Below are 134964 nucleotides of genomic sequence, written 5' to 3'. Positions count from 1 at the left end.
ACACTTATTAAACTTTGTGCAACTTATCTCAAAATTAGCCCTTACACATATATGGGTCACACCTAGTGTAACCTATGCCTCAAGGATTTAATTTTCATGAGTTTCAAAGCCTAGTGCAAAGTATTTTCTTTTTCCCACCTAGTGGAGTCAACCTTCACAAAAATTAACCCAAAAATCCTTATAAAAGGAGGCTTCCTCTCTTCCCTTTTCACATAAAAAATTACAAAGGCATCGCATGCTAGGAAACTGTCCACTCTTAGAAAGCTATTGTGCATTCAAGGAGTTCAAGCAAGAATTTAAATATTTATTGAAGACATTCCATCAATCATGCATTTCCTTCCATGGATCTACCTTCCTTCTTCATAGGAGACAAAGGAGTTGGTCATTGAGGGAGGATATCTACATCCAAGCTTCATTCTTCTTCCTCTTCATCAAACTATTGAACATTCATGATCAATGACATGGGGAAATATTGATCTATTGCAATGACATCCTATGTTCTACATTCCTACATTCAACATACATTTGAATAGAACCCCGCCCCCCCCCCCCCCCCCCCCCCCCCCCCCCTCACCTCTCTCTCTCTCTCTCTCTCTCTCTCTCTCTCTCTCTCTCTCTCTCTCTTCTCTCTCTCTCTCTCTCCTCTCTCTCTCTCTCCTCTCTCTCTCTCTCTCATTTGTTTATTTATTCCTCCCTTATAAATCTTATGTCTCCTTCTCGGATCTTGGTGTGGATTCTCTTCATTTAGATTTCTTCACCATAACATTTGCTCTCAAACAATAGATCTTGATTAGATTGTTTAAATTTACTATGTTATAATTAATTAATAGTAGAAATTTAAAGTTTCAAAGGGTAATAATCTAATTATCTAATAAAGTGATTTTAATGGCTATTTAAGTGACAATATAATAAAAATGCTTTATTATTATTTTTCTAAGTTTAAATTAAACTAAAATAGGGAGGAATAAAATTACAAAGAAAAATGAAAATGAAGAAGCAAAACATTAGGAAAGCCAAGAATCTTTGCATTGGGCATTAAAGGAATAGTTATAGGTTTACTTAACATATGTTTGGTTGGTTTCTTTTAAAGAGCTTTAAGAGCTTCCCAAATTCAATTTCTTGAGAATGGAAATATAGAAGACTACTCTTGAATTGGATGAAAAAACAATTTAGGTTAGAGATATCATCCAAACATCTCACATTGCATTTACACCTTGTTTCACATATGTAACTTAGTCTTCAGTAGGGACAAATTTGGAGAAAATTGGACACAAATATATGATTCATTATTTAGGACTTCAAACAAAATGTTTTAAGGTTATAATATTGATAGAAAAAAGTATTCATTTGAAAATTGATATTCTAGCAAATTCTTGTAGTAACATATTGCCATGAAATACTCGTGTTTAGATGATAATTTGAGAAAATAAAATATTGTGAAATACCTTTTGTGGTGTGAAGAAAATAATATTTCTTTATATGAGATGCATCAACTTCTACAAGCAGGCAAATATCAGAGGAAATTGGTGGCAATTTCTTTGAAGTTTCGACACTCCTCATATTCCAATGGGGGGATTCTGAAATTTAATATTCTTCTAGTGATTAATGTTGGTAATTGAAATAAAATATTTGTTGTGAGTTTTTTGGTTTATTCTAGGCACAAATACTCTTGCTTCCATGAAGAGTATTGTCCAAGTTGAAGGATTCCCTTGAGTGGTGCTTTGAAGAGGAAAATATTGTTGGAAAATGTATATACTAATGGTTGAAATTTATATTTCATTATTTGTTGCGGATATCAACAAGGTCGTGAAAATTCCTGATTCTAAAACTTGACAATTTTGTACCTTCATTTCACTCCCAGTCTCAACATCTATTTACCTCACACGAGGTCTATTTCGTTGACAACAAAATATTGTTGCTAGGTATATATGTATGGGTGCACCAAAAAATATGAGATTGAGGCATTGAATTACAATTGTACATTCCTTTTGTAATGGAAATTGTTATATTTTCTTTTGTTATAAGTTAATGAATATTAATTTTAAATATTAATATTAAATTATTTTAATATGAATTTTTATTAATGTTCAGATTGTTAAAATGTGAAATTAAAATCTTGTGGTAATTTTGGAATTAAAATTTATTATATGACTCTTAAGAAGTAGTTTTAATATGTAATAAATATTAATTCAAGTAAATAAATTATATTCTTGAATTCAGTGATAAAGTGGAATCTTGTAATGAATATTGAGTTATTAGAAAAAAAGTATCGATATTCAATATTTGGAACTTGTACATGCATTTATTTATTTATTATAGAAACACGTCTATAACTAAGTAGACTTTATTAAATGAAATTGATTATGTTTTGATCAATTGAACTTGTAGTATAGTTGTGTTACATGTGTGTGATTGTTGCATGACTCATGAAGGGAATTTGAAGTTTAATAATTCTATTTGGAAAGTGAACTAGATGCTCGATAATATGTAATTGATTGATGTTATGTTCATATCTATGTGTTTTATGATGTTTAGCAAGTCTTCAACTAGTGTTTACCAAACCTATTATAGGCTTATGCTATGTGTATATCTTAGAATGTATTTGATCATTTTGAATACATGATTTGTGTTGCATCATGTAATTCAACCATTAATCCCAACCTAAATTTTTAAGCTCATGTTATGTAATTTTTTGGAAATCCTTTTTAGAACGCTTTGGTTCAAGAGCTTGTGTATAAGGATGTTATGGAAATGAAATTGATTATTGAGCTCTATGAGACTTTTATGTAATTCTATTGATTCACGAGCTTAGGGAAGGTTGTCTAGATGTGTATAGGGGAGTGGCTTAGAATAGGGGTCCAGGGCTCGAAGTGACCAGTTCTAGGATAACATATCATAAGTTTTTGTAATAAGTGATAACATAGTAATCAAAATATTTAGAAATACATTCAAAAGACAATTACTGATATTGCCTTGCCATGACTTGAGGGCTTGTATACGTTAAAGATGATAATGTGATGATACCTAACGATGGGTATGACTAGTTTTTCCTCATCTTCGTGAGAGGGTATTCTGGTTCTGTATAGACCACGTTGAGGGTCTGAGGTCCAAAGTGACCATTACAAGATAACTCAACACTCGAGGGTTTGGGGCCTAGAGAGACCATTCTAGGATAACTCAAGTAGTTTGACCATATGATGTCACTCCCTAATATATATAACCTAAGTCTCCTTCATAGATATTGCATTTTCCTTTAATGGGTGTTATTTACTCATTGGTGGTTATGATTTACGCAACAATCATTATTTACCAGGCAATTATCATTTATTGGTTGGTCGTTATTTTCAGTGGTTGATCTTTATTTGCTGTTGATATTTTTTTTAGAAGTTTTCTTTTAGTTGTTGGTTTTGGTATGTGGTGTTGGCTTTGGTATTTCTGAAAATTGTTATCTTTTCTTTATCTTTAGGTTGTAGTAACCACCATGTAGTGGTTATTATTTTTAGTGGTTGGTCTTTATTTGGTTTGAATTTTTTTTAGAAGTTTTCTTTTGCTTGTTGGTTTTGGTACGTGGTGTTGGCATTGGTATTTTTGATAATTGCTATCTTTTCTTTATCTTTGGGTTGTAGTAACCACCATGTAGAAAGTTACCACGATTCCCATACTTAGTTAGCTTGATATATTTGATGGGTTGATATTTGAGTGGGACTTGATGTTATCTCCTTAACAAAGTGGGAGTGGACTACTTAAGTTTCAAATGGTCAAGTGATAGCGGATTTTCTTACCACATAAGTTTTACAATAGATTTGTACCATTGTTAGAAGATTCTTTAATGTACTTGTTATTCATGTTCTGCATACTCGGAGACATGTTCCTTATTATCATGGCACATTTAATTCATGTATATTGTATTATTAAACATCTTTATGTATTTTTTTTTATTTGTGTACTTGGATAATTATGACATACCATGCAGCTTGGTGTAGTGGGTGCCATGTATTGAGCTTATCCCATGGAAATAGTTTAATGATGTAATTATATTGTAATAATGGTTCATGCTGTAAGTTGATGTATTTATAATCTTTTATGGCTATGTAACAATGTTCTTGTACATAACTTTATTAATTAAAACTTAATACATGCAATTCTTCATTTTGGAGCTTTAGAGAAAGGTAACCTATTTGGTAACATAATTACATTTATGTACCATGTCATTATTGTATTACTTCCACACTCTTATAAATTATGTTGTATAAATTTTTAATTAAAAAATGTATAGTCAACTTAGTGACTTCAAATAGGTTAATTTCTTTGGGCTCCTAAGAGGGGCATTACATAACACATACTTTTGTTCTAATGGTGAAGTCTTACTTTCTTTTGTCATTTCAATTATTGTGGAGTTACCATAGATAAATGTTTCCATCGTGGAAAGATGATTGTAAAAACATCAAGAGACAATTAAGGAAGAAGCATGAATATGTGACTAAAACCTCCATAATTATATGTTTTGTTTTTCTACTCATGTCTAAAGACTAATGCCAACTTAATATTATCCTAAAATGATTATCTCAGAGAGACAAGTAGTTGATGTATCATTTTCCTACTTTGTATGAGCTATTAGCTTAGACACAAAGCGACTGATAATTGGCACAAGTCCTTAATACTCTATGTAGTTCTAGGCTAAGAGTACACGGTGGGATTAGTTGCATGATTTGAGCATGATAATATATTTTTTAAAGTTTCATACTTAAGATGTCACCTAGACATGCGTAGAATGTGCCAAATTTATATTTTTTATTCTTATTAGTGCTACTCTTAATATGGGTGATTGCAACAATTTTTTTCCTTTCAAATTGAGTTTGTATAAATAAAAGGTCTAATATTTTAATTCAAATTGATTTCAAGATTTGTTGTATATTGATTCTTTCGTGTATTAGTTTTCTTACTACACTTTTACTATTTTTCATGCTTAGCCTATTTATTCATAAACTAGAGATAAAACTCAAAACAAGTCAACAACATCAAACCTGCAAACTTGAAACAAGTCATAGTTAATAAACTCATTCTAAATTTGAATATATTCATTTGCAAAATTTGAAGAAAATTTAACAGAATCTCTTAAAAATATGATAATTTCTAACACAACATACTAATGATAAGTATTAAGTTGTTTATCAACAACTTTTATTTATCACGCATACTTATTAAAAATCCATGCAAATGTTGATTCCTGATAAAAATATGCCAATTGTAGACTTATTATTACAAAATGAACACTCTAATCAAAGTCAAACTAGACTATAAGGGAAATAAGAATGCATGTGTTATTTGCACAATTTCACTCGATAATTCAATCAAATATAGGAGAAAATATGTTACAGATAAAATCATTTTCATCCTATTTTAAGGTGATAGAATCTATTTTACACAAATCTAAGCTAATTGAATAGACTTAATCTACAAGAAATTATGTAACCTACAATAATAAGAGTTGGTAAATAATAAAAGTTGGTAAATAATAACAAAAAATATTTAAAAATTAAATACAAGAGCGAGGATAATTCAACACTAAACCTGTGATGAAGAAAATCTATTCATGCCATGCTAAATTAATTTACCACCACCCAAAAGTTTAGGTAAAATTTGATGATTATTTATAAATTACACAATCTTAACAAATCTATGGCTTAACCCTAATTCTAATGAGATATCTCAACTTGATTGTAGGGGTGTAATTGAATTGTATGCACTATATCATTTTGGTTTAGTACATTTTAGCAAACTTGTTTTTGCTTGGCTTCTATATGTTGAACTTTTCAAGGTGGTGATCAAGGACATTGTTTGAGATATTGTTGGTTTGATAAATGATCATGTCCCCCTTCTTATTCCACTTGTTATTTTTTATTACAACAAGGAAATATTCGTAATGTAAATGGCTAATATGATTTTTTAAAAGTTTTGTTTCTAAATAAATGAAGAGTACTCTAGATATTCTTTTAATTCCCAAATTCTCACATACGAATTAACAATACTTTAACCCATCTTTAAAAACTAGAACATTCAAACATGTCACACAAACACATGCCATGCTAGTGCATAATGGCTACAAGAAAAGGGTGAATAAGTTAATAAATAAATAATTTTTAATACTGAAATTTCTTCCTTATTTATGTGAGTTGAGGTTGAAAACATATGCCAAGTTAGTTCACAATGACTACTAAAAAAGGGTAAAGAAGTTTATAACAATTGAATTTTAATGCTCAAATTTTAGTCTTAGTTATGTGAATTGAGGTTGGATTAGTACAACTTATTGCTAAGATAAATGACAATTTTGAAACTTATAGTGAATGCCATAAGTTAGTACAAAAAAAATTGATATAACTAAGAAATTATAAATATATAAAAATTAATATAAATTAGATTTTGAATATATATGAGTTAAAATCCAGACATAAGTCAAACTAAACACAAGAATATATCACTTATGATTTCATTATTGTACTTGTCGTAGGCAATGTACTATTGCATTCAATTTCTCTGAAACTCAGTTAGTTTAAACCAATCATATATAAATATTTTAAAATAATTAAATTCTTTCTAAAGTTTAATTATTTAATTATAAATTTCATATACTATACAAATTATTGGATTGGCTTAATAGGTTTTGTGTTATAGGAGCCCTTTTTCAAAGGTTCTCCACATTACAACACTTTTGGCTAAATTCATGTAAATAGATAGTTACATGACACTTTTCAATTATGTCTTAATTTATACTTAATCTTTTACATAAATTGTCAATAGATTATATTTGAATTTGTTGTAAAATTTTGTTAGATTTAATAAATTAAAATAATTTTATATAAAAAATATATATTAATATCATGTAAATATTGGTAATTAATACTACAAGACATTAATGCACTACAATTGATATAATTTCTAAATATAAATTATATTTAATAATATTATCATTGAATCTCAAACAATTTTTTTATAAAGATTTAGTTATATGTATTCTATTCATTTTTTTGTAATTTTTAATTTCTTTCAAAGGAAAATTAATTATCATAATTATAAATATCATAAATATATTGATGGAATATACTCTATTCAATATTTTTTTTATGGACATATTCTGAATATATAAATGTATATATATATATGCAATTTTCAAACAATTATTCTATCTAACTACTTTTAAAATTTATTCATTATAATTTTTCTTTACTTTTTACAATAATTTTATTACATTGAATAAAATTTAATAAAAATATACTACATATTAATAATTATATTCAATAAAATCAATACAACTTACTACAAGGCAAGTATATGCTACTATGTGGCACTTGTTATATATAAGACATTTCACCAAAATAGATGCATAAATACATAGCTAAAAAAATTCAACAAGTATATACATATTTTCTTATATTTTATATAATTTAATATGTCACAATACAATAACTATCCTCTATACACAAATGCATTCAAATCAAATCAAATCAAATCAAATCACTTTTTGTATATCTATAAACTTTTTTTTCTCTTCGAAACAAAACAATTTACAAAGTTAAAATTTACAATATTTGATAGCTTATATTAATGATATAAAATATTCTTCATAATTTTATTTTAAAAATTTATGAAAATCAAATACAAATTGAATAGCTAAAAGATATCTGGTGAGATACTCCTAAAAATGCTTATTTCAAATCATATCTTATGTTCCATCTTTCATCTTGATAATAGATCTTAATCATAAAATATAATAAAAAAATTTACACACCATCATTCTAGAAACAAGAGACACAATGTGTCATAGTTCTTGCCTAGCACATAATGGTTGTAGAGGTGCAGATGAGTGAGAATAAGGTTAAATATTTCCAAATTAACATTGTGAATGCATTAATTTTTGCCTAGAAATGCACTTGTGATTTGATAGGATGACTCATATTTTGTTGTCAAGTTCTCATGTTATATTATTATATCTTTGGACATTTAAGCCCAAGAATAAGAGGCCAAAGTCCCCAATATGGATCTAAGTACTCAATATCATACTATGGTCAATAAATATGCTTTAGAAAAATTTGCACCTTCTACATTGACAACGTAAAATATGTGCAATGAGGAAAGATATCCATACCAATATTTGAATTATAGAACTTGAAGAAGTCAAGAAGCATTTGGAGTATCACATTATATGTTTAAGCATGTTATGCATGCTACTAGAGGACCTAAGTAGTTCAAAAAACTCCCCCAACTATGTATTATTCTCATCTTGATTATCAAATTTAAGTCACACTATTTTTAATCATTAAATAGAGATAAATAACAGTATAGAACAATAAAAACATAAATATATATGCAGAGAAAAAAATGATAAATAATATAGAGGAGGAAGAGGTAGAGAGATAAAATAGTAAGATAGAGTGATACCAACATAAGTTTTGCGTGTGCGTGTGTGTGTGTGTGTGTGTGTGTGTGAGAGAGAGAGAGAGAGAGAGAGAGAGAGAGAGAGAGAGAGAGAGAGAGAGAATTAAATATTATTATTTTTATTAATAAAACAAAAAGTCAAAATAAAATCATGGTTATAATAAAAAATTAAAATATATTATATTTTAATTAATGAAACGAAGAATTTAATTTTTATATTAAAACTCACATTTGTATAAGGAAAAATGAAATGTATTGAAATATAAAAATATTTTATAATTAAAACTAATTGTTTAATTTTACACAATAAGAGAAGGTTTACTATTTAATGTTTTGTATTTCCAAAATTTTCATAAAATTAAGTAATTTTTGATTATGAAATAATATCTATATAATTTAATATGTACATTTGTAAATAATAAATAGATGTAATACATATAAATTTGATGTTGATGAATAAAAATTATGTAATAAATAAGAAATAGAATATAACTATTTAATTTTAATACATAGTTTATAAAAATTTAATAATAATTTATATATCTTTTAGAATTGAATTATTTCTTTTATGTGATTATTTCCTTTAGTATTTTTTTTAGTATAAAATACAATTATTAATTTAATATTAAAATATATATTTAAGTTTTAAATATATTTAAACTAAATGACAAATTGTTTAAATAAAAAATATTAATAACAATAAATGATATAATTTATAAATTGTAACACTTTTTTTTTTGTATTAAGTATAGAAGGATCAAAAAAGTACAAAAACGAATGGAATCAGTTCAGAGGAGGCCAAGCCTCACCAAAAGACGAAAGGAATTACATTTCAACCAAGCAAAAGAGAGAAGAGAAAGAGGGGCAACTAATGGAGAACATCAACATAAGTATCCATCCATGTTGTCCAACCTAGATTTCCTTCCATCCAAACTAGATTTTTTTGATCTTGAATCTGTTTCAGCATATAAATCATGTCACTAGTGAAGCTTTGAGGTGTTCTCTTGATCTCCTTTCTAATGGCTTGAATGGTCTGATTAAAGAGCTTGACATTATCCAAATGTTGTCTCCAAATGTGTCCATCCTTAAGCTCGTTTGCAAAGAAGGTAGCATACCCATCCTTAAGAAGCCTTTTGAACTTGGACTTATTGGTTCTCATCGTGATTTGGACTTGTGAAATTTTTTAAAAATAAGCGAGACTTCAAAAAGACTCAGTAAGCAGCCTAGGTTTATTTTGGAACCTTTCTTCATTTTTGCATTTCCAAATTTGCCATAAAATGTTAGCTGAGAGAATATTCCAAAATATGTTAACATCCTTTTTAGCATTGTAGATAAAACCAGTAATAATCTCAAAAATAGTAAAGGAAGTAGGAATAGAGATACCAAACATAAGCCAAATTTCTTTAGCAAAAGTGCATTCAAATAAAATATGCCTACCTGTTTCAGGGACCCTGCAAATGTTGCAGTAATCAAAAGTAGAGAAAGAGTTCCTAATAGGAAGCTTGTTAAGAATAAGCAACCATTTAAAACATTTGATTTTTGGATCAATAGAGCTTTTCCACAGATAATCAAACTTTTTCATCCAAGCATGTTTGTCTAAATCAATATACCAAATCTTATTAATATGACTTAAGATGTATTCATTATGATTAATAACTTTGTATATATCTTTAGCTTTGATATTAAGAAGAGCAATACCACTAGGCCATTTAATTTTCTGATAACTGTCGGAATCAACATAACATATAGTAGGGATGTTTTTACTAGCTTTAGTAATCATATTGTAAGTCCTCTTATGAATGTTTGGAAGGTTAAATTTGGCTTTTAACTCCTCCCACTTAATAAGAGAATCTTTCTCAAATATATCAACAAACTGTTTGATACCATTATTAGCCCAAATTTTGGCATAACAACATTGAGTAAGAGCAAGGGGTTTATTTCCTAGCTCAAGGTTCCACCAAATGGACCTTTCACCATGAAGGGTATTTTTACCAAAAAAATCCTTATTGGTGATAAGCTGCCTAACATAGTCCCAAGCTTTCCAAACAGACTTAAAAATAGTAGAGCCTTGAACTATGGTAGGGAACTCACCACAAATAAGGTCAGCAAGGGGGAGGTTCTTCCAAAACTTAGCCTTTTTAGGATAACCTCTTCCAATATTATTACAGATCAAAACCTTCCAAGGTTCCTCACCCTCCAAAGCATGAAAGATCCATTTGGAGGCCAAAGCTATGCCACTTAACTTAAGGTCCTTAAGACCTAGACCCCCAAGCAGCTTGTCAGTGTGGCACCAAGTCCAGTTTACGGAGTGAGTTTTTTAATTACCTTTTCCATTAGACCACAAATAATTTCTAATGGCTTTCTGAATTTCAAGAACTTGATAATCATTAAACATCCAGGCATAAGCATAGTAAATATTATAGGAAGAAAGGATTTTTTGACACACTTGAATTCTGCCTGCAAGCGAAAGGGATCTATTGTGCCATTTGTTAAGCTTGTTGTGGATTTTATCCTTGACCCATCTCCACATTTCTTTTAATGAAGGGTCAACTGAAAAGGGAATACCAAGGTACTTAATGATCTTCGAGGGGCCACCCCATTGAAAACCAAATTTCTCAAACCAAATTGGGGGGTGGGTATTCCACCCAAGACAAATAGATTTAGACTGGGATAATCGAGCTCCAGATATTTTGCAAAAGAAGTTGAGTTTGCTAATCATAGCATCAAAGTTTGACTCAGAGGCTTCAAAGAAGATGGCAGTATCATCAGCAAACTGACAGTTAATAAGGTCATTATTATCTGGGAGAGTGATACCTTTAATAGTAGGGGAGAGGGTATTGTCTCTAAGAATATAATAAAGAGCCTCAGAGGAGATAACAAATAGGGCCGAAGCTAGGGGAAATCCTTGTCTAATCGATCTACCTACGGGGAAGGGAGCTGATAGGGATCCATTGACATCAACCTGGGCATAAGCATCTTTGAGGAGCATTTTAACAACATTACAGAAAAGGGGGGAAATCCGAAAGCATCCAACATCATGATAATGAAGTTCTGCTCAATTTTGTCATAGGCCTTTTCAAAATCTAAAAGGAACATAGCAGCATCTTGATTAGTATGATTAGCCCAGTTAAGAGCTTCCCAGCTAGTAATCAAATTTTCTAGAATAAACCTTCCTTTAACAAAGCTAGTTTGAGAGTGGCAAATGAACTTAGGAAGAATCTTCTCCAGCCTACGAGCCATAACCTTGGCAAGAATTTTATAGGAAAGATTTAGCAGGGTTATGGGACGCCAATTTTTAATGAGGGATTTATCCCCATCTTTGGGGATAAGTTTAATAATGCCAAAATTAATGTTCCTACCCAATGTACCAATATCAATAGCTTCATTGTACAAATCAACAAGAGCATTGCATATCCATTTGCTATTAGCCTTATAGAATTCAGCAGGGAGCCCATCTGGACCAGGGGCCTTATCGTTCTTAAAAGAATTAATGGAAAGCTCAATTTCTTCAATAGTTAAGGGTTGCTCAAGGAGATAGGCATCATTATTCGAGATCCTATTGGGGATAAGGCCTCTACAATGGTCATGAAGAATATTAGCTTCCTGGGAATCCTCAGAAGTGAAAAGATTAGCATAAAAGTGGGAAAATTCATTTTTAATGGAGTCCACATCAGTGTTCATCTCATTATTAATTAATAATTGATCAATATTTTCCTTAGCATGCTTTTGTTTAATCAGATTAAAGAAAAACTTACTACCTCTATCCCCAAACTGGAGCTAGTGGGCTCTGGATCTAATCTTCGCCCCCATGGTCGTAAGTTGCTGATGCTTTCAGAGAGCATGTTTAGCATTAGCCAACTAAAGACAGAGATGGGGATCATCAACTTTATTTTGAATATCCATCTCAGCAGAATAGAGATTGCTATTTAACTGAGACTCGGTAGATCTAAAATATTTGGCTTTCTTTTGACCCACAGTCATGAGTAATTTTTTCTAGGCAGCCACATTCATCTTCCATCTATTGATGTGAGAGAGGGAGGGGTATTGCAAATTATTAATAAGCCTTATTATGGAAATAGCAGCAAGGATATCTTCATCTTTCAGAAGATTGGTGTTAAGCAAAAATTTATGGTAATCTTGTTTATTGCGGGCCTGGAAGGAGCCAAGGCTAATAGAGATAGAGATAGGATGATGGTCTAAAAGGGTAGAAGGGAAGATATTCACATTTCTATTATGCTCATTATGAAGAACAGAGAAGAAGTTACTACTGAGATAAAAACGATCAAGCCTGGAATAGATCCTGGCTTGACCTTTTTGAAAGTTACACCACATGAACCAGAGGCCTGAGTTAGAGTTTCTGTTTCCACTTAAAGGATTAAACAAGGATTTAGAGATCTTGAAGTTATACCAAGCCTTTCTTTCTTGTTCTTTCCAGGAGAAAGGAAGACCTCCCATTTTGTCCTCTTTGTTTTCAATCATATTAAAATCACCTCCAAAGACCCATGGTATATCAGGCAAAAAACTAACCCAAGACCAGAAAGAAGCTCTTTCAGAATAATCGTTAGAAGCATAAATAGCACATATACCAAATTGCCTATTATTGATTTCCAAAATTAACCAAAGAGCTCTATTACAGGGAGAGATGCCATGGCATTTAATTCGAGGACCCCATTTTGGGCTAAGTAATATAACCACACCTCCTCTTCCATGAGGGTGGTTAGTGTGAAATTTCACCGCATCCTTCCAGATAAAATTAAGGTTGGATTCCAAACAGAATCCAGTGGCTTTAACCTCCTGTAACATAATTAAATCTAAATTCTTCATACCACTAATAAAGTTTCTAACAACATATTTCTTGTCGGGACATTCAAGTCCTCTGATATTCCATGTGATGCAATTCATTGAGAAAGATTTTTGGTAATGGGCGCTTCCAACTCCATGTTATCTTCCAAAGATGGAGTGTTAAAGGAATCAACATTACTATAAACTTTATTACTTATACCTTTGTTTTTGGAGCCAGGTGGTCTCCCTTTCTTCTTTGAAATGGGGATATCCTCACTTTTCGACAAGAGAGGGGAGATATTTTCCAACATTGAAAGCTAGTTTTTAGCCCTAGTGGAAGTAGCTGGTATAACTTCCACATAATAATCATTAGAAATTTCCTGGAATCTTTTGACAGGGGGTTTCATCATAGAGAGGGAATTTAAAGCTAGAGATTTAGAGGTAGGAGGCTTGATAGACTCCTGCACATGAACAACTCTATTGTTTGTAGAAGGAGGGCAACCTGGCTCCTTAGGAGGAGCATTGTTTTTACCTGACCGATTCTTCCTTTTCTTAGTAACAGTTTGAAACCCATCTGTATCCACAATGCAAGTAATAGAAGAAATTTGTAAAGATGGGGATGGCTTAGTGATAGAGGGGGAAGTGTGAATTAACAACTGGAGGAGGTGATGAGGTGGGATTCACGGTAGTGGAGTCGAAGATAATGGGGGTGAAAGGGGTATTCGAGGGAGCATCCAAAGTTTTAGGGTTTTGGGGAGGTTTATTCTTAATAATTGGGCACTCTCTTCTAAGATGCCCCTCTTTTTTGTACAGGAAACATGCATTTAGTCCTCCCAAAGTTTCAACGGGGCAAGAAATAACTTCATCCGTAATGCAAATGATGACCTCTTTAGGAATATCATTGCCAGGTTTTAGAGCTAGAAGAATTCTGGCGTCTAGGTGAGGAACCAGTCTTGATGAATTATCCATGCGCAGGAATCTGCCTAGGGGTTCCACAAGTTGTGGGATGAATTTCCAAAGAAAAGGAGGGATGTTTTTTATAACGACCCATATGGGGGCCGAAAGAGCAATAATTTCTTCAAGATTAGCTTCAGCACTCCAAGCCAAAGCTCGGAAAGTGGTATTACCCACATTCCAGAACTCTTTTTTAAGAACCACCAATTGAGAATCATGATTTTTGAAAAACAAGACAAATAGACCTCTTTGAATCTGATGACAAAAAGAGATTTGGTAGCCAAGCTTAAGATTCTAGAAATTATAAAACCAGTCGTCTAAAAATTTCCTTGTAGGAACTTTGTCTAATTCAACTGCAGAGAAAAAGATGGCGGTATTTCTTAGACATTCTTTTTCATTCTTAATCTCAGTCAACATTTCATGGTTAGGAAAAATATGAAACACAGAAGGGTCCCCAGGCTGCTTACCGTTCGCGAAGACTTCGGCATGGGGAGATTTGGTAAACCAAGCACCAGAGCCCACCGTAGGAGCCAAGCCTGAAACCACCTCAAGGAAGGATTTAGGTTTACTACCGGCGGTTTCATTGCCACTGGTAGCATTGCTACCATTATTATTAGTGTCTTCCGAACTAATTGTGGCATTAAAGGCAACATTCAGCACAGAAGAAATAAATGCGGAATTAAAACCAGATTCTTTGGGAGAGGAATGTTCGCACCTTGGGCCATCCTTACTTGACAGCGAATGCTCAACCTTACCTTCCATTTATGCCACCTTACCATCTCCCCGATCACTGAGAAAGTAGGTGCCGCCAGCCAGCTTCTCCGTTTGATCTTGGTCAGACATATATAGGAGTATTGGGATCCGTTCCCTCAAGATTTATCGGCATTCATTTTGAAGGGAAATAGCAGGAACTATTAGGAAAAGCATACACTCGTATATGAAACACACACTGCCAAAATTTGCACTAGTTCAGAACGCCGTCTTCCTCACAAATTTATTTTTATAAAAAAAAGATCAAACCCACAATTCCTAAATTGTAACACTTATCAATTGTACATATTACAAATACTATTATAAAATACAATTAAAAAATAATATTGTTTAATTTATTTTTTATAAAAGTAAAACAATAGTAATAATTTAACTACTTTTATTAAAAAATCAAAATTTAAAAAAAATTAGAAATTTAAATACAAAGATATAACATATTGAAATTATATTGCTATTGAGAATTAATATAAAGTTATAATTAATGCACGATAAGTTGTTAGAAAATATTTGCATGGACCAATAGAATAAATGTAAAATGTGATTTATAAAATAATAATAAATTAAAAAAATATAAACATTTGAAATTTCATATAATTTGATTGGTCAGTATTAATGTCATATTAACACTTACATATTCCTGCTATGGCAATGGTGAAATTTTGCTCTCTCACATTGGTATCTCTTACGACAATGTCCATAAACTGTTGAGTCCAAATCTTCCCAGATAAAAGGAAAACAAAAATTGAATAAAACAAATAAAGCGTTCTCCCGCCCTTGACGGTTAAGGGAACAAAGGCCAACGCTGTCAAAACCCCTGGGGCGAAGCTTAAACCCTGCAAGTATGCTTCTCATCCAAATCAGAAATCGTAATTTCTGATCATTTTGCAGGTCTCTGAAGACAAGATGAGGTCGACTCTTCTTGCTAACGCCTTTAAACGGTAAGATCTGGTAAAGCTAAAACCGGAGAAAAAACAAAGAAAAACGATCAGCTTATTTACACTTGTAATCGGTCCTAACAATTTTTTCTTTGTAGGCTTGGAGTGCAAGGGTTGGGTAGGTCAATTTGCCAGCAAAGAAGCCCGTATAATGACACCAGAGGAGTTTTTTCTTTGTTTTTCAAAACATTTTCGTCGGCAGAATCAGCTTCCGTTGAGAATACGGAGGAGCCATTGAAGGAATCGCATCGTAGAAGTAATTTATTCTGGAATATCTCTGATACCTGGAGAGATTCAGCGGGATCGGTACTTGAGAAGTGGGTAAATGATGGGAAGAGGATGTCGAAAAGTGACTTGCAGAGCCTTGTGCGCGGCTTTCGCAACGCTCGCAATTACAAGAAGGCTTTGGAGGTGAGCGAAGTTTAAACGAAACAATTTGTAAATATTAACAATGTTATATTTCCTGGTGTATTTTTTTGAGATTGGAATAAACATTCACTACTCTGTTTCCTAGTTTAAGCAAGTGTTTTTCTATTTGTTTTTATATTCAATCGTAGCGATCAAAGCGGGTTACGTTATAAAGCGAAACGGCCAAAACACGCTGCCAAATTCGATAATGACTACCCAGATTACGAGCGCAGACCACACAAGTGTGTACAAAATACGCGGTGCAAGTAGAACCTATCACAGTATCATACAATAGGTTAAGCAAGGTACAGGCTCCGAGCATTTCTTAGATTTCTTAGTATCCTACCGTTACCCACAAACTAACTAGAAACCTACTTAGTTGTGGTGGTTACTTGGGTTGCAGAGAAAACATGACCATTTGTAGGTGGGCAAGTTTATTCGCACATAAATCATTTGTAAGTACCCTGCTATTTTTAAAATTATGACTGACACTGCGACTGAAAAGTTTATATTCATCAACAGATTCAGGAAAATCATAAACTATTAGAATGATAAGCGTAAACAAAACTAAAATTAGCCAAGAGGAGGCTTACCATACATCACGACATCAGTTCTATGACCGGGTTGAAAGGAGACCTAAAATAGCAACTCTAATCACCAACCGCATTAATTCATGATTTCTTCTAAGCTCGAGAAAGAATAATGGGATGGCTTCTGGAGAGCTGGGGGAGTTGAATGTTGTTTACCTTGAGATTGCATCTCCTACTTGTATGTAATGTAATAGTGCAGTTTCGAAGTTACAAGGACTGGCATTTGTATCTTGAGATATGTATGGCTTCTAGTATGCCATTTTCAAAGAAATGAAGAAGGGATATGCTGGTTTGGAAAAAGATAAAGATTGTTGCTTGAAGATGGCAAAATCAGAGTATTATTGATATGTTTATTTTAAATTTAGGAAAAAGTAATATGCGACCTTAACAATTTGTAAAATATTAAAATGTTTAAAAGTGCAAAATGTTTTACAGGAATAAAATAGATCTAAATTAAAGCAATGGTTTAATCATTATCATGATGTAAACTATAAAGATTTAAACCATAATCACTTGGAGACGAGAATAAATGTTGGGAGTGGAATGCTATTGTTTTAATAACATCAGATAGGCTCTTTGAATATGACTGTATTTTCCATAAATTTATAAACTTTAGTACCATTACAGAACAAATCACAAGTTCTCATGCTCAGAATAGAAATTATGTCTATTGGTGTATTTTTAGTTGTTTTTGCTCTTGTTGACAAGATTTCAGGTTTCAGAAAAACCTAGCGTAGTTTAGAATCCTTAACAAGAAGTTTGTCAATTTTAAAGAGATGCTTCCAATAGATGTATAAAGACATAAAAGTTATCATTTGAAAATAAGTGCAAAGGCTAGGGTAAAAACTATTACAAAGTAATTGGAAAATATTTGCTTGTTATTAACAGTGACCAAGAGATCAATTTAATTCATGATTTCTTCTAAGCTTGAGAAAGAATAATGGGATGGCTTCTGGAGAGCTGGGGGAGTTGAATGTTGTTTACCTTGAGATTGCATCTCCTACTTGTATGTAATGTAATAGTGCAGTTTCGAAGTTACAAGGACTGGCATTTGTATCTTGAGATATGTATGGCTTCTAGTATGCCATTTTCAAAGAAATGAAGAAGGGATATGCTGGTTTGGAAAAAGATAAAGATTGTTGCTTGAAGATGGCAAAATCAGAGTATTATTGATATGTTTATTTTAAATTTAGGAAAAAGTAATATGCGACCTTAACAATTTGTAAAATATTAAAATGTTTAAAAGTGCAAAATGTTTTACAGGAATAAAATAGATCTAAATTAAAGCAATGGTTTAATCATTATCATGATGTAAACTATAAAGATTTAAACCATAATCACTTGGAGACGAGAATAAATGTTGGGAGTGGAATGCTATTGTTTTAATAACATCAGATAGGCTCTTTGAATATGACTGTATTTTCCATAAATTTATAAACTTTAGTACCATTACAGAACAAATCACAAGTTCTCATGCTCAGAATAGAAATTATGTCTATTGGTGTATTTTTAGTTGTTTTTGCTCTTGTTGACAAGATTTCAGGTTTCAGAAAAACCTAGCGTAGTTTAGAATCCTTAACAAGAAGTTTGTCAATTTTAAAGAGATGCTTCCAATAGATGTATAAAGACATAAAAGTTATCATTTGAAAATAAGTGCAAAGGCTAGGGTAAAAACTATTACAAAGTAATTGGAAAATATTTGCTTGTTATTAACAGTGACCAAGAGATCAATTTAATTCATGATTTCTTCTAAGCTTGAGAAAGAATAATGGGATGGCTTCTGGAGAGCTGGGGGAGTTGAATGTTGTTTACCTTGAGATTGCATCTCCTACTTGTATGTAATGTAATAGTGCAGTTTCGAAGTTACAAGGACTGGCATTTGTATCTTGAGATATGTATGGCTTCTAGTATGCCATTTTCAAAGAAATGAAGAAGGGATATGCTGGTTTGGAAAAAGATAAAGATTGTTGCTTGAAGATGGCAAAATCAGAGTATTATTGATATGTTTATTTTAAATTTAGGAAAAAGTAATATGCGACCTTAACAATTTGTAAAATATTAAAATGTTTAAAAGTGAAAAATGTTTTACAGGAATAAAATAGATCTAAATTAAAGCAATGGTTTAATCATTATCATGATGTAAACTATAAAGATTTAAACCATAATCACTTGGAGACGAGAATAAATGTTGGGAGTGGAATGCTATTGTTTTAATAACATCAGATAGGCTCTTTGAATATGACTGTATTTTCCATAAATTTATAAACTTTAGTACCATTACAGAACAAATCACAAGTTCTCATGCTCAGAATAGAAATTATGTCTGTTGGTGTATTTTTAGTTGTTTTTGCTCTTGTTGACAAGATTTCAGATTTCAGAAAAACCTAGTGTAGTTTAGAATCCTTAACAAGAAGTTTCTCAATTTTAAAGAGATGCTTCCAATAGATGTATAAAGACATAAAAGTTATCATTTGAAAATAAGTGCAAAGGCTAGGGTAAAAACTATTACAAAGTAATTGGAAAATATTTGCTTGTTATTAACAGTGACCAAGAGATCAATTTATACAAGAGACTGAACAATGTTTCTTTAAGAAACAATCGTAAAGAGTAGAAACATTCTATTTTAGAAACATAAAACTAAATATTAGAAACATTTTAATATTTACAGAAGATTACAATAGATAACCATTAGATACTAAACATAGATAATAGAAACTATCTATTATCGCAACACCCTCCCTTAATGGTTAATCTATCTAGAGCACGAAGCTGCCAAAAAGTGTAAAAGGATTCAGATTCCTTTTATAGGGCAACTAAGCGCTTCCGACATTCAACCTTCATGTGTCCAAACTTGTGGCAATAGTTGCATTGAATGTTTTTTTTCTGGGAGCTTTTTGAATCTTGAGCAGAGGATGTTTGCTGAGAAGATTGCTGATGGTACTTTGGATAATGCTCCAAAAACGTTGCAGATGAGCAGAATGCTGCAAAACAAACCACAAAAAGCCATGATTATTAGGAGGAAAAAAAATCCGAACACAATTTTTGGGTTGAAAAATCAATCAAAACCCAACATGTTTTTTGAGGTGAAAAATCAATCAAAACCCAACATTATTTTTGAGGTGAAAAATCAGCCAAAACTTAGCAATACAAAGCTTTGTTTTTTAGGAAAAACAGTAAAATCCAACAAATAAGTTTTGAGGAAAAAAATTCAAACCCACAAAGGAATCCCACACGACCTTGTGAATTACAAAATCATAATTTTTACGGGAAAATTTATAGAAAGCCATAAGATTTTTATTTTTATTTTTTAGGGAAAACAAATATGAAAACCTATCAGAAATTTGTTTTTTTAAGGAAAAAAATGAAAACCCACCAGAATTTTTAAGGGAGGCAAAACACGAGACGCTGCATGATAAAGCAACACAAGCAAACAACATGGAAGTAATGCAACCCTCAAAAAGTAGAGACCCATAAGATTTGAATGGTGACCCATAAGAGAGCTCGGAAAACCCAAAAAGAATATGTTGTCGGTTTCTGAATCGGCTAGATCGAAAATCAAGACACAAAAATCGAGGCACCCAAAAAAAACAAACGACAACATAGTTAGGATCTCAAAAAACCCATCAAGAATTTGTAAAATAATATTTGATCCGATACAGGAAATTAGGGTTTTGAACAAAAATGGCCCTGCTGCAAAAACCCACAAAAATGGCAAAAAAGTGCAAAAAAGAAGAAGAAGGATATGGACAAAAATGGGTTGCAGAACCAAACCAAAAGTCGGTGGATTCAAATCTCTCAAAATAGAAACCGTAGTCGGATTATAGAAATAGTTGGAACCAAATATGCAAATGAATAATTTCAAAAATAAAAGGCAGATAATTTCAACCAAGAAATAATAATTATTTTCGAAATTTTTTAGAGTATTGGCTCTGATACCATATTACGAAGTAACTGGAAAATATTTGCTTGTTATTAACAGTGATCAAGAGATCAATTTATATAAGAGAATGAATGACGTTTCCTTAAGAAACAATCGTATAGAATAGAAACATTCTATTCTAGAAACAAAAACCTAAATATTAGAAACATTCTAATATTTACAGAAGATTAAAATAGATAACTACTAGATACTAAACAGAGATAATAGAAACTATCCATTATCGCAATAAAAACCCTCAGTAATTATAGTCATCCACAACCTTTTCTTGCAAACTTTATATTATTTTGGCTTGGAATTTGCCCGTTTATTTAAGATGAAGGATACACTTTAGTTGGTTACAATTAATTCCCAAACATTCTTTAGGTTCACTTGCATTTTAATAATACCTTTTATTCCACCAATGGCTATCTTAAAAATCTACCCCTTTTGACCCTAGATTGTTCTGTTAGGATATTTGTTTAGACATGTTATGTATTTTGCAAGACATAATATTTTGATGCTTACATTGATTTGTAATATTGGCTCCTCCTTGAATGGGGTGCCACCCTTGGAGGAATCCACAAGATTACTTGATTTTCACAATTTGTAGTTGGAATTTTGGGTGTAACATGTAAGCTACTTTGTAAGAGAAGGATAACATGACTTACACAAATGAAATTATAAGAGAATCTATTGCAAATAAGGAGATCTGTGTTAGTGAAAATGAGCTATTGAAGTCAAGAGAATAAGGAATTGGACTCCCACATTTTGTGTTGACAAGTGAACACATAGGTGGATGCTCCTTATGGTCTATTAATGAATTGTTGGATTTATTTAGGTATAAAATGTTGGAAGTTGTAATGCCCCCTATTGGATCTTTACTCCACTTTGACCTAGAACTCTCAAATAAGGTATGGAGTATATGTAGGAATGAAAATTGATAACTTTATATCATGATTAATGTTAAATTTGAACTAGAATAAGGCAATAACAAATAAAACCAAAACAGAGAACCCATATATCTTGGGAAAAACTCTCCTCTTCAAGGGAAACAACCCAAGCCCACAAAAAATGATGCCTTTATTCAATAATATTTTTTCGAGGTCTTTCACAATATGAATCAGCTTCAACCACTCATGAAGATTACAACCGCTCATTATAAAATCTCAAACGAGATTGCCAAAAATAATATGCAGATAAAGTCTTTAACACCAAGACTACACACTAATTGAAGCCAACAAACAAAACTTCACAATTGAAAGTAGCAATCCGAACAAATGATTATATATGCAAAAACTCTTCTAGATACCTTGAAAACAAACCCAAAAAGATGAGAATACGCAACTGCAAGTGTAGGAATAGAATAAATATGATCACCATAGAATCAACTTGAACATACTATAAGGAATGAAAACTTTTGAGAGCACGAGCACCACAAAAGACTGAACACATGCCAATGTATAAAAACTGTGATAGAAGAAACACCTGAAAAACCACGAACTTTCTCCTGAAGGTTGCGCTCAAAATGAAAGAAAAACTTCATGCACATGACAAACTCGATGAAGATTACATCTAATAAAGTTTATAGACAAGCGACCTCCTGGGAAGAGTAATAGTCATAACGAAAGCTTTGAACACGTGGAAACAAAAGGATGAGAAAGACCTTTACAAGAAAGTCTATAACCATCGCTGATATCAAGAACGTGTGATATAATATGGATTGCACCCGATAAACATAACCGCCGTAAATATGAATTGCACCCAATAATATGGATAGCACTCGACAGGACATGGTGGAATAAAGAACATATATGATAATCATAGATGCCAAGAATAACTAATGCTTAATCTTTGACTTCAGCAAAGAACACAACGGTTGCAAGAGGTTCGACTTCAGCATACCAAAAATTGCTAGAAGCGTAGCACACCAAAATTTCTAGAAGCAGATGATTTGCAGTAGCCATAAATAGAGAGAAGATCTCTCTTGCAGCTACATCAGATTTTCAACACTCCCTCTCAGCAAGAGAGAGATCTTCGATTCTTCCTTATGAGACAAAGGCAAGTAGCTGTAACCAGTCAAAATAGTTAGTCAAATATTTCTCATAAAATTTATACTATTGTGATCACACTATAACAATAGATTAATGTTATCTCAACATAAAAAAACAAAACATAACAATTGCATTCAAAAAATACTATTGTTATTCCTTATAATAGTATCACAAAACAAGAATTGTTATCAAAACATATTTCATCAAAGCTACTCCTATAAGATGAAAGCAATGCATCATGTTCCATCATGCCTACTTGCAAAGGGTGTTTGAATGAGGAATTTCACCTTAGTCTTCTCCCTGAGAAGATTTTATTTATACCATGCCTACACATAGAGGGTAAGTTCACCATGCCTACTTCCAATGGGTGAAGTATTTTCATCATGCCTACTTGCAGAGGATGAACACAAGGATTATCATTATATGACTTCCCTCCCAGAGAAGTGCTCACCATGAAATAGTTATTGAAGCGAAGACTCTCTCTCAGCAAGTATATCATTTTCCATTAGGCCAAGCTTCTTTCGGAAGTAGTTAAACTTCATCCTAGGTACAGGCTTGGTAAGAATATCAACAACTTGTTCTTTAGTAGAAACATACTTGGGTTCAACAACTTTCCTGTGAACCATGTCTTTGAGATAATAATATCGTTAATATTTTATAGCTATTGTCGGATAAACTATTAAATCTAAATATATGGACAATTCCTAATCATATATATATACATACACTCTAATGTATATACTATATTTATATATCTATTATAAGTCATAGTTTTTGTATATATATATATATATATTCACCTTTATTTGTTATCATGACTATCTAGTATCAATGCTCAGACTTGTATTGATATGTCGTGTACACCATTATATGATATGACTTCATCTACGGGATATTGTGTCTACATCAAATGTGACCTGGATATGATCGGGAATATCATGTATCGGTGGCACATTAAACCTATGGAGAATTGTACCCGAGTTGACCAAGCATTAATTAAATGCTAAGACAATGTAAGACCTTATCTTCTATCCTTTGCCATTACTGACGTGACTATTGAGTTTAGAGGTCACGTCAGTTTAGCCTTGCACCTCCACTTATGGTATTTATAAGGTTGTACTTGTCAACCCATATGGCATATTGAACATATAAAATAAATATGAAGTCTTCCATATTAAAGGAGCAGTAATAATAAATATTTTACTTGATTCAAGGTTTCTTTATATAATATAAAGAATACATATTGCAAGAATATTCATATAAGATAAATCTAATCATGAATTTCAACATGGTATCAGAGCAGGTTTAAGAGATGATCCCGATTAGATTTATTTTACTCAAGTGCCCTAAAATATTCACAGTTGTGTTTCCTTCAAAATGGTGAACGGTATAAAAGTGGAGGATAGACTTGACGGTGATTCAAATTATGTAGCATGGAAATTACGAATGAAGTTAACCTTAAAAGATAATGATCTCAAGCAATTCATTCAAATATTTGATCAACCAAAAGGAAATGACAAATTGATCAAATGGGAAAAAGATAACACTAAAGCCATGAAATTAATTGTGGATGGTGTTAGGGATCATCTACTCCCTAGTATCTCTAAATTAGACATAGGACACGAAATGCTTAAAACACTTGAAGAAATGTTTGAGATAAACAATACAACGAGAATTATAACCTTGAAAGATAATCTCCAACATTAAAATGAAAACAGGTGAATCTGTTGCCTCATATTTCATGAGGATAACAGAACTAAGAAACCAACTCTCCAAAATTGGCCAGATTTATGATGAAAAAGAATTAACAATGATAGCTCTCAAGGGTTTGCCATCATCATGGAAATATTTTAGACAAGGGGTATGTGCTTGATCAAAACTTCCTAAACTTGGTCGACTAAAGGATGACTGCATACAAGAGGAGGGCATGTTAATATCTGAAGACGATATTCCTATTGGAGGTGATATTCAGGCTCTCACAGCCCAAGTTGATAAAAACAAGAAACCTAAATTTAAAAGGAAAAGATGACATGTTGATTACTCGAAAATGCAATGCTTTAGATGTGACAACTATGGTCACTCAGCATTCAAATGCCCTGATAGACTGAAACATGAAGCAACTTTTGCCAAAGTCAGTGATTTTGATACAGATCCAGAGAAATGTCCATTCTAAAGAAACTTCGAATATCCTTAACATGTATGAAGTAATGTATTAAGAGGGAGTTCTCTTTATATACTCATTGAAGTGTAAAATAAGCTTGTTAAAATTTCTAAGATGGAGTCTTAGAATATCAAATTATTGTACCATGCTATCTATGTGTATTTACTTTTAATCATTATTGCTATGTGCCATGACCCTTCTGTTTTGAGAATGTTATTACAGGAAGAGGGAGTTTATAAGAAGCTCTGATGATTGATATTCAGAGGGAGTTGAAAACATCCTTATATATAAAAATGATGGGCCTACCCCTGTGTACATCATGAGAAAGTGACGACTTCTAATGCAGGAGCATCTTGCATGGAAAAATTATTGGCAAAAAAAAAAAAAAAAAAAATCTGGAGGAGAGAGAAAGTGACGAAAATTAGAGGAGAAATAATAAATAAATAAAAAGGGAAAAAGGAGAAAAAGAAAAAAAGAGGAATTTCTATTTTCGAGGTGCATAGGTGGCATAAAATAAAAAAATGAGAAATTAGTTGTCATTCCATTAATCAAGGTGTGTAGGTGGCATCTTAGAAGCTTGTGGAAAGTTTCTTAAATCTTGCATTTAATATTTGTTGTGATCCATAAAGAAAATATAATTTTCTAATTGGGCCACATGGTGGTGCTTAGTTGTAATTCTAGAAGGTTATGGAAGTTCTAGAAGGTTGTGGAGGAATTCTAGAAGGTTGTGGATAAGTCATGCATGGGGTGGTAATTGCCTATTTAAGCAAGGCATATGAGCATTTCTAAATAAAGCTCAAGGAGAAGCTCGAGGAGTAGAAGCGTGAGAAGTATAAGCTAGAAGGTGTGAAGACTTCAAGGTGTGAAAGCTCTAAAGGTGTAGCTCTTAAAGTAGAAATTCTTGGTGAAGCTCTTGGTGTGAAGACTCTTATTTGGGATTTCTCTTATGTTGAAGAATTTGTAAACTTCTTTTTGAAGAAGTCATAACTATGATATCATCTTGTGGGTGTTGTAAGGATCTTCAAGTATAATAAAATTGCTTGTGAAGCATTTTTTTTATTTCTCTTGGTCTCCATATTGTTGCACTCTTGATTGCGAGTGGGTAAGGGTGGTGTGGCCCTCTATCAACTTCCAAACGATGTCACTTGTATTTGGAGAAGTTATTGTAAGGTGACGATCTTACAATAACTTGTATTATGAGATCAAACAAATTGAGTAAATGGTGAATGTCTTGCATCTCAAGATTCTGGCAGGCCAATACTCTTGATATCATATGTGATATCAAACCTTATTTTTGAGTAAATGGTGAATATCATATGATATTCTGGGAGACCATTACTCGTGATGTCAAATGTGATATCACACCTTAAATTGAGTACTTGGTGAATATTGGATGTCGATATTTTGGGAGGCCAATACTCGTGATATCAAAATGTTGAATATCTTCCGATCAACGATATTCTTATATTGAAATGATATATGATTGTATGTATATCCTCCCTAGCTAAGAGGGAGTGTTAATGTTTTATAGCTATTGTCGGATAAACTTTTAAATCTAAATATATGGACAATTCCTAATTTTATATATATATATATGCACACACACTCTAATGTATATAATCTATATTTATATATCTAGTATAAGTCATAGTTTTTGTATATATATATTCACCTTCATTTGTTATTATGACCATCTAATATCAATGCTCAAGCTTGTATTGATATGCCATGTACACCATTATATGATATGACTTCATCTACGGGATATTGTGTCTGCATCAAATGTGACTCGCATATGATCGGGAATATCATGTACTAGTGGCACATTAAACCTATGGAGAATTGTACCCGAGTTGACCAAGCATTAATTAAATGCCAAGACAGTGTAAAACCTTATCTTCTATCCTTTGCCATTACTGATGTGACTATTGAGTTTAGAGGTCACGTTCGTTTAGCCTTGCACCTCCACTTATGGTATTTATAAGGTTGTACTTGTCAACCCATATGGCATATCAAACATATAAAATAAATACTATGTTCCCCCAAGTTTTCGGTATAGGGATGGCGGGGGATGGCGGGACGGGTTTTTGGGATGACAATATTTTTTGGCGATTTTGGGGACGGGGGGGACGATAAACGGGGACGGCTATATATGTATAAGGAAATTTTAAAATATACATTGAAATTTGTAAATATACATGTCATTTATATGAAACTAAGCATAAAGCATGTCATTTAACCATAACATACAACATTTGAATGCCATCTATGAAATAATATCCGATTTTACTATTTTAGTACCCAACTGTCAAAATGCATATCAATACAATATCAGAGAACATTGAACAATGAACATTAAGTTATTAACAATTGTCAATATCATAAGACTCATAATGATAAACATGATAAATTTGAAAATTAAAATCAAAATATGCCTAAAGCTATAGGCCCAAAGGGTAGAGGGTTGCCATAAAGTAATAAGTATCATATTATCAATGTATCATAATCATGTTCATTTTCAACATAAAAAGCAAAACATAGAAAATGAAGTAGACTACTGGTCCTATTCTGCCTCTACTGCCATGGCATCAAAATCAGAGTCCTCCTCACTGTCATCCTCCACAGGAAGCGTAGTCTTATCTAATGGAACCCCAACCAGTCCTGGTGCCGTGTCATCCTCATCTATCTGGGCCACATCCTCAGGCTCAACATCCCATCGCAAAGCTGGTGTTTGCCTATACTCTGGAGTCTGGCGATCGGCAAGTCGAAGAGCATGATGAATTGTCACTAGCTTGTCCGCTCTTTTAGAGGTAAGTCTATTCCTCTTGATAGAGTGGATATATGAATATGTGGACCAATTCCTCTCTGTAGCTGAGGAACTAGCAACTTGTGAAAGGAGGCGACTGGCAAGTATTTTTAACTCAGGTGTATCTCTCCCATGCTAGGTCCACCATCCAATAGGATCCTTCTGTGCCAAAACAACTCTATCTAACCTTGCTTGTAGCTTACCAAAGTTTGGGTCACGAAGGTTGGTGAAGTCAAGGAACTGTGCACGAAGAGTAGAGGCATCTTGAGCTGAATACATCTTATCAATTGTTCTTGTGAAGCCATCCAAAACCTCAGGATCATCACATGGGAGGCCTCTTCCATCCAACTGTGCATACCATTTGGGATTTAGAGCAAAGACTGCCATATGAAGCGGGGTATTCATCATGTTCCACCTCCGCGTCACAATAGGCCTAATATGCTCGTCATAAAAGCCCAATGTAGGATCCTTTGCTGCAACAATTCTCTTCATCTTACCCAACATGCTGTCAATAGTCTCATAGATCTCTTCCAAACTAGGAGCATCAGTATCAACATATCTAATGACATCAACAATGGGTGCTATGACAGAGCAAATATATCTGCAAGATCAAGATGCCAACAAAAATAAAAATCAGAATTAGAATTTTAATAATTTTAAGACTATTAGTAGGAAAATCAGCAAGCAAAAGACTAATAGTAAATTAAAAATTTAAAAATCAACAACTTACTTCATTGTGGACCACCAACTCTCATCAAGGATCCTTTGCCTCACCGCTTTTCCTTCAGAGGACTTAGAATGAGGCTATCGTCCCCACTCTGGATTCACCACCATCAATTGAAGGGCCTCATACACCTCAATCACCCTCTCCATCAAGATGAAATATGTGCAATACCTATAGCAACAATTAAAAATAAAAAATTTAAACTTAAACATTAATGATTAAAATTTAAAACTAAAAGCATCGCATGTAAGCTTATAAATAATTTTTTAAAATAACTTAAAGTTAAAACAAACTAAAAGTAAACTATAATTATAATTGACATACCTTGTTTTGGTTGGTTTGAGGAACTCCTTCTTAGAGAAGGACCTAAATAGAGCAAGTGAATTGTGGTGGTTGCAAATAAACATTTGCACTTCTCTAGCTTCTAGCACCGCTTGTTTCATCCGTTCAATCTTCCCAATGTCCTTCAATGCATTGTTCAAGGAATGAACACAACAAGGGGTTCGAAATATGTGCCTATAAGCACCCTCTATCATCAAATCAGCTGATTTGCACACAGGTGCAGAATCTGTGATAACTTGTACAACATTAGATGGCCCAATCTCCTCTATGGCATTTCGCAAAATAGTGAATTGGAATTTTGCATCCTACTTCTTTCCTGAGCAATCTATGGCTCTCAAAAAATAAGAGCCAACAGGGGATGTGACAATGATATTGATGAGTGGCCGATGTCTAACATCGGTCCACCCATCCATCACAATAGAGTAGCCTGTCCTAACCCAAGTGCGTCTCATATCCTCAAATAACAAAACAACCTTTGAGTACTCTTCATCTAGGATAGTGGTTCGTAGCTTATGCTTAGTGGGGGGTACAAATGACGAATTCATGTTAAAAATATCTTTCACCATTTGTTTATAATAAGTGGAATGGGCTGCATTATATGGGATACCATTAGCAACAAAGAATCTACCAATGGATGCCTCACACTTTTTCTTTACCTATGCATTAAACATACTTCCATCGAGCTCTTCTCACCACTACTCATCTTTCTCTTCCCTCTAGAACCAGTAGGGCTGCCACTAGTACCAATGGCGGATGAAATATGCCTAGATGATTGTGAGGGAATGGATGGTGATGTCACTATCAAATTTTGCCCCTCCATTTCAGCCTCTAAGTGCAATCTTTGGCATTCTAATTGTTGTTCATTCGTTAGGTTAGGACAAGCTTTGACTCCTTGGCATAAAACACCTAAAAAATGTGACTTCACTCTTGTATAGCTGCCCCTAAAATCATCAAGACAAACATGGCAATCCCACACCCTAGTCCCTCCTGAATTCTTTTTATCTTTTGGCCGAGGTGTGACATATTGGAGAAGAGGTTTTTTCCTATTGAAAGGACCCTTTGCAAAATTTTTCATAATGGCGAAAGGGCATTTAAACAAATCAGCTTTAGGATCGGGTTTTTGCCTAGTGTCACTACTAGCAACATCAACCCCTACATTTTTCTTCTTCACTACTACTACTCGTATTCCCACTGCTGCTCATTGTGTTTAAATATGCAATTGAATAAATATACGAGCTGAAACAATGAAAAAGTAAAAAAAAATAAAACTTTTCAAGCTACAAATTTATTAAAAAAATGATAGATGGAAGCACAGAGTTTTATGCTTACTTGGTGGACAAAATAGAAGATAAAACCCTTGGTCAAGCTCTTGGAAGCAAAAATATTACCTCCTCTGCTTGCAAAATGAAAACTCCAGCCGACTGCAACATAAAATGAAAACCAAACAATTGTTAAAACAACTTAAATGTGTGGCGTTATATACATTTTAGGGCTTTTGGAGGAGTGGGGTCCACTAGCCGACCAAGGAGGCTTTAAAAGATTTTTTAAAGTTATGTGCATACAAAAAAGGGGGACGGCTGGCCGTACCTGGTATGGTCGGGGGACGGTTAGACGTCTCCTTTTTGTACTAGGTACGGCTGGCCGTCTCCTTTTATCCCCCTCGCGTCCCCGAGTTTTTGAAATGTCTTCGGCAAAAAAAGGTATTTTGGGGACGGCTGGGGGACATCCCATACCTGTCTCCCTGTCCTCAAGACGTCCTCGTCCCCGAGAAGTCCTCGTCCTCGAAACATTGGGTTTTAGGTCGGGTACGCATTCTCGGGGAACATAGATGTTTAGTTTTAGAATGCAATACAGGATTCTTAGACATACTCATTGTACTTGTGTTATCACAGTAAATGATAACAGGTTCTTCAATCTCAATTTTGATATCCTTGAACATTTGCTTCATCCACATAACTTGATTACAGTTATTTGCTGCTGCAACATACTCTGCCTTAGCTGTACTTTGTGAAATACAATCTTGCTTCTTGCTTAACCAAGAAACCAATCTTCTTTAAAGAAAGAATGCTCCACCACTGGTGCTCTTTCTGTCATCCATACTGCCTGCCCAATCAGCATCAGTATATGCGCAAAGTGTGAAATCATTTGATCTGTCATACCAAATTCCATACTCAAATGTCCCTTTCAAATATTTGAATATTCTCTTTACTGCTGCAAAATGATATTCTTTAGGATCAACTTGAAATCTAGCTACTATCCCAACTGCATTTGCTATATCTAGTCTTGTGTGAGTAAGATACTGCAAACCTCCAATCATTGATCTACACTTCTTCTGTTCTATTGCAGGTGTCTCATCTTTGCTAGATAACTTATGACCAATTATCATGGTTGTACCAATAGGTTTACAACTTTTCAAACCAAACCTTTTCAACAAGTCTTTCAGGTGCTTAGTTTGTGAGATGAATATACCATCATTGTTTTGCGCAATTTGCAATCCTAGGAAAAACTTCATTTCTCCTATCATGCTCAATTCAAATTCATTCTTCATATCTTCAGCAAATTTGTCACTAGCTTCATCATTGCCTCCAAAAATGATGTCATCAACAAATATTACAATGATCAATAAACCATCTTCAATTTCTTTTAAATACAAGCTACTGTTAGCGGTACCGTTAGCAAATCCAAGCTTTGCCAAGTAACTGTCCAACCTTGCATACCAAGTTCTTGGTGCTTTCTTCAAACCATAAAGAGCTTTCTTCAATCTGCATACCATGTCTTTGTCTTCTGATAAGGAAAACCTTCATGCTGCTCAATATAGACTTCTTCTTCTAATTCTCCATTTAGAAATACAGACTTGACATCCATTTGATAAATCTTGAATTTTTTGTTCGCTGCATAAGCTAGGAACATCCTTATTGCTTCCATTCTTGCTACAAGTGCATATGTTTCCTCATAATCAATGCCTTATTGTTGTGAATAACCTTTACAAACAAGTTTGGCCTTGTTTCTCACAACTTCTCCTTGCTTGTTCATCTTATTTTTGAAAACCCATTTAGTTCCCATCACATTCTTGTCCTTTGGTCTAGGAACCAATTCCCATGTATCATTCTTTATTATCTGATCCAATTCTTCCTTCATTGCTTGGATCTAGTGATTATCCTTGACTGCTTCATCTGCGCACTTTGGTTCAACTGGAGATATCAAACATATCTCCTCATTTACTTTGTTCTTTGTCATTACTCCTCTGTCCTTACTTCCAATTATTTGCTTAGGAGGATGATTCCTTGTCAGATTTTTGTTAGGGGTAGAAGTTGACATTTCAACTCTTATTTCTTCTCTAGGTTTAGATCTCTGCGCTTCTCCTTGTTCAATAATTTGCACATCATTTTGCAAGTCATTGTTAGTCTTAAGGAAAACTTCAGCATTCTGTCTAACAATTCCAGAGTAATCCAATTCTTCCTTTGAATTGTAATATATCATCTTTTCTTTGTTTCCAAACTTCTCATCAATCCATACATTTGCACACTCAACTATTGTCTTAGTTTTGTAGTTAAAGCATCTGTAAGCCTTACTTTTCAAAAAGTAGCCAAGAAACATACCTTCATCACTTCTTGGATCAAACTTACCAATGTTATCATCTCTCTCAATATAACATTTGCTCCCAAATATTCTGAAATATTTGACTGATGGTGAATGTCCAAACCATTGTTCATAAGGTGTCTTGTCCATACCTTTTCTGATTTGTACTCTGTTCAGAGTATACATTGTTGTATTCACTGCTTCTCTCCAGAATGTCTTAGAAACATCATTCTCAAATAGCATCGCTCTAGCTGCCTCTGCTATAGATTTATTTCATCTCTCAACAATCCCATTTTGCTCAGGTGTTCTAGGTGCAAACAACTGTCTTTTGATTCCATTTTCTTCACAAAATATGTTAAACTCTCTAGAGGTAAATTCTCCTCTATCAAATCTCAAACATTTAATTTTAACACTAGATTCATTCTCAATTCTATTCTTAAATATCTTGAACTTCTCAAAAGCTTCTGATTTCTTTTTAAGAAATGCTACCCACATCATTCTAGTGAAATCATCAACAAAAATTATAAAATACCTTTCACCATAGAATCCTTTGGTTATTGCAAGACCACTTAGATCTGTGTGAACAATCTCCAACTTCTCTATGGTAGTGAACTTCTTGCTAGGAAAAGACACTCTCCTTTGCTCAGCCAAAATACATTTGTTGCATACACTGTTAGTAGGCGTAACAATCTTAGGCAAATCTCTCGCTGCAAGTGTATTACTAAACTTCACAATATTGTCAAGTTTATATGACAAAATCTTCTATGCCATAACCAACTGTTATCAACTTTTGCTACCAAACATGTCATCTTAGTAGGATTCAATTGAAATTCATTCCCTGTGGATCTAGTGCCAGTTCCAATCATCTTACCATCTCTATCTTTGATAGTGCAGGTCTTCTCAGTAAACTACATTTGATAACCTTTGTCCACCAACTGTCCAACACTCAACAAGTTATGCTTCAATCTATTAACAAAATAGACATCATCAGTGTTAGTTTTACCATCAAGAGTAGTGGATCCAATTCTTGTAATATGATAGGTTGCATTGTTACCAACTCTAACAATTCCTCTATCATGATTCTTGAACTTAACAAACTTATTCATATCACCACTCATGTGATGTGAACAACCACAGTCAATTATCCAATCAAATTTCTTTTCCACTTGGGTAACTAGAGCTCTTTCTTCTCTAATTTTTTTATCAAGATCATCTTCCTTGATAGCCACAAATCCTAATTCATCATCACTTTCACTCTGAACTTTTTTATTAGATTCTTCATCCTCATTTGCATATAAACAATTTCTATGTCTATCTCTTCTAGGATTAAACTTTCCTTTATAACTTTTTCTTTCTCTTAGGACATTTAGATGCATAATGACCAAATTTATTACAAATCCAACATTTAAAGATTTTCTTACCATCTTTTTCTTTTCTCACCAGAAGGTTTATTCCTTCCTCTATCTTCTTTTTCTCATCAGCTCTGCTATTGGTAGCAAAATCTCCATAGGTGCTTGCACTCCTTGTCAAATTAGGTTGAATGTTTAGGGCACTAAAGGTTGTTTCGACTCTTGCAAGTTCACTAGACTGTCTCAGATCTGCTTCTGCTGATTCCAATCTACCAAGCATGGTTTCCTTGGTGAAATCCTTAGTGTAGGGCATCACTAGCTGTATCATCTGCGCAATTGGCTTGAAAGGTGGTGACAAACTTTTCAAAATCTTCCATATGACTTCATCATCATCTTTGGTTCCACCATGAGATCGAATTCCTACAACCATTTTTGATATTATGCCAATATAACTTCTTATTGATTCATCTTCCATCATCTTAGCATCTTGATATGCACATATCCAATTTTGTAACCTCATTCTTTTAGCATGATCATCACCTTCAAAAGTAGATTCTAATGCTTTCCAAATTTCATGAGATGTTTCAAGTGACTTTACTTGATTGTATTCATTCTCTGGAAGGGCTCATAATAGAGCTTCTCTTGCTCTTTTGTGACACATGAACAGATCTCTTTCTTCCTCACTGCAATCTTCTAGCTTTGATTCTTCAACGATTTTCTTCTTCCCCTTTGTCAAGATCCAATATCTCGGACCCATACACAATAGATGAGTCTTCATCTACTCCTTCTAACTGTCATAGTTGGCCTCATCAAATCTAGGACTATCCTTTTTGACAAGATTTGTCATCGATCTCCCAAAGCTGTTAAGCTTAACCTTCAAGGACCTGATGCTTTGATACCAATTGTTAGAATATATGGTCCATTGATATAACGGGCGGGGGGGGGGGTTAATCGGTTATACGAATAATATCACCAATAACAACTTTAAACAATCTTAACCATATGAGTAATGTAAACTGAAACCACAACAAGATACTCATACACAATAACACCAGATGTAACAACCAACTTTTCTCGGGTCTTAACTAACAACTAACATATCAAAGAAATACAGTTATTACTTCATTTTCATAGGAAGATAGTTATATCAGTTACGGTCATGGTAATGAAATTAACGGTTATCATAACTAACAATTGAAAACACCATCAATGAATTTACTATGGAAATTTAAATCTACATACTATGGAATTCGAAACCAAAATCAATTTAGGGATGCTTCTGCAAACACCCAGGTTAGTCCACAAATACCAGTTAGGATCAAATGATGATTACCATCCAATAGCACTATATCAAAATCATATGACGATTACCATTAAATACCGCTATATCAATTAGGGCATCGATTACCATTGGATCATTTAGGGCATCACATACCATTGTATCAATTACGACATCTGTTATCATTGGATCATTTAGGGCATTAGATACCACTGTATCATTTGGGGCGTCAGATACCACTGTATCCTTTAGGGCATTAGATACCATTGTATCGTTTAGGACATCAAATACCACTGTATCATTTGGGGTGTCAGATATCTCTGTTTCATTCCTTTTCTTTCTATTGCTAACTGTGGCAATAACATAAAATTAGAAGATATGCTCATATAATCATTATTTTTATAAATGAAAGATTGAAACAATCCTATAGATATATTCCATATTAAGTTGGGAGGTCAACCGATCTAAATGGTTACGAATTACATTGACAAGAAAGGTTGCTTTCATCAAAAGAAATAACTGAATTTAACGATATAAATTAATCTATCATATCTTCTACTTGTATAAATATCATAAAAATAAAAATACCTGTTACCAATAAATGTTTGAATGCTCAACTTATTTTTATCTAATGCATGTCTTAACATCTCGTGGAGAGGGGAAACATTGTCAGGGCTTAACCACCCAACCTCAGACCATAACTTATCCCCACGCAATCTCTAACGAGAAAGGCCCTCCTTATCCAGAAATAGACATGGAACAACTTAACCAGCCACGAAGCATCCTGGTACTAGGGTATCATTCCCAGTGCTCGACTAAGCATAAGGATTTGAATATTGGATTGCCATGAGCTGACTCTTGTTAATTAATATCTCTTTTCTTTTGAGCTTACAATTATTATTAATAATGGTTCATTTCTTTTCATGTAGGAAATAATTCTACGGTTCAACTCACCCTTCATCTTAGCCAAGATGGCCCTCCTGGATGAATTTCCTAGGTGTATGCTTAAGTGTTCTTTCAGAATTATAGTCATAGCCAATTTCTTATGTCCCTTCCGAACTCATCACAGAATTATGAAGTATACTTTACTTGCATCTTCTTATGCTTATTGTCCTTATATAAAGTGTATTTCACAGATTTGACCAAGCAAAAACATATATCATTATGTGATTAATTTCTAAGTGGAAATCACCAACAAACAATTGTAATTAATTATTCAAACTGATGAATGTACCCTCTTGTGGATATCAGTCGGATATGAGTCAAGTTTTGCCATTGAATTGGCATTCTGATTCGATATCAAAGCTTTAAGAAAAGAAGCCTTATTCACTTACACACTCACCCCTCGGGAGGCTGCTTGTATTGCTCGAGCCATGAAACGGCTTCAAATTTAGATGCACATTGTTCAAGTCCACATAAAGATTTAAACATGAAATGCAAAACATGACCTAGACTGTGCTTTGCTTGGATTTGGTTCATACAACTTGCTGTCGTGTTTTGTCAATCCAAAGTGCACGACAAGCATCACCTTCCAATGACTCTACTCAGGTCTATACGAACTCAGAATGTAGGAAGAATTTGTATCTAGCAGATGTAAGAACTCCGGCTATAGTTCTGAGAAATAGCGATGCAAAAATAGAAGGTAATCCATGCTGCTGAGGGTTTGTGCCTTGCAAACAACTACAGACTCAGACAATTTCGAGAGGAAAAAGACCTCCTTCCCAGGCAGAGGGGAGAATAATAAAGAAAAGTCATATGAACGTTAATTACAAGAAGAGGGTGGTGGTGAGAGTTACAAATGTAAACAAGAAGTCATTGACACCAATATTTTAAAATGGCCATCTCAAATTATAAGGCCTGATGGAAAATAAAATAGAATATGAAAGTTTGTCACGCATGAAATAATATTAGGCCATAGCCAAGGTGAAAGAAATAATATTGTCTTAGTATTTAGCATCATGGTATCTATAGATACCTATATATGTATGTATGCATATACGTGTACATGTGTAAACTCCAACAATATATTTCTTACGTATATGCCAAATATCAAGTATGCGTATATGTCCTTACATATATAAAGTTGGTTTACGTATGTATGCATATACATGTATAGATATGTAGGTATCATGATGTCGACATGATAAGACATGATTATACATTAGAAGGCTCCAACCAACAACACAATTACAAAGGTACAAACTCATTCAATTTCCAATTCATGCTTAGTAATCTCGTTTACTATTAAGTGATATGTGATTTAATCAAGTTAGCTCATGATCGTCCAACATACACTCTTGCTTGCCTAGTCGTTATCCTTAGCCCTGGTGGTTCAGGGCTTGTACCTATTTGCTTAGTGATGGTGGTGCCCCTCCATGCCCAATTCCCTTTTGGCAATGCTTCCTCCCTTCGACGTGCTCCTGCAAGGGAATTCTCCACGATTATATTATATTCCTCAATATAATAACAATTTACCATAACAAATTATTATTCATAAACCACCATAATGGCAAACCACCATCCCACTTCCCATGATGAATAACCAATTTTCTAAGATTTCAAGATAACAATATAATAGCATCATAACGATTAACTAGCATGTCATCTTCATATGAAATTATAACGATTAACCATCTTACCATTTCACATGATTATAACAAATTTCAGCTGTCAATTGACTTCACGTGACACTTCAACAATTATATGAACATTTTAAATTAGGTTAAAAATTGGGATGTAACACCAGATATGTTAGCTAGGGAAACCCTTGATCAGAGGGAAAACTCCGGTGGGGATGGTACCCACAAGATGATGTACTAATATAAATATTCTTTGTTAGAGGATAGACTTTGGTAGGAGTTTGTTACTACATTCAGTACATATGAGTCCTTGTTAGGAGACTTTGAATCCCTATTAGGAGATTCCAACCCTGTTAGGAGTTATGCCAACCTTGTTAGGAGTTGTGGAAGACAGCTGGACCCACTGTCCAAACAACTTCGAGGGCAAGACCCATTGACCCACTGACTAAATGGTCTTTGTATTATTCCTTGAAGAATAATAGAACTGAATTGTACTTCCTTCCTCTGTCTATGTCTTGTCAGCCGAACTTTTTCTCTTTTTGATCTTGTAACTAGATCACGAACTACACATCCAATAATCCCTTGGATCACTTACACGCATTCAATCAACACTTTGCTCCTTTTCACACTTCGCAAATATAATGCACAATGATACTTGATACACTTACAATTAAGGAAAACATCTTTCCTTTATACCATACTTTCATAATAATTCCTTGAGTCCACCTTAAGGCTTTCTCAACTAATTAAAATAAGATATATAATTAATTACAATTACAATAGCACTGTCGGCTCACAGTCTATACAAAACTTTACACGTGCAATTCCAGGTCTTGCACGCTAGCTGACGTCATCACCTGACTGTCCTCTATCTTGGCTAAAAGATATAATGCAAACATCAGAAATTGCCAAACAAATGCTTTGTTTTTGCGCTGCTCACAGTACATCAAACACAACTGCCATACATCTTCGATTCTGACTTCGTCGTCTTAACCACATCATCAGGACACTCTCAGGAACATGTCCATAACTATACATCACTTAACCCTTACTCAGTTCCTGCGCAACATAAGATCTTTGATTGCTATTCTTTCAGTCTCTACAAAAACACTGCTATGTTGACATCAATGACAAACACAACCATGAATGCAACATATCGGTACTCTTCAATGCTTAGGATACTCCCCCAATGTAGTATCATCAGCATCCATGCTAACAATATATCATTGACAGATTGACAATACATGAATTTGACAGACACTTCTTTCGTAAGACCACACAAGATAGCAAATTTGGCTCTTTTATCAAGTTCATATTTGACATTTTCATCAGTATCAGTAGGTATAGATGAGGGAACTTTATACTTGGATTCTTACATCTAAGGAATTTATAAAAGCTTCCATCATGACTTTCCAAAAGACATAATTGGTTCCATCAAACAATGGGGCTCTAGTAAGAGAAGCACCTTCAGCCTGTGCTATTGACACTTCCAAAATCCAGGAAGAATCCCTATAGGCGGACCTACAAATGGGACCCCAAGCTTTGATACCACTTGTTGGAAGTGGATGCTGCTTGGAGAAGGGGGGGGTGAATCAGAGTAGCGAAAATTCTTTACTTTTTACAAAACAAACTGATAATGAACATATACTTCATATAACCAAAAGCATACACATCAACACATGTAAATGAATATTATATGACATGAAGAAAAGATATCAGAGCAAAAAATAGAAACAACTCACAAAAAAGACGACACAGATTTGTGCTGAGTGGGGAACCCTCAAAACCAAATAGGTTTTTCTCATAAGGAAAAAACTACTCCGGAACCTGCCAGTTTTATTGAGCACCAACTCTTCATTTACAATGTTTAGCAGGTACAACTGCTAGGAGCATCAACTCCTTCCTCTCTTTTCTTTTACAATGTTTTGTGCATCAAATTACATACATGCATAAATGCATGTTTCAGACTTCACACATCCAAATATATATATATATATATATATATATAATTGTATGAATTCTTCTTTCAATACAGCATGTTGCACATACAAGATAATATGAATATGCAGTATGTTAATTCACACAACTTCACTGTATTTGGTGCACACCCATACTCTCTTATATAGGGATACACAAAGAAAAAGTCATTCACTGTTTTCAATCTCAGTCACAACAACTGTAACTGCTTTTGCATAACAAACCCTTTGAATAGGATTATTAAATTTGTGAAAACTATTTGATACACTACTAATGATTCAACTGTGTAGATTCTCCAAACCGTCTGTTAGGGTTCTACAAAAATACATCTTCATCTGAACCTGTGAGAGCAACTGTCACCAATCTTAACCTCATATCTTTTGAAAAACAGAGTACATTGTACAAAAGTTAACCGTGGAGCAAGAAAGTTGTCGAGAATGCAACTGTTCAAAATCTGTCAAATGCAACTGTTATTCAACTTACAATGAAACTGCTTAGGAGGACAGAGATGAAGAACCTTATTTAAAGTAAACAAACTAATTTCATTTTCAATGATTATCAGTCTAGTCCATTGCCATGTAAGATTTTTGCGTACTTAGAAGAAAATAATGTTAAAGTAATCTGTCAATACATCTTCACAGAAAACTTAATATCAGTTCTAGCAATGTTAAGCATCCTTTTTGACTGTCACATAAACATTTAACCTTTTTCATTTTCACCTTACTGACTGTTCTTTTCATACATTGATGATGTGAAAGCAAAAATAAATCTTTGAAGTTCCCCTTTAAAAAGTTTCTTTCAAAGATCACAAAAAAATTTCTTTGCCAAAGAAGAAGAAACTTCCTACAATCTGGAGCTTGAAAAGAGATAAGATGTCGGCATACCTTGTAAAGAATAAACCCATTACCTTTATTGTCTTTACTGCTTGAAACTTCTTTACTATTCTTCCTTTAGAAGAACTTGTTTTAGCATACATATTCCACAAAAAGAAACACAGATTCCATTAGTTGCTGAAGAAGGAAAAAAAATCTGCATAAGATTAAATAAAAGTAACACAATCCAAGAACCCCTGTTCTGTTTATTCATAAGAAAACTTCATATTGCCTTCCAAAGCTGATGCATTTCAATGAAATCACTATTAAAACATTTATTGTGTCCCACTATGAGATACAGTATAACTCTTGGTAGATCTCAGACTGAAACAGCAATAGTGGCTGTAGGGTTTTCAAAAATGGTAAACTAAACAGAGTTCATGCTGCGAAAACTTTCCTTTTAGCAAACCTGTAATATCCCCCTCAAATAGTTGAATTCAATATTGAATAGTTGACGTCTCTATAATTGATTAAATGATATAATGTTAATTATATTAACATCATTTAAGATATTTACCATCTACATTTACAAGATTAATGTGACTTTTAGCATGGGGTATGAGAGGCGCTAAGGTCTCCATCTAACGGCCATGGCCGTGAATTAATAGATAATCTCCATGTGCCAAAATATTCCGATGATGTCAACATATGCATATGTGATTGGCCTTGGATAGAGGATGTCTCGTCCAAGAAGTACCTTAATGAGAGTGCTCCATGAGAAGCCGACGAAATAGTTAAGGGCCTATTTGGTTGCAGGCATAGGAATTGAGAATAGGAATGCACATTGGGAATAGGAATGGCTATTCCAATAACAACTATTTTTTGGAATGGACATAAGCTCATTTTAGGGACAAAATGAGAATATGTATTCCTATTCCCTACTCTAATTGACGCACCAAACATAAAATAGAAAACATATTCCTAATTTCCTATTCCTATCCCAGCAATCACACGAGCCCTAAGGGTTATGAAGCCTGATTTGGAGATGTCATTAAGGTTGGGGTTAATTTAGAGGGTAGACTAGTATAGTTAGATTTATTATTATTATAATTCTAACAATTGTTTTGTAGGAATTACTTGTCCCAAGCTAACCCTAGTAATGGGGCCATTACAGTGGTATCTAGGCATGATCTTTCCATCTTGTAGGGTGAATAAAATTATAAATATTTCAATTAATGAAAAGATCAAATTATTTAATACAAGTGATTTATTGTCAAGATGGGAGAGTTAGAGTAAATCTCCTCGAGATGGGTAGATCCCAATATGGGTTCTAATGACATGAGGAAAGATTCCAAGATGGGTGAGGACATGGTTTCGAATGCTCTGAGGAAAGAGTCCAAGATGGGTAAGAACATGATTCCAAAATCCTTGAGGAAAGAGTCCAAGATGGGTACAGAGATGCAGTCCCAATACCTTGAGGGAACCTACTCGTAGATGAGTATCTAGCCCCTTGTGACATTGAAATTTCCATCCTCTTAGAGAGGTCAAGTAAGTAGAAAAGAGAACTTGAATTCAATATGATAACTATCAAATCTATTAGGGATAATTAATCATCCTCTGTAAAAAGATCATATTGATGCACATTAATCTTCAAAGAGAAAATGTGTATAGGGGACAATAATCATAATATCTTTAAATGAATCATCAAACTACAACAAAGGATGTTGAAACTTGGAAGATTTTTCAAACCCTATTTGTTGATAAAGAAACTATTAATCAACCTATAATTTTTCATTTATCAAATTCAATTGATTATTGGTTTGGCTCAATCGATAACCTAATATTGTGAATCAAGAAGACATACACCAATCCGATTAGCATATGAAGGGTCAAAGTGAAATGACTCACAACATTCAATATAAGTTCACTTAAGTCAAACTCTTGATTATATCATTAAATTCAAACTTGGGACTTAAAAAAGAGCAATGGATCTATTGTGATCTTGATAATAAAATGAAAATTGGAATTGCTTGAGGACAAGCAATTTCGAGAGGGTAGGACTGTAATATCCCTCTCAAATAGTTGAATTCAATATTAAATAGTTGACATCTCTATAATTGATTAAATAATATAATGTTAATTATATAAACATCAATTAAGATATTTACCATCTATATATACAAGATTAATGAGACTTGTAGCATGGGATATGAGAGGCATTCAGGTCTCCATCTGACGGCCATGGCCGTGAATTAATAGATAATCTCCATGTGCCAAAATATTTGATGATGTCAACATATGCATATGTGGTTGGCTTTGGATAGAGGATGTCCGTCCATATGAAGCCCGATCGTGACACGTCATTAAGGTTGGGGTTAAATTTGAGGGTAGAACAGTACAATTAGATTTGTTATTATTATAATTGTAACAACTGTTTTGCAAGAATTACTTGTCCTAAGCTAGCCCTAGTAGTGGGGAAATTACAAAACCTCAAACTAAAATTAGTTTTCTTTTAACGTCTACCATGTAAACTTGCCAAATGGCTTACTCATAGCCAAGTTAAATGACAAAATATGTTTAGTGACTTACCTCAAGAGTTATTCCATTGCGGCGTGTTCAATGCATTAAATGACCACTAAAGATCGTTCTCCCAACAAATGCCACTTAATATTATTTTTCAAACATAGTAAACACCACTGTCAAAGATGCTATGTAAATAGACCAATTTGCCACCTTTCAAAATTTGCATCAAGGACAATATCAATGCCCCTAAGCAAGCCCTCTATTTTTAAGGATAACATTTTTATAGTCTAGATTTTTCAAGACAACTCTTACATACTTATCTCTTCCTCCATCCGACCTTTTACCTATCATGTTTGCTTGTTGAATAACACCTGTCCATTTCAGCTTATCTTTAAGAAAGTCCCTTGCATGTCGGTCCTTTGTCCCTTGCATGTCGGTCCTTTCTCTTTCACCAAAGTCTTTCAACCATTTGATGATGATACTTGCAGCCTTGCCTTGTTCATTTTGCTCTTCCCTTGTCTAAATTTTGATATGCTGCCCAATGGTGCCCTTTTGTTTATTTGCTGAACCATTTACTACTTGTGACCATGATTTGACCTCTTTTATCCTTTTTGAGACTTTAATTTCTATGTCAATTGAGGCTCATTGAATCTCCTCCAAATGTGTGATGCCCAACTTTTTCACTTTTCGCTTTCCTTTACTCCCTGTAACCCTCAATATTGCCATTTCTTGTTTTAATACCTCAGGTTCTTGCTAACTTATATCCAATTTGGACTGCATGTTCAAAATTTGTTCGTTAATATTTTGTGTTCTCGTTCAATTTTGCTTGTATTCTATTGCTTCATACACTTTGCTCTTTTCTCAATTTCTTGTTTATAGAGCTTCCATCTTTTTTTTTTTGTAAATGTCTAAACTCTTCCCCATATAACTCTAAGGACCACAAAAGTGGTGTTTTAGTTGGATTGTAGATATCATTGTCATGTTTACCTTCACTGCTGGCTCCTTTCTTTGCTGCACCAATTTCTACTTGATTTGCATTTGATTTCTTGTTCTTGTTTGTTTCTGCCCGTTTCTATAGCCCTATTACATATTTTTCCCATAGCGTTTGCTTCATATTAGATTGCTCAGTTTTGTCGGAGATTTTATTGATCTTTGGCAAGATCATAGCAAAAGGTTTTTTATTTGTTTGCCTAACCTTTCGTATATGCCTACATTTTAGAATATCTTCTATTGTTTTGCATTTACCTGTATAAGCCTTTTACTTGTATTACAAATCTGATTTGAACAAATTTGTCATAGCCGATTCCTAAACCCCTGTTAGACTTTCTACCGTAGTTAAAAAATTAGACGCTAAAAGAATCCCTTGTCCTCTGGTTCCAATCCCATGATACAAAAGGTTAGCCATTGGTCTGCCTGCTGGGATTGAAGATTCCAATTGAATCCCACCCCATCTCCTATGTGCAGATGAAAAAGATTGTTTCCATCTGACAAATGTGTCCCCTTCGTACTGGGTCTATAACAGATCAGTGCGAGGTTATTATCTCATCCATCAAGGTTGGGCCCCATAATGAGTGGTTTATTGTGATAAAGCTGAATTGTTTTAATGTTTCTCCAACTTTTTCAGTGCTTTGGAAAAGTGTGAAGAAATAAAAGGAGAAAAATAAAGTTTGCAAAAAGTACACTTCTGCACTATCCAGATTCTAGATTCTTTTGATGCCTATGAAAATTCTATTGCAGTTACTGATTATTAATCTACTATCTTATAAACATTTTTTAACTGACAGAAATTAATTCACAACTAACATTGAAAATTAACACAATTTCACCAATAAAAAATAGGGAAAGAAATATGTAACATAATGACACAATATTTTTGAACAACTTGTCCTTGGAAAAACCTTGAAGGGAAGACCAGTATTGCAGATGAGAAATATATTAAATTTCAGCAAATTAATAGATATAAAATTCATTGCCTCTTATTGGCAGAACATCGATAATCTCCCAATTCCTCTTGCTGATATTCCTCTACTGCTCTCTCCGAACAAAATCATCACACCCTTGGTAACACTGCAAGACTATTTGTTATCACTGCAAATTTATTTGCTAACACTGCATATGCTTCTATAAGTTGTGTTTTCTAAATGCCCCTTGACCCCTTTCATAGTACTCTCATTGGAAAACTGACGACTGAGATTGACTCTCAATAAACAACTTAACAACCAATAACGAAATTGGTTGCAAGGTGTCACTAAGGAAAGCAATTAATTAAATAATAATTGTTTTCATTCCCAACAATAAAACAATTATTATCTAAATTATGGGTACAAACAAACAACTTTTGAGCTACTCAAAACTAACATTCCCTCTTAGCAAGGAAGCTGTTTGGTATGACACCCAACTTATCTCTGAAGAGGATGACTTTTGCCTTCCCCGATTGCTTAGTTAGAATGTCTGCTACTTGCTCCTTTGTAGGTATGTACTATAGCTGGATAATTCTCCGCTATACACAATCTTTGATGAAGTGATATCTGATGTCTATATACCTAGACTTGTCATGAAACACTAGATTCTCAAACAACTTGGTGCAACTTTGATTGTCGTAGTGTATCACAATAGTCTCAACCCTCTGACCAAACAAGCTATTAGCAACTTTCAAATCCGTATATCTTCACATATTGCCATGCTTGTTGCTATGTATTCTGCTTCTATAGAACTTAGAGCCTCATCTTGAAACAAGAGTCAACTCTTGATCCCAAATTGAAACAACACCCTGAAGTGTTGTTCTTGTTTGTTGTACTTCCTGCCCAATTTGTGTTAGTATAGCCTATCAACTTGATTCCTTCACCTTGAATATATTTGATCCCATACTGAATTGAACCACACAAATATTGCAGCACATGCTTAGCCGCTGTCCAGTGCACTCTCTTTGGCTCAACCATGAACTGACTAAAAGAGTTTATTGCAAATGCTATATCTGGCCTGGTGTTGACCAATTGCACAAGCGAACCAATCAATTGCTTGTATATGGTGGGATCTACATCCCCCCCCCAGATATATCTACCTTCCTCAATTTTGTGATCATAGGTGTAGACTAATGTTAGAATGGGGTTGCCGTTGCACTAAAAGACCGATTTATCAATGCTCAATACAACCACTCAACTTATAGTACACAAGAGGCAGTTAAGCCCTTGTCATGAATCCCGAGGGGAGCGTTGAACAAATTTATAACAATCTCCCCCTCAGCATTACTCGAGGGTCTGAGGATTTGACCCTGTGACCAAGCTCTGATACCACTTGTTAGAGTGGGGTTGCTGTTGCACCAAAAGACCAATCTATCAATGCTCAATACAACCACTCAACTTATAGTACACAGGAGGCAATTAAGCCCTTGTCACAAATCTCGAGGGGAGCGCTGAACAAATTTCTAACAGCTAAGTCATAGGGTTTGCCGATTTTCAGCCATGAAAATTTGGAAATCGGCAAACTTCAAAACCCTACTAAAAAAATTGTTAAATTTGCCCCATATTTGTACAATTAAAAAGGCACATTTAAAGAAAATAAAAAAATTTAATGAATGCATATTCTAAAGCTTTTTCAGGTCAAGCACTGCACATGTTTTCATTGATGAATGTTTTTATCAGTGCTTTTATAATTTGTGAATGTCAAGTCTGCAAGAATGTATTCGACGTTGACCACAATTGCGTTTTTCTGAGCCCTTTTGCAATGCCGACCATGACATTTTTTTGAGCTGTTCTCAATGACGAATGGTGTAAATGAGATTGGGAGCAAACCTCACTCTCAATTACGAAAGGTCAAAATGTTGAATAAAATAAATTGCTCAATAAGTAGATTAGAGAATTAGCATAGAAATTTTATTCTTTGTTATCTACTCCTACAATATTAAATATTGAGAATTGATTTTTAAATTTAAACTTTTAGACTTGGTAATTAAGTTTTTATTTTCGTAAAATAAAATTTAATAATTTTTTATATAAACATCTAGATTTGTTATTTAATTTTTAAATTAATATATTAAGATTTAATATTTTAAATATTTAAGCTATAACTTAAAATATAACAAATTTCTCATTTCTTATTTTAAAATTAAAAAATTAATCTTTATATATTGGATTTTTTTGGTTCGTGTTTTATTAAATGTATTAAAGTTTAATTTTTTAAAATTTAAATCATAATATATCTTTATTAGTATATACACTCAATATATGTATTATTTATATATTATAATTATTGTATTTAAGTTTTCAAATATTAAAATATAAATAAGTTTTAAAATATTATTTACATTTAAATTTAACATAATATTATTTCATTGTAAATATTTATAATTTATATTTTAAATAAAAAAATAAAATAAATATAAGACAAACTTAATGTTGAATTTTATTGGAACTTCTTGTCGAAGTCGAATTTCATCCGAATTTTATTGTTGTTGAACTCGAACCTTGTGAAATAGGGTGTAGACATGGCTTTGCAATCCTCCATCTTGAACCTCTTCAGGATCTCGATGCAATATTCCCCTTGACCAAGGAAAATCTCTCCATATGTCTGCCACACCTCCATGCCTAGAAAGTTGTGCATAAGTCCCAAATCCTTCATTTTGAACTCTAGTGCAAGGTCCCTCTTGCAATCCTCTATGAGCCCTAGTGATTCTGTAAGAAACAAGTCATCTACATATAGAACATGAATGAGAACCTCACCTTCAACCACTAAGTAGTAGAAGTTAGCATCTTGCTCACTCTTCACAAAGCCCATTTCTTGCAAGTGTGTATCAATGCGCTCAAACCATGCCCTAGAGCCTTCTTGAGTTTGTATAAAGCTCTCTTCAATCTGCACACGTGGGTCTCTCAGCTGTGTACTACAAAGCCTTCTGGTTGTTTGAAACATATACCAACTCCTTCAATTCATCATTAAGGAATGTTGTCTTGACATTCATTTGATGGATCTTCCATCCCACTTGTGCTGCAAATGAGATTGTAGCTCATATATAAGTATACCTAGCCATTGGAGCAAATGTCTTCTTATAGTCTATTGCCTCCTTCTAAGAGAACCCCTTTGTGATGAATATTGCCTTGTATTTCTAGATTCTACCATCGCATCGTGCTTTATCTTATAGATCCAACGTGATCCAACTACCGCCCTATTTGCTGGTCTAGGCACTACCTCCCACACATCATTTTGCAATATTGAGGTATATTCCTCAACCATTGCACCTCGCACACTTGATGCAGTGTATTCTCCTGATAGTTGGAAGGCTCACTATCTACCAATTGACGGACTAATGCCATGTAATCATTGAACTTGGTTGGTTGTCTTCGCTGTCTAGTACTCTTAGGAGCTCCCTCAAGCTCTAGTATACCCCTATGTGTCCCTTGAACCTCACGGTTCTTGCTGTCAACTGTAGAGGATGAAACATCAACCTCTATGTCTTTTTGATGCATTTCCTGTTTCATCTGCTGCTCCATTTCCTACAAATCTTCACCATTCGAGCCTATGCTTGTACACAAGTAACTGTAGTTGAGCTCTCCTGCCCTTGATTTCGTTGAGTTATCCTTGGAGTTTCTGTTGGCTGCTCACTCTGATCAACTGCTGGAAAATCTCTGGACCTTCTAAATGGCTTGTCCACCATGAACTTGATATTGCATTTGACTATAATTCATTCAGTCCCTGAAATAAAAATCCTATATGCCTTTGCGGTTTCATTGTATCCAACAAAGCACCCCCTCTTTGCAGTTTGATCTAACTTGGTACGTGTATCACTTGTAATATGACAATATGCCAAACTTTTAAATATCTTGAAGTGACTAACATCTGGCTTCTTCCTTGTGAAAGCTTCCTCTGGTGCCATCCTCCCTAGTACCTTGTGTGGAACCTTTTTTTGTATGTATACTACTGTACTACACAATCCTGCCCATAAGTAGCGGGGGATGTCCTTGTCATGTAGCATAGCCCTTGTTGCCTCTGATATAGAACGATTCTTCCTCTCAACAACTCCATTTTGTTGTGGATTGTAAGGAACTGTCCACTCTCCCTTGCTTCCTTCCCTAGTCCAAAACTCTTGGAAGTCATTTCCTTTGTACTCACCTCCATTGTATAACCGAAGAACCTTTATCTTCCTTCCTGTCAAGTTCTTTGCAAGAGTCTTGAACTCTTGGAAGCAAGTGAAAACCTCATCCTTAGTCTTCAAGAAGTATACACAAGTCTTCCTAGAGAAACCATCCATAAAAGTAACATAGTACTCGTATCTTCTAAGAGACTTTGTTGACATTGGACATTGGTCCACATACATCAGACTGTATTAGATCAGAACACCCTCAGATCTAGTGTCACCCCCTGGAAAAGATGCTTTCGCAAACTTCCCCAACACACATCCTTGACATAAATGACCATGTTCTGTGCTCACCTCTACAACACTTGTCACTGTCTCACAAAGCAATTTAAGTGCTTCATGATGAATATACCATAGCTCTCCAAATTCTAGAATTTTTGCTGCTCATGAGTGCCTTAGGAGTATCAAATAGCAACTTATAAAGGCAACCACTCCTAACACTAATAGTTATGAGTGATTTCCAATCCTTATGCTTGATCAACAAATGTGCCCTTCTAAAGAGTACATTATGCCCTTTATTTTGAAGGACAAAAACAAAAGTCAGAGTTATACCTAAGCCTGACATATGCAACACATGATGAAATGGAATTATCTTTCCATTCTCCCTCAGACTCTGAAAAATCCTTTTTCCAACTGGGTTGAGTTTGGACAAGTCCTTTATCGAAATCTGGATACTGGTGTCCTCCTTATAACTGGAGAAGTACTCTCTAAAACTTGTCATATGAAATGACGCCACACTATCTATATATCAAATGCTTTGTAAGGTTGAGCTATACATACCACTATGAGTGCAAACTCATCTTCCATTCTACTAAAGAGCTCTTTGCACTTGCTGAAGCTGCCACCCGCTTCTTTCCCTTCTTTTCATTCTTCTTTTTTTGTGGGCAATCATTGACATAGTAGCCAAACTCTTGACAACCAAAGCACTTGATCTTAGACAGGTCCTTCATCTTCTCACTTTGTGAATTCAATCCTCTGCTACACTCCTTTACTTTCCCTTTTCCTATTAGGGTAACGTTTTCATGTTCTATCTCACTTTTGTGACTCTTGTCGGCCCCATTGACAATACTTAGTCTAAACTCTTCCTGAGTGAAATCAATCCATAGTTGATCCCAACTCTGTAAGGTGTCTTGTCCACTAACAACTTGGACTGTAAAATCCCACGGAATTCCTTTAAAGATTCTAGTCTTTATTAGACAATATCATTACTGAAATAAACAAATTGTTTCCTTTGCAATCAAATCAGATAATAATGATTGTATTCCTGTCTGGAATTAATAGTCTGACTGGAAACGATACAGATAGTGTAATAGATTTATTGACCAAGGACAATGATCTGACTGGAAACAAATTAAAAAAAATATTCTCACAATTACATACAGAAAGTGCGAGAATGAAGATTTAGTCTGAGCACCTGCATAATAAGGATTACTCCAGTCACATTCAATCCAATTTTCTCCAGTGACGTACCTTCAATGAAATGGAAACATATCCAAATCGGGTCTGCATTTTAGTAAATTTGAGTCAACCTAATCTTCTATGCAAATATATGACTTCGGACTTCCCCTGACAATATATTCTGAAGCCACACGATGAAGCATGGATTATTTTATTGTGCAATACTGCTGTTTACGACCCTTCATAGTTCTAACGACAGATTGTATTTTCCACTGCAAGACAACACAAATTAATTCACATTTACATCTAACATCACCTGCCTGATGACTTCCATCTTCCACCAGAGAGAGAAATTCTTTATTACGTTGGCAATATAATTTCTTCTGACTGTGTACAACATAATTCCAGAAAGGACAATTCCACCATTCATCAACACTCATGAACCTTTGGCTGTTAGCAGATACTCCTCAGAATTTCCCGTTATTTTGTCCACTAGGCCAGATGTGCATAATCTGAGGAAAGGAGTTTGTCTATATCTTTGGTTGCTGACCAACTGCAACTCAATATTCCATTCATCTCCTGCTCCTCAATTCCATACGGTTACAATTTAAATTGACATAATTTGGTAAAATTCTGGTGAATGTCCAAAACTGATTCCATAATTAAATAATTATTATGTTAATCAACACCTAATTTTATTTCTTAGATATTATTAATTAATTTTATATTAGTTTGTAAATTGAAAATTGAAACTAATTTAAAATAATTAATACAGATATGTTTTATTTAACTCCGTAACAATAGTCCTCCTGGAGGAACATTACATGGACAAAGACATCCCACTGCTTCGTAAACCCATTTAGGGCTATTCGTACTAGCTCATCATCATTGGGGGATATCTCTAACAACTACTAACTCATCCTTGACAAATCTAAGTCTAGTGCGGTAACTTGTGACGTTTTCTCCCTTGTTCATCCGAGTATTCTTCAACTTTTCTCTGAGAATCAGCTTCCTGGCATTCTGGTACAGATTCAGAATAGCATCCCACATCTTCTTCGCTGTATCTAACTCTGTAATATGTGGAACAATATGGTCCTTGACACCATCAAAGATTATCCTACTCGCCTTGGCATCGTCCTTCTTGTATGCTGCAAGCTGTGTTCGATCTGTAGGGACAACTACAACAGTAGTAACATAATCCTTGATACCATTCTCTTCTAGCAGTAAAGAAATTCTGGCCTTCCAGATACCAAAATTCAAGGCACCATCAACAAACCACCTGAAGCCATCTCAATGGATAAAAGCAATAATAATTGTAAAGAGGTCAAATTAGGTTTTATAAACCCTTTATTTTCTTTCCAAGGGCAAACCTTTTCTACCCTCAACGCTGCTTAGATATTATGTGAAAATTCTATTCCAGTCACTAATTATTAATCTCCTATCTCATAAAGATTATTTAATTGCCCAAAATTAATTCACAGCTAATATTGAAAAATAACACAACTCTAATTTCACCAATAAAAAATACAGATTGAAATATGTAATCCAATGACACAATATTTTTGAACAAATTGTCCTTAGAAAAACCCCAAAGGGAAAACCAGTACTGCAGATGAGAAATACATTAAACTTAAGCAAATTAAGAGATACAAAATTCTTTGCCTCTTATTGGCACAACTTCGACAATCACATTTCTTCCTTTTGATATTTTCCTACTGCTATCTCCCAACGAAATCAGTGTGCCCTTGCTAACACTGCAAGACTATTTACCATCACTGCAAATGCTTCTACAAGTTGTATTATCCAAATGCCCCTTGACCCCTTTTATATTACTCTCATTGGAAACCCAATGGCTGAGACCGATTCTCAATCGACAGCTGAGATAAAACCAACTTAACGACCAATAACAAAATTGGTTGCAAGTTTGCACTAAGGAAATCAATTAATTAAATAATAATTGTTTTCATTCCCAACAATAAAACAATTATTATCTAAGTTCTAGATATGGACAAACAACTTTTGAGCTACCCAAAACTAACAATACTTTGGTAATGCAGCAGACCACTATAAAAAACCGCTCTGTCTAAGTCTTGAAAGTTCAGCAGCTCATTTGAACTATGTTTTTTACCAGATTCTTTTTCCTTCTTTGTGTGCTCCTCTGCATGAGTAAACTTTGTTCCTTCTGTCTAACTTTTTGTGCTCCTTTGCTTGCTGCTCACTTTCTGCGCGAAGCTTTAAGGGTTTACATAACATTTATCCCCAAGTTACTCGTTTGAATTGTGAATACATTTGTTGGGCTAGACTGTGTCCAGGTGTGCTGATACCCCCTTAAGTTTACAACTTTCACTCAACTCCTATGTGGTCTTGAAGCTATCAAGAAAGGTCAGAGAAGATTGGAAGACACATTACAACAGAGCCTTGGAATCGTATGGGAGTTGCAGACGTATTGAGTAGTTGCATTGAGAAAGAGTATTGCTATCGTGACTAGGTATTGCCGATTGGGTTAGCTTAACCTGTCACTACTGAACATGTCAGAAAGTCATAGATATGTCTAGATTGCTACTGAAGGTTGCGATGTCACTCATTGATGACATATTGGTGGGTCTTTGGGCTAGATTAAGTATTGGAATTGATGCACTGCTAGACTGGGGGTCGCTATGCCAGTGGTTGAGTTCAAAGTGGACTGGTTGTGTTCTGAAAAAGATTCTACAGTTAGTGGCTTGTGATTCTCTGTGAACAATTTTGAATAGGAGTACACAACAAAAACTACATAAGTACTGGAGTATCAATACGATTTCAAGTCTGGGCATGGAGTGGATATTAGTACATAGGTGACAAGAGGATGATTTGAAGTTTTACAATGTTGTTGAAGGCTTCATTGCACAACCCACATACTGCAAACCACTCTATGCAGGTCGATTAGACCATTACTGATTCATTGTTTCTAATTTTCCTGTTGATGTACACATGAAATGCTGGGAAATAATGTACTATGAACTGTTGATCATTCTGTTGATTAAGCTGACTTAGATAAGATAAGATAATGATATTAATGTCCAAGAAGAGACCAACAAAAGGGTCTAAGGGACTGAAAGATACAACATGGAAGAAGAGCAACCCAGCGGGAGCACCAAACGGTGTCCAAAAAAGAGCGAACAGGAAAGCCAAGAAATAAAACAAGCAACACAAAAGAGAAGGGCTAGAAATCTTTTCTCGGTAAAAAGATATCCTTCACAGAAGGATAAGGCCCAGAGTGACCAGAGGTTTGGGTTCGTCTCTGAATAGAACTGGAAGCAGGGTACTGCTATCGAGTGAGTCCGCGATAAGGTCTAACTGATCTGGTATGTTTGGAGTCGGGCATAGCAAGCGGCCGCTTCATGCCCTTGGAGGGTGACATGGGCTGGAAAAAGGCAGTGATAAGCTAATCCGAGGCCCGACTTTGAGGAAGCAAAAGCTGTAAAATGTGGTTGTGGAGCTGTGAAGTTTCCCATAGGTAGAGTGCTAAGCACCGCTGCTTGGGGTAGTTGAAGAAGGCTGAAAGAGATCTGCAATCTCTAGAGTCTGAATAAACAATGGAACCGGCTTCTGATCTCATAGTCTAGAAGTGAATTGTTATATTGTCCACCAAATCTCTTATCTTTTCAAAGAAATAAGACTCTGAGCAAGCAACCAAACAAAAAACTGCATCAAACACAAACAAAAAAAAGAGGAAACATTTCAAGTGTAAACAATGCCAAAAACTCGAGTGACAAAGAATTGAAACAAAATGAACAACAACAGGGGAAGGACATTACAGTCATAGACTAAGACAATCAACAAATTTGAAGGAGAACATTTGTCATAAATAATGACAACTTATGACAAGTTGAATGCACAATTAGAAATTAAAGAGTTAAAAAAAAGAAATTTGTCATAGACTATTACAAATATGACAAAAGGAAAAAATAAATTACAGGTGTGGCTCACTTTGGGAACAATCCCTTGTTTGATATGAATGCTGCATTGTCTTACTACAATCAGCTACTTGAGCTTGATGTTGGTCCCCCCTCTTGTGATGAGTGATGATGATGTTTGGGATCCCATTAGTGCACCAAGATTCCAAAGATTCCTTAAAAGAGTAATTTTCAGAGATGTACATGGTGAGGAGTGCGTGTATCTTTATTTTTTTATCCTCATGTACAAGATAACTTCTGGGTACACAGTTCGCCAACACACGAGCTTGATCATTGGTACAATAACTTATTTTGTGTAGAGAAATGGGGTAAATCTAGTCTACTTGTAGAGATGCTTCCATGTGATGTTCCTGCTACAAAATCACCCCAATTGTGCCTTTGAGTTCAGTTAGGTAGGCTCTGTTTATATATGGATGATGCTATCATTACAAGAGATATTTGGCGAGGACAAGGACATTACACCTTTTACCTGTGGGGTCCCCATGGGTGAGACTCTTTTTTAGGTGGACTTTGGTGAGATTAGATGTGAGATTGCTTGGGGACGAGCAATTTCAGGGAAGGGGGATTGTAATGCCCCTATTTTAGCTCACCTTGAGTTGCAATGAGGACTAGCCTATCAATGATCTTTATAGTCTAATCAATTGGGTAGGTTTCGATCAAGCCCGAGGCTATATTCCAACTCTAGTGGTTAAGTATTTTCAGTGCTGATCTTTGTTTGAGTCAGGTTGACACAATATTTATAATAAGTTACTATTTCGGGAAGTTAGGCTTACTATTTTGAGCAAGGCACTTGAATAGTTAGTAGTAGCATGAAGTTGGGCTTCGACAGAGCTTTTGTTTTGAGACTTACTCTTTATAGTAAGTCAAATTATGGTCAGTGTTTTTTTCGGTAGGGCACCTTGACATTTGGGTCAAGCAATGAGCACGTAGATTTGGAATGAGTCCTTCAAAGAATTTGATGAGCTATCAGATTCATTCATAATTATAAATTAAATTTCATTTAGTTAATGATTAAAAACAAAAGTTTATAATATAAAATGTGCTTAAGTGCATTTAATGTTATTAAATTATAAAATGACTTTGTGCTTATTATTGGAGGGAGTTGCAATAAATTGTTATAACTCAAACTTTTGAATTGGCAAATGGGTTTTAAGCCACGTGAACTGTGTCTGAGAAGCTGCTAGTCGATTTGCCTTGAGGGTTATAAATGCATCCAAATGAAAAGATCGAACCATCTGTTTTTGCATTTGATTTTGAGAATTTGTGAGTATTGTATCTGGGGTTTCAGGCTTTGATCATTTGAAGGCTGTAAGAATTGCAAATTCTTCAGGGTCTTGTGCACTCTGAATTGGTTAAGAGTGTACCAGTGAATTATGGTAGAGGGTGGTTTAATACAAAGCCATCACTGTGCTTAAAATTGTGACCAAATTGAGAAGTGGATTCAGTGTTCTATCTCAAAACTGTTGCAGGGATTGGGGAATGTTTTATACATGCAGATCACAGCATATTAATTGAGTTGCATTTGGAGTTATTGCAGGTGGGGAATGTTTTATACATGTAGATCACAACATATTAATTGAGTTGCATTTTGAGTTATTGCAGGTGGCAGGTTATACAGAGAAGCATCAGATTTGGTAGAGGCTGTGTTTCAAGTGTATAGGGCAGTGTCTGACTTATAGGAGGCATGGCTTTCTGCTCAGTGGGTCCAAATCTAAGTTTGGGAGCCTTAGAAATGATATATAATCATTATCATAGGCTGTGGTACAAAGTGTTTATGTGCATGCAATCGTTTCCAAGTTCTACATAATAAGTTTCAAACATATATTTTCTGCATTGCATTCATTTTTGTAATTTTTTTTTCGAAATGAATGAATAAAGTTGGTAGGGAGAATTGCATAGTGATAATTAATTATGGTTTCTCAATGAATAGTTTGCTTAATGTTTTACCCCGCACTGAGGCCGCACCTTTCAGCGCACTGGATGGGTGCATCTCAGGTGCAGGGGTGTGCACACGGGTGCGCGCTGGGTGCTTCCAAGGGATGCATGGGGTGCGTCGAGCACCCATGTTGACAAGTCAAATTTTTAAATTTTTTTTTAACATTATCTTACCCATAAAGGAGTCTAGTAGTTCTAGTAACAAGGACTTCGGTTTAGGGGATGATTAGAGAGCTCCCACCCTTACATTCTCTTCATTGACATTTTGTAGATTGTACTCATTTGATATGGTCATGATGCATTATTTCATTGTACTATATATGATTTATATTTTTTATTTATCATTATCATTATGTTTAAAACTTTGATGTTATTAATGTTACAACTTACTATGAGTATGTTACCAAGTTTAATGTTCATTGGCTATGAGTTTGAAGTTTGAACTTGTGGTTTGTGAATCACATTTCAGTTTTCTATATTCATTGTTCAACTATATTTGGTATGTTATATTGAAGTATCATTTCATAATTATCATTTCAAGTCATATATGTATACTATGCAACTTCCCCCCCCCCCCTCCTGCACCCCCATCGTCCCCCTGCTGTCCCCAAATTGAGGCCCCTTTTTTTCCCGCACCTGAAACTCGTCCCGACGTCCCCCCCGCACCGCCGCATGCTCGTGCTAGTGTAACACTGCTATTTAACCATGGGCAAGGAATTGTGTTCTAGTAAAAATCTCTCCCACATGAGCTTATATGGGGCCTTGAGGTGAAATTGCATGTGGTAAAGGAAAATTCTCTAAGGCATAAAATCTACTACCTAGTTTCATATGCACCCATAGGCGTAAAATCCATGGGCGACAAGGAAAATGGGCTAAAATTTATGATTTCCCCACTTTGTCTAATTCATGCCCAAGCAATGATATTCATGTGACCAATGAAATTTGTTTAAGTATTGAAATTCTTCCATGAGTTTGATTTGCGCTCAAGTTACAGTGTTGTGCAGAGATGTAAAAATTTCTGCGAGATTGAGAAATTCCATCAAGTAGGATAATTCACACCTTAGGAGAAGAATTCATCGCGATCAATTATCTAAGTATTTAAAAGTCTTCTAGGCATCTCATTTATGTCGAAGGTGATATAGCTAATATTGATTTATTAAAAATTGTAAAGGTTGGAAATTTCTTAGTATGATTGATCAATACCCATGAGAGAGATTTTAAGGAATAATATAGAATTGTGCCTAGTGTGAAAAATCAAAGATTTAAAATTGCAAAGATTGATTTGAAATTGGTCAAGTGGGAAAATATAAGGTAAAGAAATGTCAAAATGGTGGATTTAATTAGGTGTGGGAGTTTGTTTGAAATGATATGTAATGCCCCCATTGGCTAAGGCAAGAATATTTGCAAAACCAATGTTAGCATTTAAATAATAAAAAATCAAATTTCAAATTATTCCATCCTCTATCCTAACCCTAACCTTAAAGACGTCTCCATATCGAGATCGATAACCCTCTCGAGGATTTCTAGGTCCTCACTTATTTCTTCGTCTTCTACGAAGTGCTCCCTTTAAGGTCCTTGCTGGAAGAGACATTCTCTATCCAGTGTCTTATCACATATGCATATGTTATCTTCAACATAATATTCTGGCCTTAAATAATCACATTAAAATCACTCTCTTTCCTATAAGGTACTCTCTTGATCTTAAACCTTTAACCATATTAGGTCACTCTCTTCCCTAGAAACGAACTCTCTTGACCCTAAATATTTAGCCATTAAAATTTATGTATATCATTCTTTTAGCATTCCTTATCAACATAAGCCTATATACTTTGCATATATGTAGAAATATAATTTGTCCATAAAATCGAATTCATAATAAAATCATTCACATCTTACCTTGCTTGATCCATCTATTTCTAGATTGGGTGGAAAAGAACCTCCTCTTAATATATTCACATGCTTCACAATCCTGGTTTTCCTTTGTATTCACAAGAGATAAGAAAGTAAGTATGATTAAAATACTTTTCATGGTTTCTACATTAACATGGTCTCATTAATTATCCTTGATGTAATGCTATGTAGTTTGCTTGCTTAGTCCATATCTTCTCTAGGACTTGCTCAGGCTTTCTCTTAGCCTATTTGGGTTCACTTTAGTACCCTAACTTCTAGAGGATCTCTATCCCATCCTCCAACTTCTCATTGCCTAGTTACACCAAGGATTTTTGCTTCTTCATTCATCAAATGCCTCTACAAGCTAGCTTGCCAACTTCAGTTCTTGATCCATCTTGTTCATTTCCTCAACTACATGGAGTGAGAGGCTGATACATGATTTGTTAGACCTCACCTAGGCTTCTGGACACAAATCCCACAAGTTTTCCTCAAGTTCTTTGCAACTACTCCAAAACTGTCAAAAACAGGCCTAACCAGATTAACCCTTCTACTTGGATTTTTGGACTATAACCCCAATTTTCTCTGAACAAGGTGACAAACAAACATAGTTACACCATCTGGGGCGACAGGGGGACAACGGAATGGGGGGGCAAGTTTCTGGGACGGGGGGACAGAGGGGCCTTAATTTGGGGATGGTGGGGGGACGGTAGGGGGATGGTGGCGGGGGATAGGAGGGGGTGTGTATATATATACATATGGTGCTTTAATGCTAGTTATGAAAAGATGTATTGCAATATAAGATATAAAGATGTAAAATAGTAAATACTTGAACATTAGATGGAATTGGAACATCGACCATTGAACATAAATAGTTGAATCAGCAAATAGTCAACATCGGGACGTCCCCCATCCTTGGTGGAGGTGGCGGAATCTGGTGGCACCACTGGGGACGAGGGGACAGAGTCCCTAAGTCTCTGGTGCGTCCAAGTCTCTAGGACATGGGGCAAAAAGGGGGGGGACACGTCTCTGTGATACTATGCAAACAAATCATGGATTCAAGTACCCTTTTGGAAAACCTAAAGGATTTTGTGGGTCTTAGGTCCCAAGCTCTTCGTACACTTGAAAGCAATATTTGTGCCTATATTCAAGGGTTTCAAATTATGAATGACAATATTGACGAGGGTCTTATCAAAGTCTTAACAAAACATGATTTGAAATTTCTTCCTCTTGGAAATAACAACATTGCTAACCCCTCTCCATTCTGCATCTCATGGTTTGAAGTATCTATCACATTCAAACTTCCAAAAGGTTCTTGAAAATGCTGTGATTGCCTAACCAAGTCACATAAAAAATTGTTAACCAACTCTCTGGGGGCCCCAAAAGCTATATACATAATGTACATTGGCTCCACTTCCATTTCCCTTAAGGTCATGATGAATCCGCGATAGGAACTCATGGTGTCATGTCCCCATTTTGGAGGCTATTTGATTTAATTAATTTAATTAATTAGGTTGTCCAAAATAATGAATATTTTATGAGGATGACTAATTAATTATTTTAATTAAATAGATAAGTGGTATTAAGTTAATTATTTATAAAGTTATCAAATAAATAAATATTAAAAGGTAACTTTATATTTAATTAATTTAATAAAGTGACTTGAATTATAAAATATTTTATAAAGTCACTTAATAGATAAAATAAAATAATGTTCTAGAAGCTTCTGGAGAAAGTGGAGAAAAAGAATAAATAGGCACCCTGGGGCTTCATTCTAATCATCTAGATTTGTTGTTGTTGATGTTGATGTTTGTTGATGTGCATTGTGTAGCCTAGGGTTTCTGCAATAGTCACAACTGGCCATTGAGAACGAAAACTCTCAATTGGTACGCAATTTTGAGGGTGTGGAATATCACCTGAATTATTGCAGATTGGAGGTGACATTACAGTCATTTCATCAGGGCAAAATCTGTGGCCTAAGGCCAATTTTGAGGATCATTGATCATTGGAGGATTAGCTAGTGTGAAATTAATTGCCATCTACACCAAGCAGATTTATTTATAGCAGGGCCGTACAAACAGAGCTGTACTAAGGGCTGTACAGGTACGGCAGTGTTAACAGGTCAAGAAGAGCAGGCCGGAACCGATCAGTGGTCTCAATCCAGTCCATATTAAATCGCAAGGACTTAGCATTCGATCTGGAACAGATGTGTGCAGGAGCAACCCAGTCTTCATAGCTGATCCATATTTCATGTGATTTTGGGCCATTGTCTTCCTTCACACCAGGTGGACTCAATTCTTATTGGATTCAGCACTGTCTGAAGATTGTGAATTATACAAACACATCGCATAGGTCTGTTCGGCTGTAGAGTTTCCTCAGCAATTGGACAGCGCTGACATGTCCAGACTTTGAGCTGCTTATTAAGTTTCAAGCTATTATAGGACCACAAATAAGGAGACTCGTGCTGGGGAAATTGGAGGCCCTAGATTGCTATATTTGGACACAAGTATCAAACAGACCGATTGCCAAAAGTGTTTGTGTGCTGCGGTTGCAATTTGCAAGGGCTGCGATACATCTTGAGGAATCTGCGATCAACTCTTACGATAGTTTGGGAGCTGCTGTGAGTTAAGGGAGATTGTTGGGCCAACATTGGAATACCAGGACTCCACATGGGTTTTTGGTTGTTAGAACATCATTAGTGGCTGCCTCCATCAGACATTTGCAGAATTTTGGTTTATTAAGTGGCAATGGTGTGAGTAAAGCCAACACTGCTGCAATCATTCTGTAAGCTGGAGCATTATCAGGTTCATTTATTTACAATGTCACAGCATTAATTTTGGAAAAAAATAGACAAGTTGCACTTCTTTTGCATATTGATTTTAAGACTAGGCGAAGGATATAATTGAGTAGTCATTCATTGAGGGTGAAGAATGATTTAAATAATTAATGTCTCAGTATTCAGCATTATGGCGAATTTTTAAAGTTTACAGCTATACCTCTATTTTTCTTGCCAACTGTTTGTGAATTTGTCTCAATTAGTGTAACACGTTTGGGCATCAACTAACAACAAGTTGTTAGTTCTGTGAACAACTCCCTATAATCAGGCAATTACCTCCAGCAGTAGCATTCAGTACATGCCCAGTTTTGACAAAATTCATAGTATAATATTTTCCATAAGTGCCGTTCAGACTATAAGACAGGTGTTTGACGAATTGTCTCTAGTTAAGCATTAGTTTTTTAAGTGACCTTAATAGTTAGGGTCATTACAGTGGTATCAGAGCTTGCTTGCAAAGTGTTGGATGAAATGTCAAACCACTGAAGTATAAAGATTTTTGGTGTTGGAAGAAGTTATAAGCTATTGGGGTTATTACACATGGGGGAGCCATTTTTGCAAAAATTATCAAGACTGAAACAACACAGTTTGATTACAAAAGATTTTCAAAAGCTAATCAAATGAACTTTTACAAACATGTAAACTGAATAAAAAAGTACTGTACAAGCATGAACTTCAATAATCCAATGCCAAAATTCAACCTTCAATCCATTATTGTAAACATGCAGTCCAAAACATGGAAAATTGTGAAAAATTGGGAAAGAATTCGTGGCTTTCAAAACTTCCTTCTTACAATCTCCAACCCTTGGAATGGGTCACTTTGTGGTTTTTATAAGTCTACCAAGAGGTTTCAGATAGTTATAGGAACTATCAACCTCAAATCCACGACATGTTCAATTCTTGCTCAAATTTTGTCCTGCAACTTTTCAAAGTTGCTGACAACTTTTGCATTTTTGCAATTTTAAGACATTTATCACTTGGAATCTTCCCACCAAGTCTAACATGGTCCAGTTATGATGTCTAGACATAATTGGGCCTTCAGAGCATCAATCCACATGTTTTTGACCACTTTGCCCTATTTGACAACTTTGTCAATATTTGTCATCTTTTTGACATCTTTCTCATCTTTTGCTCCAAATGTATGTAGGATCTCCTAGCCTATGCAAGAGGATGTAAAACCATCAAAGAGGACAAGGTAGGTCAAAACTATACCGTCCTTAGGCATTTATCGTCCAAGACTCATAACCCCTAACAACCAAAACCCAAACAAACATAAAGCAAGAAATCCAAACCACCTAGAGTGGATTGAACCTAGTCAACTCCACCTAGGAACAAACTCAACCATGACCTAGAAAGGTCCAAACTCACTCTCCTGACTTGGCTAGAGTCAGTACATGCCAAAATCAAAACTAAAATCAAAACAATTAGCTTTGACTAGGTGGTCCTGCACCAGTCCTCCATAAGGCCCACCGAGCGGTGTGACCCTAGGAGTGCACTATTTATTTATCTTTCTTAATTATTTGTTCCCCTCTTGAACTTGTCGGTCCTCTTATTTACTTATTTGATTAGTTGAATCAGTTATTAATAATTTTTTTGGGAGTGTTGTGATCGGTTTAAGACCGACTCACTCGTTATTTATAATTTATTATATTTTAATGAGTCTTGTGTTAATAAGTATTTATTACATTATTTGATTATTATATGTATTAAATGTTTTTGATAATAGGTGTAAGATTATAATGAATATATATATAAAATTTTGGAAATATATTTGATAAAATATATTTGCCTAATTAATTTAACAATGATTAATTCTTATGAGCACATCAAGTAATACTACTTATTTGACTAACATTGACAATGAAGAACATATTGGTCAAGTGTCATTAATGTTATTTTATTGGTTAATATACAACTTAATCAAGGTTCGTTGCATGGCATTTGGTTATAAACTTTGGAAATAAATTAATAATTAAATTCCACCCTCTTCAAGTATACACTCGCAAAGGAATTGTGTTGATGAAATTAAATGTTCAAAACTTAATCTTTTGAAGAGAATAGGGAAAAACATGTATGCGCCCACGAAGGAAGTGCGTCGATAAAGTTAAATGCTTGAAAGTGAATCTTTTGAAGAGAATAGGGAAGAACGTGACACATGTTGATTAACATATGAAATTAATGGCAACTTGTAGTTGGTAGAAAGGAATCTATCTCAGAATGGAATGATGCAAAGAATTGAAGGAATTATTTATTGTAGTTGCCCAAATTAACTTGATACTAACTTAGCAACATTGGGGCATGGTCTCTATATTAATGAAATTATTCATTTGATTCTCATCATCGATAATGAAAGAGTTAGTTAAGAGGAAATTTGTGAAATCAAGGGGAATTTGGTAGAGACATTTGAAAGCTTTTTCTCTCTTCAGAAGTTTTGTTAGAAGTTCGAAAGTAATTTAAGTCTGGATGAGAAATGTGAACCCTTTTCATATTTTTTTTGTTTTGATTCCTTGCAAGTCCTTATTATTTAGTTTTGGAGGGAAAAGATCTTAGAATCATCGAGGGGGCCACCATGTCAAGACAAACCTGGATCAAAGAGGAGTTGAAAGGATTTATGCTAGAATAAAAAATTATACCAAGATGGAAGGAGATTAGTGACACTTAGGTACCTCGAATTTTGAGGAATTCAGAATTCGAGAGGAAAATGTTTGGCTTTGCTTATCATCCATGGTCACCCAAAGCAATTCATTAGAAGTGGGATTGTGGCTGTGTTAGCTAACAGTTTGTCCCTCTTGGTTTTGGCTTATCCCTTGACTCTTAAATTGCCCAACATGTAGAGAAACAAAAGGATGTTAGCAACAAAATGGTAAAGTGCATCTTAATGTCACCTTCTTGTGAATTGAAAGGTACAACTCCCTTATTTTTACAAAGATTTGCATTTGGCTTTGTTTTTAGTTGATCAAGATTTTGGGGGTATGCTCTTGATCGGAGAGTAATAGAGGTAAACCAAATTACTCATAGACACGGGCAATCCAATCAGATTTAAGGATTTGGATAGCCTCAAAACACCATACAATGGTTGATTTGATCTATCTTCAACTCTCCTAACTTCCACTCCTATTGGTAATGTAGATGCAAGGTTGCAATGTAAATCTAAACTATCTGAATGCATGCAACAACTAGAGAGCAATAAATGTTTAATGAGATGATGATTTTAAAGCCCACCCTGCCCATCCATTGCAACTCAAAGTCTACCTCTAAGTCAACAGTTCACACTAAATAATCTTACTCTCAATTACTAGTATGAAATGCATATGCAAGGCCGAGGATAAGAAACAAAAATGCATATAAAAGGCAACACAAAGTCTACTTTAAACTGAAAATATCATACTAACACAAAGTCTAGCATGTCATTATCAACTTCATATACATTGGTCCTTCAAATCCCAACACAACTAGCTAAAATACAAAATGAAAAGGAACGACAAAACCTTTATTGTAAACACTGGTATACAAAGCCACCAAGGTAATTCACACCAAAAGTTTGTTGATCCTTTATTCATCTTTGAAAGATTACATATATAATCTTTGATTGGAGCTTCTTTGATGCAATCTTTAGAACAACATCCACAACTGTAAGCTCTCGAATCTTCGAATTCTGGAACTTAGCAGGTCCGATTGTCTCATCAATAAATCCCAAGAATTTGGATTTCATATGTTCTATGTCCACCAACTGGCCACTTTTAGACATGTAGGATTCAATATGTAATGCCTTGAGATATTCAAATAATTTATCCATTGCATCTTTAACCTTTCCATATAGTGCCCTTAATTCTAGTTCTAACCTTTCCAAACTCTCCATCTTGAATGTAATTGATTTCTTACAAAGAAGCAATGACTCTTTACCAGTTCTCAGAATACCATGAGCAATTGCTGCATCAGTTCTCATATCTAACACCTCTTGCAAAAGAGGCAATTCTTGTGTTAGATTTGTGATTTCATTTTGCATTCAGAGTTGATGCTTGGATATGGCATCCCTTAACTTGTCGGCATCCATTAACAAAATTTGAGGTTCTCAATTACTGGGGGCCCTCGAGTCTTCAAATCCTCAATCCATGCTCTAGCAATTTGCACCAAGTGTCCTTTTGTTTGCAATTTAGCAAGTAGATTCTTGTTTTCCTAAGCCTTAGGATCGAAAGTGCTTGCAGAAGTATTATCAATTGGCATCATGGCGAGAGTTCCTATAGCTGTTCTAATATATTCAGTGAGTTCTTTGTTGACGGCCTTCAAAGTAGCCTTTTCCGACTTCAGCTTCTCAAGTTTGTCTTCTATTTTCTTATTAGTTGATTTCCAGATATTTACCATTGAATCATGTATAGGTTGCCCTATGTCAAATGTTTTTACTTGGAAATCATTTGGAGTTAGCTCCTCAATTTTCCCATCCTTCTGGGGCTCAACAATCTCCATTAATATGTTTCTAGTGCTTGCATCAGTGGCCAAAGCCACGAGAGTCTTCTGTTTCTTCAACTTAGGACATGAAGACGGTTGCTGCATAGCTTGAGAATTAAATTGCTAGGTGGAGCACTGTCTTCAATTCTCCTTTTCTTCATTTCAATTGTCTCTTCAAGCCATGATTCAGTAGTGTTAGGAAACATGGATCAGTTTCTGCAAATGTAATTATATTGCCATTGTAATAGATATTTTCCAAATGTAGATCCCAATCTCTTATAAATACAAGAGTTTATGATTAATCATTACTAGTTAATATATATTAACAATAAAAATCACAATATAACATATGTATTATATATATTATATATGTATAATATATTAAATATATATATATATATATATTATATATATATATATATATATATAATATAATATATATTTATAATATTATTAAATATATATACCAACATTTTATCTTAAAATTAAATCAATCCGACTGTAGCTATAATCTTAACACTCACTCTTAGCTAGGGAGGATTTGTTATGGAACACAATATGTTCTCAAGCATATGGAGATATATCATCTCAATGTGATATTTCTAGAATGACATATTTACGGATACCAACATAAATCTATCAATAAACACACACACACACACACATATATTAACATATATTACATATGGAATTTGCTTTAATTCGCTAGGAGGCTAAATTTCTCAACACTCTTTCTTTAACAAAGAGAGAATTAAAGCAATTATAATACAAGATTTGAACACCACCTTAAGTGTGGTCTAAGATAGATTTAAGTTATGATGCTCGGCCAGATCCAGCCCGAAGTACCATAACAAATTGATTTTCATGGTGTCTTGCAAAATTTGGCCTGAAAAACGATAATGAGTAGATTATCAAGGTGTCCGGCAAAATCCGGCCCTAAGAACCATTATAAGTTGGTTATCAAGGTGTCTAGCAAAATCTGGCCGGAAGAACCATAATGAGTTGATTATCAAGGTGTCCGACAAAATTTGACTCGAAGAACCATGATAAGTTGGTTATCAAGGTGTCCAACAAAATTTGGCCCGAAGAACCATGATAACACTTGCTCCAACACATTTTGGTGTTAAGAGATAGATCAACTATTGATAAAGTTGTCACCTTACAATAGTTACCTTCTGGTTGATACGTTCGTTATCATGACTTCCAGCACTATGGGACAACAACTTAATGAAGTCTGTCATGATAACAAGTCTACCATTTATAAGATCGTCACGTTACAATGGTTACCTTTTGTTTATATATGTCAATGAAAAATTGTTACCTTTCATTACATATTATGATGCACTCAAGAGTAGGCCCATCAAAGTCATGCTATCACACATGTATTTCTAGACTCCCTTCGAGTATCAATCTTCTAAGCTCCTGCATTGCCTTCAAAGAGTAGGCCCATCAAAATCATGCTATCACACATGTATTTCTAGACTCCCTCTGAGTATCAATCTTCTAAGCTCTTGCATTGCCTTCAAAGAAGTGTCATACTCCCTCTTAATGTAGAAAAATCTCATAATCTTAATCATCAAAGATGTTTGCTTTAAGAGCCTCATTTTATCCATCTTAATCATTAGGGTCTTTGGAGCTACTATCATTAGATTGAGTCTGCACAATATTTGGTAGCATTTGTAAAGTACCAACTTTCGTTTTCCTATAAGAACATCCTCAAACACAAAGGAAAAGATCAAGGCAAATAATCTTTATAGTATGTATAGAATTACAAATAAAAGAGAGATAAATGTAAAAAATAAGAATACTTACTTGCACATGAAGATTCCGAATTTGTTAGGATTAACCACGGACATAAATAACAGTTACATGCAAATATAACCAATATCAAAAAATAATAAATTGCACAGAAGAGAACATAAGACACAAAGATTTAACATGGTTCACCCAATCCTTGGGCTACGTCCACCAACAACAAGCTCAATAATATTATTATCTAGTGATTACAATCTGCAATCCCTTACAGCTCAATGCCGCCGCAAGAAGTTACAATATCACCATACATTATGAATCCCTGATCTTAAGCCTTTTTATGCAAGCTTTTGCTACTTACAAAATTGGGGCTAGAATAAGTCGTCCAATAGAAAAAATAGCAGCCGACACCTTTTACAATATAAGGTGATTTTTGGCTTCGGGGGTGCTAACCCCGAAAACCCCCATAAGGCCATTTCTCCTCAACCCCACCCTATATTGTAACAAGGTGCACACTTGGGGCACTGGCCGAGGACCTTGCAGAGTGTTGCCCCCAAATCCCCATAGAAATAATCTGGGGGAAAACTGTGCCAAATAAACCTCTGAGTCTGACTAGGCTCCACATCACAACAAAATTGTCTTCTTAGTTTATTTGAGAATGGAACATCTCCCCTCTAAAGTAGGTTCAAGTGGGAATGGAACATTGACTATTATTCCTCCCATAGTGTAACATTTCCACTCATTCTTATATTGTTGAAGAATTTTTTTATCAAATATGACAACTCCTTTCTAAGTTCCAACTTTCTCTTTTCGTCCATTGGAGGTCCAAACATTCATTTAGTTTAACAGTAGAAGCGGACATGTCCTCCTATTTTCTCAAACTTGTCCATAATACACCAATATCATGATTGAGTATGATTGTGCCACATGTATGAATCTACAACTCATACATCGAGTTTCATTCATCAAAGAGAGGCTCGTAGATGCTTCAAATAAATTCTTAAAAACTTCATTAACATCTCACAACAACTCAAGTTTCCTTTGTTCATGCAAAGGTATTTGTTTGATCTTTTGACTAAACCTATATTACGCACATCTTGAAATTTGTGTATTGCAAATTTATATCATTAGTGAATCTATCACGATGTGGTTTACTCCCTCTTAATCAATAAGGCCGAGTTCATTGAAGGTTAACTAAATAACATCCTCAGTCTTTGCGCTCTCTTTCAAGGTTGCCTTTAATAACATGTTAGGCTCCCTCTCAATCTAGCTTTTCTTGAAAGAACTTTCTTGAAGGAAAAGATCAAGGTATATAGCTCGTATAAAAAATAAAAAATGTTAACATTAATTAGAATGTTAGTCACTTAACTCATGCTTATTACTAACAATAGCATAAATGATAGTAACACAACTCTTTATTTTTTATTTTCAATAATGGAAATAAGATAGCAAAATACTTAATTCGTTACGTATCATAATGTGATAATAGATCTCACAACCATCAATTTATTCAATCTCATTTTGAATTAAAATGTCAGTATTCCTTAGTACATCATGTTTATTCATTTACTTTGAATATAAATAGATATCATTCACAAAAATAAATATTCATGCCTTCCTAATAAATAATCTTCCTTAAATAAAACATTCATCAATTAATAAATTAGAATGTTCTCCTACGTTCTTACCTTCCTTAGTAATAATGGAACATTCGTACCTTAATAGGTGCTTGAACCTTATGCTTGGTGGGACACAATCCTCTATTAAAGCGATGCTCTTCCAATTTGCTTCTCCATATTTATCTATTTTAAACTTTATTTGTCAGTTACAAACTTCAAAGTATTCAATACATTCCCATTATTGGTGATTTGTGCTTTATTTGGATTCTTTGATAAGATGAATGCAAACTCTCTCATGCTGACTGTGTCTTCTTAATGACATATCTCACTTTGATTACTAGTGGCACCACTAAACTCAGGAAGATTGATCGGATAATACTCTTAAGACACAAACGATGTTATTTGACTTTGGATCCCACAATAGTGATGATTAAGATGTTACAAGATTCAAGAAGAGTTGGCAAATTAATGGATTTCCGGATGATTCATTGATTAACAGAGGAACAAATGTGTTCCTTATAAAGAATTACAAGGACGTTGTTTCTAAAAGAAACAACGTAGACTGAAGACGGAATTAGAAACAAAACTAGAGACAGGATAGGAAACATTCCTATCTGGACTGAAGACAAAAGAGACAGGATAGGAAACATTCCTATCTAGACTGAAAGACGGACTACAAACAAGTAGTTGACTATTATAGAAAGTATAAGATATTATCTTAATACCCTCCCTTAATGGTCAATGTACAGATGTCAGAACATTCTGTGATAATTGAGACCCTCCCTGGATCTACAGAATGCTGAAACCAAGAAGCTTTGCCAAAAGAGTGCTATGACCCAAAACAAATTGCAATTACAAAACTTCGTTTTTGTAGAAAAAATGGTAAAACCCAGAATTTCACACAACCTTGCGTATTACAGACAACATGAAATGATTTTTGAGGAGAAAATCAACAAACCCAGAATCTCACGCAACCTTGCGTATTATAGACAACTTGAAATGATTTTTGAGGAGAAAATCAACAAACCCAGAATCTCACGCAACCTTGCGTATTACAGACAACTTGAAATGATTTTTAAGGAGAAAATCAACAAACCCAGAATCTCACGCAACCTTGCGTATTACAGACAACTTGAAATGATTTTTGAGGAGAAAATCAACAAACCCATAAAAACAGAAACAAATTTAGAAGGCGAAAAATGCAGCTTCACCTTGATTAGGACCCGGAGAAGTCGGACGCTGTGTAACACCCAGAACAAGTTGATCGGTGTTTCAATATTCGAAGATTGCGATGGTGCGCTGCTTCCAGGTTCCATAATTGCGACTATTGAATTTGGAATTATGTTTGAGCAGAATATTTGTCAGAGATGCCATGGAATGTTTTTCAATAAAAAACTGTGAAAATCTGTGAAGGCACGCTCTTTGAGGCAAAAATACGAAAGACAGAAGAATCAGAGAATGACCCAGAAGAGAGCTCGAAAAACCCAAAAGGAATTTGCTGTCATTTTCTAGATCCGCTGGCTCGAAAATCGAGGCACCTAGAAAAAACGGACGACAACCTAGTTGAGCTCTCGAAAAACCCACCAAGAATCTGCAAACAAAATATTTTTTCGACCCCAAAAAATAGGGTTTCGAAAAAAAACGGCCCTAGCTGGAAAAAGCTTGAAAAAACTTCAGATTTCTTGATAAAAAATGGCAGATTTTTCTTCAAGGATCGATGTGCATGGACGAATGGGGCTAGAGTGTGCTGAACAAACACAGGCAGACCCGAGTTTGGAAATTTCTCTAGGTCGAAAACCCTAAGCGGGTTTTAGAGAAATTCAACAGAAATAATTTTGAAAAAATTTAAACAAATAATTTTACGAAGAAATTATAATTTTTTTCGAAAAAATTTAAGTAATAGCTCTGATACCATGTTACAAGATTCAAGAAGAGTTGGCAGATTAACGGATTTCCGGATGATTCATTGATTAACAGAGGAACAAATGTGTTCCTTATAAAGAATTACAAGGACGTTGTTTCTAAAAGAAACAACGTAGACTGAAGACGGAATTAGAAACAAAACTAGAGACAGGATAGGAAATATTCCTATCTGGACTGAAGACAAAAGAGACAAGATAGGAAACATTCCTATCTAGACTGAAAGACGGACTACAAACAAGTAGTTGACTATTATAGAAAGTATAAGATATTATCTTAATATAAGAGCTGTAAGACTATTCTATAAAATCATATAATAATGCTTTCTTAATCAATGTAATTAGAATAGAGGGTGAGATGAGGACCTAAACGCATGTTTGCTTTTCCTCCATCACTGTTGATTTGCACTCAACAACATCTTGGATATTGATAGCAACATTTGTGCAACATTTACTAATCCTCTTGGATACTTAGCATCATTCATCATAGCAATTCTTATTTGCGGTTATATCATCATCGCAGAATCAAGAATAGTGATGCACACACTGCAATTCATTACTCATTAATATTGTATTCAAGATTACATTAGCCAAGAGGGGCATCTCAAATTTTATCTCCATATTGATGGTGAACCCTATCCATAGAGGACCATCGTGTATATTTCCATAGCTGAAAGTTCCAAGCAGGGGATTGATAGGGTTGTCATTTGCACTTGTGATTGTAGACAACTCTCCTCCTTTGGTTGCACTCCCAAACCCCATACCACAGTTTGCAAGTTTCATTATGTCTTTTGCCCAATTCAAATCTCTTTGTAACATCCTGATTTTCCCGGTCTTAATTAACAACCAACATACTCAAAGAAAAAACAGATATCACTTCATCTTCATAGGAAGTCAGTTAAATCAGTTAAACAAAATTTCTTAACTAAAAACTTGAAACACCATCAAATGAAATTACTACAAAAATTGAAATCCACATATCATGGAAACTGAGATAGAAATCAAAACTAGGGATGCTTTTGCAACCACCTCGGTTAGTCCACAAATACCTCTATAACAATATCACGAAACAACTTCCACCAAAATTGTTAAATTAAAATCAAATGACGATTATCATTAAATACCACTATGTAAAATTAGGGCATCACTTACTATTGTAATCATTAGGGCATCGATTACCATTGGAATCTTTTAGGGCTTCTGATTCCGTTGTATCACTTAGGGCTTCCGATACCATAGATTCAAATAGGGCTTCCGATACCACAGATTCAAATAGGGCTCCCGATACCATGGATTCAATTAGGGCTCCTGATACCACTGTATCATTTAGGGTTCCAATTACCACTGACTCAATTAGGGCTTCAAATACCACTGTATCATTCCTTTCCTTTCAGTTTCTTAACTGTGACAATAACTCAAGATTAGAAAATATGCTCATATTCGATATTCATATAAATGAAAACAATCCAGAAATCTATCTCTTGCATCTAGGTGTAAAATAGATGTATCGATGAAATAACTCAATTAATCTTACCTTCTTGCATTTACATCATAAAAGTAAAAATACCTGTTTCCGGTAACCAATTGAAATATATAGCTTATCTGTGTTTATTGTACTTTTGACAACTTGGGAAGAGGTGAAACATTGTCAGGGGCTTAACCACCCAACCTTAGACCAAATCTTATCTTCACACAATCTCTAACGAGAAAGGCACTCCCTACTCGGAATAGACAAAGGTCATCTTGCCATTGTCTGGGCATTTTGGTATTAACCACACCTCTCGACTTGACAACAGGGGGTGCATTTAACAGGATCTTGCATGAGCTATTAAATTAAATCTTGTTATGTCATAACTGATATTGATTCATATTATTGCAGATTCCTTTCTCTTACCTCTTCACCCCTTTTCCTTGGCTACACGGCCGGGTGAGTCCCAGGCGTTCGGAATTCTTAGAACAATCGGTTCTGTCAATTATACTAGAAGATTTCATGCATCCAACATTCACAGTGATATGCTTAAAGAATACATAATTCTAGTCTCCTTTGGCATAATGATCTATGGATCCATACAATGATTTCCTGGTTATCACTTGCCATGAACAAGGCAAAATTAGAAAGAGAATCAAATCTACAGTATTAATAATATATCAATGTAAGCGATAAGTGATATGACCTAACCACACACTTAAAGATCTGCTCCATGATTTGATTATATATGCCAATGTTGCCTTAATACTATCCTCCACACAAACTGATCGAACAAATATCAGAACAAAATCTGAGATATTTTAATAATAAAGTCATAATGTGTGTGTGTGTGTGGGTGACCTTTGAATATATTTTGTTGCTCATGTACACACTACAAAATAGGATGGGATATTGATGTCAATACACATCGACCAGAGAGAAAACCATAATACAGAAGCAGATAGACTAAATATACTGGAAACGAATCACTCAAACCATAGTGGACTTTGCATAATTACACAATACTAAATACACAAGATATATGATCTGATACTGCAAGAACGAGCTATACAGAATAATCAAATATATTTACCTCACACAAAAATATATATATATATATATATAATAAAACCACTGACAATAATTCTGAAGCACCACAGAAAACAACCCAATAACTCTCGACTCATATATATCTCCTCAATCTTTCCTCATGCATCGAGCAACATATAATTTGACTATTGTAAAAAAAATACTGATCAACACTAGTGCAAATATTCACTATACAAAGTATCAATGAAGACTCAGCAGCAACCTTCGACTCCTTTCCAGAAGCAAGAGATAAATAAAACAACAGATAGTTTGCTAACTATGGCAAGTCACACGAATGATAAGACAGTTGGTAAAACAAAAGCGTCTCAATGCAAAGAGAGAGCGAAGAGGAATCGATAAGCATGGCCAAGACATAATACCGATTCTCAAAAAAATAGTCAAGTGCTTCCAAAGATATCCCCTTCCACTCACAACTTCAAATTAATAAGAGAAGATGTGACTTCTTGGCTTCCACCAGTTTACAAGATTATAAACCATTCGAATTCCTAGGTGATAATTGGTTAAAAGAAAAGAATATTAAAAAGAAAAGATTAGAGTTGGAAGATTATAATTCAAACGTTATTATATTATGAACATTATTATAATCTTATATGTATGTATAAACATCACTTTATTAAATTATTAAATTATAATGTTGCCAAATCATTTTTATATTATAAGCACGTCTATAAATATTTATTAAAAATAATATGATGAAAGATAAATTAAAATCCTTTGAGATAGGTTTTATATTTTGACCTAATTATTTCTCAATTTATTTATTTAAATAGCTCATGCGGTTCCCATAGATGTATCCTGTTTCAAGTCGCCAGGTTCTCAATCTATTTGTCCAGTGATGGTGATGCTCTTGCCGAATTCTTTTCTAACAATGCTTCCACCCCTTCGATGCCTTTCTTACAAGGAAATTCTTCATAATTAAATTATAAATTATTTAATCATAATAATCATAACGGTTAACCTTCATCTCAATTCCATGAATTCGTGCTTAACGATCAACTAGCATGTTATCTTCACTTGAAATCATAACGACTAACTATCTTACCATTTTGCCAGATTATAACAAATTAAATTGCCAACTGACTTCATGTGAACCTCAACGACTGTATTTCAAATTAGGTCAAAAATTGGGATGTAACATTGTTCTCCAACAATTTTCTACCACATTGTATTATGGGATGAAATTAGACAAAGTCATCTGAATGATCAATACTATCATGAAAATCCAGCCATACAAAATCTCCAGTCTATGAAGATGATTGACAGTATATGCAAGTCTGCCTATGCACGAATGAATCAAGGATCACTAAGAAGTAGTCAAACCATAATATCCACATTGCAATGAAGACGCAGACATATGACAATCGGTGTCCTTGAACTTTGAAGGAATCTTCCTATGAACATTTGCATTCTTATTCTTGCATCATTGGCATTCTTGTCGATTTCGGTAGAATACCTCAAAAACTCAGAGTCATCTGTAGTGACAAACATTGTGTGCGATCTTTGGTTTCTTTGATCAAGACAATGGGTCTTCGTGGCTTCAGATTTCATCAACCTAGCCATGGGTTGATCTTTGGCTTCGCTGATCAAGACAGTGGGTCTTCGTGGCTTCAGATTTCATCAACCTAGCCAACTCTCCTTCATGCTTATGATTTATCATTATTCGTCTTCTCTGATGATGCCAATCCTTCCACATTGATGATAATTAATGTTTTTTGTCTTATATAATATAGTTTTGCGGTGCTACCCTTCCTGTTCTTAGGCATGAAAACTTTGGTCGTTGGGTTTTACATTTCCTTCCATCCAATTTGATGACCTTGCATTTGTTGGCAATTACTTCTGGATTAGATTGTGTTGAAATTTTTACTATCAACGTTTTGAACCACACTATGTGATTCATCATCAGGATAAGAGAGCAAGAGTATATATACATATATATACGTACACATATATATATATGCATTTAGACATTTTTATGCATATATATATGTTTGTGGGGTATTTATATTTACACACACACGTATGTGTGGGTATATATACACACACACACACACATATATACACACATACACACACATATGTATATATGCATTATATATATAGACTATATATATATATATATATATATATTTGGGTATTAGGTTCCTCTTTTGGCTTTTACATATATGCATATAAATATTTACATATATGTGTATACAAGATTTTTCATATACATATATGTTTTCACATATACGCATCCTCTTATATACATATATATAGAATTGTATACATATATGCATATGTATGCATGTATATAAATTTTCTCACGCACACACATTTATTCACAGAGAGTCCGGTGTTTTGTCTTTGGGTTCGCCTCCTTCCCTCTTTTCATTTGGTTATTCTCGTTGGTCGTATTGGCTTGCTTCAGTTAACTTATTTTCGGTTTTGACCTTCTCTCTTCGGTTTAGTTTTCATTCTCTCATCAATTCTTGGGGATTTAGCTCTAAAGCCTCTTATTCCCCAAGGTCTTGATATATATACATATATATATATATATGTGTGTGTGTGTGTGTGTGTGTGTGTGTGTGTGTGTGTTTGTATATATATATATATATATATATATATATATATGTATATAAATATAGTTTTATATGTATATAAATATAGTTTCATATACATATACATATACATATACATATACATATTTGGTTATATTCAAATTCTTATACATGTACTTATATTCATTAATATATATATAACTATGTATATACTCTTTTATATATATATATATACCTCACTTTTTGGGCTCCTTGGAGTGGGAGTTTTGTTCGGTTTGCTCTTTTGTCTTATTTATGTCTTTATTTATTATTTTATTTTTACTTTATTTTATGTCTTATTCTTTTTGTTATTCATTTATTCATTTTCATTTTTATTTTTACATTTAAGGTTTTTAGGATTTCCACCCTTGGTTTGTGTGCTTTTTCTCTCTTTGCAGTCCCCTATATCTTTGGAATTAGTCTCAATCTGCAACTTACTTTGTTTTGCAACTCTTGCTCTCTCATCCTAATGATGAATCACATAGTGTGATTCAAAACGTTGATGGTAAAAATTTCAACACAATCTAATCCAGAAGCAATTGCCAACAATTTTAATGGATTGTGGAAATCTGATCTCTCTAACCTTGCATTTTTTGATGAATGCCGCAATATATTATTTTTACTTAGTGATTTAACGTTACATTCTTCGGAGTCATTAGAAATGGAAATGATAACACAACAAGGAGTACATAGAAAATATCTCGACCATAATACTGATGCAATCACAATTATGCAAATACTCTTACAAGCACAATCTCCAATAAGGGGTTCATAAGGAAATTCCATTTCTCATTTTATCTTTTATTTCTTATCTTATACTTGCAGCTTGGCCTTGATACCATGTTAGGAAACATGGATCAGTATTTGCAAATGTAATTATATTGCCATTGTTATAGATATTTTCCAAATGCAGATCCCAATCTTATATAAATATAAGAGTAGGAGACATGTCTCTATGATTAATCATTATTAGTTAATATATATTAACATTTATAAATCACAATATAACATACGTATAATATATAATATATTAAATATATGTATAATATGATATATATATATATATATATATATATATATATATATATATATATATATATATATATATATATATATATATATATATCAACATTGTATCTTAAGATTAAATCAATCCAACTGTAGCTATAATCTTAACAAGTAGATAGGACATTCAATAATGATTGCAAGGCTGTTGGGTCAAACAATTTCCTAGCCACTGGAGGTGTGCTCTTCCTGTTGACAAAGGGATATGTTACACTTTTTGTAGATTGAGCAGAAGGAATACCCTGCTCTGTATGTCTTGGTTGTTGAGGTGTAGTTTGGGCTTGCTCATCTCGTTATCCATCCAAAGGGTTGTTATCACCATCCAGGTCAATGATTGGCAGTGTAGAGGAGACATGCTCTATTCTCTTCTCCACTTCCTTGCCTTTCTCTGCTTCCTTCTCCGTCTCTTTTTCTCCAGCTTTATTAGTATCTGGTAGAGATCCTTTTCTACAAGTTGGAGGAATTTGAATATTCTTTTCAGGAGGTTCATCTCCTCCCCTGCCACCAACAAATTGGGCTGGGCCTACAAATGTTGATGTTGTTGCTGTAGAAGATGATGCGGCGGCTAATGAAGATTGTGCAGCACTTGAGGTAGCTCCACTTGCTGAGCCTGATGTTCCGGTTCTTTTTCTACTGGACCTCTTCCATTCCACTCATTTACCAGTTCCCTTTATGATTCCTTCCATAAAAATTTCCATTTTATCAATCACTGGACCTTTAGGGGGAGTTGACACTATAGGATTGTCTTTGATCTTCTCCAAATAGGTAGAGGTTGTCATGTGAGAGCCATCCTCATCAATATTAGTAACATCGATACTAACATTATACAACTTGACCTCATCTAACCTGGACCAAAACTTTTCTCTAGTATGGATTTCAGAGAAACAATTGGCCCAAACGTCCTCTATATCAGGGACAAGTCTATAACTAGAGCCTAATTGCAAACGATTTTTTACATAGTCCAGAAGATCAAATTGTGGCCAGATCAACTCATAATCTAGCAATTTCACTTTGCTCTCAAAAGCTTTAACTAAGTTGTTAGCATCCGTTCTAGATGCACATGAGAAAGCTCCTACTACAATTGGAAAGGTAATACTAGTAATTTTCTTAATAATGGAACACATAGTATTCACTTCTAACATCTGTCTACACAATTCAATCAAAACTACCCTATCCTCTAGATATGTAGGCAATCTCTTAGGGAAACCATCATATGCACCAATTCTGATATACGAAAAGGAAGGAAATTGAATAAAACAACAACCAAATTGACTCATCACTGAAATAACTTCAGGTGAGAATCTTCGTTCTGGGCATCCTTGTATCTCTTTGCACAACCTCATTGTAAAGGCATCATTCACCTTCGCATATTCTCCATAGCTCTTCTCCAGTTGCAGACATGGATAGAACTCATAAACTTTAGTGTTTTCATCAAAATCCTCAATGCAAGATAGACCAGGCCGTAAGTGATGAGTGGCAAAGGTATACATTAAATAGGATGACATGTAAAAATGTTTGAATGCTCTAGCAAATCATCCATGAAGCTAACTCATCACACAAAATCTGAGCCCAATCTATTTATTGCTCATTAGCACAAATAGCTTGAACTAAGAAGAAGTGGTTTTCAACAAAATTTAAAACCTCTTCCGCTCCCTTTAGTCTCAACAACAGAGCAAGAATATCCACAATCTCAATCTTCAGATTGGTGCCAAAAAGAGTCTTTGGCATTTTACTCTTCTTTCCTCTGGGAGTTTGGAACCATGAATTCAACATGTCTACCCTACTGAGAGTCTTCTTCTCATTAAACATTGGAGCAGATGACCCAAAATCAATAGCACAAAACTCCTCTCTCACAGGCATAGTTGGAAAACTCGCCAAATCCAAAAACTCGCCGAGCCCCCCAAAAGTTTAATCGGGAAAAACTCGGCCATTTTAAAAAAAAACTCGGGAACCTAAAAAAACCGCTAAAATTTAATTCAAAATACATTTTTTTGCAAATTTCAATGAGAAGATGCATCTAATGAGTTCAAAATCACATTCTCATGCTGAATGCTGATGGTGGGAAGCATAATAGTAAATAATTTGTGTCAAACTAGAAGTAAAAACATCATTACAATCACATTTTGCTCTTCCTAGCTCTACTAGCATATTGTAACTCTCTATCTTACATAATATATATAGGCTTTTTGCCTTTTTTTTTAACCAAAAAAAAAAAAAAAAAAATTTGAAACAAAAAAAAAAAAAAAAAAAAAAATTCTGAAAAAGTCGCCGATTTTTTGCAAAAACTCGGCGATTAGTCGGCGATTTTTCACAAAAACTCGGCGATTTTTTTTGGCGATTAAATCTGAGAAAAACTCGCCAGTCCCAAAAACTCGGCGATTAGTAAAAACTCGCCGATTATTCGGCGATTATGCCAACTATGCTCACAGGAACACCAAAGGCCGCTTGCATTAGTTCTTTGTTTAAGGAGATTAGTTAAGAACTATCTAGCATTATAATTCTCTTCGTTGCTGGATCATATCTTTCTATACACTCCTTCACAAGCTTTGGCAATTGAACCGCCATTGGAAATCCAACAGCTTCAACAAGTCTGCTCTCTTTCAGCTTGAATGTCACAGGATGAATTGGCTGTGAATTCAATCTTCGATTTAAATCTTTGATGGTATAGAATCTGAAAGAAGTGTTAGTATAATCTTTTAACTGACTCTCAAGTCTTGGTAATTTATCAGTACCTCCAATCCTTCCAGCCATTAGCTTTATAATCACATAGATTGAACTAAATTGCAAGAATTTGCCTGTTACAAGATGAAACTCAATTGGTTCATGAATCGTTAGGCATTGAGTTTCGCGTGTCGCACGAGTGAAAAACGGCCAAACAACTCAGATTACTCCATTAGGTTTGCAACGATCCAATTTGCAATTACTTTAGTATGTTAACGACTATTTTGCAACTCAAATCCATCATTAAAACTTAATCGTACAATAGATTTTACATTCTAAGCACCAACATAACAAAATTCTTCATTTTTCGCCTCCTTGTTTATATTAGCTTTGGAAATGTCACCTTCAAGATGCGACTCCAATTTTTTAGAAATCCTCTAGATTTGCTCTCGTTCGGAGGAGAAGTCTTTTTACCTTCCTTTTGGAACTTTCTATTTTCTAAGTATCTGGGAGAAGCATCAAATTGACATCTCCGGAATATACCCGTCTTTCATGCTTAAGCTTGTGGCCCGAGGTAATATAACTTTATTTTAATAACCATGAGGTCTAGGTCCACAAGCTAACCCGATACCATGTCAGCGATAGATGGCATGTGTTCATTTGTTTTCGCTTACACTCGGGTCCCATCTCCGCTTCCAACTTGTCATACAATCTCCTTTGATTCGACTTTACATTAAGTTCATCTTTTATTCGGAAAGTCTTGATAATAGGTGCGCTTTCGAAGCTGAAGAAGCAACAAAGTAAGACTTCCGGAATGCGATTTTGCTTAGTACTTTGATCGATTCTTCAGCAACTCTTTGTCATTTCTGCTCGAAAACTAACCTTCCTCATTCTCTGCTTAGTATAGACTAGTTTGCTTACTTGAATGGCCTGAAATAGATGAGCAGTTCCTCCGTCGAAAAACCAGTTTCCGGGCTACGCAGAGCAGCATAGAAACTAAGTCCAGAACTCATTTCAGACTGATCTTAGGCACTGAATCTCTTCAAATTGACTTTTTCTTGTTACCTTGTGTTGAATTGCTTGTAGATGTATAATGTAGATGCAGTTTGATTCATTGGAGACACATTTGCTTCCTGGAGTGTTTCATAGATTGATTTTCCAGTTTCAGCATATTTGAGCACAAGACTGAAGTATCATGGAAGTTATGCTTTCTTCTCATCAGCAATGACACTCAAGACTGCCCACCCATACCTAAATCACTTACTAATTCATTTTACAATTGTTTCCCATATGGATAAGCCTTAGGAACGATGAGAAGAAAAGCAACCTAGGGGCTTTCTAAACTTGAGCTATGACTAAATTGCATTCATTTACATCAAGCTAGAAATTTAAAAGGGGAAAGATTGAAAGTCTGGCAACAGGCTGCATCATGTTTTCTTTAGGTCATCCAGTGCTAAGACTTGACCATTCAGTGTGCGAGATGTTACGAGTCATAGAAGAGAACAATTGGGACTCCTGTGGGAAAGACAGTGGCAAATCTCACTCTAGATGCAATTGTTGAAGCATTTGGAATTCCAATTTGTAAGGATATGTATACAAATTGAAAGGTAGTGTTGAGAGGATGTACAAGGGATGAGCGGATGAATGCAATTAAGCTGAGTGCAAGTGGCTACCAAAGTCAAGAGCTCACCACTCCAAGATGCCAAAGTAGCTTGTTGGAATTAATTTTAAGGTGGAGTAATATAGATTTGGTTATGATGATGAGCATAATCATGGGATTTGCACTGTCTTGCTACTTCAAGCCATGCATGTTTTACTTCATTGAAGAAGTAATGCCTGGAATCAAATGCGTAGATTGGTCGATGTGGATAAGTGGTAATTTGGACTGGCAGTTGCAGAATTTGGAGAAGGCTCAAATGCTCTATATAAGTTCTTACATTGTTTATATGCTGACAAGAATGACCACATATGAGGGTTTGCTAGGAAAGGGATTCATAAGCTATAGACATGGGAAACTCACAGGATATGGCTGCTACCCTCAGTTCCACTTGCACAATATTGCAAACTTCAAATAATCTAATAATAGATTTTCTATGTACAGTGTGCAGAGTCTCCAAGGAAATATGCACTTGCATAGTGGGCATTCATCACCATGTTCTCTTGTGAAGTGGACTTACACAAAGGGTATTTATTACCCCACCTTATTGAGCGTGTGCATTTCTATTGGTCCACATAAACCCACTCATTTATTGTAGATTCTCTTTGCAAGCCTTAACCCTAGTAAGGGATGGGGTGGCAAAATTTTGGCCATTGCTTTTGTTGCAGTCCTGGCCATCCATTGTAATTTGAGACCTGTATAAAGAGCTCACTTCTTATTTGTAAAGGAGCATTGAGATTGTTGTCAAGAGCTACTAAGATAATAAGGTTTTTATTGTTGGTTTCATGGTGATTTATTGAAGTGTTTTGATGCTTGCTTGGTTTCATTATTCCCTCATCTTGAGTAGATTTGTTTTTCAAGTACTTAGAAGAATTCAATTGATAGTATTATTACGGTGAGATCGTTTGCTCATACCTTTTGTTCTTAGGTGATTCCTAAGCACAGTTGAAGATTGGTCTAAGATTTTATGTGGATGCTTCACTTTTATCTTTGATGCATATTGTTCATTATTATGGTGTTTATTGGGATATGAATTTTTTTTGCACAACCCTTGAAGATTGCACCAGTTTTGTGTAGCTGAATTTGGTGAAGCAAAGTTTGTTAGATTTCATCGTACCAGTATTCAACTTTTAATTTCTGAGGATTACCATAGAACTCTGAAACTCTTATTTACTTTATGAATATTTTGTGAAAATCCCGAAGAGGTACTTTCATTTCCATATCTGAAAACTCCCATAAACCAGTATTGTTTGAAGTCAACTCAAGGAAATCATGCAAGTCCCCTCGTGATACCAGCATTTCATGTTAACCATGTAGCTTATCCACACATAGAAGGAACCTTGGAAATTCTGTGTGATCTCTCTTGCAATTTTTGCATGCACAAAATTTTAATCAAGAGAGGATAAGACACATTGGTATGTTATTCGGTGCTGGTGGGGCCATAAAACACCAATCAACAGGTCAGAATTCCATTTTTGGTAGGAATATTGCATTAAAATTAGGTCGGAAATTAGGTCTATCTCAGGATTTTTCAATAGCAGAGAATTTTTTTGCTTAATTGTAAGAATTTCTTTTCATCACATTGGGTGGAAGTTTGACAAATGTTGGGATTTTTACATTACAAGTGAATCAGAAAATTCATGTGTTTGGATAGTGTCAAAAGGGTGTTTTGAAAGTTGATGCCCATTCAGAATTTTCTTAAGGCTGCAGGAAATTCTCATTCAGAATTTGCTCAAACCTAGGTCTGAAATTAGCAAGGTGTTAGGAATTTTTATCACAAGAAGATTGGAAATTCTATGCTTGTTTGGACAACTCTGCTCATATTGGTTGGAAACTTGGTGTTTGTTAGGACAAAATGCATCATCAAGTTCGGAAATCTACCATGTGTTAGTAATCTTGGTCACAAGTACAACCACAATTTTTAAAATTGTTTTGAAGTTCTCCAAGGCTGGGTGGAGATGCACATGTCAGAATTTTGTCCAAGGCGGGTTGAAAATACTAGCCTTTGTTAGGATTTTGCATCAAAGCCAGATCAGAAATTCACCAAGGGATTGGAATTCCTTCCCAAATGCAGCTTGGAAATCAGTTTTGCCTTGGGACTACATTCAAAACACAAATTGGAAATGAGCACTCTGGTAGGAATTTTATTGAATTCACAATCTGCTTTTCAACTAATTAAAGATTTTCATTCATGGTCAAGAGCACAATCACGTACGATGAGGACAAATCAAAATGCTGGTAAAAAATGCAACCTCCATTAGGATAAGTACCTGAGCGGAAATCCAATAGCTGTAAGGATTATTCATTCAAAACTTGTATGCCCTTTTAGCCTTGATAAAGATCATTGTCGTCTGATTCTCTCACGGAGGTTGTGGCAGCTTCTGCGTCCCCTGGGTTCCTCGGGTCTTTGTCTTCTGAGGCTTGGGTTGCTGAGGCTGCAAAGATTGAGGACGGTTGGATCGCGGTTAAATGGAAGAAGTCTAATTCTTCTGCCCCCCCTTTAGATAGGGTCCTTCGGTCGGGTAAGGGAAAATTCATATCAAAAGGAAAATCTTATGTTTCCTTATGTTGACCGGGTGAAGGTGAACTGGTTGCATTACTGGTTCGCTGGATACTGGTTTGGGAGGTTTTTCAGGTTGCTGTTCCAGTCTGTTGACTTTCCAGGTTACAGTATTGTTTTGGTTGATTTTTTTGGTCACATCTATTGGTCTTAGGTCCTTGTAAAACCTGATTTAGTTGTTTAGCTGGTTTCAGGTCCTTTTTAACTTGGTCGTGCTTAATGGTTTATCTTTCTCTTAGATGTAAAGGGTTTCGGGGCCCCTTCAAAACTTGCTTTTACCTCAATCTAAAACATGTATTTTAATTTTATATTACCTTAAATGGAAACATAGACATTCAAATTACTATCTTTGTTTGTCAATAATGTTACCTAATAATAAATAATAAAACTGAATATCTAAATATTATTCAAAAAATAGTTACTAATATTATATAGGGAACAATTTATTAAGAATATAATGCATATAATAACAAATCTAATTTATCAACATACTAATTATTGAACGAGTAGTGAATCAATCATTTAACATATGATGGGATAATATTAATCAATTAAACTATTTAATGGTAAGATCAAACCATTCGATAATAAAATATCAAATTGAATATGCGACCACAAATGGAATGCTACCTTTCTAAAGGTTGTGAGGTGGCAGGCCACTATATTTAACAAATTTCATGCAAGGTTCAAAGAAACAAGGATCCTATTCAGGGATCAAAAGTGGGAAAAAGGATCTGCGAACACTGTAGGGAAAAACAAGAAATAAAGGCAGCAACCGGCAGAACCAGGTCACGTGGAGTAGGCGACCACACAACCATAGACCTTGGCATATATTGCATGAACAAAGTACAACATGGACCTTGCATTAAGGTATTGTCAAAAGTCAAAGGGAACTACTTTGAGCGCAGTCTAGTATGTCCAGCACATATGCACGGTATCGATTAGGGGATAAGACTCCCTGCCACGTATAGTGGAAACAGCTAACATGGTATCAGACATACAGTGGGCTCCGCGCACGAGTAAGGTAAAGTAATTTTTCTTTACATTATTATTGTTATGGTATCAAGGTAATGTATATTTCTTTTACGTTAATATGGTCATATCCTCATTTCTATTATGATATTAAATATATGATTTTAGATAAATATTAAGTGTATAAAAATATGCGAAGGTATTGATAAGGTATTTTAGTAATGATATTTAGAAACACAATTTAATCATTTGATCTGTATATTATCTTGTAAAGATGATTAAGAACCTATAGTGCTCGTATGGGGAGATCACTCATCTCTATATAAATGGCTTTGTGCCAGTTTAGAGTTTGGAGATGTCTATATAAATGGCTAAGTTGGGAATGGTGGATTCTCCTAGTGCCGGTGTGTGGGATTTGTCCTTTATATAAATGGCTTATAGTGCCAATGTGAGAGGCAACTTTAACCCATGTATAAATGGCTAGATGAGAATAGTAACTCATAGTACCAGTGCGTATGCTTTGTTCCCTCCTATAAATGGCTTTCAATACCAGTGCGAGAGGTTGCTACAACCTGTGTATAAATGGCTAGATGAGAAATCGATATTGGTCAGAAGATTTTGATGTTGTCAACATATGCATATGTGAAACTTAAGGAGTGCACTCTAGAGAAGACGGTCCAAGGAAACTCGATCTAGAGGCAACTTTTAAGGTTTGGGTTAAATATGAGGGTAGAATAATATTAGTCTTATTATTATTTAATCCTAATATCTATTTCTGCAGGAAATAATTGTCTCAGCGTAATTCTAATAGTGGGGACATTACAATCATCCCCAAAGCAGATCAGAATTTTATCATTTGTTAGGAACTTTCTAAAGCAGGTCGTCAGAAATTCACCACTCATTACGGATTTTTCTTTAAAATGCGAGTGTATTCACTTGATACTTAAGGTTTGACCAAAATGATGCTTGCAAGTGAGATTTCTCACGAGGACAAGTCCATCAAATGAAATCAGAAATTTGAGATGTCTTAGGACAACCTAGATCAGAAGCTTACCTTGTTAGAAATTTTCATTGAGCACTTAATTGGATTTCTCAACATTTTAAGGATTGTAAACTAGGAATTCCTTTGCACTCTTTATTAGGCATCTTCTGAAGTGTGCAACTCCTCACAGTCATGCACCTCTATGTTACTTAAATTTCAGACTTAATGAACACCTGAGACTTGCAAAACACTGCCAAGCTGAGACTAACATAAGCAAACCAATAAACTACCCAGTACAAGAGGGGCGATGGTGTGGAAAGGTCACAACAATTATGCTTTGTGGATCTCTGTTGACTGCAAATTCTATGGGCTTCGTGTGTTATTGGGTGGGCTTCTGCACTAAATTAACTTGAGCATTTAATTTAACAGTAGGGAAAAATATATTATTACTCATCATTTCAATTTTATGCCTTTCATCAGCATTGATGTCAATGGCCTAATTAATTCTTTGTAATTACATTGGAACTTAGAATAAATTGGATTATTCATTATAGCAATGCTATCATTCTTATTCAAATGATTATATGTTTAATTTACAGTATTAGGCTATTTTTTTTCACAAGTGCTTTTGCCTTGGTAGAAAAATTCAGTATTTTTCTAATTTGTTGGCATGCCAATGCTTGAAGCAATTCAGTCAGCATATTTTGCAACTTATTTTTTCATTGTGATTTCAGATTTTTGAGTGGATGCAAAATCACCCTAAATTTGTCTGTACACCTGGTGACTATCGTCTCCAGTTAGATTTGATCACTAAAGTTTATGGCATCGTTAGAGCTGAGAAGTATTTTCAAGATCTGCCAGAGTTTGCAAAGAATGAAATTGCTTACCGTACTCTACTCAACCTTTATGCCAGAGAGGGATTGATTGAAAAAACAGAGAATTGGATAAAAAAGATGCAGGAGTTGGGATTTACTATGAATATAGATCATTATAATACGATGATGGCCCACTATTTGGCAAGTGGCCAGGCAGAGATGGTTATTTTAACAATCAAGCGTTTGAAGAAAATGGGTGTACAGCTAAATTCAAATACTTATAGACTCTGGATCAATGCATGTGCTGCTATGTCTAGCATTGATGATGCAGAGAATATAGTAGATGAATTAAAATCAATTAATGATGATAGCAAAAATTGGACTGCATACATTGCTCTAGGACACATGTACCTCAAAGATGGTCTTCTAGACAAAGCAAAATCTGCCTTGAAAGAAGCAGAAACAAAGATTGGTAAAGGTGAGCGCAAAGCATATGACTACCTTATTACCATGAACGCTTCTATTGGTGATAAGGAAGAAATTTACAGGATATGGAATTCCTTAAAAGCATCCTTTGGTACATTGAATTATGATAGCTATATATCTATGCTTTCTTCGCTAGGAAAGTTTGGAGACATTGAAGGAGCTGAGAAGATATTTGAAGAATGGGAGTCATCAAGATCAAGTTATAATTTCAGAGTCTCTAACATACTTCTTGCTGCATATGTGAGGGAAGGTATGCTGGAAAAGGCTGAAAGTTTTCACAGCCGTATCATAAAGGAAGAAGGTGGGTCAAATTGTAGAACATGGGAAATTCTTGCACAGGGCTATTTAAATAGCAAGCAGATGGATAAGGCAGTTACAGCCATGATGAAAGCTTTATCAAGAGCGAGATCTAGTATCTGGAAACCATGTCCTGAAAATGTCATGGGCATTCTAAAATATTTGGAGGAGCAAGGGAATGTAGAAATGGCAGATTCTGTTTTAAAACTTCTTAGGGATATTCCCTTTGTAACTACAGAGATCTACAACTTGTGTCTTTCCACTCATGTCAAGGCAGGTAAGGTCGCTGATGACATATTTGAGCAAATGGTGATTGATAAAGTAAGCGCTGATGAGGAAACTGATAGGCTGCATAAAGCTATCAATGACAATAAATCTTCAGGTTAAATGCCAGTAATATTGTGAAATCGGCCACACCATATGGCTCCAGGTTATGATCATTTTCAACTGGTCATAAGTTATCAAAGATAATAATCCTAAGTTTAGCGACAGCAAGCTTTTTTTTGGGCACCAGGTCTAGTAATTATTTTCAACTGGGCATAAAGTTGTTTCCACTACATTATAATATTTTATGTTTAGCTGTTCTTCTACAGGATGACATCTTAGTTATTTGGCAAGTTATGATTTTTATCTGCAGAACTTTTTAAAAATTTAAAATGCATTATTTGCTAGCGATTGCATGGCAGATGATTTTTAAAGAGAAGTTCTGCGTTTGTGGCTTTATTGCAAGACATTCTGGGAGATGATGCTAAAATCGTTTATGCTTTTACAAGGAAGCTATGCTGATTTTTCCTGTATATGTATCAATGATTCAATATTGTTTCTGGCAAATCTGATTGCTAATTGTGGGCTTTTTCCAAGAGGCCTGAATAGGCTTTAGAGATTTGTATATTTTGCAACATGAAAACTATTCCTGTTTGTCCTTAGTTGTTTAAACAAGTTTGCTTCAGGAAGAGTAAACTTCAGCATATTTTGGATGCAATGCACGTTAAAGGTCCCAATCATGATGACAATTACCTGAGGCTTTTAGAACATTGAATTAATCACAAAAATCATTGAAATTCATAACTGTGGACATGAAAAAACCAAAAGCATACTAAGATAATCAACTCATTTCTGTTTTTCATTCCATCGAAAAATGTACAACACAATTGATATAGTAGGCAGTTGTATAGAATCAGTTGTATTTTATATTCAGTTTTCCAGTTCTTTCAAAAACTTAGTTTTTCCATTCCTACCAAAGATAATCTGAAGGAAATGCTTGCGATCTCTTATTTTGTTCAAATCTTTATTCCAATTCAGCTTACAATCTAATCTCACAAACTAGAAGTCTTATCTCACATGGGATGACTTGAATATGTCTAAATCATTTGATTGCAGATATTATAGAAGCTTAATACACAAAATTAGACTTGAGTTGAGATTTCATATGAGAATCAACAACTTAATTAACAGATTTTAACAGGTGCATAAATATTATATTGGAATTGTAATAAAATGATCAAAGGTGGCAAGTGAAAACAATAAAAAATGTATGGCCACCCCTAAGTAAGCAAATTCAACCGATAGTGAAATCACAGCTTTGAGTCACGATGTTTTATTGACGTATCCCAGTAGACCTAAGTCGGTCATGCCTTGCAAAATCCCAAATTAGGGCCAATGTTATGAATTCTTGCTTTGTTTGCGCAAGCATGCTATCAAAGGTAGCCTATTTTTTTAAGACAATATCAACAAATGTTTTTACTGCAAGTCTAAGCAAGTTAAAAGCATTAAAATCTTTAATAATAATGAAAATGTGACAAGTCAGTAACATTACTAAGTCAACATTTAATAATCAAATTATAAAATTATTAATGCTTATTTCCTTCTCATTGTGGACAGGAATTATCATCAAGGATTTTTTGTTTCACTTCTTCCTTCTGTTGCACTTGCTTTTGACCAATCAACCCAACTCCTCGTCAACTACCATTAGTTGTAAACTATCTTGGACTAATAAGCATCTTATCACACAATCAAGTAGTTTAAAAGTGGATTGGCGAGACCAAGACAATACAAGTATTTCTAATCTAGAGAGAGGGAAATGCTGGTAAAAGGAACAAAGAACAGATAAGCCCCTCAAAGAATAGAGAAATTAGTAGAAATGGAATTGGTTGATGTTGTCAGGTGGATATTGGAGACCAAGGTGCTCAAACAAACAATTCAACAATTCAAGTGCAATGTTCATCATTTCACATTTCTTTGCATGTCCACTAAAGCATTTCTAAGTACAAAATTTGGCACAAATCTCCCTTCCTTAGTGCACATTGTGTCCAAACCTTATCTCATGGCTCCCATTTTGGCATTGACAAAGAGTTTGGCCTTGTGCTTGTCTTTTGCATTTGCTTGAAAGTTTTCAACAATCCTCGAAACACCACTTCTCTCTTGCATTTTGTCGTGCCTAATTTATGTTTCTACATCTTGTATACATTCTACGAGTATTTGCAATTGCACCATTTGACAAAAATCCTCTAAGCATTATGCTTTCATAGATGCCCATGCCTTCTTCCAAGCCTCCTATTTTGGCATAGATAGGGAACACGTTGCTTAAGAAATTGGTTTTATGCCTGTTAATTGCATTTTTTCAAAAGATTGTGTAGTGTCTTCAAATCCATATTTTACATGGCTTAGAAACCATTGTGTTGAATGATATGACATCTCCTTGATACAATATGTCAAGTTAATACAATTGGCAACTCTAAATTGAAATCACATGATCGATGCTTATATTGTCCTTCAATACAATGAAAGGGAAGGTTTTTCAGGATAATGCATGGTGTGAAATCAACATGAAAATGAGGAGGAAGGAGCTTGCAATATGTTCAGCTCTAAGTTGCAAGCCAACGAGGGCAGATTTGGAGACCACATATGTGGATTCTAATGGAGTTGTAAGGTACAATTATCCCAATCTTGTTGCACTAAGATAAAGATTATTCATGCATTGTTTGAAAATAATATTTTATGCTAATAAATTTAAAAATAAGTCGAAGTTATATTGATATATGAGTTTATAGGTAGACAATGTAGAAATACAAGAGTCTACTAAATTATAAGCATTTGTTACAATATTTTCTATTTGTATTGGTCATGACAACTCCAAATATTTAAAATACAAGTTTATAGTTAAATTTAATCAATTACAATTATTCTTATAAAGACACAAAATTATTGGAAACCAAAGAACAAATAAAAGTTGAAGGGTACAATAATTTGGTATTAAGATTTCATATCGATAACGAGTTACTTAAAACATGGAACCACTATGAGGAACCATACTATAAAAAGGTCCAAGGAAATAGTTTTTGGGTTCCACTTGTCTCACATGTTTGTAACACTCTTATCGAAAACAGAAACCATAGCTAAACCAATCATTTCAACTTAATGTGATGTATTTCCTAGGTAAATAGGAATATTCCAATCAAACTTATTTGATTATGTAGTGAGGGGAAAATAACTACAATGTAATTTCATCATAATTACCTAGTATATGAGGTACAAGAGACATTGAGAAGGTACCAAGGTATATTTATATTTACAAAGACAAGAGCCTTTGACATTTTATGGATGTGTCTATGAACAAATAAATATAGAAATGTAGAATATGGTTGGATAATCTACTAAAAGCTTTGGAATATAGGTTGTATATAGCGACATGGGGATTATAGATCTCTTAAGTATTCTAATGTATGAATTATTAGATGAACTAAGGGAAGAGTAATATAGCAATTGTTGTAAGACTAAAATAAGAAAAGTATCCATACAAAGAAATGATGTTGTTGAGAGTAAGCGATACCATTTGCAATCTTATAGGATAATATCTCTTAGTATCTGATTGCTGACCTTACTGAACATAATCGATTATATGTGGCGAGTGCCAATGTAATGTAATAACAAAATTATACTTATACAAGAGTGTTAGATTGCTATGGCTAACTATAAATATCCTAATGTTGAATTATTAGATGAACTAAGGGAAGTGTAATATAGTTGCACCCAATTATTGTAAGATTAAATTAAGAAAAATATCCATATAAAGAAATGGTGTTGTGGAGACTAAGAGATAAGTAAATTTTTATAGGATAACATCTCTTGGTATCGGTTATCATGTAGTAACGAAATTATACTAATACAGGAGTGTTGGGTTACAAATCATATTATGCATAATATCTCATGTACATCTTCATATGATGATAAAATGTATATAATGTTCACAATCACTTGGAGTGAACTTACACATCAACTAGCTTAGAGGATGTTTATAACTGTTGTGTTACATCATATGTTTGATTATATTTAGTTAGACTTACATTAATCACGATGCTTTTTTATATTAAAAGCAACCAACCCATTAGAGTATCAACATCAGAATAACAAGACCTTTGATGGAGCTTAAGTCCTTACTTTTTGTAATATATGGAAGATAGGTTTTTGCAATGATTAAATCATAGTTACTAAATAGTTAAAAGCACAAAGGGCAATAACACAAATTAAGCATCAAATATTGATTTTATGGTTTAGCCTATTAGATAAGGTCAAGGTTTATATAGTTCCATGATTGTTGTTGTTGTCCTAGTCACTAAGCTTATCATAAGCTTGAAGTTAATTCGTTTGAGAAAAAAACATCTTCTAGAAAGTTAGAAAAAGCGAGGTTGAATAGTACATTCAATCCCAAACATCTAGTAGGCTACGAGAATGGTAGGTTGTGAGAAGCATTGGACAATTTTAGAAGTGTTCACCTAATGTAAGGCTATCCAAGAAAAGACTAAGGAATGGGATGTGAAGTTGTTTGGGCATTTTATTCATCACCTTGTTGCTTCCTCTCAAACTTCCAACTTCTCAAGAAAACCAGTCTTTTTTTTTGCCTTGCTTGGATCCTTGAAGCCTTTTTTCTATATTCTTCTACTGAAGCATTTGGACCCAATTTGTATTTTTTTTGGCATTGGACTTTTCAAATCTTTGCATTAAGGCATTCATGGGGAAAAACTGTTACCCAAGAGGTTTAGTGAGCAAAACTATACTTCAAGAGGGATGAAGGGTTATGGGGATTGATCTCTTTGTGAAAGTTGAAAAGGGCTCCAACGACAACTCTAGTTATGGGAACTCTAAGCATCTAGGAGGAAGTTGTGGCTTGAGTTTCTTGCTTCTAATAAATGATAAAAATAATGGGTTTCAAGATGATGAGAGCATACATTTAGGGACTACCGACCTTAATGGCATCGTGCAAGTGATTGGTCAACTGTGGAAGATGGTTCTTGGGTTGTTCCACCATTAAATTTTAAGTAAGTTAGTTGGCACCTAGGCATCCCAACCAAGATTTGAGGTTAGAACAACTGTGGTGTGCACCATAGAAAGAAACTATGTACAAAATCTACAAGGACCACTTTTATTCTTTCAACAAAATCATGATATATATATATATATATATATATATATATATAAACTATTATCAACTTCACAACCATCAAATTTGTTAGAATTGGTAATCTTTCCTTGGTTGTATTTATTAAATGGGATAAACCAAGGTATCCCTTATGTTGTTTGTCCTCTAGTCCACATGTGAGGACAAGTCTATTTTGTAATTCCTTTATTAAGGAAATAGTTATTCCTCCTTAAGAGGATTATGACACTTGTTATGCACACACTTATGAATGTGGCAATCATTCACTTGGGAGTTACAAATAACTCCTCTTCTCATCTCTTTATAAGAGATGCTTCTCTCTCATTCTAAATACACAATCACTATGTAGTTCTTGTAATGAGCCAGTGGCTCCATTTTCTCTCTTCTCTCTCCTTTCATTCTTTAGGCATTTGCCTCATTCATATTATTCACAAGGAGTTTTCTTTGCTTTCCCCTTTCAAATCTTTGTCTCCTCTTGTTGATTCATTGGTCGTTGTTCATTCTTTCACTCTCTCTTGGATCTGAGTTTATGGTAACTATTTTCACAAACTCTCTTGGATTAATTGTTAATTCTTTTATTTTAGTTCATTTCAATGTTATTATTTCTAACATGGTATCAGAGCTACTAATCCTTGTTTTGAGTTTTATGTGATGATGGTTGTCATTCATTGGAAGCTCATCTTATTGAATAATCTCCACCTAGGTATCTCTAATTCAAAAAAAAATATTAAATTTGTTTTTTGCTCTTGTTTTAACAAGTAGCATTTATTAATTTTAGTTTAATAGTATTTATTATTATTATTTTGTTATAGATTTTAAAATTTTTTTTTATTACATTATTATTTCCCTAACATTTGATTGGAGGGAAAACTTAAATAATATTAATTAGGACTTACATTATAATTGATTATATTTCTATTCATATTATTATTTAAATAATTTTTTTAAAAATAATTTTCTTTCATCTATTTTAAAAATATTTAATATGTATATTCCTTTTAGATATTGTCAACAATATCTATTATTTTCAAATATTATTTATGATTCTATTCCTCAATTACATAAATCTTTTTTTGTCTCTTATTTTAATTACTTAAATCCTAATTTTTTTTTAGAAATTCTCAACATTCTCTAAATTGATCTTATCTTATGTTTCCCTTTTAGTTAGTTTTTTAAAGAAATTTCCTTTAAATTCTTCAAATCTGATCTTTGTTTTAGAAATTTCTTTATATCTCTTTCCTTCATCTATTTAATCTAATTCATGTTCTCTACATTTGTTCTTTTAGTGTTTTATGTTGGCTTCTTTGTTGATTAATTATTTGTTGCCTTGTAATGTTGTTTTTATAGAGGTTAAGATTTATTCTTTACATAATACAATTTTTAGTGAAATTTTGAGTAAATTGATAAATGCAAATCGAGCCATTCTTTTGATGGGTTTTAATCGCATTCCACATTGCCAGGGCAAGGATTTCTATTTAGTTTTATTATTTGCAGTCATGCTCAGTTTTCACAAAAACATTCTCTGGAAGATCTTTATGCTCATCTTTTTGCATGCATTCATGTCTGTATTGATTATTAGTCAGAATGGGGCATCCTTATGATCCTGCACTATCCTATTTCTTGTATCATGAGCATGCTTCTCTTCCATCACCTTCTTGTTTAGCATTTATTAATGTGATTTTACTGTTCTATGCTTACTCTTGTAATTTTTTTTACATTTATCTTTGGATTTGATTTGAGTTTTGTTTTTTTTTGATTGAAAATTAATCACTTCAAATCGCTAGCTTCCTACCTTGGCATTTTGGGATTGGATTTGTAAGCCTTTCATCTTCTGAGGCTTAAAAGTTCTGATTCCATTGCTCAGCGGCTCATTTGCACATAGCTTATCTTCTAATCCAGTGCAATCAAGCCTTTCGAGTATTGCAGAGTTATTTAAGTTGCATGGGGTCTTGCATAAGGTTTTTTTGTGTATCAGATGCTTTCCACATAGACCCAGAAAACCCTAATATCACTTGGCCATCATCTTATCGATGAATTCCTCATAAGATATCTTACCTTCGGAATTGACTTTAATCTCCCGTATCCATTCATCAAATTCAGAGGGCTCGAGCTTCTCCCCAACACTGGTGAGGATATGACGGAGCTCGGACACAGAAAGCGCCCCTGTGCCCTCTTTGTCAAGCACCTTAAAAGCGTCTCTAAGTTGCATGTGAAAGTTGCCCCCTTTCATGTTGTGTCGCATCACATCTACAAAATGAGGGAAATCGATGGTTTCTGACGCTTCCAGTGTGTGTTTTCTTTGTGTGCGTTGGCTCTTCTTGAATCGCCTCCTGGCTCACTGCATGCCTAACTTTTTTAATCTTTATTCCATATTCCTCAAGAAAATGAAAATGTTGTTTCCGTCGCTTCACAAGATAAGAAGAGCTTGTAATAAGATGACCTTTCTCTAACTTGCCATTCTTGTCACTCCGTGCGAGATTTGCATCGCATAACCTTATAATCTGCAAGAATTGCATGTTAGTAGAGTGGCCTTTTATGTAAAAGGCTTTGCATGCATTAGTTTAATAAGTTTTTTGTGCAAAAAAAGTTTAATAAGTTTTTTTTTAATCACTCTTAATTAGCAAGTGTTAACTTTTTATAAAGTCATTTTATTCTAAGCAAAATTTAAATCTCATAAGTTTAATATAACATTTTTATTATTTTAGTAATAATATGCTTTAAATAATGGCTAAGCTTACATTTAAGTTTTAAGTTTTTATTGATAAAGCATGAATGCTTTAAGTTTTAAAAGACATTTTATGTATTACTTTATTAATAAAGCCTTATTTTTTAGTTTTATTTAATAAGCTTTTAGAATGGTCGTAGCATAAGTTATAAAATTGATTTATAACTTAAATGTTTGACATTCTCATATTTCAAACTCTTTCAAAAACATTAATTAAGATTTCATATTCTCAAGTCATAAAATTTGGTTATAACCTATAAGTTATAAAATTAATTTATAACTTGTAAGTTTGGTTATTTACTATTACGTTGCGAGTTATAAAATTAATTTATAACTTGTACGTTTGGCTTTAATAATTATAATTTGTATTAGTTAGATACTACTTTTAAGTTTATATTTTAAAGATATTTGCAGATTCTTTAGTAACGTTTGAACAAAACATTGGCAGATACAGTTTCTATATTTGCAGAAGAATTATTCTTCTAACGTTTTTTTGCAGGTCTGCATCATTATTCACCTGTTACAACATCTATTCTAAGATATTCTCTGACAACTTTTTATAACTCTTGATTATTATTTTTAGAATATTATTCTAAGTCTTCCATTTGTAGCATTACATGATAAAGAGAAATCATTGCTAAAAAAAGGGTTGTTGCTAATTAACCACGTTATCTATTCATGTAAGATGCTTTTTCGGCTTTTATCATTCCGAAAATTCAATTTTTTTTTTACAAAAAAGCAATCTATTTTGGCAATCATTCCTAATAATTGTGATTAGATTCTGTTATCTAAAAGTACTATTTAAGAAGATTTTGTCTTTATTCAAAATGTTCATTCTAACACAAAATATCACAATAAAGTCGAAGGCAAATGTGTAAGATAACTCATAATCCACTCAAAATGAATTAAACTTTATTTTCAAAATGCAGAGATCCAAGGATGATCAAAATAAACAAAATATGTATATCAGGTATAGCATCATTCTATACCCATGATGGCACTTTATGGTTTTATACCATCGATATACATGATTTATATGATATTTTGTTTTGAGTTGCTTAGGGAGCCAATTTTTTTTCAAGGATAACTATGTAGGTCCCCTCAGTATAACTGATACATAGTTTCCTTATCTGGCCCATGGAGTATACCTCCATCCTATATTGGTGTGCACTCATTTTATATGGAGTTTCCCTCCATTTGATCCTATCTGTTCCACTTTGATAGGATAATTTCTTTATGGAGTTTCCCTCCATTTGGTTCTATTGGTTCCACTTTGAAAGATTAATATTTATATGGAGTTTCCCTCCATTTGATTCTATATGCTCTACTTTGAAAGGTTGATATTTATGGAGTTTCTCTCCATGTTGTTCCATTTTGTTCCTCAATGCGAGGATGATATTTTATGGGGATTTCCCATTTCAATCTCTTTATCTTCTTGGTGTATGCTCCTAGTTTTGATTTAGTCATGGTATGACTTCCTACAACTTGCTCATTTTTGAGTGTATAGGTGATGAGGCTACCATATCTTGGAGCACTCCAATATTGGAGACTCTATTTGAGAAAGTTGTTTTGACCCATGATGTTTTTTTTTTCCTCGTGGCAATGAAGTTGCTTGGCCATGATGGATTTCCAATTTGAAGGCAATATGTTGTTACACCCTCATAATCCATTCGTTTGAGTATCCTAACAAATCATGATAATTCTAATTTGATCAGCATGTCTCTCTTTTTACTTTATTTTCATATATTAATGGGATAATGATCTACATACTTTATTGCTTAGATCATGAGTCATGCATGTTATGGATTGATCACCCATTAACTTTCAGTGGGATGATTCATTAAGTGGACTATTTATATCCACGTGATTGATGCAATGTTGATGCATGTATCATTAGTTGGCCTTGTCTGTGGTCATTAGTACATTAGTATAATATCCTGTTCATGAGAATTCTGATCAAACTTTTTGATAATACTTTGAGCATATACTTCATTTTGATATCAGGTTATCTCCATTTTTTTGTGGTAACATGTTTTATTTTCCTCTATTTCTCTATGAAAATTTTCTTATCCTTATTCAAAAGGATTTCTAATTTGAATATAAGATGAACTACTTCCTGTGGATAGTTGTCTTGTTTCTCGTGTCTATGTTTTTCAAGTAATCCATCCAGCACATACAAGATTTGGTGTACCTATCCACTTCTCTCTCGACTGTACGAAGATCTACCTACACTCACAAGAGACCTTTTGCATAAAAGAAGTCATTGTCAAAGATCAATTTGCTGCTATTTTCATTGTAAAAATTTGGGTTTAATAACCTTTGATCTAATTTCCCCAAGTAAAGATTAAAGGGGGGTGTTAGAATTGGTAACCTTTCTTTGGTTGTATTTATTAAATGGGATAAACCAAGGTATCCCTTATGTTGTTTGTCCTCTAGTCCACATGTGAGGACAAGTCTATTTTGTAATTCCTTTATTAAGGAAATAGTTATTCCTCCTTAAGAGGATTATGACACTTGTTATGCACACACTTATGAATGTGGCAATCATTCACTTGGGAGTTACAAATAACTCCTCTTCTCATCTCTTTATAAGAGATGCTTCTCTCTCATTCTAAATACACAATCACTATGTAGTTCTTATAATGAGCCAGTGGCTCCATTTTCTCTCTTCTCTCTCCTTTTTTCATTCTTTAGGCATTTGCCTCATTCATATTATTCACAAGGGGTTTTCTTTGCTTTCCCCCTTCAAAATCTTTGTCTCCTCTTGTTGATTCATTGGTGGTTGTTCATTCTTTCACTCTCTCTTGAATTTGAGTTTATGGTAACTATTTTCACAAACTCTCTTGGATTAATTGTTAATTCTTTTATTTTAGTTCATTTCAATGTTATTATTTCTAACAAAATTAAGCGAGCATTTATTTAGGGGACCACGAGACCAAATGGTCTAAGGGACCACACTAAGGATCGATCACTTTGGTTGCTGCAATTTCTCCAGGTAGTCCCTTTTTTTGTGGATCTGCATTAAAAAGATAGTTGCCTTGTTCATTCTAGTGTTATCAAAAAGTTCTTTTGTGCTGTTCACCCGTAATGTATCCTTGTATTGGTTGTGAATATCTTCATAAGTTCTACATTCTTTGATAAAGTGCCACTTAGTTTCCACCACTCCTTTGTTGAAAAATGTACATATCCTTTCTTATCACTCTTCTTTAGGAACCTTCCATCTACCCATTTCACAAAATAAATGATACTTCTGAGTTGAGCAATTGAGTTTTTTTACCTTTCCTTTAATTGCAGATCTTAAATATTATTTATCACCGTGTTCCCATGTGGGATTAAATTCTTTGATGTAGTAGGTTTTTTTCTATCTATCTGATTCATCCACATGGTAGTCCTAAACTTCTCTAACACCTATTTTTTAATCTCTATATTAGTGTCTGGGCACTCTTGGGAATTGATGTTCCATTTGACTTCTTGTTTTGCTTCTTCCACATTTTTTTCCTTCATTCCAACTCTTCTTCAACTATCATTTTGGGCCAGCATTGTTTATCCATACTTCCATTTTTTTAAAGTAGCTTAGTAGGAAAATAATTGCTAAAACCTCCATTAGAAAGGGGAGAGGCTAATCTCCATCCAAAATGCACTAAAGACAAAACAAAGTCAAACTTTTTTTTTCCCAAATTCACGAAAATGTAGTGATTTTTTTTCCAATTTTTTTGTTGTTTTCGACTACAAACTAAGATCAAATGCTGAAATTTTCACAAAAATCCATAATGTTTTTGATTTTTTGAAAATTGGTCAATTGTACAGTTTGGATGGAGGATAGCCGTCCATTAGAAACATGCCCGTTTCTGATTATCATAACTAAATTTCTAATTTCTTAAATGCTTCTTAGTTGATATAACCGAACGTACCAAAAGTAAATTAGTCTTATAGTACAAAGAGTAAAATTACTCGCTTTTTATTTTTTATTTCTTTAAAAATTGCACCTGTTTTCTTTGCGTTCACCAAATCATGCAAATTTTCGATCAATTAGAGGAAATTTTGGGGAATTCAAAGTAATTTAATATTAAGAAAATTTATCGGCGACATGAAACCCTAGACCCCAAGGAGAAGATGGGCAAATGGTGCATAATCTCAAACGAAGCAAAATATATAAACATTAACTGAAATTAAATTGTGTACTGAGCCAATCCAAGAGTAATTCAAACGGCTGGTACAGTTAGGCTACAGGATTTGAAGGAAGAGGTCACCTTCTGCCAAATTTTATCAATGTCAATTTCTCCCGTCGTGAATCAGAACAATTTTTTTTGAGCAAAAGAGTATGATAATTCTTTTGCAGAGGAAACACTACGGATATATGAAAGCTGAATTTGTTTAAATTTTTAAAAAGTTGTATAATCTCATGAACAATGAAATACAGAAGAAGACTGTATTGCTATTAATTGAAACTAAATCATGTAATTCGGGCAAGCTACAAAAAAAAAAGGGGAACATCTGCGACTTTTTCCTCTGGGCAAATGAATTCAATGTTAATTTGCCGAGTCATCGCTAAATTTATCCTATTGATAACTTAATTTATCTCTCACAACTTCTCCCAAAGGTAAAAGAGAATTTAAGCATTTCTATTTTTGTGATGTGAATATCAGGATTTAACTGTGTGATTTTTGAGTCAAACTCATTGACCCATGTTTCATGAGTAGTGATTCAACATGAATCCATCTCTCATGAGAATAAATGGAACACTTAGCACTCATTGGTTCTAGGTGATGCTCACAGGGGTGAAGCACCGGGACTTCCCGGGAGGTCACCCATCCCAGTACTACTCCAGCCTGAGCGTGCTTAACTACAGAGTTTCCTCCATAGCTAAACCCAAAGCTTGCAACCCCATTTGCAAAACCTTCACCAAGTGTTGTGCCTTATGAACCATTCATTAGAAAGCCCCTTAAGCTCATCAATTGATAAGTAGGAGATAATTTCCACAGCAAGTCAAATTGTGATGTGAATATCAGGATTTAACTGTGTGATTTTTGAGTCAAACTCATTGACCCATGTTTCATGAGTAGTGATTCAACATGAATCCATCTCTCATGAGAATAAATGGAACACTTAGCACTCATTGGTTCTAGGTGATGCTCACAGGGGTGAAGCACCGGGACTTCCCGGGAGGTCACCCATCCCAGTACTACTCCAGCCTGAGCGTGCTTAACTACAGAGTTTCCTCCATAGCTAAACCCAAAGCTTGCAACCCCATTTGCAAAACCTTCACCAAGTGTTGTGCCTTATGAACCATTCATTAGAAAGCCCCTTAAGCTCATCAATTGATAAGTAGGAGATAATTTCCACAGCAAGTCAAATTGTGATGTGAATATCAGGATTTAACTGTGTGATTTTTGAGTCAAACTCATTGACCCATGTTTCATGAGTAGTGATTCAACATGAATCCATCTCTCATGAGAATAAATGGAACACTTAGCACTCATTGGTTCTAGGTGATGCTCACAGGGGTGAAGCACCGAGACTTCCCGGGAGGTCACCCATCCCAGTACTACTCCAGCCTGAGCGTGCTTAACTACAGAGATAAATTTCCATTTTTGACAAAATTTATGGTTGTTCGCCAATTCACCATTAAGGCAGATGGGTCTGGTTTTTCTTCAAAGTGGAGGCAATCGAGTTGAAAGATTAGTTACTAAATAGATTGTGTTGTGGCTTCTTATTGATGTCCCAGAGGAAGAAATCTTTTCTCGAGTAGAAGAAGATTAAAAAAATTTTAAAATTACTTTTCTTTTTGTTAGTTTTAAAATTAATTAGATAATTAAACCTTTACTAAAATTAGTACCTATCAATGGAAAAATAGCAATTAGTGTATAGAAATATATTTAAAAAATAAAAGATTTCAAACTTAAAAATGTTAGAAGTTTTTTATTGTAAAAATTAATAGAACAGATTAATGAAAACATTAATTCTTACGTATATAGGTAGAAACTAACAATTGTTAACAAAATATTAGCAAAATGCAATCATCTAAACTTTCCTCTATAACGATATTAAGATTGTAAACATCTAATCTACCAAAGAAAGTAAATACTAACAAAACTACTAAGGCCTTTGAACGCTATCAACATCAACCAGATAGGCGACGCCTTAGTCTGGGGAGACTCTTCTGGAGGCCATTATATTGTAGCCTCAGGCTATCTTTCCCTTGTGGGCACAGGGGAGAAACCTATTTGGGCCAAGGCCTGGTCACCTGGATTAACACCCAAAATCAACATTTTCTTTTGGCTCCTCTTGCAAGACAAAATCCTTACCCTGGATAATTTAGCCAAGAGAGGCCAAATTATTCCCAGCAGATGCTGCCTCTGTAAGCATGACCTGGAAACGGTTAATCACATTTTCATTCACTGCCCCTTTTCCTCTAGAGTGTGGAGTCTTCTGACTTCCAATATGAACTTCTACTGGTGCCCACCAGCCAGTATCCAGGAATTCTTCATACAGTGGAGTAGCAACCACAAAGGCCTGAACTCCCAAATTTTGAGTTCCTGGATTATCCCACACTTTTGCTGGAGAGTCTGGAAGGAGCGCAACAACAAGATATTCAGAGACAGAGAAGCTCCTGAGGGTTTTATAGCAGAGAAAATTGATGGCCTCATGAAAGAGAACTATTCCACAACTAGAGATGGAAACATAAAGGACAGAGGGAAAATTAAGACCAGGAAGGAAGACAGGATCAAAAGAAGACAGCAAGCTACTTGGTCCTTCCCCCCCGAAAACTGGCATAAAGCCAATTTCGATGGGGCGGCTAAGGGGAACCCTGGTCCCGCTGGATGCGGTGGAATCATAAGAAACAACTTGGGAGGGGGCATTGCTGCTATCTCCTCCCCTATTGGTCACCAAACCAACCATTTGGATGAAGCTAGTGCGGCCAGACTCACTGTTAAGCTGGCCCTGGACTCAGGGATTGAACAACTGTGGCTTGAAGGAGACTCCCTAAATATAATAAATTGTATTTTAGGAGTAACCAAACCATTATGGACCATTGAAAGCATAATTGAGGACCTAAAAATGGACTTGAGCAAATTTAAAAATTACCACGCCAGCCATGTCTACTGTGAAGCTAACGTGGTTGCTGATTGGTTCGCAAACGTAGCAGTCACATTCAATTCGATGATGACGTGGGGAAACAATAATCATTTTTCGACGACGGCTATGGAGCTCATCCGAAAGGAGCAAATTCAAGGTACCAACTCAAAATCTTTTTTATGATGATGAGACAGGCTAAATCATGTTTCAAAAAGGGAATCATTTGGAGTTATGCGGAACCCCCACCGTTTCATAATAATGTGTACGGATTACACGAGCAAAAGAAAGCCAGAGTTAAACCCAATAAAACGCACATTAAAGATCTCGTCCTTAGTGAATTTTTCATCTTTGTGCTTTGCAATTTTGTTAAGGGTTTAGGGTTAGAGAGGCATAATATCGCAATGGTGGGAGAAAGGATTAGAAGAGAGCCATGGGGAGAAACAGAGAGCTGGAAAGAAAAAGGGAAGGTTTGGAAAAAACTCCAGAAGGGCAGCATAACCAGCTTCATGGAGAGGCTCCATGGTTTCGACGCGGGGGTTACCAAGATTATGGTTGAAACCTGGCACAACGGAAAGGTCAAAATTGATAGTGTCTCCCACCAAATCAGCCCGCCAGGCTCTGTTCCTGGCCTTTATTTCTCAGGCTTTGGGCCTTTTTGTTTCTAGCCTTTTGAGGCAGCTTTTTTTTTGTCTTTTCTGCTTTAAGTTGTTTTGTGCTGTAAAACTTTGGGTTTCAGGATCCCTGTAAAACCTGTTTTCCTAATAAAAAACAAAACTACTAAGGCTGTGAAGGCCACCAGGAACCCCAAAAAACCATGAACCAACAACTATAATTAAATCTTTTTGCTATGGTCAGGCTTGGAAAGCATCATCCTTGCCCAATCTTCGATGAGGAGCTTGAAAAGGTCTTTATTATCATCCCCTTCACTTAGCTTGCCTTGTGGACCTTTGCCTTTAAAATATAGTGTAGTGGTTGAATTGTACATGACCTTCAGTACAAAGTGAAAAAATCCCCAAATCCTCTTGTCCATGAACTTTGCAAGATGACAATCTCATGCACTTTTCCATCTAGATGATTCACAATTTTCTCCATATCAACTGATTTTCTATTAGTTTCATTTTTATGCTATTGGATTCTTCCACAACATTCTTTTCTAACCACAAGGTAGGGGAGGGTGAATTGGCATACATTCTTGGCTTACGATTGACAAACATATTAAGGATTCGAGGGATGTGGATGGAACTTTTTGCAATGAGTGAAGAGCCAGTTTTCTTTGGGATATCTTCTTCCTCCCTATTCTCTATGTACTTAGTATCAACAAAAAAGCAAGGCTCCTTAAGTATTCCCTTCCCCCCCTGCCCCCCCATTTTAGCCGGTTTGGTAGCGAGTATAATAGAATGACGGGGAGTGTTGGCCTCATTAGTGATTTCAATATCTAAGTTGATTTGCTAGATGTTAAGTTCAGGGTTTTCAAGTGGTTTGGAATCCTCTAAGGACAAACTCCTTTCTTGCCCTTATGTTTGTCATTAGTCCCAGGTAGAGAGGTGGCGTGGGAAGGACCATACTCAAGTTTAAGGCTAGGTCCTTTAGCTTCAAATTTTTAGGGTAAAGTTGAAATGACACTAGCAATTGGGTACAACTAGTAACCAGGAGCATTTTGGATAGAGCTAGTACGAGGAGGACAGAGGGCCAAATGAATATTACACAAACGATTAGTTAAACCTTGATGAAGTATGGTATACTTCTTACCTTGGCTTTTAGCTTTAGAAACATCTTTAATATTGGCATCCACAGAATGCAAAAGGAGAAAAGGGATAAAAATAAGGTCATTATTCCTAAGATGATTATAAACAAAGGATGATAGTAACAATAAACTCCATAATGACCCTTGAGGATAAAATGTTTTATGATTAAATAACATATATGTTACTCCTATATATATATTCAATGTTGTCATTAGTACAAAAATGTTAGTCGGTAAAAACATAAGATATTAGTCGGTGAATGTTGTTACCGAGCCATAGTACGTTAACCGAGTGAAGGCATAATAGAAGCATAAGTATGGAATAGCTATAATCAAGCACAATATATACCAAGCACATATGTGTACACCGAGCGAAGCCTTAACTGAGCCAAACTTCTTAACTGAGCCTGTTGTTATCAAATGTCAAAAAATTCACCGAGCATGAACTTAATGTTTATTGAGCTACATAAGAACAACCTAAAAGTTTGGAATGGTACATAAATCTATGTATTTCGATTCTACTAAGTAGGAAAAGATGCTTGCACAGATCCAGAAGAATATTTGGTAAGATTTATTAGAAATGGATATTTGACTAGTGAGGATCCCAAGGCAGAATATGAACTAATGGAATAAAAGAGGATCGATGAATGATAAGGATGGATCTAGTTCGTAGATTTTGATCAATGGTGTATTCTAGAAGATTCCTAAACTCAAATTAGGTCATGGATCGAAAAGGAAAAAGGATTTCTATATAAGGACCTAAGGAGAACATTTAAGGTTGTTGTTGAAGTTGTTGTTGCCAACAAGTTATGCCGAGAAGAGAATATGATGAAGGGATGAAGAGTTGAATCTACTATAGAGTAGAGCACCTAGCAACAAAAGATGATAAAGCATTGAGTAGAAGAGGGATCTTGACAACAAAGTAAGATGCACTCAATTTGATCATGTTCATTGCTATTTTCTTACCATTGTAGCAAATAAATCCTTTGACAGTTTAGACCTAATAGTTTGATTGTAAATCTCTTAACTGCGTGTATATTTTGTTTAATGCTACATAGTCCTTGAGAAAGGTGGATTCTAACAGATCCTATTGTATTAATCCAAATTGAGTAAGTCACCATAAGTGACACATTGTAGCCCTAAGAAGGCAATGTCTTACTATAGTAGTGATGGATTATGGGTGTCACCCCCACTGCATTTTTTCCTCTGACCAAGAGTTTACGCGTGAGAAAAATCGTTGTGTCATATGTGATGATTTTATGGTTTATGTTTACATGCACATGATGAAGTAGAATAGTTAAGTTTACTGTTATATTAGTTTATGAAGCTAATGCATGTTTATTGAGTTGATATATCATAAGGGAAAATCAGATTTGAAAAGGGTTTAAAAGTGTTTAGGGATACTGATTCACCCCTCCCCCTCTCAACATATCTCCTTTCCTAAATATTCGAACAACATCTAGTCCCAGGGTGACATTAACTCTTCATGGTTGAATCCACCATATAGTTTGACTGTATTCTCATCTTTGTGGAAGAAATAATTGAGAATTGTGGTATCTTAAATTCTATTCTATTTTCAACTCCCTTTCTTCCATCTAGAGGTTTGTTGCTTGAGTTGTGATCTCCTTGTTTACCTCAAAAGAGATACCATCAACTATGACTCTTTTATCAACCCATGAAGCAAACAAATTGTTTGGAGAGTCTTTCTCGTCATATTCCCTATGAATTTATTGATACCACTCTCAGTGCACATGAACCAAAGAATGCACTTGGATTTGAAATCCTTCAACTTATTAGGTTTAATTTGGAGTCTATCACCCCCATATCTTCCTTCATCGGTGTAGCAAGAATAATGTAACATAGAAAGTTGGAATTTTAGAGCCACAAAATATTGATGGAAATGTCTAGAAGAAAAATTACAAAGCTTCGTAGTAAACCAAGGCAATAAATGCTATAATTATTATATTACATATTTAAAAGAACCCACCAAAATTAATGGATATTTTGTTCATGGGAGCCTTTAGTCATTAGTATATTAATGAGACTAAAAAAAGCCTTTTCCTTCATCAAATCCAATAAAATCCACATAGATGAATAAATAATAAATATAACCTTTCCCAAAATTTGTGCCTTGTGAATAGATAGATTCATTTTTCGAGCAACACAAGTTGATTTGGGATTAGCTATTATGACTAGACATGATCCTGCCATGTGGATACCCCATCCAATTATTAATGGGTTCCAAGTTCAAGTTCAAAATTTGAAATAAACTTAAGACAACCCCCATTGCAATTATCATGTAAAGGGTACAATTAATTTAATAATTAATCATTGTTAATTAGGTCCTTCATTTTTTTCTTGTTTAAGGACATCCTTGGTAGTCTTTAGTAGTGGACAACACTTCTCTAACATAACTTTGTAGGTCCAACCAAATTGATTTTGGTTGAATGAGTTTTTGTCGAAATTGGTTTGGTTGAAAACATGTGTTGCGAAATGTACACTATGCAATGCTGACGTGTCAAAGATGTTTCAACCAAACCAAGTTTTTTGGCTAAAACAGGTTCTATTGGAAATGTCAAAATCTATATAAACCCCAAAAAAGCCCCTAAAGGGCTAATTTCAATTCTAGTGATTCCAATATTTCTGGAGTCAAAGAGAGCTATTCAATCACACCAGGTAAGTGGGTTTATTTTTTATTTTTTATCCATTTTAATATCTTATTTTAATTTAATATGTATAATAGTTCTTACTAGTTTTTAATTTTTTATTATAAGCTTTTAATAAATTTTAATAGTTCGTATATAGTTATTAATGTATTTTTATAATTTTTTGTAAATGTTTTTTTAGTATAGAAAAATACATGCAAGAGCCTACAACACAATAGTAAATTGTTGGCCTCTCATCCGAGTGGTCTTGGGTTTGACACTACTTGAGTTTAACTAATAATAATAATTAATCCCAACAAATAATAATAACCTTGGCTTCAGCCTATTCCTGATTAAAAAACCTAGAAAACCATATTTTTATATTTTTATGAGAATACCTGTTAGAAAATCTTAGGAAAATACTATAAAACTTTAAAAATATGTTGTTCAAAACCTTAGAGATAATGTTAGACAAATACATTTACCAGTGAATATATTCCATAACTATTTGTGCACTATGTAGAGCTAGTTTTGTAATGTACTCATTCACAATATTGTAAGACTAATTGTGCAAAATGTAAACCTAGTTTTGTAATGTACTCATTGATGACATTAGTAAACTATTTTGGTAATGTGAGACATGAGTAGGAAACTTGCATTAATAAATAATAACTTTCAATATGAAGTCCTCAAATAACTTTAGTAGACTAACAAGTGCAATTTATCAATGAATACATATCATAACTAATTGTCCACTATGTAGAGTTAGTTTTCTAATGTAATCGTTGGCGACATTAAAAAACTAGTATACCCAACGAAACCCCAATGGTGTAATTTACTCATTAACAAGATTAGTTTTATAATGTACTAATTGAAATTGTTAGAAAACTATAGTAAGCCATAAAATGACATACACTATTGAACATACATTAAGCATCACCATAAAGCATTCAATGAGCATTGATCACAAGTAATCAAAGTAGTATAATTTAAACAAAAAACAAACAAAAATTGCAAACAGTAAAATTGAGGAAAAAATACGCATTGAACATTATGTAAGCATACAATAATAAGAAATAATCTAGACGAAAATGGGATTTTCCTAACTAACGTGAACAAGCGCAGAGAATTTGTAGACTATAGAGAATAATCCAAGAGCATTCAGATAAGGAATTTTCAAAGAAGTAAACATGACACTGTATCCTTCTTATAAGAGTTTTTAATAGAAGAAATGGTTGGTTGATTTGAATTTTGAATTGTGGTTGGAACTAATAGGTCATTTTGCACAATGAATTGCATTTAATGTTTGTTTCATGTGATGACTTCCTAATTTCAAATTTGTATTATTTGTTCTTTCTTTTTTATGCTTCCATCTGCTTAATTTAACTCAATTGTTGAGCCTTATACCATTACGTGAATTGATAGTGTGATCTTAATCTTATTAATTTGGTAGAATCAAAATATTTCTAAACATCACCTTAATGGATTTGAATCATAATAAGTGAACCATACAAGTAACAACTAATAAAAATCAAGTGAAACACTTATCGAACACCAAGAAAATTAAAGTTATTACTTAACCACATACAATAATGCTTGTCACTATACATATATTCACGGGCACATAAAGTTATTTTATACTTGTTATGGAAAGAATGCTAGCTGGACAATGGAAATCAACAACTTGAAAACCAAAGTAATGCATACACTGCATGTCAGTTGAAGAATGAATACATATGCATACATTCAATGCAAAGTAAATGATGCATACATGTAATGGTGGCTCAGAGAATGCACACATTCAATGTCAACTTAACAATTCATACAATTAATGTCATCTTAACAATGCATACAATTAATATCAGCTTAACAATTCAAATAGTAAATGTCAACTTAACATTGCACACAATCAATTTCAATTGAATAATGCATACATTAGTGACAACCTAATAATGTTGTAAGGTACTTGAATGAGGCAATGCATATGAATAGAGGTATGCAAATGAGTATATTCAGGGTGTCAAACAAATCAATGACAAGTTAAGAAGCTCATAGGTAAGGTAAGTATAACAAAGTGGGGTGGGGGAAAGCATTTGTGGGTGCTGAAGTTTTCATAAAAATACTATGTGGAAGGCATTAGTACACAGACAAAGCCCCATATTTATACACAAACAAAACCCCATATTTAAATGGAGACAAAGCCCCATATTTAAAATGAAAAAAAAAAAAATGTGAAGTTTCACCTTTAGTAAAACACCAAGTAATGATTAAATTGACAAAATATACTAAATGATGAAAAAACCTTAATTAAAAAAGGAAAAAAAGTGGACAGATTTATAAATATGATGAACCAAGTAATGAGTCAATGGACAATGTACAGTATATTTTTACCATTTTCTCTAATTATTTCTTTCTATCACATTGCATGCAATGATGTAAAGTAAGATTGATTCAAAGATATGATTGTATTGACAATGTACACAACTTCTTTACCATTTCCTCTAATTATTTATTTCTGTCACATTGCATGCAATATTTTAAAACCATATTGTTTGTACATACAACTAGTCGTACATGTAGATCATTACAAACCCTGGATGGAGAATAAATAAATATTTTACAAGTTTTCTTTTACATTTCCTATAATAATTTTGAAACCCATAGAAACCCCAACTATTTAGTTCCCATTTCCTCTTATTAATTCTTTGTTTGACAATATTTCCTACAACTTAACTTTCAGAAACACTCGAATACCCCATTACCAAATGAGAAATTTGTGAATAGAGCATGATTTTGGTGAGTATGAAGATGATAGTGATAGACATAGAGAAACCTCAAAATTAAAGCCAAAAAATGGAAGTAACTACGAAGATTCACAAAAAAAAATAAATACCAACCAATGATTAAATCGATAATGTACAGAATATCTTGACCATTTCTACTAATTATTCCTTTTAATCACATTACATTCAATGATTTAAGCTAGGAATGATTCAAACATACAACAATCAACACAGTTAAATCTTAAAAAACCCTTAAGGCCAATAAATTAAAATTTTACAATTTCCCTTTTATGTTTCGTGTGCTTTTTTGGAAACCCACAAAAACCCCAACTATTCATTTCCTATCTTGTCTAATGATTTCCTTCTTTGACATTATTACTTACAACTTAACCTTCAAAAACCCTTGCAAACCCCATATATGAAAAATTGTGAGTAGAACAACAAATGATGATTAAATTGCACTAATGCAATGACTTAGGTAAATATATCGAAGTCAATGATAATCACAGAGAAAATCTCATATTTTAGTAAAAAATGGAAGAAACTTTGGACATCCGCGAAAAGCACAACGCCAAACACTGATTATATCAACATTGTAAACTATTTCTTTACCATCCCCTCAAATTATTTCTTTCTATCACATTACGTGCAATGATTTCAAGCTAGATCGAAAGAAACATACAACTAAAAGCACAAGAAAATCATGAATTAACCAATTGAATGATGTATAATAGTAAGATATTACTACATCATGATTTCTCACCTTAAATGTAGAAGAAGAACAAGGTTGAGTGAAATGGTAGAGATAGAAGCGACGAGAGCTCTACAGGTGACTTCTACACGAAGAAAATGAACCGGTTTATGGTTCCTTCACCTTAGTAAATGGGTTAACCATCGGTGGTAACATGACGTTTAGTGAACATGGGAACGTGTTAAGGTGAACAAGTTTAGGGGCAGTTGTGATTAAGTCGGGTGCTTAGATGGGTGTAATAAGATGAGGTTATGATTAACGCTAGTGACAAAGTGTTTTAATTAAAATGGCCCCTTCGCCACCTTTTTTACCTAGTAGACGGGTTCACATTATAAAGAGATTATTCATTGGCACAAAAACAATTGCTAATTGATTTTTAATTTTTTTTATTTACTATGACTTTTGAGAGAGAATAACAAATTCAAAAATGTTGAAACCTTACCTTTAAGCTCTTGAGTCATCTAGGGAGCTACGCCGACAAAAAATTTCAATGCATAAATTATGATATCTAGGTGTGCTAAGTTACCCTAAGCAGCTACTAGATCTCTTCCCTTAGTTGACTTTGTATACCTCTACAACGTACCTATTGCACACTGATGTACCAGTTCTACTAATCTAACTAAAACAATTAACCACCCTACCTAACAATAACTACTTTTAAATTATTCACTACTAAATATATTCATATAACCTAGATAACTTTAAAACGAATCTCTTACATTTTATTTTCAGAACTAAAAAATCAAGATGATTATTTAAATTTAAAAGCCTAATATCAGTGTATAGTACGGACTAATAATTAGAGTAGCATCTTATGACGGCATCCCCCCAGCTGCAAACTTCTAAAACAGTCGTTATACAGCACTAAAGTATTTATTTGGCTCAAATTTCTTGACCCTTTTGTAATGTATCAACTATAGGACATTACATATTTTCGTCAATTTATTAATTATTTAAGAAACAGAAAAGTATTTTCGTCAAAAAAAAACAACAATACCAATTCGACATAATTGACTAATTAATCGAGTCCGCCGACGCAGCTGAGTATCTAGCGTTCGAACTACGACTACATTTTTAACCCTGTCGGTAACTGCAGTTACTTTTCGTAGAGCCCGACAGGCGCAATCATGATGTGTCCACGTTTTCACGAAAAGGCCCAAACTGTCCACGTCAGCATCTAGTCTGACGTGGACCCTTGTCCAGGCAGTGATCGTCACTTCACAGGCAGTGTTCCGACATGACAGCTCGAAAACACGAGCAGTCGAACTCAAACGTGACAGGTTCGAATCCCGCCCCCAAAACCTGAACAAAAGAGCTGGACCAGCGAACGATACCAAAGCGGTCGCGGGTTCTGATCTGGTCCCGTAAAACCCTAATGTAGGTGGCTTGATAGATTCTGAAGATGCATACGAAGTCAGATTCAGACGTGACCAGCATTCCGCCACTCTACTTCGTGCAGAGCCCGTCGAGGGAATCCTCACACGATGGCGAGAAAATGTCTTTCCAGTCGACTCCCGTACTTAGCCCTGCGGGTTCTCCCTCGCATCACTCGTTTGGTCGCCATTCGCGCACTTCCTCGGCGAGTAGGTTTTCTGGGAACCTTAAACCCCCGGGAGGTCGCAAGGTCAATCCGCAGGGGAAGCCCAATGCCAAAGGGTGGCCTCAGTGCAATGTCATTGAAGAGGAAGGCTCCTATAATGACGATGGATCGAAGAAAGGCATTTCACGCCGATGTTATGTCATCTTGTTCCTTCTCTGCTTTGCCCTGCTCTTCGCTGTGTTTGCACTTGCTTTGTGGGGCGCCAGCCGCCCTTTCAAGCCCCAGGTCTCAGTTAAGGTTTGTGCTTTCATTCGAACCCTGGTCTCCGTTTAGTTTATTTATAACCAGATGCTTACCGTTGATATAGTTGCTTACACCGTTGTTTGGTTTTTAATAGTGGAGTTCTTTCTTTGATTTGTTCTCTCTATAGAGTATAGTTTTCAGCAACTTTTATATGGGAGCCGGAGCCGATGAGACAGGCGTGCCCACGAAGATGGTGTCGCTCAACTGCAGCGTTAAATTGAGTGTGTACAATCCGGCGACATTTTTTGGAATTCATGTAGATTCTACGCCAGTGGATCTGATCTACAACCATCTGTCTATTGCCACTGGCCAGGTGAGCACGAAAATGCTGCATCTATTCTTCTCCTCTTCGATTTCAGCATTTCCATGCTATTTTAGATCCATGCCCCTCAATTTTGTAAAGATAATCTAGAAAGTTCCAGCCAAATCAGCACGCCTCTCCATTTTAGTTTGGATTTGCCTGGCATCGGGAGGTATCCAATTGACTGAGGGAGCTCCCTGTATTTTTCAATCCGCGTGTAAATTAACCACACCAGCCGATTGCAATACAAATAAATCGGCACCTTTTGTCTCTTGGGTACCTTCTTAAACACGTCAGATCTGGATTGAGCTGTTTATGTGCTACAAATAGCCCATACAGTTTAATTGTGACACTTCAATGGGGTAGAGTTCAAACAGGAGGAAATGAGTCGGGATCACTTATGTACAACATTTTGTTGTAACCATTTTTGCCCCTATTTTCGGAGAGGGTATAATTCTCCTTAAACATGTATCTAGTTTGTTTAAGAAACTTGTGTTCTCGGCATTGGCCTAATCAATGTTTAAAGTTCATTCTTATACAATGGCATTAGTCTTACATTCATGGAGTGATATCTGCATTCAAATCCATGGGTTATTTGTATGTTTTATTGTTTATAAGTTGTAGCCTTGTCTGGAAACTTGAGGTTCAGAAGATTGACAATTTGAGTTTTCAATGTGGATGCAGTTGCATGAATACTACCAGTCCAGGAAGAGCCACCGCACTGTGTCCATAGTGGTAGAAGGGAAGAAGGTTCCTCTGTATGGTGCAAGTGTGGGATTGAGCAGTTCTGATGCAGATGTTGACATTCGTTTGGAACTTGTGTTTGGCATAAGATCAAGAGCTTATGTACTTGGTAAGCTCGTGAAGCCCAAATTCCAAAAAAATATCCACTGTAATTTTGTATTGGACTCAAACACATTGGTTCCCATAAGGTCTCTCCACAAGGCTTGCCAGTACGATTGACATGGTCAGTGGTCATGATCATTGGATCAACATCATTTGGGTCTGCAAGTTTTGAGAATTGTTGGGATGAGTTAACTCTTTTAGCAGTTCAAGTCAGGCTAATTGTACGGCGGCCTAATTGTACATGATATCTCACAAACAGTCCTATTGCTGCAATGGCATATATTGCTCTTAGGAGCAACTAGGGGTCAGCAATTTCTATTTATTTGTTCTATTTGATAAAGTTATATGCAATGGCAGGTCATGAATGCCGTGTAATTAGTCTTTACACTTATTCAAGAACATGGTACAGCTATTTAGCTCATTTGTACTACCTACTAGTTGGGTTTGATTGTGTATTTATTAGAAAATGAGAGCTGCAACTGGCCATTGGATTGGCAAGTATGCATTGCTCCAATCTTGTGTAATTGTTATTGCAGACAGCTAAAGAGGGAAGATAGATTTTCTGGATGAACTAAGTCCTCTCCTCTTATCAGTCCCTGCTTTTGCCAGAAGACTTTTTTTTCAATGCTTCTGAATTCTTCTCATTGGAAACTCAGTGAATCAAAAATGAAACTTGTAGGCTGATGTTTGTTGAGTTCTCATATTTTTGTATGGAGATAATTCAGAGTATGGGATTTTATCATTTGCGAAATTCTATTTTCCTGGGTCCATGCATTTTCTGTTTAAGAAACGGGAACTAAAACATATATCTAATGTTGCTTGGCCTTTAGCGAAGTAAAACGAAGAAAGTTTTGACAGGTTGTGCTGCATTATAAAGCTGAGGTTTATGGATTTTTCTACGCCCTGCAATTCACAACTATGAGCACACCCACTCTTGCACTCCCAAATATGGAAATTTATCATATGAGGTCGTTGGGGGTTGTAATAAATGGCTTCCATGGAATGACTTATGTGCTTTTATCACCCATCTTGCTTGATGCTGCATTCCTCTTCTACTGCCAAATTATATTACAAATTTTCAACAAAGGAATACAATTTAAACTCATGTTCTTAGTTCCCAGTTGTCAGTGAGGTATATAGGAATGGAATGGTTAGAGGCTATCACTAGTATTCTATGGTTAGAGGCTATCCAGAAGCCGGAGAATCTTTGGGAAGGTGTTGATAAGGAGTATATGGGATGTTTGAAGCGCAAGAGTGCACACAATTACTTCATCTGCCTTCCGGGAATACTACAGGTAACATACAGTTGTTCCGTATAGAAAAAGCAATACATCTCCACCACTAATCCTCATTTGGGTTCTAAGATTATTGACATTTGATATTAGGAGTCACTCTGAGAAAGAATATAATGTACACACTCTTTTAGTCTATTTCTGCAATGATTTTGAGTTTGACTTTGAATGCTAGCTATGAATTAATGGTTTGAAGAAATATCTGTATTGATTATGCCTGGATAAATATCTGAAAAATCTGGCCAGAGATATAAGACAATTGTGCCAGGTTCTCAAGATACTCCAATTGTTTGGTAGGTTATTTTGTGATGACTAAGTCTTAACTTCTTGTGAGGATTGGGAGACAGGCATCTGAACAGCCCTTCTACTAGGAATAGGGAGATAGGCATCTGGATAGCCCTGTCACTTTTGTTGCATCAAACGTGTTCTTAGGATGATGACTAAATGTACTTCTACCTCTGTTTTCCCCATTAAATACCTTAAGGCTTATAATATGCTATATATAATCTATTGTTCTGTAGATATGTGGTGTGGAGCCTTTTGGGAGTACTATTTTATTTGGTAAGAAATGACTGAACTTTTCTCTGAGTTGTGGGATTCTGCAGTTTGTTGATGCTATTTGCTAAATGAATGATTAATATTACTCTGCAATATTTGCATGTAACGTATGGGGTTTTACTGTTAGAATCAATATTTGGCGCTATGAGCAACTTAAAATTTGATGTAAGCCTAAGGGCACATATGATGTAAGTTGTGTAGGGATGCTGCAACAAAGGTCCTAAGGGTCACATCGGTCCAATGGGGTACACAAAGATATTGTAATTGAAAAGTGGGCACGAATTGGGAGTGAGGGCTTGATAGGGAGTTTTGGTGAAATACTAGTCAAAGGGGTCAAATTTTGAAGACCACCTTCAAAACATGTTAATTGAGTCAATATTTTGTTAAACACATCAAATGTAATGGTTTTGAGGACCTAGAGTACTCCCAAGGGCAAGTTGTAAAATTTTTGCAAAGTTGTCAAGAAGTTGTCATGACAACTTTATAACTTTAAAGCACCCATTAGCAACTTTGTTGATTATAGTCACCTGACTCAAAATTTTGTTGGGAATCGTTGGTGTTCGATCTAGACATGTTTGAAATATGCCTCAAAAGAGAGGAATTTGTTGTTGTTGTTGAGTTTTGAAGTTTTTGGAGCAATAAAACATTGGGACATTCTGCATATTCTTGAGCATTTATGTAAATTGGTCATATTAATCAGATTGGTAGATGTGATCAATCTATAGATCTTATTCCTATGTGTGTCAGCTTTATTTTTCAATTGGTTTGAAGGTTTGAAGTTATTTCTAATACATTGGGCAATTGAATCTTTCTCAGGTGGTATGAAAACCCTATAGACCTAGGGTTTGGTGGAAACAATGCTTTTTGACCTATCATCCTCCAACTAAATCTCATGAAACTTTGGAGTTTGATAGGTCTTGCCATGCCATGTAATATTATGCAACCATTAGTTAGTTCCAATGGAATGACTATTTTTGTCAACAAGCTGTAGCCTTGGCATCACAATGTGACAGATGGATTTTGATGCAATCGGAGGGTATAAAGTGATGAAGCAATAGAGTGAGGGGTTTTAATAAACATGAGAGGTTGTTAGTTATTTCTTGAACCAACCATGGTGATCAAAACCAAGGATTCAATTAGAATGGTGCAAAATCAAGTGTTCTAATTGTGAGCCTAATTAACCATTACAACCAATGAGAGGGTAATGAAGGACAGGGGATCATGTTGACTAATACAAATTTGGTTTTGAGATATTGTTTAGAAGGTAAGCCAATTTTCTATTAGGCAAGCCTAATTGAGACATGTTGGCTAAATCAGGTTTTGAGCCCATCTTGGAGGGGTAGACCCTGTTGAATCCTGAATTGTTTGGCATAAGTATTCTTTTGCTAAGAGATAAGGAAAAGTTGGAGTAGTTGGGCTATTCAAAACCCTAAACAAGCCTAACCCACTAGTAGCATACCAATTCATATTTGGCTCAATGATTGTGAACTTGTAGGTGACCAAGCAAGGGGACATATAGGAGCTTAAAGAGTCTCCTTGAATGGTAGGAAATGATGGTTTGGTGAGAAGAAATAAAGGAGAGGGATATTCTTTAGAAGGAAGGCTTGTAATTTGGCTTTGAAGACAAAAAGGGGACACATTGACCTTAGAGAAGCCTATCCAATTGTATTGCCTCCTTATCAAATTGGTCTCAGAACACTCAGCTAAAAATTATGGCAGAATTAGCAACCAACACCCTAAGGCAATATGATAATTATCATTTTGGTCATGTATAGAGTCCCGCTATTTGCATGTATAAGATTTTTAACTTTTCCTTGTTGATGTAGTGCCTTAAGATGAAATGCTATATTGAATTAGTCTTCCAATGATTCTGTTGGTTAGAAGGATTCATGATTTTGTATTTTTCCATGTCATTTTGTATCACTCCATATGGATAAAGACCACAATTGAATAGATTTACAGACACCATCCTTACATTAGTGTACGCGTGAGAAACACAATGACTAGATTGAACTAGTGACCATTATGTTACCTTGGGGGAAAATATGTGTCATGTATTGGACTGAGAAAAATGTTTGATGTAACAACAAATGAAACATGTCTATTTGACATAGTCAAGGACAAAGAATCTCCAAAGGAGAAGTCCAATCCTTATAGCTAGAGATGTCACAATAGAAATACCCACACAAACAAGTAGAAATGAACACCAAGGGGATAAACAACACTATATTATCATTAGCTTGGCCTATAGATACATATATTACATCATCATTGTTGATATATAAATGCTAACAATTCAGATACATTTGTTGTCCTCATCAATATGGTTGCAACTAATCATCGCTCAAAATTAAGATAACTTATATAGACCTATGTGCTTCAATTGCTTCTACACAATCCCTCTATCTCCCTTCTACCAATCCTTCTACCAAAACAGGAACCTCTATCCTACTTACATACAAGATCTCCAACCATGAGGGCTTATCCAATCAATAATCTCCAAGACAAAGGAAATGCATTACCAATAGATAGGTCATGACCCAAATCCATAAGAACGCCCTCAAATAGATACATCATGTTGTTCAAACTTACAAGAGGATCAACCATACACATAACAACATAGAACAATGCGCCAATCAACATTGCATGCCATGAATTTTAATCACAAGTCTTTCGCCACCCTACTTGTTAGAACAAGAAAACAAATATAGGGCCGAGTCAATCATAAGATAACTTTATTTAGACACATCAAAACAAGTTGTGAAGCTAGACATAAGATCTCCATGATGCATAGATTATGCTATAAGGATCACATAAGATAACAAGCCAACTAGATCGATCACTACCTAAACAAAGAAGAAATTGTCAAATTGGAAAAATAAACAAATAATTTGAAAGGAAATTTTTTTTGTGTCATGCAAGATTGCCAACGACCAAAGGATGCTCTTGCACGAGACACCCCATCTGAAAACAAGATTTTCCATAAGAGGAACTTATGAAGATCTGAAAAGATTCAACATGTAAATCCCATGTTCATTCTTAACCTACGTATCCTTTTCATTAGAAGGAAAATGATTGACTTGATTTTGCAAATCCACAAGGCCACAAGGATACCTTCCACAATCAAGTACTTATTTGCTACTATTTCCATAACATTTGCTTTGACCCATTTCACTACACCAATTACTTCTGCCTTTGTGACCTCTGTAGCTAGCAACCAATGTTTGCTCTTCTCTTTGCGACTTGACTCCATCTCTGACATCATTCATCAACTTCTCAACCTCTAACCCTCTCACCAAATCTTGTTGCTCATTTGATTACAGTCCTATGATAACCTATTGTTGCAACATTCATTTGGTTGATACTAGTCTTTGATTCCACCTATTCATATTCATTTCTTCGATTCCTCAACAAATGTACAACCTCAATAACCCTCTCAATTGCATGAAGCAAATCCATCATCTTTTGATCCAAAGCACTATGATCTCCTGAGGTGTAAGTTCTCAACATACTTAGGTTCTTATCTTTCATTCCTTCCTCCTTCAAAGGAAGTAAAGTGAATCTCTTACCATCCTTAATTATAGAAACTACATTCCTTCAACAATCATCAATAGCACCAATATCATATTGCCAAGGTCTTCCTAACAAAACATGACAAACACTCATGTTAACCACATCACACAATATCTCATCCTAGTATGGTCCAATGTTGAAATCAACCCAAAACCACTCTTTCACCTCCACCATATGATTGTCTTGAAACTAGCTCATCCCATAAGGATAAAGATGTTTGAATCTTCAAAGTCCCAACTTTTATACCATTTCTAATAGAAGGTTATTAGTACTTCCACTATCCATAATAACCTTATAGTATTTGCCGCCTTCTTTACAAATAGTCTAGAACAATTGCCTTCTTTGCACTTGCTTCAGTTCCTTCTTACTCAACGTCACTCTTTAAAACATCAAATATTCTTCCACTTTAGGTGCAACTTCCTTCTCAACTAGGTCCTCATTTTCTTGCTCCTCACGTACCACTAGGTTCTATTTTCCTTTGCTAGAACCAAGTGAGCATTGGAAAGCTCTATTATTACCAACATTTGTAATAAGTGCCTTTGAACTCTTTATTGTAGTTTCTCCTTCCATGAGTCTTTTGATTAGGTTCCTCTTCAGTCACAAGTTTATCTTTCCCCTTGTCAACAACTAACTTATTGCTAACCCTAGAGGTAACTTGTCTTCTCTTCAACTTATCTTTTGCCTTTAGAGCATATTGATAAGCATCCTCAACTACACTAATCCTTAACATACTTAACTCATCTTTAATGTTAAGTCTTAAACAATTAACATATCTAACAACATTTTCCTTAGATGATTCTCGATGTCTAGATGTGATGGTCATCTTATAGAATTCTTATGTGTACTATTCAACTATCAATTCCTTTTGCTTCAACTTCTACAACTTCTTAAACAAGTTCAATTCATTATCTTCTAGTATGAACTTGGCCTTAAGTCTAGAAACTATAACTCTCCATCTAGTGATCTTAGGTTCTCCATTATCTTATCTATCTTTCTATGATATATTTCCACCATAAGGTCCCATGATCCTTTAACCTAGTCTATGGTAACCTAACCCTTTGTGGATCCTTAATGTCTTCAATCTCATAGTAATCCTCTAACTCATTAATCCAATCTATCAAATCTTTAGGATGTAAAGAAGCAAAGAAACATGCAATATCCATTCTATGACTTTCCCATCTATGCCATAGCCTTCAATAGTCATTCTTCCTCTATCAAATCTCAACTTCGACTCTTTTTCTAGATCTTCAACAACCTCTTCAAATTCATCCTTAGTTTCAGGATTTCTCCAACCCTAGTTAGAACATCTCAGATTTCAACCCTTATCTCTATATTGAATTCCTTCATCATCTGCTCCAATCTTCTAGGGTTTATCCTTCTAGGAAACATATTTACAAGGATGACAATCTTCAATTTCCCTAGGTTCAATGATCTGATCACAAGTGTTGATTGTCCATATCCAATCCAACAAACTATCAACACTAACAATCCACCTTAAGAAACTAGGCCTAATTAGTAACCCAAAATCCACTAACCAACCAATCTGCCTTACACAACCTCCAACAATCGTAGACTAGATAAAATCTTTTGCCACCCCACAACAAGGATCACAAGTGTAATCTTCAATTCTTCCAAGTCTTAGAGTTATGTTTGTCACCAACAACTAATCCTTCTTTGGCACCTTGCATTAACCTTTGGTTGACATTGATTGGATCCTCAACTTCTGCCACTCCACAACAACACGACATGTAAGCCAAAGACTGGATTCTAAGTTCTTGTTCCATTTGATATAGTCAAGGACAAAGAATCTCCAAAGGAGAAGTCCAATCCTTGCAACTAGAGATGCCACAATGGAAATAGCCAGACAAATAAGTAGAAATGAACACCAATGGAAGAACTAGCACTATATTATCATCAAATTGGCTTGCAAATGCAAATATTACATCATTGTTGATATACATCTGCTAACATGTTAGATACATTTGTTGTCTTCATCAACATGCTTGCAACTAATCATCCCTCAAAATTAAGACAACTTTTGAAACCTTGATTGCCTTAATTTCTTTACCCAATCTCTCTATCTCCCTTCTACCAAAAAAAAAGAACCTCTACCCTACTTATATACAAGGTTTCCAACCATAAGTTGGTTTATTTGGTCAACAATCTCGACGATAAAGGAAGCATATTACCAGGAGATAGGTTTTGGACCCAAATCCACAAGAACACCCTCAGATAGATACATCATGACATTGAATTCACAAGATAGATACATCATGACATTGAATTCACAAGAGGGTCGACCATTCATATAACAACATCGAATTCACAAGAGGGTCGACCATTCATATAACAACATCGAACAATTCACTATTTATCATCGCATGTCATGAATCTTCGTTGCAAGTTGTAATTCAACACCTCAGTCATTAGAACATGAAAGCCAATATAGGACTAAATCGATCATAAGATAACTTCATATAGATAGATAGATACATCATGACATTGAATTCACAAGAGGGTCGACCATTCATATAACAACATCGAACAATTCACTATTTATCATCTCATGTCATGAATCTTCGTTGCAAGTTGTAATTCAACACCTCAGTCATTAGAACATGAAAGACAATATAGGACTAAATCGATCATAAGATAACTTCATCTAGAAACATTAGAATGAGCTGCAAAGCTAGACATAGGATCTCCATGATGCCTAGACCACTCCATAAGGATTGCATATGATAATGAACCAACCGGATCGATCGCTACCTAAAACAACATGAAACTATCTGACTAGAACAGTAAAATAGATAAACCGAAAGGAAATCTTTTTGGGCGATGCAAGATTGCCAATGACTCAAGATGCTCATGCATCACTATTGACCATGAAAAACCCTAAAAAGTATGAATGAATTGTTTAAATAATTAGTATTTAACCAAATAAATTTAATACAATGAAGTTCCTTATTTAGTAAGAATTATATTTCTAATTAACTTAATATAAATTAATTGAATGCAAGAAGAGGGAACCTTTAAAACTGCAAGGTTTTTTCACCTATATTTGTTAAAAGGAATAACTAGGCACAAGACATGTGACATATCATCATGGTAAAGTACTATGCTTAACCTATTGCTCAATTTGAGGAACACATATTGCATGAAGTAGTAATAAGAGAAATTAAACATCAAAAGTGACACTATATTCTAAGAGTCTATAACATGTAAATAGTGTTAACTTTTGTGGTATATATTTGATAGGGATGTACATTTTAAACAATAGTTTTCTTGTAGTAAATATTACACACACACAGACACACACACACACACTACAAGACATACATATATATAGATATATATATGTCTTGTAGTGTACACACACACACACACACACACATGTATGTATGTGTATAATATATATATATATATATATATATATATATATATATATATACATATATATATATATATATACATATTGTATGTATATACATATTGTATGTATGTATGTATGTATGTATGTATGTATGTATGTATGTATATATATATATATATATATATATATATATATATATATATATATATATATATATATATATATATATATATATATATATATATATATATATTGTATGTATATATAGATATGTATATGCATATGCATATACATATACATGCATATACATATACATATACATATACATATATGTATATGTATGTATATGCATATGCATATACATATACATGCATATACATATACATATATGTATATGTATATGCATATACATATACATATACATATACATATACATATGTGTGTAAAAAACTATACATGTATAGTAAGCAATAACTAATCTATGTTAGCATTATATAATACTAATTAACATGGACTACTTCACTTTGTTTATGTATACTTAGACTTGATATAAAAAGTTGCAAAGTAAACGCTTTCGATCCATGGAATTATTAATTGCTTAACATTTGGCCTATTGCAAGATTCTTTCACCATATCATAATATGCCTTTGGCATGGTACATGTTAAATGGAAGGTTTTGTTTCACCTCTTGGAACATTTGGATTTGAATATCTTTTACATCTTGGATATGTTTACATTTTTTTTGAGTTGCTTGACAATATGATGACAATTTGCTAAAATGTCATTCAAAAGGATGGCATTGGTGATCTATTAGGATCTTGGAACAATGGTAACTCTTGAGACAGGTTACTAAGGATGGTCACAATTTCTTAGAGTCATAATGTGTGGTATCAAGCATATCGATGATATATGCTAATGTAATATAAACATGGTAAATTCAATTTAGAAATTAAATGTGGAAATTTTTCAATTTAAAGTGAACATAAAGTATATCTAACAATGAAGATATTTTAAATGCTTCTGTATTTTGTATTTAAAATGTCAAAACAAATTTAAATTCATAAAATTTCTACATTTACTGATTCAATTTAGAAATCCAATGTAGAAACTATTTTAATTTAAATTGAGTATAAACTATACCTAACAAGGGACACAAGCATTGAAGCTCCCGCCTATGATGTAAAAACTAGTCATTATTTAGTATAAGTGTCGAGAACATAAGATAAGAATAGACTTGAAGCTAGAAATGAGAAATACTAAGTCAGAAGCCTGATTATATAAAAGTCAATTATAAAAAAACATGTTTGATATGATAAGAGTTGTTGGAATTATGATATATTTTTCATTAGTGCAAACACCTATTCGATTCTGAATGCTTACCGAGCTCATCACTTAGTCTATAGTTCACATCGAGCATTTAGTGGTTACCTTATAAGTTCAGCAGGTAAACAGTTCACACTGAGCATTCTAGAGGATACCGAGTGAATGGGCAGTTTAGTAATGTTTACCGAGTGAAGAAGGTAAATGAAAGAAAGCAGTGTTTACCGAGTGAAGAAGTTAAACGAAAGAAAGTAGTGTTTATCGAGTGAAGAAGGTAAACGAAAGAAAGCAGTGTTTATCGAGTGAAAAAGGTAAACGAAAGAAAGCAGTGTTTACCAAGTGAACCAAGGTAAACGAAGAAGATAGTTTCTACCAAGTAATAATACATCTACTGAGTCGCCTATGGTTACTGAGTTCAGAACTACGTTAGGTGATTAGTATGGACCGAGCCTTCACTTCTACCAAGTGCATGACGATGCTGAGTAATGTAGTGGATGCCGAGTATCAAAAGGTCACCGAGTTAGTTCAGTGAACCTGAGTTTTCTACTATTTGGCTGACTCAGTAATGTTTTGTTCACTTATATTTTGGCCAACCTTGCAGTTGTAAATAATGAATGGTATATATGTAATGTATGATATCATTTTGTAAGATATATGGTGTAGATAAAAAAAAAATGAGAGTAAGGTTTGCATAAAAAAAGGTATATCTATCACATCAAGTGATCAATGCAAAAGGGATCTTATCAATAGTTACAAGAAGATCCACTGCTTCATCCTAATAGGTGAATTAGTTTGTAAATCCTTTAACAGGGTAGACTTAACAGTCTTTTGTAAATCTCCTAACAGAGTGCATACTTTAGTGTATGTTTGTAAATCCTCTAACAAGGTGGATCTAGCAGTCCTACTTGCTCCTAACAGGGCATATCATCAGAAATGATCATTGTAAGCCTTAACCAACCAACTTTATACTGCAGTATTGAAGTTTAGTGGGTATCATCCCCACCCCAGTTTTACTTTCTATTTGGAAGGTTTCTGGGTCACCAAATCTTTGTGTACATGTACAATGAATGTTTGTTCTTTCGGTTATGCAGTAGATTAGATGAATGAATGGTGAATGGATTTTATGCTGAAGTATTTGAAAGTTTTATAAGTTACCGATTCACCCCTTCCCTCTCAGTAACCTATCTTATACTGAATATTTCCAACAATTGGTATCAGAGCATTGTGGTTCTCAAGATGAAGTTTGACAGCTTGAGCAAAGATCAAGGACAATGGAGATATTTAGACTTGACAAATCTATTGAGAATGAAAAGCTAGATCTAGAAATGGCCATGGCTCAACTCAAAGAAGAAAAGGAGCATCTTTCTCAATCTCTGAAAAGAAAGAAGGAACTTGCAAGACAAATGAATGATCATCAGTATATTGAAGAAAAGATTGAAGACCTTTTACCATCAAGCAGTTCAAATGAAGCTAATGAAGCAATCAAGGAACTCCTACCAAAGAATGGTTCTCTGCAGGAAGAAGTAAGAAAGCTCAAAAGAGAACAAGAAATCCAATCCATCAAGCTATGTGAAGTTTTGGAACAGAGAAACAAGCCAAATGAAGACTTAGAGGTAAGAAATAAGCAATCCCTTCAGCATGAAGATCTTGTAGGTCAACTATCTAATGCAAATGAAGAAATTATGAATCTAAGATCTGAGAATGAAAGTTTGAGGAATGATTTAATCACTGAAAGACAAATCAATGCAAGCTTACAAAGTGATCTAAGATCTGAAAGACAAATCAATGAAAGCTTGGAAAATGACTTGATCACTGAAAGGCAAGTCAATGAAAGAATGATGAAATCTCAAACAGACATGACTCAATTAAATCAGCAAAGTGAGCAAAACTTTCATAAACAAAAAGGTAAAGCTGGTCTTGGATACAAGAAGGTGAAACCTCCAAACAAGGTGCTCAAAGGAATCAAAGACCCACTTGCAATCACTGTGGCAAGATAGGTCATACATCAAACAAATGTTGGAGTAATGGAAAGGCAAAATTCAATGGCAAATGCTACAACTGCAATCAACATGGTCACAAAGAAAATGAATGCAAAGAGAAACCAAAGTTTGAAGGCAAATGCCACAAATGCAAGAAATAAGGTTACAAAGCATCTGAATGTAGATCCAAAGCATTCAATCCAACAGAACAAATTATCAAAGCAATATTTGGTTGGGACTACAATACTATGTGCAGGTGTTACTATTGTGGAGAATATGGACACATTGGGATAAACTGTGCAAGACATCACCTAAGAAAGGACACAACCATAAGATGTTACACTTGTACTGAACTTGGTCATATAGCCAAGAATTGCATGAATACTGGAAGAATTGAAGATGAAAAGAAAGCTAAAGCTGATAACATTTGAAAGCAGATGAGACAACAGTTGATTCCTAAATCTACCGAGCAAGATAGCTCAAATGATGGTCATGTCACTCAAGAAATGGGTGACTCCACCATTTCCAATTAGATTTAAGAGGAATCAAGAACTGCATCCTATAGCCATATCTTAAGCAGTTCCAGAGTGAAAAAGTGCAAATGGTCAAATTAGTATTTCAGATACAAAGTTCAAAGAAAGGTTATCATTCATCATGTTGCATCTATCGAGCAAGGTTGGTTGAAGACCTTACCGAGCTAGGTCGGGAGTAACTAAAGTTTTGTTCGACCACCGAGTTGCAAGGTTCTACCGTGTAGATCGATGACAGACTGGCAAGCACTATGTCATCTCATCTACCTTCGTACCAAGCATTAATGATAGTATTTCCATCAAAAGGGCAGAATTTGATTTTATTTTTCACTGTGACTTAAGAATACTCCGAGCTAAAAGATTTCCAGTGAATCTAGAGCAAATCCCAAGCAATTCCAAGCGAATTTCTTACAAAGAATTTGTTCAAAATTTTTCTTATATTTACCAAGCAGCAATGGCATCCGCAAGCACCAACAACAAGGCAAAAAGAGGTTTAGAAATGTTGGTAAAGAATACAGAATGGAAAGTGCCCAACTTCAAGATTGTTCCTAACGTTGTAGAATCACTCGACCCAAATGGAGCTCAATCACAAATACCACCCAAGGTACTTCTTATCAATGATATTCGTACTCATTTAAAATGTTCTATTCAAGAAATTAGAAAACTAGAGATGGACAATGCCCTAGGTGAAATGAGCATAGATGGCTCTCTGAAACTCGAATTCAAGCATCTGGAAACCAAGGGCTTGACTCATATCTCGCATATGCCTAGAAACTTCCAAACCAAATGGATTAGGTATATCCTGAGTCGGGTGCATAATGGTCAGTTGTGGTTGGAGCAACCCGCAGTGATAAAAAAGAAGATGATTCACAAAATCACGGGTCTCCCTATGCTCAACAAAACCAAAACCACCAAAACCCTAGGTCGGGAAGAGCTACAGAAACAAACCCTAACCGAGTGGGATGGTAGAGGTTTAAAGGTCAACACTGTACCTGATGTGGAATTAAGATTTGGCATTCATATAATTGCATATAAATTATACATTTCCAGCATATTAAATAGTGTACCTTGTGAAGCTGTGGATTTGGCCCTCAAGATTGTAAAGAAAAACCTTGAATTTGATCTGTTGGAAGTAATGTTGAGACAGCTAAATAAAAATATGGATAGCATAAGGACTTCAAAGAATAACCCCTGTAAATTCGGTTCTCTATTAATATGTTTATTTTTCTATGTACAAAAATTCTTTCCATCAAAAGGAACAGTAGAATGGAGAAAAGATATTCCAATTTTGTATCAAATAAATGAGTTTGTAGGAGAGATGGGTGAAAATTTTGATAGTATTATGGATAATTATTTTGAAGACTTCAAGGAAAGGATGAATAACAGATTTAGAATTCCTCCCAAGCTTGTTGAAGATTATAAGGATGATGTATGCTTCATGGTTGACTATGACAAGGTATACATTCAGGCAGTTAGACCTCGAGTTGCATGGGTGAAACCTCTTCCCTATGAGGTAAATATTGATGAAGCCAGAGATATCATAGAAGCACTGGTAAATGAGCCAGTAGACCCAAGGCAACAAATTTTTGGAACCTATGATGAAGCTAAGGCCAGAATTGAGCTTGAAATCAAGCTACCACAAGCCATAAGCAAGGGCAAGAGGAAAATAGCCAAATTGAAAACTACAACTGGTCCTCTTATGCTCACCGAGGGAAAAGGTGAAGATGAAAAAGGTGAAGATGAAGAAGGTGAAGAAGAAGGAGAAGAAGAATCTGCAGAAGAACAACCAAAGAAGAAAGGTATGGTAATCATTACCAAACCTAAGAAGAAGCCTACTGCAGTATTTACCAGAAGAACCAGAAAAGGTAAGCAGGAACCTATACTAGTCAGGCCTACACCCACATTCGAGCAAAGGCTCAAACTATTGAATGAAGGAGCTGGCATCACAAATTTCAAGGCATTGAAATTTGAAACTCGAACAGATGCTGAGAAAATGCAGATTGAGGAACTGGTACTCAGTAAGATGGGTAAATGAAAATACTCCCCAGACCAGATTGCCCCTCAAATCTCAAAAGAACTACTGGAGAGATTGCAACCGAGATGGGAGTCAACCACCGAAACGGTAAAAGATATTTATGAGCAATCCTTGAAGAATGTTCGACCAAGTCTCATTGGAGCATAAGTAAAAATTTAAATGAAAAGACATGAAGGTAAAATGATGATCAGATTCAACACCTGTTTGATTTTGATCAAAGACATTGAGCATGTTGTAAATGATGCTACAAACATGTGGAAAAAAATCTATCATCTACATAAACCCAGTGAAGACCCAGTGGAAATCAAAGATGATGACTGCAACAACGATGATGAGTTTGATAGCACTCCATCCATCACAGTCTCACCAGGAGAGTTGCATGCACTGATGGAAGATAAAGAGGAAGAAGACAAGGAGGAAGAAGCTGAAGAGGAAGATAAGGAGGAAGATGATTCGGTGAAAATTGCAATAGCAGTGATTGCATCCCTTCCTCACTCTCCACCTAAAACTGTGACATCATCAAGGTTGGAGTCAGCTTCAGCAGATTTGATAACATCTACATTAGATTTATCATCTGCACTTGCCACATCTCAACTCCAGGTATCATCAATGGAAGTGTCTACCACTTCATCTACCGAGCTGCATCCCTCTTCTTCAGTTACCGAGCTAGCCTCCTCAACTCCATCATCATCAGTCAATATAGCAGTAAGTTCCACAATTTTGTCCATTCCAATTTGTTCTACAATTTTGTCAGCATTATTTGCATCTACTTTAGACCCAGTTAGTTCAGATACTGCATTACCGAGTGTATCACCATTTTTTGCAAGTACTCCAATTTTTGATCCGATATATACTCCTATTGGCACTCAATCCTCAAGCATCCCAGTTTTCACTGCTAGTCCTTCCATCTCTACTATTGTGTCTATTCCTAAGGTCAAACCAGTCATCATAGAAGTCAAACAAAAGCAACCATTAAGACTTATGATCACTGGAAAATAAATTCTTGAAGATATTGACTTAGACACAAAGATAGTAATTCCAAAGATTGACTATGAAAATGCTACCATTGAAGAAATGAGGTATGCTAGTCAACTAATTGAGATGAAGGCTATGCAGAAGCAGCTAAGGTCTGAAAGGGATAAGGAATATAGAATAATTGAGAATGCCCGGAATATAATTACAGAAGCTGTAGGTGTTGAAGTAGATTCCACTCAACTCATTTTGATTTAGTTAGAAGAGGTTGTAAATAAGTTCAATGAGGACACCTCTGGTCAGGACAAACTGATTGAAAAGGTGGAAAAGAAATTTGATAATAAGGTGCTTGAGCACATTGCTCAACATATTGCAATAAAACAGGTAGATTTGACCACAATTTTGGTCAATCTTGAAAATTCTTTTAATAATGTAACTTCACTTTTTGCCAAACTTTGTGATGTTACCGAGTATACTAAGGAGATCAAAGAAAAATTAAATAAAATTGGTGAGGATATGAAGGTCAGTGCCCAAAAGCTGCAACTTGACCCCAGTTCAAGTTCATCTCATCATCTCAAAATCAGATTTTTGTCAGAAAAGTAGGCAGAATTGTTGAGAGAGGAAGCAAGAATCAGATCAACCTTGATTGACATTTAGAATATGATTCTTCCTATCATGGACACAATGCAGAAACACATTGTCTATTCCAAAACATTGATCCATGACAACAATTTTTTAGTTGCAGATCATTTGATTGAACTTTCAGCAGAAGTTCAAATAGTACTCTCCACCTGCAAAATTTTGCAAGATAATTGGGATAAGACTTTAGCTCTTATTCTCAAGGTACATTCTGAGTTTATCTCTCATTTTGGTGTTTCTGTGTAAATACATATTGTTTACTTTGGCATTATTGTCAAAAAGGGGGAGATAAAGTACCAAAGAAGAGATAGATGTAAATAAAGGAAGCCATATGTAAAGATAGAGATATTTGTAAATACTATGTGCATATTGTATGTGGGAGATATATGTAAATCAGTACGTCAAATTTTGCACATAAGTTTTGACTCATAAGTGTTTTTGTCACTAATACCAAAGGGGGAGATTGTTGGAATTATGATATATTTGTCATTAGTGCAAACACTTATTCGATTCTGAATGCTTACCGAGCTCATCACTTAGTCTATAGTTCACACCGAGCATTCAGCAGTTACCTTATAAGTTCAGCAGGTAAACAGTTCACATCGAGCATTCCAGAGGATACCGAGTGAATGGGCAGTTCAGCAATGTTTACCGAGTGAAGAAGGTAAATGAAAGAAAGCAGTGTTTACCGAGTGAAGAAGGTAAACAAAAGAAAGTAGTGTTTACTGAGTGAAAAAGGTAAACAAAAGAAAGTAGTGTTTACCGAGTGAACCAAGGTAAACGAAGAAGATAGTTTCTACCAAGTAACAATACATCTACCGAGTCGCCTATGGTTACCGAGTTCATAACTACGTCAAGTGATTAGTATGGACCGAGCCTTCACTTCTACCAAGTGCATGACGATGCCAAGTAATGTAGTGGATGCCGAGTATCAGAAGGTCACCGAGTCAGTTCAGTGAACCCGAGTTTTCTACTATCTGGTTGACTCAGTAATGTTTTTGTTCACTTATATTTTGGTTGACCTTGCAGTTGTAAATAATGAATGGTATATATGTAATGTATGATATCATTTTGTAAGATATATGGTGTAGATAAAAAAAAAATATGAGAGTAAGGTTTGCATAAAAAAAAGGTATTTCTATATTTTGAGAAAAGTGAAAGCGAATTAGCAACAGAGAGAAAGGGATTCAGCAAGGTCAACACAGGAGCAAAAAAGATATATCTATCACATTAGGTGATCAATGCAAAAGGGATCTTATCAACAGTTACAAGAAAATCCACTGCTTCATCCTAATAGGTGAATCAATTTGTAAATCCTTTAATAGGGTAGACTTAACAGTCTTTTGTAAATCTCCTAACAGAGTGCATACTTCAGTGTATGTTTGTAAATCCTCTAACAAGGTGGATCTAGCTGTCCTACTTGCTCCTAACAGAGCATATCATTAGAAGTGATCATTGTAAGCCTTAACTGGCCAACTTTATACTGCAGTATTGAAGTTTAGTGGGTATCATCTCCACCCCAATTTTTCTTTCTATTTGGAAGGTTTCTGGGTCACCAAATCTCTATGTACATGTACAACGAATGTTTGTTCTTTCAGTTATGCAGTAGATTAGATGAATGAATGGTGAATGGATTTTATGCTGAAGTATTTGAAAGTTTTATAAGTTACTGATTCACCCTCTCCTCTCAGTAACCTATCTTATACTGAATATTTCCAACAAAGAGAATGAGCTTTACAACATTGCTACCATTATAGCAGAAGCTCTCATTATTGATGAGTCTCTTGTCTATTGACCTAAGTTAAGGTTAGGATAAGGGGTAGGGTTAGGGTTAGTGTTAGGGTTAGGGTTACAATTAGAGTTATAGTTATAGGTAGGGTTAGTGTTAGAGTTAGAGTTAGAGTTGGAGTTAGAGTTAGGGGTAGGGTTAGAGTTAGAGTTAGAATTATATGTATTCCCACTTATAAAAAATATAGTATTATTTCTAGTTAGTAATACCTATAGGGTTTAGGATAAGGTATATAATTTATTAAATGCTTAGTACAATCTCATATCAAGTAAGAGTTAGACTAAGGATCCAAGGTTTACAATTTCATTTATATGACACTTAGTGTTATGGTTAGTGTTAATAAATGGTTAAAAATTACACTAAAATAAAAGACATGGTTAAGTGAAATATGAGATCTAGGTGTAGTGTTGGAGTATTTGGAGTACAACTATGGTCGAATTTGGGATATAGATTTTAAAAATGACTTGAATAGTGGAATTTTTAAAATTGTGTCTTGTTTATGAAAGGGAAATTATGAGTCCCAACACAACTCTTTAGATGATGTAAAAAGTGTGAAAGAATAGATAATAATCAATTTTATCAAAATTATTTCTCCATGATATTGTTAAAATTTTAATAATGCTAATGCAAGTTTTATTGCAATGATCAAGAAATGTAATCAATAAATATGCATTTCATTAAGGACATCCATTTAGACTTATAATATTATTTCTTAATTAACATATTTAGTAACCACATCCATTGAAGAAATCTTTTATTTTTTCTTGTTCTCTTCTTCATGAAAGTTACATAGAACAATGGGGAAACAAAACTCCCAATACAACTAATTAGAAGTAAAATTCTGAAATCGAAAACAAGAATGAACTATATATAAAAGAAATCTTTGTAATGGTGTAAATACATGTCACATTCTTCAATGATTAGGATTCCTTAGTGACATTTATTTGAACAATGATTGTGAAAGACTTCTTTCATCATTGAGGGAAACCCATCCACTTTTGTAGATTTGTCATGTAAGAATTTTTCAGCATCTTTCATATGCATTACTTTCATTTCCTCAAAATAGTCAATTGGCAATATTGCATTCTCCACAACTTTAATTATAGTTGTGCACGGATTTTTAATTATTTGTAGGCATTTGTCAAACTCAGTCTCAAAGAAATCATTTGAGGTCATTCAAGTAGTTAGGCTAGTCAATAATGTTTGATTTTCTATTCGAGACATTCATAACTCAAATAGCAACCTGCAAACTTATAAACAAACATCAATATATAGAAATAACGAGACTAAAAAAAGTATTAATAATTAATATAAATTCTTTCAAATGAATAATGTTCAAAATAAGATAAATAAAAATGAAAATTATTTCAAATGAAAGTTGAGATTGTAATGTTTGAAATATGGTGGCATTGCCTTCCACTTTTCAAACATTACAAACAAAAACATTAATAAAAATCTATATATACTATGAAAAATATTTAAATAAAATACATACATAATATAATTACATAATGACAAAATATAAACTAAATATACGATTCATCTATTTTAAATTAATTATTGACTTTAATAAATATGAATTTTATTGATATGCTGTCATTGCCATCCACATTAATGACAAAATTTAATTATGAAATATGAAAATATAAAACTATTATGAAGCATATAGATCTAAAACATGCAAATCATAAGCATTTTGAAATATGCAAATCTAAAGCTAATATGAAACATACAAATCTAAAACTAAATTAAAACATGCACATTAAAAATATGCAAATGAAAAGTATTATCGAATAGATTTTGAATGCAATTCAAATTTTAAAACTAAATCAAACATGGGTTAAACTATTACATGCAAATCTAAACAATTTTGAATGCAATTCTAAATTTGAGATGAAACTAATTGAAATTGAAATCTAAATCAAACTAGAATATTATAACTAATTTTAAAACTAAATCTAAATCTAAATGCAAAACTAAATTAAAAAATTAAAATAGAAATCTCACCTGCAAAAAAATTACTCCAAAACTTTAATCTACTCCTCTCCAAAAACTCCAATCTACTCCAATAATCTCCACCTCTTCCTTCCTACAAAAACACAAAATGAAAATGAAATGAGGAGCATTTGTTTTATAACCTTTGAGAGGCTCCTCATATCCCCTAATAGATGTCTCTTGACATTCTACGAATTTGTTTCAAATTCCCCCACTCCCCACAAAAAATAAGCAAAAATATATTTAACAAAAAGAATATGTTTCATATTTAAAATTTTAAAGAAATTATTGCAGCCCTATTTTTTTGGGTCCTATTTGTTTGGGTCCTATTTTTTTTGGGCCCTTTTTTTTACCCCTATTATTTCGGCCTCCATTTGACTTCTTATTCTTAATTTAAATTAAACTTATATTATGTAGTTGTTAGTAGAAATAGTTTTAAAGTTATTCTAAAATTAATTGGTGCTTCATTTAAAAGTAGAATTTATATTTATAAAATATTTTTATTTTTTAATTATTTAAACATTTTTACTAAATGTAAATCAATTAACATTTTCTCATTAAATTAAATTTTAAATTTTAAAATATTTGAATGACTCATCAAAAATCTTTAAAATAAATTTAAAACTCAATTCTAGATTTCAATAGAATCTTTTTATATTTTTTCTAAATATTTCTATTCTTGCTTTATATTTTGTGTAGTCTATTTTTTTCTAATTAAACAAAAAAATAAAAAATCTTACTTTCTAAATGTTATTGAAAATCTATGTTTATTTCCATTCAATCTTTATATATAAAAACACCCAACTAAAATTTTATATTACCTATTATTATGAATAATAGTATCATTGAATGATATATATTATTTTATAACAATTTTTTTTATGTAGTATTCATAACAATTAAGAATATTTTATTTTTAAATTTATTTCTTGAGTTCTTTATTTTTATTTTTATTTCAATTTTTTTGGGGTCCTATTATTTTGACCTTTTCATTTTGGTATGGTCATTTGCTACCTTATTTATTCGGGACAACCATGTGTCAACCTATTATTTTGGGATGACCATGTGTCACCCTATTATTTTGGGATGGCCATATGACACCCTATTATTTCGAGAATAATTTTTTGTTTTATAATTTTATAAGGTGCCACATGGCCATGGCGAAATAAAATGTATTCATAAAATTATTTTAAATTAAATTAGTGTGTAACCGCTCCCATTTCCTTTTTATTGATGGAGAATCTATTTTGACATATTCTCATGCTAGG

General features: G+C 34.4%; 2 protein-coding genes across 2 annotated transcripts; both read left to right on the top strand.

Moving 5' to 3' along the window:
• Nucleotides 1-15601: 15601 nt before the first annotated feature.
• On the top strand, nucleotides 15602-88323 carry LOC149542448 (pentatricopeptide repeat-containing protein At5g27460-like). The gene is made up of 3 exons (XM_089797393.1): nucleotides 15602-15878; nucleotides 15974-16286; nucleotides 86629-88323. Exons 1-3 carry the CDS (start codon nucleotides 15844-15846, stop codon nucleotides 87877-87879), a joined length of 1599 nt encoding a protein of 532 aa, XP_089653519.1. The 5' UTR covers nucleotides 15602-15843; the 3' UTR covers nucleotides 87880-88323.
• A 23663-nt stretch (nucleotides 88324-111986) lies between these two features.
• LOC149542447 (uncharacterized) lies at nucleotides 111987-114212 on the top strand. The gene is made up of 3 exons (XM_089797392.1): nucleotides 111987-112488; nucleotides 112622-112807; nucleotides 113480-114212. Exons 1-3 carry the CDS (start codon nucleotides 112054-112056, stop codon nucleotides 113756-113758), a joined length of 900 nt encoding a protein of 299 aa, XP_089653518.1. The 5' UTR covers nucleotides 111987-112053; the 3' UTR covers nucleotides 113759-114212.
• Nucleotides 114213-134964: the final 20752 nt, after the last annotated feature.

This window comes from Cupressus sempervirens, chromosome 8 (genome assembly GCF_028749045.1).
Source record: "Cupressus sempervirens isolate cs-2001-9-10 chromosome 8, ASM2874904v1, whole genome shotgun sequence".
In the NCBI taxonomy this organism is placed as follows: Eukaryota; Viridiplantae; Streptophyta; class Pinopsida; order Cupressales; family Cupressaceae; genus Cupressus; species Cupressus sempervirens.
This window is presented reverse-complemented; position numbering and strand designations above follow the sequence as displayed.

Excerpts from the sequence above, each read along its gene's own strand:
- LOC149542448 (XM_089797393.1), top strand. The coding sequence starts at position 15,844 with ATGAGGTCGACTCTTCTTGCTAACGCCTTTAAACG. Across the intron at positions 15,879-15,973 it reads CTTGCTAACGCCTTTAAACG|GCTTGGAGTGCAAGGGTTGG; the intron begins GTAAGATCTGGT and ends TTTTCTTTGTAG. Across the intron at positions 16,287-86,628 it reads ATTACAAGAAGGCTTTGGAG|ATTTTTGAGTGGATGCAAAA; the intron begins GTGAGCGAAGTT and ends TTGTGATTTCAG.
- LOC149542447 (XM_089797392.1), top strand. The coding sequence starts at position 112,054 with ATGCATACGAAGTCAGATTCAGACGTGACCAGCATTCCGCCACTCTAC. Across the intron at positions 112,489-112,621 it reads AGCCCCAGGTCTCAGTTAAG|AGTATAGTTTTCAGCAACTT; the intron begins GTTTGTGCTTTC and ends TTCTCTCTATAG. Across the intron at positions 112,808-113,479 it reads TGTCTATTGCCACTGGCCAG|TTGCATGAATACTACCAGTC; the intron begins GTGAGCACGAAA and ends ATGTGGATGCAG.